The sequence below is a fragment of the Ambystoma mexicanum genome, chromosome 9 (genome assembly GCF_040938575.1).
Source record: "Ambystoma mexicanum isolate Mex_15411 chromosome 9, UKY_AmexF1_1, whole genome shotgun sequence".
Taxonomy (NCBI): domain Eukaryota; kingdom Metazoa; phylum Chordata; class Amphibia; order Caudata; family Ambystomatidae; genus Ambystoma; species Ambystoma mexicanum.
This window is the reverse complement of record NC_090931.1, coordinates 378,015,149-378,159,327: the sequence shown is the minus strand read 5'-3', so window position 1 is coordinate 378,159,327 and position 144,179 is coordinate 378,015,149.

Genomic DNA, 144,179 nt, shown 5'->3' with positions numbered 1-144,179 from the left:
TTAAAAAAGTATTAGCCAGGAACAATGGGAAATCCCATAGAGATATATTCGCGGTTGAATATAAAAAGTAGTATCCACTGCCACCAGCCAAAACTCAACGAGGGGGGACAGTACAGTGCCCCCTCGAACAACAGACCCAGGGGCAATCGAAATTGCCCCTACCAGTACGTCCACAATATGATGGTTTGTACTGCTTCTGTTAGTAATTTGGGACTAATAAAGCCAATGGTGACTTTACATGCCCTGGGAGACAGTAGTCAGTCCCAGGGTATGGAGTCTATGGTGGGGGGTCACTATGACACCCCGCTGTTACTGCACGGAGGGTGCTGGGTAACACACATAGAAAAAAACACATGAGACCCTATGGAGTAAAAGACCCCCTAGCCCATAAAACACATTAACATTCAAAGGAACACCACAAATCATGTCCAAGAGTGGGAGAAAAAGAGTTTCACTCTTGGCAGGAGAAAAAAACAAACTCCAGAAATCCAGCAAAGCTGCTGCGGGACTCACTAGGTTAGGAAATTCAGCCTAAACAGAGAATTCTCCCTAACACTCGCCCCCCCCCCCCCAGACTAAGGGACAGGAGGATTTAATCCACTCCTGGATGAATCTCATACCTCTCGTCGATGACATACATCCTAGAGAGACCATCAGCATTTTGGTGGTGACACCCTGACCTGTGCTCAATGGTGAAATTAAACCCTTGCAGGCAGATTGACCATCTCAATATTTTTGGGTGTTCCCCTTTCATTTGCATTAACCATCTCAAGGGTTGGTGGTCAGTCTGAATGACAAAAGTAGAACCATACAAGTATGGCCTAAACTTCCTCAGAGCCCACACAATTGCAAAACACTCTCGTTCAATGGTTGCCCACCTTGTTTCAGGATCCTTCAGTTTTTTACTGATGAAGCAAATGGGGTGCTCCCTACCTTTCCCATCCAGTTGACTGAGGACTGCACCTATTCCTACATTTGAAGCATCTGTCTGCACAATGAAAGTTTGGTGGTAGTCAGGAGCTCTGAGTATTGGGGCTTGGCAAAGAGCCCTTTTCAGGTTTTCAAAGGCCTGATTGCATCCCTCATTCCATCTAACCTTTTTAGGGAATTTAGGAGAGATGACATTCAGTGGAGAAGCTATGGTCCCATAGTTCTCTATGAAATTCCTGTAGTACCCAGTGAGACCTAAGAAGGCTCTCACCTGGGTCTGAGTAGTAGGTGTTGTCCAATTTTGCACAGCTTCAATCTTACTGAGCAAAGGCCTTATTTCTCCTACCTCATGTCCAAGGTAGACCACTTTACTCTGTCCAATCTGGCATTTACTCGCCTTTATGGTCAGATTGGCCTTTCCAAGAGCCTGCAGAACATATCTCAAGTGGTCCACATGTTCTTCCCAGGAATTGCTGAACACTGCTATGTCATCCAAGTATGCTATGCAGAAGTCCTCCATCCCATTCAGAACCTGGTTTACCATCCTTTGAAATGTAGCAGGTGCATTTTTCAATCCAAAAGGCATAACCTTAAACTGGTATAAGCCAACTGGGGTAGAAAATGCAGTATTCTCCTTGGCATGGTCTGTCAGGGCTATTTGCCAATAGCCTGACGTCAAGTCATATGTGCTGAGGAACTTGGCTGCACCAAGTCTGTCCACCAACTCATCTGCCCTTGGCAAAGGGTGGGCATCAGTCTTAGTGACTGCATTAAGAGCTCTGTAATCCACACAGTATCTAAGTTCTTTAGATCCTGCCTTTGGTACTAACACAACTGGGCTAGACCATGGACTAGTAGAGGGCTCTATTACCCCGAGATCAAGCATCTTGCTGACCTCACCTTTGATGTGGGTTCTTACATTCTCTGGCATTCAATATCCTCTGCTTTTGACTGGCAGACAGTCACCAGTGAGTATGTCATGCTGTCCCCAAGGGGTCAAGCCTGGTGAAAGTGAGAACAGAGAGGCAAACTGATTTAACATAGATTTGCACTCTGCTTGTTGCTCAGGTGTCAGATTTGAAGAGAGATTTACTCCTTCAATCTTTTCGTCTAAAGGTAAGCCTCTGAGGAGATCAGGAAGTGCTTCACTCTCTTCTTCTTCGCCTGATGAAGCTAGAAGCAGAGCTCCTACATCAGGTCTGGAGACATACGCTTTTAGTCTGTTGGTGTGGAAGACTGTTGGAGCCTGCTTGGGATTGCCCAAGTCCACTAGATAGTTGACCTCTCCAAGTTTACCCACAACTTTGAAGGGTCCCATCCATTTGTCTTGCAAGGCCCTCTGCCTTGTTGGAATCATAACGAGAACTAGCTGGTCTTGAGTAAACTCAACCATGTTAGCCTTTTGATCATGCCAGTGCTTGACCAATGCTTGTCCAGCTTTCAAGTTGCCACTTGCTTCTGCCATCATGTGTGACATTCTCCTTCGGACACCTATCACATAGTCAGTCACTCTGACTAGCTTGGGGGAAGGAGGGAAGGAGCACTCTCCAACCCAGCCTTAATCGGGGCCAATGGAACTCTGACTGGATGGCCATAAAGAAGTTCAAAGGGAGAATAGCCTACTCCCTCCTGAGGGACTTCTCTATAAGCAAATAGAAGGCATGGCAGTAGAAGGTCCCACTTTCTTTTAAGGGGGTCCTCTCAAGCACCTATCATGCTCTTCATGGTTCTGTTGAACCTTTCAACCAACCCATTTGTCTGTGGGTGGTATGCTGTTGAGAACTTGTAAGTAATTCTGCAGGTTTTCCACATGGCTTTCATGTAGCGGGACATAAAATTCGACCCCCCGGTCAGAGATTACTTCCTTAGGAAACCCAACCCTGGTAAAAAATACAATGGAGGGCCTTAGCCACAGCCGGAGCTGTAACAGTCCTCTTAGGAATTGCCTCAGGGTATCTAGTAGCATGGTCTACTACAACAAGTATAAACCTGTTGCCTGAGGAGGTTGGAGGATCAAGGGGACCAACAATGTCAATCCCTACTCTCTCAAATGGGACTCCCACAACTGGGAGAGGCACTAAAGGTGCCACATTCTTGGAGCCAACCTTACCAGAAGTCTGGAAGGTGTGGCAGCTCCTGCAGTACTTATCTACTTCAGCCCCCACCTTTGGCCAATAAATGTAGAGTGAGAGCCTTTCCTTAGTCTTCTTGAAACTCAAGTGACCAGCCAAAGGAATCTCATGGGCTAACTGCAAGAACTGTGGTCTGTTCTCTTGGGGTATTACAAGTTGTTTGTTGTCCCCAGGTGCAGACTCCGTTGGTTCACTGTAGAAGAGGCCATCTTCCCAGTGTAACCTATATTTCCCAGGCTCTTGCCCTTCAGCCTGAGCATCTGCCTGGTGGCGAAGACCTTCCAGAGTTGGACATTCTCTCTGTCCCTTACTGAAGTCTGCCATGTTGGGTCCACCTTCTGCCAGTAAAGACTGCAGCTCAGGATGGTCAACAGGATCCAGATCTCCAATGAGTTCCTGGCCTTCCACTAGCTCTTCCTCAGAGTCTAGTTCAACCACACAGGGTTGCACCACCCTCTCAGCCTCGGTTGGAGGGGGAGTTACTGGTGTAACTTTGGACAACCTAGAGGAAGTCCTTGTTGGCTGCACTGGAGTGCTGGCTGTTGGGTTCTTTTTAGAAGTTTTAGGTTTCCCTTTTTCTTCTGGTTTCTTAGATACAGCAGCTGACATCTCCAGTGGAGCAGGAGTGATCACTTTCTTCATCATCTCCTTGGGAGTACCTCTCATGGTTCTCTCCATTGCAGGTCTGGTGAGCTCCTAAACCTTTTACTAGGAGGTCTGGGGGTATGTGACACTACTCCAAGAGTATTCAAGTCATTACCCAGCAGAACCCTTCCTGGCACCTCACTTTGTATGCTGATAGGTATCTTCACAGTCATGTCATTACACTGGATGAGAACTGGTAGTTGGGGAAGCATCTGCACAGGCCCTCCAGCTAACTTGGTGAGGCGTTTGGGTGCCTTAGCAACATCCTCAGCCTGAAAAAACGATTTGTCCACAACAGTTATGCTGGCCCCAGTGTCCCTAATGGCAGGAGTCTGACCATTCACCTGGACACTGTCCTTATAATACGATCTAGTATTATCTGGGATAGAATTATAGACATCTAAGTTCTGTTGTTCCCACAAACCCAGAGACACTAAAGAAACACTGGATGAGACTCCAATGGGTTCATCTGCCAGTAATCGAAAGTTTCCACTTGCCATTTGTACTTCCTCCTCTGGAGCGAAGGCTAAGGAGACAAGCTGGACCCCTGAAGGTTTACCCTTACATCTGGGATCTCCTTTCACATGGTCAGTAGAGCCACAAACAAAGCATTTAGCAAATGCTTTCTGGAATGGTGGCTTGTTCTGACCTCCTTCTGGTTTGGCACCAGAAGGTACACTAGCCTGATTCGGTTTCCCTTGTGGCTTACCCTTATCGTTTTGTTTGTTTGGGGCCCTCTTTGGAATTGGAATTATTAGAATTCTCTTTGGAGTCCTTTCTAGGCTGTTTTCCCTCATCCTTTTTCTGAGTAACCCCAGAATCCTTGTGAGTGGCCCTGTTGGCAACCCACAAGTCAGCAGCCTTAGCTAACTTCCTGGAATCCAATTCCTTTGAATCAGCCAAGTGCTGTCTGAGCTCAGGAGGGCAGGCATCATAAATTAACTCCAACATTACAAGATTCTTCATTCCTTCATACGTGTTAACCCTGTAACCCTTAATCCATCCCTCTAAGTTTTTCAAACTTACACTCACCCAGGTAGCCCAAGGGGTACCATCATGCTTTTTGAGGGTCCTAAACCTCTTAAGGTACTGGGAAGGGGTCTTCCCAAATCTAGCTATTAAAGCTAGTTTCACACATTCATAATCCTTCTTATCCACCTCCCCCAACTCCATTACCACATCAGTTGCAACAGGGGGAAGCCTAGAGAACAACCAAGGAAGTAACTCGTTCCCTGTGATGTCCTGGAGCCCATGATTATACTCAAACATTTTTAACCAATCCAACACATCCAACTTAGGTTCAGAAATACCCACTAATTCCTTAGGCATCCGGGGTCTTTTGGGACTGGAACTCCTAGAGGAACCAGAGAAGAGAGAAGCATTTTCCACAGACAACTTTTTCATTTCTAGTGCATGATTAAGCTCTATTTCTCTTGAGTTTCAACTCAGCTTGCTTCTGCTCAGCCTGGGCATTAATTCTTCTGAACTCTAGCTCTTGGTTTCGTTCAGATTGAGCAATAAAACGTTTGTACTCTAATTCAAGCTTCAATTTTTCAAGTTCAAAATAAGCAGGATTACATGTGGGACCTGGTATAGGCCCAGTAGGTACAGTAAGTAAGGCAGACAGAGGCTCAGAGTGGCTAACTTCATTAGGTTCACTTTCCTCTTCTGACTCATTATCAAGACTTTGATTCAGATCAATACCATCACTGTTTTCTACATTTGCTGGGGGGGGGTGGGAGATTCCTCTGTACCACCCAGACTTTGGTTTTCTAACAATCTTTCTACAAGTTACATTTTCTTGCCCTTCTCAGAGAGATTCTTATGGCTACACAACACTTATAAGCAATCAGCAGTTTTGGCAGACAATGATTCTAGGGTATAACTCTCCATAGCAGACATAGTTAGAAAATCAGCTTTTTAGTGCTAGGCTTTGTGGTTAGTTGTCCTATAGTATTCAAAAAGCACACTAAAGTGTATACTCAATACAAATCCCACCGCTGCCACGAGTGTTAGGCAGAAACCTGTGCAGTTCCCTCTGGGACCGCTGCAAAAGATTTAAGACTACAGGTGGTTGGCAGTAAACCCAATCGGTAGCAGTCTGTACCACCCAGATTTACCTGGTAGCTGTGGCTGAGCAGTCAGACTTCTCTCAAGAAGGGTTAGACAGCATACAGAGTATTCACAATAGGTCAAAAGAACACAGTAGAACAAGCAAACACTGACCAGAGCTTGGTGTAAAAGAGATATAATTATTTATTTAAAAACACATCTAGTTAAACACACTGGCACTAATATCAAGCAGTTCAAAAACACGGTCACTAAAAGATATACACTCCCTTCAACGATTATTAGACAAGTCTTAAGTAAAGCAACACTTATTTTCAGACAGCGGTGAGTGCTTAACGAAGATGGCACTCTAATCAATCGGTTTGAGAGGGAGAGAAAGGCAGAGCAAAGATAGAAACAGATCCCAACACTTTCGGAGAACACAGTAGGAGAAGAAGGCAGGTTAAAACCGTAAAGTCAAAGTTAAAAAGGCGGGACCCACTTTAAGAGGCTCCGGACGAAATGTGTCCAAGGTCACACGGTTGAAAGTGCACAAAAGTCTCGCAAAAGGTTCAGAAAGAGTTGGACCAAAAGAAAGGGACCAGTTAGATGGTCAAGGTGGCCAGCCCAGTCCAGAAGGTTAAGGGGTTATTGTTAGCTTGTAGCAATCTTTAGTAAGGGAGGCCTGGCGGATACGGTACCTTAAAATGGTGAGAACGCTCCAGCGGGCGCAGTTGTTCCTGGCAGCGGGTGCAAGTCGGTGCTTCGTCCGGGGGAAGAGAGGATCTCGTCGTGGAGGAAAACAGGAGTCCGTTGCACTGCCAGGGAAGAAACCAGCCGCGGAGTTCTCAATTAAAAGGAGCGGTCCTTTTATTCGCGGTCCAGTGGTAAGTGGCTTTCCGGTTGCCGGGGTGCTTGGCACGGGCAATTCGACCACGAGACGTCCTGGGATGCGAGAAAAGAAGGTAAACTGGTTGTGCCCACCAGTCAAGGGAAGAAGACTCTCCAGCAGGGAGATCTCCTCTGTCGTTGGGTAGTGGTGAGTCGGTTCAGCAGGGCTCCACCGGTGGTGTCGTTGTAGCAGGTCGGCTCAGCTTCTCCCTCGTCGGATTTTCAGGTCCTAGGGCGACTTCTGAAGTTCCAGTCCCCAAAGCCCTGCTTTTATGCAGAAAACCCCCATTCATTCAGCCTAGCTGTCAACCAAACATGCTAAGTGGTGAGCGGGGTGGCTCACCACTTGGGCCAATCACGCAAGAGTGCGACTTGGGTTGGCAAGGCAACTTAGTCCAAGGTGCCTAAACCCCCTCCCACACCCCCTGTGGTACCCAGACAGAGTGGCACCACTTTGGAGGGCTTCTGTGTAGAAGCCTGCCAAAAGGGGAACAAAGGGCTCGACCTTTGGTTTGGAGTTACAGAGGCGAACACAAACGCCATTTTAAAACCGAGTTTTGGCAGAAAATACCAACTGGTGAATTAATATTAAATAAATAAACCGGCGGTATGTTAGAGGCTATGTTACAAAAGTATTAACCTCGAACAATGGGAAAATACCATAGAGATAAATTTGCGGTTGAATATAAAAAGTAGTATCCACTGCCACCAGCCAAAACTCGAGGGGTGACGGGACAGTGCCCCCTTGAACAACAGACCCAGGGGCAATCGAATTGCCCCTACCAGTACGCCCATAATATGATGGTTTGTACTGCTTCTGTTAGTAATGTGGGACTAGTAAAGCCAATGGTGACTTTACATGCCGTGGGAGACAGTAGTCAGTCCCAGGGTATGGAGTCTATGGTGGGGGGTCACTATGACACCCCGCTGTTACTGCACGGAGGGTGCTGGGTAACACACATAGAAAAAAAACACATGAGACCCTATGAAGTAAAAGACCCCATAGCCCATAAAACACATTAACATTCAAAGGAACACCACAAATCATGTCCAAGAGTGGGAGAAAAAGAGTCTCACTCTTGGCAGGAGAAAAAAACAAACTCCAGAAATCCAGCAAAGCTGCTGGGGGACTCACTAGGTTAGGAAATTCAGCCTAAAGAGAGAATTCTCCCTAACATACACTAAAGCACAGACATCCATGAGTTCTCTAAGCACATCGTTCATGAAGTATTGGAACGCAGCTGGGGCATTACACAGGCCGAACGGCATCACTTGAGATTCGTATAGACCGTACTTGTTACGGAATGCCGTTTTCCACTCGTCCCCTTCTTTAATACGCACTAGATGGTAGGCGCCTCTAAGATCCAACTTGGTGTAAATCTGGGCTTCCTTGACCTGGTCTAATAGCTCCGGGATCAACGGCAGAGGATAACGGTTTTTGATGGTGATTTGGTTCAATGCACGATAATCGATGCACATTCTCAATTCTTCTTCCTTCATCGGTACGAAGAATAGCGGAGCTGCGGCTGATGACTTGGATGGACAGATGAAACCGTTGGCTAGAAATTTTTTCAGATATGTTTTCAAGTGTTGGTTTTCAGGTTCAGTGAGTGAGGAAATATGCCCACATGGATTCCGGACTCCAGGTGGCAGATCGATCTGGCAATCATAGGGCCTGTGTGGTGGCAAAGTATTCCCTTGCTCCTTTTGGAAAACATCTTGGAAGTCTTGGTAGTGAGTTGGCAGAGTAGCAACCACTCCAAGGAGACTTACAACACCATCTCGAACAGGAGAACTTGCATGCTTCCCCTTTCGTCCCTTTGGGTAGTAAGTGTGCGTGCCGTGGGCGAAAACCAATTTGCGAGCATGCCAGTTGATCCGTGGGTTATGTGCGACTAGCCACGGCATTCCCAAGATTAGCCGGAACTGCGATGCCTTGGTAAGATCAAAGGTGATGATTTCACTGTGACCATCTTCGCACAGGAGGGTGAGTTCTGTGGTGCATTCAGACACCGGACCCGAGGCGATCTCGGTGCCATCAACGGTGGTGACAGTCTCAGTGGTTGACTTAGGGCACAGAGGTAGCCCCATCTTTGCTGCGAGGTCCAGATCTATATAATTCCCCACCGCTGCGCTATCGATATAAGCTTCCAATGAGTGCATGTTAGATGGCTGCTGGTGGGAGATTAAGATCACGGTTAGAGCAAAATGGGAGGTCTGTAGTTGAATCTCCTCGCTCGACAATTGGACCCCTGCAATTGCCAGGCTTGGCAGTTTTCCGACTCCTCACCGGGGGTCTCCTTATCTGTAGCTCTGACGGTTCTTCTGGGCGGCTTGACAGGACATTCCTTAAGGAAGTGGCCGGCTTGTCCGCAGTAAAGGCACAACTGCAACTCTCTCCTCTTTTCTCGTTCGGCTTTGGTTAACGGAGGCCTGACTCCTCCTATTTGCATGGGTTCAGTGGCACCTTCGGATCCTCGCGGGGCTTGATCTTTGGGTCGCACGAATAAGGGATGAGAATCCAGATTACTACGGTCATTTTTCCTATCTTGCAGCTGCCGATCCAGTTGCACCACCAAGCTAATGAACTCAGCACAATCCCGGGGTGGGTCCACCACTTGAGCCAAAACGTCCTTTAGCTCCCCTCGCAGACCCCGGTGGAACAAGGTAGTCCATTTGTCCTCTGGCCAATCTGCCTCGACCACCAGTCTATTGAAAGTGGTGATGTACGCCAGCAGGTCCTGGCTCCCTTGACGAAGGGACAAGAGTTTGTTATCTAAAGCCTGTCCATGGTGGCGTCGGGCGAAGAGCTTTTCCAGCTCCTGTTGACTAATCTGATGCACTTCCACTCAGGTAGGATAAAACAAAGGCCACAGGCGATTGGTCAGTGGGACATGCACCAGGCCTACACAGAAAATGGAGGCGACACTGGTTCATGAAGGTCGCATATTGTCGGGGGTCCCCTGAAAATCGCTCCGGTGGAGCTAATGGTACAGTTACAGATAGGTTGAGCTGGACCGAGTTGCTCAATAGAGTTGGTGTTGAAGGGCCGATTCCTGGCAAACGGGGCTTGTCCGGCTTGTGATTGAAGGAGTTGCCCGCCAAGGTCATCAGTTCTTTCTCTGGCCACAATTAGTTCTCTCTGCAAGGCATTCGTTTCTTGCCGTGCTGAGTGGACCTCTGCGCGTAACTGCCCCAACAATTGGGCCAACTGGTCTGTTTCTGAAGTTTCCATACCAAGCGCCCGGGTGGATTATTAAGTACGGCTTTGCGTTCTGTAACGCTCACCTTGTATCCACAGGGACGCCTCTCGACTGGTCTGGGATGCTTCTGGGAACACTGCACCTTCTCCGGGGTTCGTGCTGCCAAGGATCAGTTCTAGAAGACAGGAGGTGGATTTTAGCTACTACTCCTTCCCTCGAGACCCACCTCCCGGTGTTCCCCTTCCAATTCCCCTTGGGAATTCTCTCACCTTGATTTTCGTAATGGTGCACTCTCCGTTCTGCCGTGCTGGGCAGGGGCGCATTGTCGTTGGCACCGTTCAGCCGAGTTACTTCACTGGCGTGGGCCTGGAGTCCAGACCGGCTGCGACTCCACTTTTCAGGTAAGTCTTTCGTATTAAGAATAATGTCTGTATTGGTAGATGCTCCAATAACCTTCTCTGCCTATATTGCAGATGCTGGTGAAAACACGCTGATACCGGAGACAGAGCTCGAGAAGGTAAGGATGCTCAGAATGCAGCGCTGAGAGCGTCCATGAAAGTTGCCTAACCTGTGCTGTTGTTTCTTGCAGGTCGCGGGAGGAATCGTGGAAGAAGTGATTGAACGGGACAAGGCACCGATGGACGATGTTTGGTTGGCGATGGTCTTCCAGGAGTGCTGGGTCGTTAAGCTTACTTGATGTCTTATTCTCACCCCTCTTTCCAGGGATGTTGCAGGAGGAAGATGAAGATGTCCAAGAAGACTCAGATTGGAAGGAGGAGCTGAAGCTGTGCAGATAAGGACGACTGTGGTTCTTTGTCTTCTCTCGCCCGTGCAGGCCAAGATGCTGAGCAGGACCCGGTGAATGTCATGCTGCAAGAGCAGAATAACGCGAAGCGCGTGCCTCGAGTCAGCGTGGTTTAAATAACCAGCAGGTATCCCAGGTGCCTTCAGGGCGAGCCCCGCCCTGGATGCTAGACTGCTAGTTGCAGTTCCCCATTAGTCCTGGTGGGGGCAGCCATGTTTGTCCATTGCCCATTGAAAACCGCACCAGTCCTGTGAACCCGATGCCAACGCTGCCAGGACTGTCTCAAAGGGACCCGAGAGGGGCAAAATAGGACCCTTCGGGTCTTGTTAACACACTGTGGCGAGGACCAGAGGGCCTGAGTTCCTTGGCCCGCAACTAAGGTCGTGACAGGTATAGGAACTAACCCTTTCCAATACTCCATGTAAAATGGGGTGTAATAAGTAAATGGCAACTTTACCTGTTTCTGGGGGGACAGTAGTCAGCCCCAGAAAAATTGAGTCAGAGGGAAGTCTCAAAGACAACCCTGTGTCACTGCACAGAAGGTACTGTGTAACACCACAAAAGTGGGGCTCGTGGAGTGGTGTAGCTCCAGAGTCCAAGATCACACAAACAGTAGAAATACACATGGCAAAACACATGTAAGAGTGGGAAAAAGGCTCACACTCTTACCAGGTGGAAAAAATAAACCCCAGAAATCCAGCATAGCTGCTGAGGGACTCACTAGGTGAGGGAAATTAGCCATAAATGAGAATTCTCCCTAACAGCCCTTTAGATGGAAATCAGAAGGTCAAAAGGAAAAAAAAACCAACAACAACGTATGAAATAGTAAATCTTCCAGCAAATAAAAGCCTAATTGAGAATTCACTAATAAAAGATCAAAAAGCCCTGGAGGGGGCACATGGCCAATATGGTGGGCTGAGTGGACGTAGAACCGCGGAGCTCCGTCCCGACCTGTGGAAAACAAAGTAAATCTCTCATAAGGCACGTCAACACATGGAGTGGAAAATAGCAGAAAACCAGGGCGGAACCATTGTGAGCGGTGGAGAAGCACAATGACCCTGTGGGCAGCACGAAAATGAAGGAAGCAGCTGCGTCGGAGCCGCGGCTCCCATTTGAAGAAAATGGCGGGCGGACTCATCCGGCATCAGAAGAGGGAGGCGAAGCGTGCGGACTGGTGAGTGGAGGTGACAAGGCTTCAAGATCCGGCTGGGGAGGCTATCCATTTATAAGGAGGAGGAAGACTGAATCCCGAGAAGTGCCTGCGAGGGAGCAGAGAACTCCAGCGAGGAGGGAGATAGTACTGCAGGAGCAGACAGGTGAGAAGACACGGGGGGCCGGGACCGGTGCGCGTGCCAACTAGGAAGTAAGATCGGGTGAGAGAAGAGGATCCCGACCCGGACGGGGCACTCGAACACCGTCGGAGGAAGAAGCAAACTGGCCATCCAGGCTGAAGCGACCGGAGGAATAGGAGACATTGAGATGGGGGCCGAAGGCAGCTACAAGGAAACGACCGGAGAGCGAGCAGAGCGGAGGAGCACTTAGAAAGCAGATGAGGAGGAGCCTGGGCCGGAAAGGGTGAACACAGGCTGAAGGGACCGAGAGCCAACAACCCCCTGGGCCACAGAGCAAGGAGGGAGGAGGCGGTTAATTTGAAAGTGGTCCGCCGAGACTTTAGGAAACAAGGGGCCAGAACACAACCCTTATAATCCAGCATATGCACAGAGGAGCACAACAGGCCCCATTCAACTAGCTGGCAGCCCGAGCAAGATCAGACCATGTGGGGCTGGAGAGTGTGAGGAGGAGTGACTAGACCTCGCAGCAGATACCAACAGGGCCCAGCTCAAAGAGGCCTGTGAGTGAGCGGGCTCCCAGAGGACGAGCGTAACGCAGGGGAGAGAGGGTGAAAGCCCCTCCAAGATACAAGAGAAGATCTAAAGGGACAGTACAACCCCGACGGAGGCATAGAGTCTGCCAGAAAGAGGACCCCAAACAAGGCACAAGGAGGGCCCAGCAACGGGGGAGGGACAGTTGGAGCCAGCAGGGAGCAACCCCTACGAAGAGGCAAGAACCCGGACTAGAGAGAATGTAAAGAGGAATACAAGGAAGCAGTGGGAAGGCAAAAGAAAGGAATCAAATAACAGAGGATCAGCAGAGAGAGGGAGCATACAGGAATGGAATTCTCAAAGTGCTCGGAACTGGTCTCAGGAGTTGAGTCAGTGCTATGCTCTGGGCCACTACAGGAATCAATATCCCCTTCCTCCTCCTCCTCCTTCTCCTTCTCACCTGAGGTAACGGTGTTGTCCGGTCTTTGTCCTTCTTTCTCCTTCTTGCTCCTAGACCTTCGATCGAAGAGAAAGGGTCTCCCTCGGTCGGAAGCCACTCTGCTGCCTTTCTGTGATGGCAAGCAGGAGGGGCCCCCTTCCGACGAAGTCCAACATGAGGAAAAAAAAGCCAGCCGGCAAAAAAAACCTCTTGAAGATGGCAGGTAAGGAATTCGCTGTGGATTGGCGGTGAAGGACTATGACTCCCAGAATGCAGTAGCAGCAGAAGTAAGTGTGAACCAGGAGAGAAGGCTGATCGTGGAAACTTGCAAATGTCCAGAGGAATGGCTAAACCCAAATGGGGAGACCCAAGGTGGAAACCAAAAGAGGAAAAGGCTCCGGACAGAGAGCAGCCGAAGTCACCGCAAGCAGGTAACAAGGGCCGTGTGAACGGTAGAAAAACCGGGAGAAAAGAGGAACCAGAGAAAAGGACGGGAAGCGGCGCCAGGGGGGGCCGGAGGGAGAAAACAAGGGAAACCACAGAAGGGACGGAAGGCAAGGAAAAACGAAAGGTAAGAGGAAAGCAACATAGCGTCAGACTCACGAGGAAAGCAGTGAGTTGCAATGCAGTGTCAGCCCGGAAAGGCGGGGCTTAAGAGCAGAAGTAAACAAAGAAAGACTAGACCCATACCCGCACCCGGAAGAAAGGGAAAGTGCTAACGGGAATACACTCGTCTGTGTGGCCAAATGCGCCAGGTGAGGCGGCGCATGACAGGAATAAAGGAAAGCCGGTGGGCCTGAAGAAGAAGAATATAAACACAGGAGAGCAGGAAAAGGAAGGGTACCACAAGGGACACATCCAAACAAAGCTCTCCTTCGGAAACTCGATGGAGTGCATGGACGGGGGACTAGCACTAACCAAGGAAGACCTGCTAGGAGCACTGGCTCAATTTAAGGGGGAGCTCACGGAAACAGTCAAGGCGGAAGGAGCAAGTATAAGGGAAGAACTGTCACAGGCCATTGCAAGCAATAGGAAGGACATAGACTCTCAGGGGGAGAAGGTGATGGAAATGGAAGAATACTTGATGGAACTGGATACGAGAGGTCATGAATGGTCAAAATCTCCGCCCCAGGTAGAGGACGGACTAAGAGCCCTAGGGATGTTCCAAGGATAGACAAGAGGGGACAATGCCAATAGCCACCCAGGGGAGAAACATGGAGAAGCAAGACCCGTGCCCCAAGGGTGGGTCACGAAAAAAACCAAGAAGACTTTAAAAGGAGCACTGGATCTGTTACAAAATAAACAGACTAGAATATAGCCTGGTGAGAGTAACATTGGGGGGCAAATGCGGGCGGGGGTGAAACTATTCTCTGTTCACTGGTGGGGACCACGTCGAGAACCTGGACAATGGGTCCAGGGAGAGTTAGAAGCAAGGGGGGGGGGGGTAACCAGTTCGGGGAGTAGTAAGAAGCTGCAGGAAAAAGGCTTAGTAAACCAAAGGGAACAAGGGGTGCTGAGGCAACAATGGAAACCTAGCAAAAAGGAGGGATGTATAATCTAATTTCATGCAATGTAAGGGGACTGAACAGCCTTAATAAGAGGGTCACGATCTTGAGGGAAATAGACAAGGAGGAACTTGCAATAGCGTGCCTACAGGAAACACATTTGGCCAAGGGAGATGAGGCACACCCAATGCAGTATCATGCAACGGCAGCGACCAAAAGGGAATTGGTGGCGATACTGCTGCATAGAACTGTATGAATGGAATGGAAGGGGTCAAGGTAAAACGAGATGTGGAGGGGAGGTATGTGCTGATCAAAGGGGTATTGAGAGGCCAGAGGTATACGCTGGCTTCAGTATATGCCCCCAACCAGGGGCATGAAGGATTTCTTGTTAATTTTTCTTGAGGAACTAAGTAACTTTGGGGAGGGTGAAATAATTATCTCGGGGGACTTCAACTTAGCAGCAGACCCAGTGTGGGATAGGTCAGGAGGTATGAAGGGTCACGCAACAGGAACAATGTTCAAATATATGTTGAAAATATTCCAAGAAGAAGGAGTGAATGATGTGTGGAGGATATACCAACCACAAGAGAAGGATTACTCCTTCTAAGACATACTCCCGAATAGACTACTTCATGGCAACTAGAAGGGTAGTCCAAACAGCAAACAGAACACAGATTGGCAATTTGACAATATCAGACCACGCAATGATCTAACTGGGATGGGAAGGAGGAAACCGGAGTCGAGGGACAGGGGATGGAGATTGGAAGAATACATCCTTAGAGACCACGAGGTGAGGTAACAAACGGAAAACGAGATACGCCAATTCACGGAGAAGAAGAGAGTAGAGAGCGAGGACCTGGGAGAAAGATGGGACAGATTCAAGCTACACATTAAGGATTACTTCATAAGAGCAGCAAAGAGAAGCGAGAGGAAAGGAGGGAAGCAGAGAGGACACTAGAGGGGGAGATAAGGAGATTGTGCATAAGGAGAAGGGAACAAACAAAGTGGCTAGAAGATTAGCCCATGTGAGAGGCCAGCTCAGACAGATAACCAATAGGGCGGTGGAGAACACCCTACTGAGGAGTAGGCAGAGCTTCTACGAACATGGCAACAAAGTGGGGATGGCGCTAGCGCAGCAGATCATAGTCAGGGAACAGAAGGCGCTCATAGATGTTTTGGAGGATAAGGGGGTAGACAAGTAGGGGCAGAGGGTGCTTAGCGGAAGGTAGTGAAAGAGTTCTATACGGGGAGGAGCCAGTGGGGGAGCAGCAGCAAGGGAAGTACCTGGAGGGCTGTGAAGGGTCGCGCCTCACCGATGCGATGTGGCAAATAGACTGATTAGAGGCACCCATAGCGTATGAAGAAGTGCTAAAAGCGATAGCTCGACTGAAGGGAAACAAGAGCCCTGGGGAGGATGGGCTAACGACAGGGTTTTACAGAATGTTCAAGGAATTACTAGCCAAAGCCTTAGCCGAGATATTCAACTGGTTACAAGAGACAGGGGAAATATCCAAATCAATGAATATGGCACATATCACTTTCGTCCCGAAACCAGGGAAGGATCTGCATCAATACTCCTCGTACCGCCCTATAGCATTGATTAATGTTGATGCCAAATTGTATACGCAAGTACTAGCGGCTAGATTAGCGGGAATCCTTCCGGGACTGGTGAATCAGGACCAATCAGGGTTCATTAGAGGGAGGAGCACATTTGACAACATAAGAAGAATACTGCATATCATAGACAAGGCGGGGAGGAAGGGAGATGCCACACCCACATGTCTAATGAAGCTAGATGCAGAGAAGGCGTTCAACTGTGTCAATTGGGCCTTCATGGCGCGAACACTACAAAGGGTTGGATTGGGACCGAAGTTTAGGAAAAAGATTCAAGCTAATTATCGAGACCCAAGGGCCAAGGTTAGGGTAAATGGGGGACTGACCGACCCCTTTCCCATGAGGAGAGGAACAAAGCAAGGCTGCCCGCTCTACCCTCTCCTATTTCCCTTGGTGATGGAACCCTTTGCACATCGGATCAGGGAGAATGGGGAGATCCATGGGGTAGGCTGGGCAGGGACACACCATAAAATAGGTCTATTTGCCGATGACGTGATCTTGATCACCGAACGGGAAAGATCACTACCAGCAATTATGGAGGAGATACAGACATTTTCCGGGATGGCAGGCTTCAAGGTGAACTTTGGAAAGTCTGAGATACTGAACATATCCATAGGTGAGAGGCAGAGACTATAGCTGGAAAAGAGCAACCCGTTTAGATGGGTGCAGGGACCAGTCAGATACCTGGGGGTAAACCTAACAGCATCCATACGGCAGATAGAGGGGGCAAACTACCTGCATTTAATAAAACAAATCAAGGCGGATTTAAGGAGGTGGCAGGAACTCTATATCTCGTGGTTCGGAAGGATAGCTATAGTTAAAATGAATATACTCCCCCGGATTTTACATCTCTTCCAGGTGATCCCCCTGGCAGTTCTAGGGAAAATGATGGACATCCAAGGACTGTATCATGTGATATATATGTGGAGGGAAGAAGCTGAGGATAGGGAGAACAACATTATTTAGGAGCACGGCCCGGAGCGGGGTGGCATACCCTAACATAATTAAATACTACCAGGTGATGCAGCTGAGAGCGATGGTGGAATGGGGGAGGGCGGAAAATGGGAAGCAATGTGTGTGTATGGAGCAGGCAGTGACAGGGAGACACCTGTGGAAAATTTCAGGGATGAGAGTGGCTGACAGGCCAGAGGGACTTTGGGAGACCCAGATAACGAGAAACACTATGAAAGTCTGGGACCAACAACAAGTGTGGGCTATCTCCCCGGCCATCCCCGAAGACGCCCTTCCTTGGCAATCCATCTTTTCCATCGGGCAGAGAGTATAGCGGATTCAAACGGTGGAGGGAGGGATTAGGGGGCTAGGTGATTTATATGAGGTAACCCACTTCAAGACATATATAGAATGCAAAAGGGATCTGGGCCCAACACACAAGGACCTATTCGCGTACCAACTAAGGCACTGGGCAGGTACACCCATGATGATGGAAGGGGCTACAAGGGAACATACAGAATGGGAAAAGCTAACATCCTCAGAGGATACCAAGGGACTAATATCAGTAATCTACAGAATCCTACAGGAGGGCGAGGAGGAAGATGGGACATCTCTGAGGGACAAATGGGGAAAGGTGAGAGGGAAGGCATTCACGGACAAGGAATGGGACGGGACACTGAAAACCTAGTTCATCTCGCACACTTCAGTGCAACACAGAGAGTTGCAATATAAGGTGTTACACCAGTGGCATTACAATTCCGGAGAGTCTCCATAGGATGTTCCCCTCGACCCCAGCAGAATGCTGGAGGGGATGCAGGGAAGTGGGAAAGATGGAAGACATTTGGTGGGGATGTCAGCGGCTCAGACACTTCTGGCAAGAAGTGAAGACCAAAGTTCTAGAAATAATGGGAACTGACAGGGAATTCACGCCAACGGAGATGCTCATGGGGGTAATACTGCAGGGGAGGCAGGGGCTGAGGGGGGGAGCAGAAAGGCTATGAGCCAACTTAATATTGGCGGCAAAGAGTTGCATAGATAAACAATGGAAAAAGAAAGAAGCCCCATCTATCATACAATGGTACTATGGCATATGGGATACAGTAGACGTGGAAAAGATGACAGCGACAATACGAGGCTCCCTAAGAAATGTTTGCAAGGTTTGGTCACCCTTCATACATTATGCAATTAAAGACACGGCAGACTTGTACATTCCGAGGCAATTTCAGGCACTGGGAATCTTGGATGGAGAGGAGGACGGGACAGCAGCTTAAGGAGGCTTAAGGATCTACTAGCAAGAACTGGAGGAGGTTCATGGGGAAGTTTCGGTTGAGTTATTACATATGACGATTAAGTATTGCTTTACCATGTTATGATGAACCATTTTAGTGGAGATGTATGATAATTGCTTTTGTAAATCTTTATGAATAAATAAAGACTTTCTTGGAAAAAATGTTCTGGAGACTTTGCTAGAAATTAGCCAGCCCTCAGAAACCGCAGAACTTGTCGAAATGGTAACAACGGAAGAAATATAGCCGGTAACAGATTCTGACCCAATGAGAAAAACTTCGGAACCTTTCCCGCCGCTTCAGGTTATGAGACTTTGTCATGCAAATGGTGGCAGAAAAGTGGTGGATTGTGTTACCCATAGCTGCAACTGGAACAAATGAACTGGCCATGGCTCCCTGGATTGTTGACAAGTACTAAATCACAAAACGAACAACCAAGGCACTTAGCTAGCGATCCAGTTATTATTAAATCATGGAACACCAGGGGATGTGTTCACTTATTTCAACCAGGAAGTAATGTCTTACAATCTGCAGATGTGGTAAAACCGAAAGAAACTTGGATGAGAACTAATCCACTTGTAGATGGTGTTTCAACGTTATTGGTTCCAACATATAAGGGCTCCAAGGGTCGCCCGGGGCTAGGGCTGCTAATTGAATTATGGAATTCGAGTGGTTTCACTGTACAAGAATGCTGGAACTCTAATCCATTTATCCAAGTGTGCGAACTGAAGTGGCCTGTTAATAACTTTAAATTTATGGGACTGTCTGCCCTAGTGAATGTATATTGGAACCCTGTAGGTATGACAACCAGTGATTATTTTGAATGCTCAAGCTGTTTTCGATACTTGTCTAGAAAATGAAGAGCTCTCATCAATTATTTTGGTGGGTAATTTTATTGTTTCATGCTTAGGATTAGACACTCTTCTAGCTAGAAAGGCCAACGGTCGAAAACAGGCTAGAGCTTGAGGCCTACAGCTGCTATCGATAATAGAAACCAGAGATCTGCTTATGGTGAATGGAACAGTGAGGGGTAACATTCTGTCACGAGCCACTTGGAAAAGAAATGAACAGCTAGCTATAAATGATTATATATATGTCTCACAAAACATCTTTTCCTTCTTGAAATCAATGTCAGTGACGTGTAACCCTGTAAGGGGTCACTCCGCAACAACAACTAGTTGGCAGTGGGAAGGGATAAAACAGGTATCTGAAATGTTTCCCTTTTGGTTGGAAACAAATAATGGTTTAAATCATCTTAAATTGAATTATATCAGATTAAAGCAATTTCAAGTACATTTAGATTAAGTATTTTCTAGGGGGGCAGTACGGGGCCCGTTGCCTCTAGAGATATACACTGAGGTTTTACAAACATTTAGGGCCCAACAATCTACATCTTCCAGACCCAGATTAAAACATCGGCCTATATACAATCAAGTTATTAAAGATAAAAAATGAGCCCTGAGAATTGAGATCAAGAATTTGAGGAGGAATCTATTCCATTAAAAATTGAAGATAGCATTTGAAAACATGTTGAAAGGCTATAGAGCAATAATGTTGCAGAAAGATGCATAAAACGTGCAAATAGCTCTGTCAACCAATACAGTGCAGGAAATATGGAAATTACTAAAGGAAGGTGAGACCGCGCAGTTAGCTGTTCAGTAAAATCCGATACCAAATGAAGATTGGGAAAGACATTTCCTGCAGATCTTTCGAAATAAGGGATACATTAATTTTTATGAAACTAACCAACCAGTATCTGACTGGCTTCTATCTTTTGATAGAGAGGAGGTGCTATACTTGATAAATCGAAGTAGCCATTCTAGGGCCCGTGGCCGAGATGGAACTTCAAATGATATGTTGAAAGAACATCCAGAACCGTGTGCCGATATTCTGACACTGGACTTTGAACAAGTTTTAACTTCAAAACGAATTCCTCCATCTTGGAAGACCGCTGTAATTATCCCGAACTTCAAAAAGGGAGATCGAACAGACCTTGGTAGCTATCGGCCGATTGCACTACTGGAGCTGCCTGGTAAATTACTTGCAAATGTAGTGCTGAGCAAATTGATGGATTGGGCTAAATTGGTGGGTATTTATGATATAAACCAATCAGGTTTTGTTAAAGGTATCAGAACCGCGTTAACTGGGTTTATTCTTTTATTTTTTAAAAGCGCAAGCCTTTCAGAACAAAAGCCCATTGCATTTAGCATTTATAGACTTTCAGCTAGCTTTTAAAATAGGACGCTGATATGGTCTAAATTGATGATATGGAGTTGTCCTGTTTATTTGGTTGAAATATTAATAGGATTTTACAGCCAGATGTCGATTAAGGTTTGCTTGAACATCAAAGGTGAATTGTCTTTTGCTATTCCCACATGCCGGTGTTTAAAGCAAAGCTGTACCTTAGCACCTTTGCTTTTTAATATATTAATTTCAGATTTATAGAACCATCTGGAGAAAGCACAGAAAGCACACGCTTTTCCCGTACAAATGGGTACATTTCCCAAACAATGGTTATTGTATGAGGATGATCTTGTCCTATTTGACCACACTGAGATCGGTCTTCAAAAACAGTTGCTCGCCTTGGATTTATATGCAGATGAAACTGGCAAATTAATATTGTTAAATCTAATGTGTTGACAATTCAACCGTATCCAAGAAAAAAGAAAGCTAGCTTTAATTGGTGTCTGTCTGATAGTCCCCTGTTGTTGGTTAATGAATACTGTTATCTGGGGTTCTCATTTAACAATAATAGAAGAAATGTGCCCAATGTAGAAAAATTGAGATCAAAAGCCTAAGTATTGTCTGCTTAGGGTTTGGTTATTCGATCTAAATTCTGTCATTTTACATTGTGCCCAGTGATATTATTTTACAAACCGAAAGTCGCCCCTATCCATATGAATCGGATGCCTTATTTTGTCAAACTGAAATTGATTGGGAATTATTAGAGGGATCCTTCTGGAAGTCGGTGTTGTCTCCCCCACTTGGTTTCCCGATGTCAGTTATCCGATTTGAGCTGGGCCTACTTTCATTGCTGGGGATGGTGCAATGGAAAAAAAACTCATTGCTTAGAAAGATGTTATTAGCAACTTTCGATTCTCCTTTTAGTTTTAGAAAGAAACGGGCATTAGAATAGGAGCAAGATAAAACAGTGGAAATATGGAGATTGAAATGTTGGACCACCCTAGAAGAAGCTGATATTGGGTTAGATCTGCTGTTAACTAATCCCATAAATGCCAAATTAAAACATTAGAATTTTGATTGGCAAAGGACCCAAAAAGGTTGTAAAAAATATAATGCTTTTGTTTAATTTTATAAATGAGATGGTATGGTATGGCATTGTTTATTTATATAGCGCCTATACACAGGCAAGTGTTTCAAAGCGCTCAAGGAGGGTGGGAACATGGGGAAAAAACAAGCAGTCGCTCAGAGGCCTTGAATCTCTGAGACGATAATAGTCTGCACAGGCACAGCAAGTGCGTGAAAAATACATTTAACAGTTTGGGAGACAGCAAATAGGCCTGACAGCGATTCTGAAGTTTTAACAGTGCAATTAAGGGATGAAGACCAGGGAGACAGACAGACGATCTTCAGGTGCGGTCCGTACGGATCGAGCAAGTTCACAGAGGGTCACAGGGAGGGGAAGGATCAAGTGCACCCAGTCGGTTGAGACTGGGGTAAGTGCATAGAGAGCCACTTTCTTGGGTTAATTTCTCATGTGCATTGAGTGTGGGTGGGGTGTAGGGCCCTGAGGCAAGTGCGAGAGAGGACTGGCGGGGGTGCCAGGGATCAGTGAGACTCTGAGGTACACCCATCGGCCAGTCAGCATGCTGTAAGGAAGAGGAGGGAGGGAGGGAAAAGACAGAGACCTGGGTTAGCAGGGTAGAGGGAGAGAGAAAGAAGAGGAGAAGAGGACAGTCTTGTGGAGTTTCTGGAATTTAAGGAGATCCGGCTCAAGACGATCAAAGCTTACAAAACCTTACCCAAGTATTTGGGGAAGTTGCCCAGTGGAAATTATAGGTCCTTTTTCCTGTGATTTCGGTTCAACCCTCTGCCAACGAAAGAGGTGATTGGAACTAGGCAAAGGTCCTCCAGCTCGGACCGCAAATATCGCTTTTGTAAAACAGCACTGGAAACTACGCAACATTTGCTGACTGAATGTGTGTACATATTGCCGAATTGAGAGCTATTTAGTTGGACAAATTAATTATACAGCATAGAATTTCATCAGTTGACAATTGGTGGTCCATGTTATTTGGTGGATCTTTTTACTCCTTTAACAAAAGCAGTTGTACGTTTATTTTATTTGTTTACATTTATAGAATATTGTAGGTGACTGTGATCAATTAATTACTGCTTATTTCTTTGTCAAAGGTTCTTATTTCTTATTTATGGAAATGTTGTACAAGGAATATGTATGAAATTGTGTAATCTGTATTTAATGAATTGCTAAATTTTAATGAATTTAATTGTTATACAGGTAAAATTCTGGCTCGCTGAGCTATACACCTGATTAAAAAAAAAAAGAAAAAGGCATATTGTAGTGTAGGTGTAGATCCTCCAGCAATGACTAATCACCTACCATATTTAATTCCCATTTGCTTAATAACACTGAGACGAGGAAGAGAACTGGAGTAATGAAGCTCAATCGAAGCGGAAAGCAAACGCTGAGTTCTAGTTGTTGGAAAATGTTAACAGATAGCAGGACGTTTAAATGCACCACACCTGACGAGAAGGTGAGTCACTTCTCCCGATGTCGATTGGGTGAATGAAGGGAGAGCAGGCTGCTGTGTGGAGCCGAAGAAAATGCTGCTGGAAGTGTCAACAAGGGAAGTCGGTCAGTGGAAGGTTCACCCTGCTTGCGCCATGAACTGCAGGAGCTGTCCAATGAGAAAGGGGGCAAAGCAGGAACCGGAGAGCAGACGAGACGCTCTCCCAGCAAACAAGCATGCAGCAGAGAGAACAGTGAGACACGAGGGCCACCGAAGTCACAGACCGAGACCAGTAAACCCAGAGAGAGAGGTTGGGGTACTGGCGCACTTCAAGGCAGATGCTGCGTACGATTGATTTGATGAACCTGATAGATGTAAAGACTGGAGGGGGTATCTATACTCCTACCCTCTATATGGCAGAGTAGAAGCACAGAGCACCCCAGCCAAGATTCTCTATATGGTAGAATGGACGAGCAACCAAGGCTTAAGCTCTCAGGAGGGGATGCGGGCTAGTTCTTAAGTACAGTGTAGTCCCCAAGCCGCCCACAAAGGAATGTTATATATAACATTTTTTTAAACATTTTTTTTATTGTTTATCAGTCAAAATTCGACTTTTCACAAACAAGAAAAAAAACTATTTCAGACGTCCCAGTAAAATCCATAAACAAAAACATAACTTTTAAAACAATTAGACATAACATATATAAAATAATCAAATTCTCTAATTAATACAACAATTCATTAATGAATCCAACTGATCATAAAACAGTTGAAAAAGTACATATCAATCCACTTAACATATAGAACCTATACCACAGTCACAAGAATTTCAACCAGAAAGGCCATACCCGCTTAGTGTTATAAGAGGTTCAATGTCCTTTAGGAACCTCAACACTCTTTCCCTTCCCAGAGGCGTTGCCAAAATTCCTCTGTTGATAACCTGTCTAAGTGGTGCACACATCTTGAAAAACGGTCCCTCCTATATTTACTTGTGCCTGAGCATACCATCAACAGATGTTTCACATTTTGTTCCTCCTTTTGATCACACAGGTTGCAGACACCTTCCGTTTTTGACCCCTTATTTCTTATTCTGAGTAGCTCCTTAGTGACTATGAGGTTCATATGAAATCTCAGAAAATATGAACGCCAAAATTGATTTGGAGACCTTCTGAAGTAAAGAGGCAGATAACCCAGGGGTTTATCCAATGGCCTGTGAATGGGGAATCTTGTCATATTTATGAACAAAACCCTGGTTGCAATCCAATCATTCTCAGCTACACATTTATTTACCTTAGTTGGATTTTCAATCAAGTCCTTCTCAGACATTTATTTATTGTATTGCGCCGACAGCCCGCAGGCATAGGGCGCAGACAGAAAGACAAGTACAGACAGAAGACGGGCAGTGATCACAGGACAAATACATATACCAGAGTTATTAGGAAGTTTCAGGGCCAGGAAGGAGTTCTTTCAGTATGGTTTACTTGAAGAGGAAAGTTTTAAGCTTCTTCCGAAAGGAGGAGTGATTCGACTCCAGCCTAAGGTGGTCGGAAGTTTGTTCCAGCTGATTGCTGCGTGGTTAGGAAATTCTCTACCCATAACGTGTTCTTTTTTGTGCTTCATGCCAGTTATTAGTCCCTTGGCTTCTGATCTTAGTGCTCTAGGAGGGTTATGGAAGGTGATTTTTGATTTCAGGTAGTAGGTGCTTTGCCGTACAGACACTTGTGTGTCAGACAAAAGGACTTAAAATTGTATGCGGTCTTCCATTCTCAACCAGTGGAGGTCACGTCTAGCTTCACTGATATGTTCAGTTCTTGCTTTTTGTTTGATTGTTCTAATCGTATTGTTTTGGATCCATTGGAATTTGTGTATACTTTGTTTACTGGTGCCTGCAAGAAGCGCATTTCCATAGTCTAGACGCTATAAGATGGTGGCTCTAGCTATTGTAGTGAAGTTTTTTCACTGGGCAGGGGTCTAATTGCTTTGAGCAATCTGATTTAGTAGGAACAATTTTTACTAACGTACATGGCTTGAGCGTCCGAGTTCAGGGAGGCTTCTAAAGTCATGCCAAGTGTTTTAACCTTGCCCGAGACCTCAATACGGGATTCATTGATTTTAAATGCCTGGTATGAAAGTTTGGCTCATGCCTGGGTGGATCCAAAGACCATTTACTCGGTCTTATTGCTGTTTAAGCACATCCAATTGTTATCCATCTAATCTTCTATATTTTTGTAGAGGTCATTCAATGCTGTACTTTCCTTGGCGTAGTCGCCACTCAGTTCTATGACTAGCTGAGTGTCGTCAGCGTAGTTGGTAAAAACACCTGGAGATGATTTAGTAACTCGCACAAGAATTGAATGTACAGATTGAAAAGCAATGGTGAAAGGCTGGTTCCCTGCAGTACTCCAAAGAAGATGTTGGAGTCAGATGAGAATTTATCTCCCCAATGTACTAGAGAAATTATGTCCTCGAGGAAAGAGGACAGCCAATTTATTGCTTGCTTCCTGCTATTAGATAACTGTATTACTACTTTATGCCTTAATTCATTCATAAAGGCATTGGTGTTGTTGCCCATGAGAGTTTTTATATCCACATTTATATCCACATACAGAGAATTTTTTTGCGGGTCCATAATCAATCTATACAATGAAATCCTTTTCCAAGCAGCCTGAGAATACAGAGACTGGAGGCCCAGTTCGTATTTCAGTCTGGACATTGGTAAAGAAGGCGGCAGGTTAAGACCTTTTTTCCACAAACCGCCCTCTAAACGTGTCCAGTTGAGCTTCAAAGCCAAAGTTTCGATTTCAATACCGTACATTAAAATTGGTATTACTTTGCCTCTATAGAATTTTATTAGAGGAATAAGACTAAATGTACAGTACTTGTGTAGGATTATTTTCCTTTGCATAGCCAATTGGTTAACTTTTCCACTTAAATAGGACTGTAAGGATGGATTTGATTGAATCATGAACCTGAGATATTTTATTTCCTTTACAACTGGCAATTTGGAGTCTTCTAGACTCCACTTCAATTTTCCAGATCCAGACCTTGGTAAGCGCGTATATGCCATGACTGCAGTTTTATCGGGGTTGATCACACAATCTTTCTCCTTTGCATCATTTGCAAATGCTGTGATCAATCGCTGCAAACCTATTGGAGTTCGATCTATCAGAACTACATCGTCCGTGTAAGCAAGACCTGGAATTTTCAGATTACCAATTACCGGGGCAACTAAGGAATGAGCACACAAATTGTTCCACAGATCTGCTAGGAAAAGGTCAAAAAGATACGGTGCTACTACGCAACCCTGCCTTACACCTTGCGATGTTGCAATTTTTTATGTTAAATTTTGTTCCAGATCTAGACGAACTTGTATGGATGTTGACTCGTGCAGGTGGATGAAAATTGCCAACAAACCATGAGGTATCCCCCAATCACTCAGTTTACACCATAACGTACCCCTATTTATCATATCAAATTCCCGGGAGAGATCAATCCAAACCCTGTTGAAACCTTGCTGTTTTGTTTGCTTGTTATTGAACATATTGAGCACCATACCATTTAAGGATGTAGATAGACCCTCCCGAAAGCCTGGTTGGAATTTAGATATAATATTCGATCGCTCTGGCCAGTCTTCGAGATCTTTCAATACTAGCTAGTGAAGATTTTACTTTCAGCATCCATTAAGGCTATGGGGCAGTATTTTGAAGGATTGAATCGATCTCCCTTCTTAAAAATATGAATTATTATGGCTGTACTCCAGGAAGGAGGACATCTCTGAATTCTTATGGTGTTATTAAACAGACTCAGAAGAAATTGGGCCCACATGGTCATAGAATTGCGTAACGATTCATTGGTAAGGCCATTTGGCCCAACTGCTTCAATTTGTTTGCCATCTACCTCAAACACCCATTTCATTTTTCTGATCAATTCCACACCTACATGTATTCACTCCTTCAAAAATAACCAGAAAATAATTTGACCATGTAGAGTCACTAATACAATTAGATTGTGAAATTGGAATTGAATTTGTTGGGGCATTTATTAAACTCCCAAAAATTACGGGAGTTGGGATTAATAACCGCTTTTAAAATATTAAGGCCATCCAGATTCATCCTCTCAAATCTATGTGTCCTTGACCAATTACAATGTTTATTACGTAAAGATTTTATTTCTTTTACCAGCGCATTTGAAGGCAACCCCTCTCTTTGCAAATTGCGTATATTTTGCCGTAAGTTTTCTTCCCTTGAACCTGGTGGGGATAACCAGCTCATCTTCCACAGCCAAAGGATCATCTTCGTGGTCGAAATCGTTGCACACTGCTATAGTGGTCCGGATAGCCATTTGAAGAGCCTCTCCTGTTTTTAAGGAGCGCACCTTTTATTCATTGTCGCTGCTGCCGGCCTCATCCCTGTGTGGTGCAGACCCCCTATAGACGTCCTCCTTCACAACGAAGCTCCAGGAAATGTGGGTCTGCGGGAAACCAACAGGAACAACTGCCAGGGCACCAGCTGCACCATTGGAATAAGGTACTGTGTTCTGCTTGAGGAAACTTGGTGAACCCCTTTTCTTCACCTCCAAGGCTTGCCCTTGTCTTCCCTCCTTCTTATAACTTTTGTTTCCGAACATTGACAATATCGAAGTACTCTTGGCTACGTTGAATCGTGAACTGTCTGACTGTGTGATCTTCGGCAACAGGTCCTCGGTGTCACTTGACCCTGGCTCCGGCCCTTTGACTCTTGAACCCCTGTCTCTGAGCGTTTCTCGATTCTGTCTGCCTAACCAAAATATTGCCTGTGATTTTTGCCTCCAACTCCCTCTGGGTATCTCAGGTGCTAAGTGTGTTTTTGCCCCAGTAGCATTTCATGTCACGGATACCGTTTAATTAGTAGACCGAACTGTCAAAAAGTGATCGCAAACGTATTCGCGGTAACGTGTTTTGTTCATAACACCGGTTCATCCAAAAACAGGGTACTTACCTTGAGACAACTGTACAAAGTGAATTGGTTAGTTGTAGTACATTTGACGTGTGGTTTGTGTTTAAGTTTAATAGAAGTGTTGTGTTTATAACAAATGGTTTAAAAATAAATGTACTTATATTTTTTTACCTGAAACCTTGAGTCAGTGTTTGCTTGAGTCACAGTAATTGTGGTCCCTTTGTGTAATCTCTGCTTCTGCTCATATACTCTTGAGATAAGCGTGGCTGCTCCGCCACTGCTACCACTCTCACATAGTAGTACAGGCTTGTACCAAAGGTAAAACTTGTATTGCCACCGGTAGTCTTAATTGTGTGTAGTGGTCCCTAAGGGTACGGGATTCTGCCTAACACCCCTTTATTGTTCCATTGGCAACATAAAGGTTCCATTGCTCAAAGAATTTGACCACATAAGACCACTCCTCCCTGAAGTACCCTCCTGGGTTTCTCTAGATCCTATCCTCAAGCAATCTGTGTTTAGATCTCCCGCTAGTAGTTGATTATCCTCAGGATAGTTTATTCTAACATTCAACAACACATCCGATAAATCCTCCAAAAAAGCTGACAGATTGGAATGCAGCGGGCTCCTCCAGTATACATTAATTAGCACAAGATGTTCGCAGAGGGTGTTGACTCACCTGAACTGCTAAAATCCCCAATCTTTTGGACAGCAGTTATTTAATAGTTACACTAGAATTGCGTATCATTAGCACAAGCCCCCCGATGACTTTCCTACCGCCGATTTTTTAGCCAATTGATTGAATGACGTAAAGCCATCCAATTACAAAGAATCTGTCAGCCACGTTTCTTGTAGAAGAATAACATCATGGTCTTTAAAGATGTAATTCTTCATTGTATCCTCCTTAAAAGAACTGGAGCCTTGCGTGTTCCAACTGACAATTTTAAAGGCAATCTCCGCTGAAGTAAATCCTCAGTGCAAATCCATTTCTGAAACACCTCTGTAATAATTCCCGCCAACAGGGCTATATAAATGAAGTTCAGAGTATATACATCAATTAGTAACAAACTTTGTACTCTGGCAATTCTAATATGGCAAATATATACAATCCCTATGTTGTACCACACTTAGCTATTGACTTCTTTAAAATGCATCAACTGCTGACAGTTATGTCATACAAATCATATAACAATGTGTATCAGCATAAATCATGGGGAGAAAGATAAGTTGGGTTAAACAATGGCAGAATGGTATTTTAGCTACTAAGACACAGTTCTGTTTGAGGATCCCCCCACCTGGGCAATCTATAATGATGAGTATTAACAAGTCTAGTCCATTATTATTCAGATAGTCTTGTTTCCTGGTTAAAATGTTCAACTACGCCAATGTACCTGAGTTAGAAGAGTTTCTTTGACGGTTCATTGATGGATCCCTGGAGAGTGAACTCCCTTTAAAGCAGGAGCCACAGGGCCTTGAGTTTCCTCGAAGAAATGTGAACACTGGCGTCGAGACAGCAGCTTCGATCTTCGAGGTATTGGCGTCAACAATCGGGACTCGAACATGGCTGGATTTTGGATCTTCACTTGTCAGCGTCTTTGTGGACTAAGGGTGGCGGTAAACCCACCGGCGGATTCTTCTCGGTCGTCGAACTCGTCTTTCTCTGGTGGGACAAAGCAGTCAACGGTGATGGCAAGGGAGCCTTCATTCAAAATGTTCTTAGGCAAAGGTTGGAGTATTGCTGCTCCGGTAGTCGAGCAGCACAGCGTCAAGCTGTCCCCGCTTCAGGGCAGCACGACTCGACGGCTTCCAGCGGTTACGGAAATTCTTTGAACCCCGGTCAACGGTGATGGACTTCGACGGCCTCCATGTCCTGGTGCTTTACTTCAAGATTTCTCGGCGGACCCGTCTCTCGTCGACAGCCTTTCGGAACTGGCTTCCAGGGTGCCTCAATGAAGATCAGCTTCTGCACGATGTTCCCTCGTAGCTCGGGGAGAGGTCTCTTAGCCAGGTCCTCTCTTGAATCAGTCCTCGACAGACTCGACAGCTTTTAGATTGGGTCAAAGAAAGCAGCAGCAATTCTTCTTCTTCCAGCTAGGCTTCAAGGATAAGCAACTTCAAATTTCAACTTCAGCTTCTGAACACATTGGGAAGTAAGAGGTCCCCAGATATACACATCTGTCCCTCATTCACTCTGCCGAGCCAAGCTTAGTCAGCCAATCAGACAGAAGGGCATTCATGCAGGCAGGCAGCCAATCAGGCTCACAGGCTTCAGGCTATTCACTTCCACCCAGACACCCATAACATGGAATGTGGATTGGGGAGAGCACCCCGCCTTTCAGCACACCACAGTGCATTCATGTCAGTTTCAGGCAGGGCTTTCTCATTCGTTGTGTCATCCACACAGAAACCAGACACCCATAAAATAGAATAAATATTGGTCGCACACTATATTCACACAGGTCCCACCCCAAGGGTGGGTGTACCCACAACATACTGTCACTGGGAAGGCTCCAGCCGGTCTGGCCTGGACTTCCCCACAATACCATATATGGTTCTTCCACCCAACAGCCAGGCAGGGGAAGGGACAGACCCATGGCTTCCCGGGACTTTGGGCAAACAAAGTAACAGGTAATGGAAACCAAGAGGCCACGGGGGCCATTTTGCCTTCTATCAGGAATCCACTGATTCCTATGGCAGGGCCTGGGTATCCCAAAATGGAGGATGCTCAGAGCACCTGTCAAATTCAGCATGGAGCTGCCGCCAGCCCATTTCCTGCTCTGTGGGCCACACACATGTGCCCAAAAACATACACTAGGGATACAGGGTTGTACCCCCACCCATGTGTGACATAAGGGTATCCCAAGAGTATCTGTTCACCAAAACCAAAAAGAGAAAGAGTCTCACTGCCAGGAGTCCCGCATGGACTCCTATGCAGAAAACAACACAGAACACACATGATAAGGGAGTACAGGACAAGGACAGGGAGGCCCTGTTCCTCCAATGCATTTCCAGCATCACCGTCGGCCCCCCAGACTGAGGTTAGGATGGTCTAATCTCCCCCGAGATTGACATCCTCATCCAGATAGTCAACATACCTTCTGGAAAGGCCATCTGCATTATCTTGACTCTTCCCTGGTCTATGCTCAATAGTGAAGTCTAGCCCGCCCTTGCAGGCTAATGGACCACCTGAGCAGTTTAGGGGTTTCACCCTTCATCTGCATAAGCCACTTTAAGGGCTTATGGTCGGTTTGGACCTTGAAGGTAGACCCAGTAAGTTAAGGCCTAAAACGCCTAAGGCTCCAAATGATACTAAAACATTCCCTTTCAACAGTAGCCCACATTAGTTCTCTACCTTTGAGTGGCCTACTGATGAAGTTAATTAGATGTTCTCTCCCTTTGCCATGTAACTGGGACAAGACAGCTCCAATTCGGGTGTCACAGGCAGCAGTCCGAACAATACAGGGCTTGCTTTTATCAGGAGCAAACACAGGTGCCCTACACAGAATTTTCCTTCAAGCCACCAAAGGCCTTCTGACAGTCTTCAGTCCAATGACACCTTCCTAGGTTACTTGGGTGATGTCAGAGCTGTAAGAGGGGTATCTTATGGTGCCATAGACTGCCATGAAGTTTCGGTCGTACCCAGTGAGACCCAAAAAAGGCTCTCACCTGGGTTTGAGTAGTGGGACTCTCCCAGTCATGTACATCCTGTACTTTACTGGGGAGAGGTTGGATTCAACCCCCTCCTACTTCATGACCAATGTTAAGTGACTTTCCCCTGAGCTATCTGGCACTTGGGGGGCCTTGATAGTGATATTAGCCCTTTTCAAGGTCTACAACATCTTATCCAAATGAGTCAAATGCTCATCCCAGGTGGAACTGTAGACAGCAATGTCGTCTAGATAGGCCCCACAAAAGGCCTCCAGCCCACTGAGTGCATGATTGACCAACCTTTGGAAGGTGGCAGGTGCATTCTTTAACCCAAAAGACATGACTCTAAACTGGTAGAGCCCCTGAGGTGTTGAGAATCTAGTTTTTTCTATGGCCTGGTCTGTCATAGCTATTTGCCAATAGCCTGAAATGCGGTCAACAGTGCTTACAAACTTGGCAGCACCTATGGTGTCCATAAACTCATCAGTCCTGAGTAATGGGTGCGCATCAGTCTTGTTGACTGCATTGATTCCTCGATAGTCCACACAGAACCGCCAATGCTTGGTAATTGCCTGGGAGCTTGCCTTGGGCACAAGCACTACAGGGCTGGACCAGGGTCTTGTTGAGGGCTCAATTACACCCAGATCGAACATACTGGCGACCTCTGCCTGGATGTGGTTCTTAACCGTGTCTGACATCCGATAGCATCTGCTTTTGACAGGTACACTGTCACCAGTGTCAATTTTGTGCCTACACCATGGGGTGAGGCCTAGCGTCAGTGAGAACAGAGGGGCATACTACCGGAGCAAAGCCCTGCAGTCCCTCTGCTGCTCTGGTGTCAGATCAGGAGAGAGATGTACTCCCTCCACTGAGCCATCCCAAGGGTTGCTATGCAGCAAATCAGGAAGGGGCTCACTCTCATCCTCATCTTGCTCTGAAGCTAACAGAAGGCATGAGACTTCCTCTCGTGTGTGGAAAGGCTTGAGCCTGTTAACATGGAATACCTGAGGGGCTGCCCCAGGGACCCCCATGTCAACCAGATAGTTGACCTCACCCATCTTGGAGATTATACGGAAGGGTCATGTCCACTTATCTGCCAGTGCTCTAGGCTTGGTAGGCTCCATCACAAGGCTCTCCTGGCCTGGAGTCCAATCCACTTGTGAGGCCTTAAGGTCATGCCAGTACTTATTTAATTCTTGGCTTGCCTTAAGATTGGCTGATACCTGGCCATCATCTGTGCCATCTTCTTTCTGAGGCCTACCACATAGTTTCCCACTTGCTTGCTAGGACCTGGAAGGGTGGCTTCCAAACCTTCTCTGATTAAGGCAAGGGGCCCCCTCATTGGATGTCCAAAGAGAAGCTCAAAGGGTCTGAAACTAATAGCCTCTTGAGGCACCTCTCAGTAGGCACACAGCAGGCATGGTAGGAGGAGATCCCATTTCCTCCTTAGGGGTTCTTCAAAAGCAACCAACATGCCTTTGAGAGTTTTGTTAAACCTCTCAACCAGACCATTTGTCTGGAGCGGTAGGATGTAGAGAATTTGTACGTTACCCCACATTCCTTCCACATTGCTTGCATGTAACTAGACATGAAGTTGGATCCTCTGTCAGAGACCACCTCTTTAGGGAAACCAACTCTTGTAAAAATGCCCAGGAGAGCCCTGGCGACCACCTTGGCAGTTATGGTCCGAAGGGGTAGAGCCTCAGGTTGCCTGGTGACATGCTCAACCAGTACCACAATGAACCTGTGTCCACCTGATGGGGGAGGGTCTAAGGGACCGACAGTGTTGATGCCTACCCTCTCAAATGGTGTTCCAACCACTAGCAAAGGCTGCAGTGGTGCAATGACACTGCCTCCAGTCTTGACAGACAACTGACAAGTGGGACAGGTGCGGCAGTGGAACTCCACTTCTACTCCTATCCTTGGCCAGTAGAAATGTGCAGAGAGCCTTTGCTTAGTCTTATTAGTGCCAAGATGACCGGCTAAGAGCCCCTCATGCGCCAACTGCAGAAGGACGGGCCTGTAAACCTTGAGTACCACCAACCTCTTTAGTGCACCAGATTCAGGCTTAGTTGGCTCACTACAAAGGAGCTCACCCTCCCAGGAGATCTTGAATGACATAGGTACTTTCCATTGTGCCTGGGACTGTTTTCTTAGACCCTCGAGAGAGAGTGGCACTTCCTCTGACCCTTGCACAAGTCTCCCCTAGACGGCCCACCTTCAGCCAGCAGGCATTGGAGGTCAGGGTGATCCTCTGGGTTGAGTGCCTCTCCCTGAGGAGGGTCTTCTGGCTCTTCTCCTTCAGGAGTTGAGCCCATGGTTACCACTGGGCCTAGCCCATCCCGAGCTTGGATCCCAGTGGGTGTTGCTGAAACAGCAGGAAGAGAAGAAGCCCCCTTTACAGAGGTGGTCCTCTTCCTTTTCCTTCTTACCTTGGGTTTCCCTGTTGTTATGACCCTGTTGTTGAAACAGCTCCACTGGCTTCCGGTGGGAAATGGGATCTTGTTTAAATCCACATGTATTGTGCACCACGCCTTTTATGGCATGGAGGCAGAATACCTTTGGGCCAAATTTCCACACTACAGTCCTACTCGCTGTCTGTTAGGGAGAATTCTCTTCTAAGGCTAATTTCCCTTACCTATAGAGTCCCCCAGCAGCTTTGCTGGATTTGAAGGGTTTATTTTTTTCTCCTGTTAAGAGTGAGACCCTTTTTCTCCCACTCTTAGACAGATTGCTAGTGTGTGTTTTAGGCGATCTTGTGTGCTTATCGTCTATGGGGTTTTTCTCACCCTCATAGGAATCATCTTTTTAACGTGTGTTACACAGCACCCTCAGTGCAGTACCACATGTGTGTCTTAGCGACCCCCAAACATAGACTCGATACCCTGGTATTGACTACTGTCTCCCAGGGCATGTAAAGTCCCCATTGACTTTACTAGTCAATAATTGTGAACTAAACCAGTACAACCCATCTTACTATGGAAGTACTGGAAAGGGTTAATAGTTTTTCCCTAGTGTTCATTTTTGAGGGGGTACCGTACAGTCCCTCTCTCCAAAGTTTCTGGCTGGTGGCAGTGGTTACTACTGTAAATATTCGACCGCAAATATTTCCCTATGGGATTTTCCCACTGTTCGAGGCTACCACTTTTACTGACAGCCTCTAACATATCGCCGGTTTATTTTGATATAAACTTTACTCTGGTAGGTTTTTATTGCCAGAACTTTAATAATATTTCTTTCTCGTGTCTTTCTCTGAAATCCTAACCCAGGTCAGGGATCCTTTGTTCGTCCTTCTGGCGGGCTTCTGCACAGAAGCCCTCCTTTCGGCGCCACTGAGTCTGGGTAGACAGGATGTGTGGGAGGGGGAATAGGCACCTTATCCCACTAGGATACCACCCCACTGTGTGAGTGACAGCTAGGCTGTATGAATGGGGGTCTTGCTGCATAAAAGCAGGGTCCTGAGGACTGGAGGACAAGACGTCGCCACTGGAACTAAGAAGCCGAAGAGGAGAGAAGCCAAAGACATCTGCAATGACTGAACCACCAGCGAAGCCCTGCTGCAGGGTGTCTAGTCAAATGGTCGACACAATTTGGTCGACAGGACAAATGATCGAATTTTTTTTTAATTTATGCATATATTTTTTAGGTTTTCGTTTAGGGAAAAAAAGGGGGTTTTAGCAACAAAAAAAAGGGGGTTGGGGGGACCCCCCCAGAAAACAAAAAAAAATGTTAAAAAAAATAATTATTCGATCATTTGACCTGTCGACCTTTTGGTGTCGACCATTTGTACTGTCGACCATTTAGATTCGACCAATTGACCTACAACCCTGCTGCAGATCCTCACCACTTTTCTCCAACGACTCGAGAAGATCTTCACCTGCAAGAGTCTTCTTCCCTTGAGCTGGTGGGGTCAACCAGTTTGCCAATCGCCTTCCAGGACCTGCCTTGGCCGAATCACCAGTGCCAAGCACTAGGAGACCGGATAGCCAGCACCCGTCCACCACGACCGTGATTTAAAGAAGCGTATATTTTATACTGTTTTGGCAGCACTGCGGCTGGTTTCATCCCTGGGCAGTGCAGTAACTCGAACCTTCCTCCACGACGAGAGCCTCTCTTCCTCTGCTGGATCTCCCCAACTGCAGGAACTGCCAGGAACTACCGCCACTGCAGGAGCCTCTTCCACTTTCAAGGTACATTGTTCCGCCAGGCCTCCCTTTTCATTGGGTATTGCTAAAGGTGTTTTAAATCCTTTACTAACCTTCTGGGCTGGCCGCCTTTTCATCTAACATTATCTTTCTACGTCCTGCAACCGCCTTTTCAATCGTTTAACAAAGACTTGACTGCAGCTACTAGAACATTTTGAACCTAGGCACTTTGCCTTGTATCACTGACTCTGGCACAAGCCTCTTGACTCTGGCTAAATCTGTTACAATCTGCCGTCTCTAGATTCTTCAAGAAATGTGTTGGTGCACCTAAAACTCTTATAGCCACCTTTCCTTCCCCTTTATATATTGCTGAAGTGCCATTTTGCTCGGTTTTCACCAAAGTATTGTTGATGCTAAAGTGCCGCCTTGCTTAACTTGTTCACAATTCAATTGGGAAGTGATGCTGGTGTGTTTTAGGAGTCTAAACCTGTATAACTTGTTCTTTCCCTCCCTCTGAAGAAATTGTTAGAGTGCCATTTCTGCGTGGTTAACACTGTGCCGTTTTGCTCAGTTTTCACTCTTGCTTAAACTTCTCTACAATTTAAATAGGGAGTTGTGTATACTTTTCCTGACTGTTTTAACTTACTTTAACAATAACGATTTGTGTGTGAACATCAGAGTGTGTAAAATAAATATATATATTCTTTTTGATACAAAGCTTTGGTCAGTGTTTCCTTGTTCCATAGTATTGTAGTCCTATTGTGTAAACCCTGAATACTACTCATCTCCCTCTTGAGATAAGTCTGACTGCTTAGCCATAGCTACCAACTAAATCTTTGTGGTGCGGACTTATACCAAAGGGGATTTATTGCATATACCTGTAGTCTTAATCTTCTGTAGTGCTGCCTAAGGGAACTGCACAGGATTCTGCCTAACACTGTCTCAGCTCACAGTCTGCTTCTCTTGTTGTGGTTCCTCGGTTCAGACTGTCTCAGACAGATGGGTGTGCCTTCTCGGTGGTTGCCGCCAAGGCATTGAATGCTCTTCCTCTCACCTTACGTGAGACCGTGGACCCCCTCTACTTTCGTCCATCACTGAAAACACTTGTGTTCTAGACTCTGGTAAATAATTATCTCTGCTCACGTTTCAGCGCCATGATGCCCTTGGGTGTACGCGTGCTTAATAAATTTAGTTAACATAACACATCCACATTAATGAGAGATATTGGTTGGTATGATGAGCATTCCTACGGGTCCTTCCCACTTTTTAAAAAACATTTTTTATAAAAATGATTTAACTTGTTTGCATTGGGTTACAGAGAGATCAACTTTGTCTTTAAACATGTGTATATGTTGCCATAAGTATATCATGTTAGATTTTCCAATTTTCCAGCAGTACAGTCACCACCGCTTCTCCCATAGAGTCAGGAAGCTTCCCCTCTTCGAGGGCACCATGATATACCCTTAGGAGACACGGAGCCAAGATAGTAGAGTACACCTTATAAAAATCTGCAGTGAGGCCATCAGGACCAGGGTCTTTGCCGTAGGGGAGCTCTGAGATTGTTCTCTGAACCTGCTGCAAAGTGATAGGGTTACTAAGCATCTCCCTCTCTTCTTGATTGAACCAGTAACAAGCCACTTGTTTCAGAAAGTCTTCCAAAACCGACTGCAAAGCCACCAGTTGCGATGAGTAAAGTCGAGAATAAAACTCCTCCAGAGCTTGAATAATCTCAACATCGGTAACGGGGAACACCCCAGCAGCATCTTTGATAGTTATATGCATCGGTGGACTCTCCACCCACGCCACCCATGTCAATAATTTACCGGGAGTTTGACCCTCCCCATATTGACGTACCGCTGTCCACCCATTGAGAAATGTAACCTCCCTCTGTGCCTTATCGTTAAACTTCTGTAACTCTTTCAATATTCGGCCCTGTATGTTGGGGTCAGTGATACTATCATCATCAGCTTCTAAGTCCCTAAGTATCTTTTCACTTTCCTCCAGTTCGCTCGAATCGTTTTCAGTATACCACTCTCCTTCGCTATACACTCACCTCTTATAACACTCTTAAAAGCCTCCCATAGTATTGCCTCAGATTCTACCGTACCATCATTCTCTTTAAAGTAATTAGTGATACTCTCCAGAATACATGCCCGGAAAATAGAGTCTGATAGCCCTTCACGTATATGTCTCTGCAGCATCACCCCTAACACCTTTACCTGCCCAATCACTGGTGCATGATCTGTGAGAGTGCGAACCATAATGTTGCAGCTCTCAAATGAGTTTACCGCCCGTTTCGTTACGAATCACGTGCACGTAATCCATGAGAGATGCCGATCCATGAACCGCTAAACAAAACGTGAACCCTTTCACACCGTCATGCATGCCCTCCAAATATCCATTCATCTATATAACATGCTTAACTGTAACAATTTATATGTGCTACTAGCAACCGCTCTCTGCACCCCGCTCATCCTATCAGTCTCACAGTTTAATTCAGCGTTAAAATCCCCCACCCACACAATTGTATTAGCAGTATGTTGTAAAAGCGGTCGTATCTGTATTTGGACATAGAATTCAAAGGGGGGGGGTTGTCAAGCGGAACTCCACAACAAATTAAATCATATTAAACAGACTTCAAATGAACGGCTGGAGAGAGGCTAAATCAGAGAAATCCTAAAAACGCATATAGAATATAACAATTTTGATTAATATCAAATAGATAAAAACATACTAAATCTGCGAATATAACCCATTGGGCTTTCATGATTGAGATAAAGTGCATATGAATAAAGTGCTAATGCATGCCTCGTGTGGACCCAATGTCTGGTCAACACTGAAGGGCAGAACCGGGGGGACAAGACTTCTTCCAAGTGAAGGGGATCACGTGGGGGAAGGCTGGCACACCCAATTCTACCAAAAATTAACCTTCACAAACAAACATGAATGGTACACAGTCAATTGTTCATACTCTCAAATACAAAGCTCAACATCCTAATTCAGAGGGGTGCAATTAGTCAACTACAAAATTCTAGGGCCAACGAGCGTAAATACAGAAAGTGTCGGCCTATTGGAATCTTTATGAAAAATTTGTCATTTCGACGGGATAGTACATCTAGCTGTAAAGCAGCTGAAGTCCGTCTTCTTCAGGACAGCGCACTCCAATGTACTTAGGGCCACGAACATCATGTGGCCAATTCCACTCGTTTGCAGCTTATTACTAAAACGTCATACTTGAATTTTATGACACAATCAAAAGAATTTGATCTTGAGATTCTACAATACAAAGGAAAAGAAAAAAGAAAAAAACATGTTAAAACCACTCTGTAGAAAGCCTAACTACCAGCCCGTCACATACGAAGTTCAATTCAATATATAGTGATGGGGAGAATAATAAATACTGTATTCTCAACCAAAGTGCTGGACTTCGTAATACAGTGACTTCCAAGGTTGAGTGAACCACACAGCAAACAGACCCCAATATGTTGGTCTGGGGAGACAAAACAAGGACAAAAAAGTGAACTGGAGTGAATCCCCTCATTCAAGAGTGTGTAAAACATCAATTGCTACCCAAGGGGCGCAGGACTTAATGACCGAAACGCAGGTCGACCAAAGTTGGATATAGTGTAAAGCTCAAAATCTAAAAAGGCCAAAAGGCTCACAATCTTTAAAGAAGCAGTATGGTCCACAAAGCATACCGTAAATGGATGATTGTGCGTGTCAGTATGAAAAGAGCCTATAGTAAGCCCACATATCACATACTGCATAAAGACTGCAAGAGAATAACAGAAAAATAATATGGGGTGAATTCTCTCAAAGATGAAAAAGAGGGAAATCACGAACGTAATAGATACTGCAAATATCGTAAAAATGCTCTAAACTGAATCCTGCATCTTACTAGTGACACCAAGGAACTATTACCACTGCATGCAGATGCAATTAAAGTATACCGCAGGGAAGAATGTAATCATCCTAAGTGTTTGTCCAATGAGAGCCGCAAAGGCGAACACCTCTTGCTTCATATACATAAATACTTCTCCAAACTCCGTAGGAGGGGATTTGTCCAATACCAACCACGTAAGACAACATGTCTGACTCCATGCAGATAAATATTGCACGGGAGGGAGCAGAAACACCACAGTTAGTCACTAGAAAGAGAAAAAAGAAAGAAAACATGGAAAGGGAAAAACCCCAGCATGCATCCCGTAATGGCAAATGGTATATTCAAAAGAAATCGCCCCTATGCTACTCAAGTCTAAACAGCTAGCATCTTATCAACGGCAGATATGCTTGCCAATGCTTAATCTAGCAAGTCGAGAAGCTCTTAAAATACAGGAATAAACAGAGTCTAACATGACTCTCGACTTAACTTACTGTGAAAGCCTACATGCTCCACTCGAAGGACCGGCAACAGTCCGCTTTCGAAACGAACAATGCGCTCAGCTGTAGCTAATCAGACATACAAATGGCCCGTGGGGGAGCCGACATGCAGACGTAAAACGTACCCCATGTAGCTTGAGCTAGCGGAGGAGGAGCCTAAGCACATACTGGCCTAAGGCAGCGCAAACGGTGTCCAGTCATTCATTCAAAAAGAAAAGGATGGAATGCAATACATTCGAGTCAAAAGGACCGGAATAAAAATGCCGCCCTGGCACTAGACTATGTAAAGGCGCGGCTCGCCTGTAATCAATGAAAGGGATCACAGGCACAAACCAATGGAGTACCATTGGCAAAAGAACACGCTGTGGTTCCTGAATGAAACCTAACTGTGTATGAACACACTAGTGATCATACTGGCCATGGATGAATATAGCCCCAATCCAATCAAATACTCGTATGAGGCCCACGGTTAATGTGAATAACGCCATCAGCCAAGTCGAATATAAGGAACTAAAAGGATTACTAATATACTATATGGCAACATGGAGGCCAATATGGAAGATGGCAAATGAAAAATGAGATGTAATCAGCACACGCCGATGGTCACATCAAGAGTATGACAGCCATTCTTCCTGGAGATTGAGTCCCATAAGGTAACTCTGTGTATTGTAGATCCACCATTGTACAGGTTGGGAAAGTCTGTTAGCAATGGAATGGGAATCTACACCTTTAACAAGTTCTACTGCCCACCATCTAAGTTCCTCACAACTGTGGTTGTTTTCAATGAAGTGGGAGACCAAAGGTGATGTGTGATTTTTGGTCATAATCTTGGACTTGTGTTCTGTGATTCTGGATTTAACCGGCCTAGATGTTTTGCGAATGTATGATTTAGAACATGGGCAAATGAGGAAATAAATCACGTTCTTAGAGTTGCATGTCGTGTGATCCCTAAGGGTCCAAAGTCTCTTATTAATAACGACCGTGTTGCATGATCTATTGGATTCACATTGGCAGCAGTAACCGCATGGAAAATGTCCACAGATCTTTTTCGAGCCCCAAGACCAGGAATGGTTTTAGGCGCTTGTTTGACTCGTGTTTTATCGGTTTGAGATAGCCAATTTTTAAGGTTTTTACCTTTTTTTAAAGCGTACATAGGCGGTTCCCAAGTGGGGTTATTCGATTGTAACAAAGGCCAATGTTTGCCAATAGCTTTTTTAATGGCAGAATGTTGTGTACTAAATGTGATAGCGCATACAAGGCGTGAATTAGGTACATTATCCTTGGAGTGTTTGGTCAATAAAATGTCCCGGTGTTGATTCCGAACCATCTTATCAGACTGTCTAAGGACATGAGATGGATACCCTCTGTTACGTAGTCTACTCTGTATGATGTCAGCTTGCGTGGAAAAATCCTCCCTATCCTTGCAGTTCCGTCTGGCTTTCAAAAATTGGCCATAAGGGATACTGACACATAAGCACTGAGGATGAAAGCTGTCAAAGTGGAGAATGGTGCATCTGTCAGTTACCTTGTGGTAAAGATCTACGACAATACAACCCTCTTTAGCTTTAACTTAAAGGTCTAAAAATGGTATTGACTGATTGTCGGGTGCCATGGTAAACCGTAGATGCTCATTCAACGTGTTAAGCTGTCACGATGCCTGCCCCCAGACATCAGGAGCAGACCAGTCTACCCAGAGTACTGGCACCCATTGGGACCTGTAAGGCCCCAAAGGATTGCCTAAGGGCTTCCTGGACTCAGTCCTGGCGCCATTGGAGCCATGCTCATATTGCTTGTTTCAGGCAAATCGGGTCATCAAGTGGAGAAACCATGTACAGGCCACCTTGAGGCCCTTGAAGGGATTACTTTATTCAAGGGACTATTTCCTTGGGTGTGGTACTGGGACTACTTTACCTGGGGACTACTTCTGGATGGCTATTTAAACCACGCCCGGAGAACAGACCACGTTTCGCGTTATTCTGCACTCCTGCAGCGTAACGCTCACCATACCTGCAGCTCCAGTATCCAGTCCTCAGCCACGCCCGTCTTGTTCTTCACGATCCGAACCTGCAAAGGAGAAAAGGAAAAGCAGATTAGAATAAGAGCCTTACCATTTGCCATCACAATCATCCGGGAGTGCCGCACCTGCAAGAAAAGGAACTCCAGTTAGTGTGCTATACAGTCGGCATCAGCGCCGCAGCGTACTGTCATGTCTCGCTGGCGCCGCGGCTCCCTTTGGCGGCGCTGGAGAATGCGGACTTTGTCCTTGTTTCCTTCTCCCAGCATGGCTCCTGTTACTACGGGTAGCGTTGCAGTGTTCCCGTCTTCGGTCAGACGTCCTCTGACGTCACCGCGCTGTTCCAAGGATCCCGGATATGGTGCTGCAGAACCACAGCTCAGCGCGTCGCTTCTCTCCTCAGACGCTCCGTAAGTTCGCAGCTAGGGTGCATGTTACCTACATCCTTGTCCTTAAACTTACCTTTTTCTCTTTACCTACCTATCTACATATCTACAGACTTGTGTCCGTCTCCAGCCTCCCTCTCCCGACCTCCGAGACTTCTCAAGACTCCTCCTCCATCCAACCCGCTCGGTACTGCTCTTTTCTCACTTCTATCTGTTTTCTCTGTGATAATATTTCAGCTCATACCCTGTTTGTTTAAATTAGAATACAGAAGCAGACAAAGTCCTGCAAATAGAATCCTTCCCACGTTGAAGATCGGCGTACCGAGGACGATTGGATCCATCTCCGTTCCGGCAGGGTTTTCTCCCCCAGGAGGGTTTCCCTGGGATCCCTTACACCACCACTTGTTTCCTAATCAGGAGAGGGGAGGTGTCAGGGTCCCTAGGGGGCTCCCCAACTGCCTCGCTGATTGCTGCACCAGCAGGTTAGTGTTTGAAAACCTTACAGCAAGCGACGCCCGTAAAAAAGAAAGATAAAATTCTGATCATGACAACGCTGCAAGCAGCGTTAGACCAGGTGCAGCAATTAGCGACTGTGGTACAAGGTTTGTCCCATGAGGTACAAGCCTTGAAACATGAGAACGCTTATCTGAAACAGCAAATGTCAGTGAAGCCTCCCACAAGTTCGGAAATCCCTCCGGGTCCATTACCAGGAGGGAAATATGACGGAAATCCTCAATCACTAAGGGAATTTCTGGACGCTTGCACAGTGCAATTTGCTTTTAAAACATCTTTTTTTCCCTCAGATAGAGATAGGGTAGGATACATGATTACCCATCTAACAGGACCTGCTCTAGCTTGGGCCACCCCTATTGTAACCTCTAATAACGCCATTCTTGATTCAGTGCCCGCTTTTACTGCCAGCCTGAAGGCTATGTTTTCAAGAAAAGAGTACCATGTCTCCACTCAGGAGAAATTGCTAGATATCAAGCAAGGATCCTTAGGTATTCTAGAATACATCACTCGATTCAAACAAATGGCGGCCGGCACCTCTTGGGCCGATGACGCCCTGATAACTTTGTTCAGAAGGGGGCTTCATGAAGAGTTAAAAGACGAACTCGCGCGGATCTCTGGGCCCAATACTCTTGCGGAATTGGTCTCCCTCACCATGCAGTTAGACTATCGGCTACAAGAACGACAAGCGGAAAGGAAGAAAGGGAGAAGTCACCACTTTGGGCCAGACATAGTTTCAGTTCCTAAAACCACTAATTCAGATGAACCTATGCAAGTGGGAATTACTCGGGGACCTCTTACTCCAGAGGAACGGGCTCGCAGGAAAAACCAAGGGCTATGTATGTACTGCGGCTCTTCCTCTCATACAGTACAAGAATGCCCTATTGCTCCTCTTAGACGGCAAGCACGTTCGGGAAACGCCAGACCCCAACCGCAAAGGGAACAACGGTCGGGGCAGCGGGTGCTGGTTCCCACTCTCCAACCCTGATTCCTCCATCATTGGACATGGTAGTTTTACGGGTCTCTCTATCCTTACCAGATAGAACCGTAGTAACGGTACCCGCCTTGATAGATTGCGGTGCAGCGGGATTGTTCATAGACGATTTGTGGGCTAAATCACAGAATTTACCTCGCTCTCCCAAAGCCTTTGCCATACCTGTTGAAGGGGTGGATGGCACGCCTCTAGTTTCAGGACCTATACGGGAACAAACGTTCGCCTTAAAGATGTCTATCGGTTCCCACAGAGAAGAGATCATATTCGACATTATTAAGGCCGCCCACTATCCCGTCATTTTGGGATTACCCTGGTTAAAGCTACACAATCCATTCATAAATTGGTCAGCTGGTTCTATTTTTTTGGGGTCAGAACACTGTGTTCAACACTGTCTGGCTGACAGCTCTGTAGGATTCTTTACTCCTCCTTCACCTCCTGAAAGATCCCAGAAAATAGTGGACCAGATCAGTCTTCTTCCTCCCGAATATGAGGAGTTCCAGGACATTTTTTCTTCTTCTCAGTTCTCGGACCTTCCACCTCATAGAAGAGACGATTGTTCGATTCGACTTGAATCTTCACAACCCATACCCTTCGGTAAAATGTACATCCTTTCGGAGAAGGAAAAATCGGTCTTAAGACAGTATCTGGATACCAACCTCAAGAACGGTCTGATAACGGAATCAATCTCTCCGGCAGGGGCATCGTTGTTTTTCATAGCGAAGAAGGACACAGAAGAATTAAGGCCCTGCATAGATTATCGGGGTCTTAACAAAATCACCATTCCGGATCGTTATCCGATGCCACTCATCCCTGATATTTTGGAGGCTGTAAAGGGAGCCACAATCTACACTAAACTAGATCTCAGAGGAGCCTATCACCTCATCAGGATTAAGGAGGGGGATGAGTGGAAAACAGCCTTTCGCACCTCTTTTGGTCATTTCGAGTACCGGGTGATGCCCTTTGGTTTATCAAATGCTCCTGCTGTTTTTCAGAGATTCATCGACCATATATTTTCTGATCTCCTTCTCCACACAACAGTCGTATATCTCGATGACATCCTGGTGTACTCCAAGGACCCAAAAGAACATCACCAACATGTGAGTCAAGTCTTACACAGATTACGGAACAACCACCTATTCTGTAAACCAGAAAAGTGCAAATTTCATCAGACTACAGTTACTTATCTAGGGTTCGTCCTGTCCTCCTCTGGGATTTCAATGGATCCCAGCAAAGTAACAGCAATTCTAGAATGGTCTCCACCTCGTACCGTCAGAGAACTCCAAAGTTTTCTGGGATTCTCAAACTTTTACAGGAAGTTTATTGCAGGGTTTTCTTCTGTTGTTTTACCTCTAACAAGGCTGCTTAAGAAGGGAAAGACTTTCGAATGGACAATAGAAGCTCAGTCTGCCTTTGACACTTTGAAAACTCTTTTTACGTCAGCCCCAATCTTACGAACTCCAGACCAGAGCCTACCCTTTATTGTAGAAACAGACGCATCTCACTTCGCCTTGGGGGCCGTATTGAAACAGACTCAGGCACTTGGATTAGAACATCCTGTGGCCTATCTTTCTAAAACCTTCTCTCCCTCGGAAATCAACTACACAGTATTAGAGAAGGAACTATTGGCCATAAAACGTGCATTTCAGGAATGGAGACATCTCCTATTGGGTTCCCAACATCCTATCGAAGTACGCACGGATCATCAAAATCTTAAAAGCCTCCAGTACGCAGAAACCCGTAACAGTCGGCAAGCTAGATGGGCACATTTCTTTTCTCCCTACAACATAACATTCACAATCATTCCGGGCAACACCAATCTACAAGCCGATGCATTATCACGCAGAGATCCAACATGCAAACCTGGTTTTCAGACCGAAAAACTGTTTCCTCGGGCTACATTTATTGCGGTAGTCCAAGATTTCCTTCACTCAATTGCATCCCAAACCTGTCTCATCAAGGATTCTATCAGTCTTCAAATGGGAAAGTGGGGTCTCACCTTTGAAGGCGGATGCTATTATCAGAACCATCGAGTCTATGTCCCTACTCTCCAACTCCGTACTGAAGTGATGCATATGTGTCATGATTCTGTCATGGCCGTACATCGCGGGATAGCCAGTACTCGGGAGCTTGTTTTAAGGCATTTTTGGTGGGAAACCCTGGGAAAGGACGTGAAAGACTATGTTTCATCATGCATGGTTTGCCTCCAAGCCAAAACCCCTCGCAGCAAACCGTTTGGGAAACTGGCAACAGTACAAATACCTACCCGTCCCTGGCAACTGATTTCTACGGACTTCATTGTCGACTTGCCTACGTCTAAAGGTTGTACCACCATTATGGTAACGGTCGATTATTTTACCAAATTGGCCCATTTTCTGGCTTTGCCCTCCATACCAACTGCCTCACAAATGGCCAGACGCTTCATCAATACCATATTTTCTCAGCATGGTCTTCCAGACAGTATAGTGTCCGATCGAGGTTCGCAGTATATCTCCCGATACTGGAAGCAGGTCTGTTCCGCTTTGGGGATTAAAAGAGCTTTAAGTTCAGGCTACCATCCTCAAACTAACGGACAGACCGAACGTCTGAATCAAACCCTGGAAACTTATCTGCGTTGCTTTGTGTCTGCGGCTCAAGATAACTGGATGGAACTGTTACCCTTGGCAGAGTTTGCCTATAACAACGCTCCTCATGCATCCATTAAGACAAGTCCATTTCATTGTACCTATGGATACCATCCCTCCTGTTCTCCTTCCTCCCTTCTCAAAACTTCGGCATTTCCAGATGCCGACGCCCTTATGGGGGACATTCATCAGGGACATCATTTGGCCAGGACTGCTTTGCTAGAAGCTCAGGAAAGCTCCAAACGCTTTGCGGATTTGCATCGTTCACCATCACCCAAGATTACTCCGGGGGATCTGGTTTGGCTTTCGGCAAGATTCCTTCCTAGACACTTGATTCCATCTAAATTGTCTCCTAAATTCTTTGGACCTTTTACTGTTTTAAGGTCGAAGGGCTCGCTAGCCTTTGAATTGCAACTTCCTCCATCTTGGTCCCGGATTCACCCAGTATTTCATGTGTCCCAACTCAAGCTCCATGTTCCAGATCGATTCGGTCGTTCTACGGACTGTCCTCCACCTGTGTCGACTGAAGATGGTCCCGAATTCGAAGTCTCCGGTGTTTGTGATTCTCGTTATCATCATGGTCGACTTCAATATCTGATCCACTGGAAGGGGTATACTATAGCGGACCGTTCGTGGGAACCAGCCTCTGCTGTCCACGCACCTTTGCTTGTTCGCCGCTTTCATAGGTTGCACCCCAACAAACCCGGTGGGGGGACCCTTGGAGGGGGGCATACTGTCATGTCTCGCTGGCGCCGCGGCTCCCTTTGGCGGCGCTGGAGAATGCGGACTTTGTCCTTGTTTCCTTCTCCCAGCATGGCTCCTGTTACTACGGGTAGCGTTGCAGTGTTCCCGTCTTCGGTCAGACGTCCTCTGACGTCACCGCGCTGTTCCAAGGATCCCGGGTATGGTGCTGCAGAACCACAGCTCAGCGCGTCGCTTCTCTCCTCAGACGCTCCGTAAGTTCGCAGCTAGGGTGCATGTTACCTACATCCTTGTCCTTAAACTTACCTTTTTCTCTTTACCTACCTATCTACATATCTACAGACTTGTGTCCGTCTCCAGCCTCCCTCTCCCGACCTCCGAGACTTCTCAAGACTCCTCCTCCATCCAACCCGCTCGGTACTGCTCTTTTCTCACTTCTATCTGTTTTCTCTGTGATAATATTTCAGCTCATACCCTGTTTGTTTAAATTAGAATACAGAAGCAGACAAAGTCCTGCAAATAGAATCCTTCCCACGTTGAAGATCGGCGTACCGAGGACGATTGGATCCATCTCCGTTCCGGCAGGGTTTTCTCCCCCAGGAGGGTTTCCCTGGGATCCCTTACACCACCACTTGTTTCCTAATCAGGAGAGGGGAGGTGTCAGGGTCCCTAGGGGGCTCCCCAACTGCCTCGTTGATTGCTGCACCAGCAGGTTAGTGTTTGAAAACCTTACACGTACTCACCAAAGCTCCATTCATCCATGCGATCCATCGAGGCACTTTGACGAGATCGTCGCTCGGAGCATCCGCATCTGCAAAAGATAAGAAAGTTTCAGGTGAGCTGCGCCTTGCTAAAAGACATTCGATCTGGCACCGCAAGATATTTACCCGAGGCAATACTCGCTCGAGGTCTCGCGAGTCACCATCATACGTCCCTCGCTCCAGGGAAGTGCCGCACCTGCAGAATAAAGAGAGGACAATTGATTAATCACACAAATTAACAATATCGCTTGCTAAGACTTTTTTACTTGGTGCAAATACTGAATCTTACCTTGGCGTGTTAGGGAGAATTCTCATTTATGGCTAATTACCCTCACCTAGTGAGTCCCCCAGCAGCTTTGCTGGACTTCTGGAGCTTATTTTTTTCCACTTGGTAAGAGTGTAAGCTTCCCCCCCCTCTCACCTGTGTTTTGCCATGTGTATTTCTCTGTTTTTGGGATTGTGGACTCTGAAGTACACCACTTTAGTAGCCCCCTTCTTTTGTGTGTCACACACCACCTTCAGTGCCGTGGCACAGGGTTGCCTTTGAGACTTCCCCCGACTCCATTTCTGAGGCTGACTACAGTCCCCCAGAAAAGGGTAAAGTTGCCATTAACTTTACTTAGTCAATCTACCACAGATCCAGTACACCCCCATCTTCCATGGAGTACTGGAAAGGGTTAATTCATACCCCTTTGTATCTGTACCTCCTAGAGCATTGTTTCGCTCTTTTAACATTTAGACTTGGCTGGTGGCAGTGGCATCTACCCTAACTTTCCTACCGCGATTATATTAGATAAACGTGGTATTGTCCTTGGCTATTATATTAGCCTTGAACATAAACCCGCTGGACCAAATCATCTTTCTTTTGGCTCCAGTTGGGTTTATTCACCATTTCTTTTTGTTAAAGTCCTTCTTGTGTTTTACTTTGTGCGGCAAACTAGGTTCGCCTTCTTTGTTCACCGCCATTTGGCGGGCTTCTGCTAAGAAGCCCTCCACCAGGCGCCTGGGTGTCTAGGTGGGCTGAATGTGAAGGAGGGGGGTAGTCACCCCCTGCATAGGGTATCCTAGGAAACCCAAGTCGCACTTTGCCATGATTGGCTGAGGTGGTTGCCCGGGCTGGACAACCCCCCTGCTGGATGGTTGACAGCCAGGCTGTGGGAATGGGGGTTTTGCGCATAAAAGGCAGGTCTCTTGGGCTAGACGTCAGAGAGTCGCCACTGGAACTACAAGGAACCGAAGCGAAGCGGAAAGAAAGACGGCTGCTGCAACTATCCCGTCCCGGTGAAGCCCTGCTGCAGTCCTGAGCTATCTACTTTTCAATGACTAAGAGAAGATCCAGTCCGGAGTGTTCTTCCCTTGAGCCTGGTGGGGATAACCAGCTCATCTTCCACAGCCAGAGGATCCTCTTCCTTGGTCGAAATCGCTGCACACAGCTGTAGTGGTCCGGATAGCCATTTGAAGAGCCTCTCCTGTTTTTAAGGAGCGCACCTTTTATTTGTGTCGCTGCTGCCAGCTTCATCCCTGTGTGGTGCAGACCCCCTTCAGACGTCCTCCTTCACAACGAAGCTCCAGGAATCGTGGGTCTGCGGGAAACCAACAGAAACACCTGCCAGGGTACCAGCTGCACCATTGGAATAAGGTACTGTGTTCTGCTTGAGGAAACTGGGTGAACCCCTTTTCTTCATTTCCAAGGCTTGCCCTTGTCTTCCCTCCTTCTTATAACTTTTGCTTCCGAACATTGACAATATAAAAGTACTTTTGGCTACATTGAATCATGAACTATCTGACTGTGTGATCTTCTTCAACAGGCCCCCGGTGTCACTTGACCCTGGCTCCGGACCTTTGAACTCTTGTCTCTGAGAGTTTCTCGATTCTGTCTGCCTAACCAAAATATAATGCGGAAAACAAAGTCGTTGAGATTTTCGAGCCAACTGATGGACTGTGTGAAAAAAAAAAAAGAAGCCATAGGAGGAAAAGAAACCTCGACCCCAGTAATTAACAAAGAGAAAGAGGGACAAATCAGATCGGAAGAACTCAGTTCAAAAAGCAGAACAGAGCAAAGAGCAAAGGATGACAATTCCCAAAGTGGGGATAAGAAAAAAAGAACTATACCACCCACATCCCCAGCAAATAAGGGAATAAAAGATTGGCGGAACAGTCCACGAAAAGAGCGCCTAGCCAAAGAGGATCCTGAAAAGAGAAGAAAAGGTCGAAAAGAGATCAGAATATTCAAACTTGAACAAACGGCATTAGATAAAAACTTTGTCATCCTAAACAGACCGACTGTCCTACAAATTACAAAGAAAGTAAAAATCTTGAAAAATATCTCAACGAAAGATCTGGTGCTGGTGGAACCCTATCATAGGGAAAAGAGGGCGAAAGCGTTTCTCCATCTGAAAGAAGCGGCCATTAAAGATATTAATGACTCGGTATATCAAGAACTGGATCAAATGGGTCTCCGCCTGACGGAACTAAAGAACAGAAAGGGCTCTCAAGACCTGGATGAGGGAAAGGTGGAGAGGCATAAAATACATCACCATCTTAGATCAAGAACAGAAGAACTATATCGAGATAACCAATACACCAACCCACAACAGAGACAAGAGCACCACAGACAAGAGTACCAAGAGAAGGGTGAAAAGCGTGGAACTGAAGTAGGGGACAGGGACAATTTAAAGTTACCACTATATCACAGCACAAAAAACAAGCAGGAGCAGACGTGGTATTCTTCGAGAAGAGACAGAGAAGATCAGAGACAAAGGGGCCCGCCTGGCAAATCCGATCAGGAGCAACGACATCACAGGAGGATGGTCTGGGGTAGTCCCAAAGAAAAAAGGGATAACATCAAGAAACAACCAATGGGACCATGGAAATGGTTAACGACGACCTGGAAGAAAAACCAGGCTAAATAGCAACGACCGGGGGCGGTTTGCACCGTTGACAACTGCAAGGAGAGAATAAGCGAACACCCCTGCAAGAAAACTATCTCTCTCGGATCCTGGAATACGAGAGGCCACATGCATCTCACGACACCAGGAGACGTTGACCTAAGCCAGTTTGACATTCTATGCCTGCAGGAAACCTGGCTGATGAAACAACCAGCCCTAGATGGGTTTTCCCTGGTGATCGCACCGGCAGTAAAAGGCCCGATGGGAAGACCATCATCGGGTCTGCTCACAGCGATAAAATCAGGCTCAGGCCTAACGGAACCAACGCTGTGGAAACAGTCATATGAAACACTCGTAATCCTAACCACACAGGAGGAAAAAAATCCAAAGTTTGTAAATACTTTTCAAAAAATGGTGGCCATTGTTAATTGTTATTGGAATCCCCAGCGCACATCCACGAAAGTCTTCTGTGACAACATGAGCGCTCTGATTGACCAGCTTTATGAAGAATTCGAGAAAATTGAACTGATTATCTGCGGGGACTTCAATGCCAAATGCATTGAACCCATGGCAAACATCAAATGCCCCTCTGAATCCCGGGGATCAGCCAACCCGACAGTAAAGAGAGGAAAGGCCTGGAACAACATCTTGAGCTCGAGAAGCATCCAAAACGTGGCCACACTGTTCCCCAATCAAACAAATCTTCCAACGTGGGAACGTAACGATTCTAATGCAACCTTAGATCACATTTTTGTGTCCAATGGGCTCATCAGGGATTTGACAAGTTTTATGGTCCAACAAACTGCCAATAGTGATCACAACCTATTGAAATGCTCTTGGCAGACGTCTAAGAAACAACCAAACATCTACGACTGGGCGACCGAGGTCAATCCACAACAAACCCGACTTCGTCTGAAGGAACAAGACATTGAAAAAATTAAACGAGCTTGGGACCTGAAAGGGGGCTGCGACCCCAAGTGGGACACCAATCAACGACCAAATTACTTGCCCCTGTTATTGGCCTACCAAGTCAAGGGGTCAAGGAAGAAAAATGAAAGAATCTTCACGGCCCACCAGTATGATAAGGATCTGGTGATTAAAAGAAAAGTGGTCTGCAGATTGCTAAGAATAGCAAAGAAATCCAACACATCAGAAGATTGGAAGAGCTGGGGTCTAGAACAACAAAAATACAAAAATTGGCTCAGACAGCAGAGAGCCATGCAATACCAAAGAGACGCAGAGGAGATGATGTCTAAACTATCCGCAAAAAAAGCCAGTGAATTTTGGACCCTTATAAAGGATAAGAATGCTGACCAAAGGACTATCACTGCAAACGCGGTAGCTGAAGAAAGGTGGGTCCAATATTTCACGGCCGAATTTGAGGGACTCCCAGGTAGCATGGAAGAAATGACATCTGACCATGAAATACCATGGGTAGACCTGACTAATATTGAAGATATTGAAATCGCAATACGGAAGCTGAAAACATCGAGAGCTCCTGGACCGGATGGGTTAACCAACGTAGACCTTAAATCATCTCCTATGGAATGGGCCGATTGGATCAGTAAAATATTTGCCCAATGCGCCAGAACAAAGATGTTGCCAGAATCTTGGCTAAGGGCTGTGATCGTTCCAATATACAAGAAGGGCCCAAGGCAAGAACCAGCAAGCTATAGGCCAATAGCGCTGTTGGATATCCTGGGCAAATTATATGCCTCCCGTCTCTTGGACCACTTTCGGGTCTGGGAGAAAAAAAGTCCGGCTAAGGACCCACTCCAATCGGGATTTCAAAAAAAGGGTTCAACCACTATCAATCTAATGGTGTTAAACATCCTCAAAGCCAGAATTAAAGAAGGAGCACCGAAGGTCTACTTGGCTTTTGTCGATCTTTCAAAGGCTTTTGACATGGTCGATAGGCCCACACTATGGTCAAAGCTGCAAGGCTGGAAGTGCCCAGCAAACATCTTGGAACCCATGATGGCCTTAAATACAGACACAAAAATGCGAGTAAAACTGAACCAGCAAAGCGCCCTCTCAGGGGAAATTCGGGTGAGACGAGGTGTCAAACAGGGATGTCCGCTCGCCCCTGCCTTGTTCATAGCCTTTTTAGGCGACTATCAAGAAGCTGAAGCGAAAATTCGTGCCTTTCCCCCGAAGATAGGGAAAATGGAGATCCCTCGCCTAATGTACGCAGATGACGTTATTCTCATCGACCTGACCAAAGTGGGATTGCAAAGAAAATTACATAACCTCGAAAAGTACATCGAGAAAAACCACTTGGCGATTAATAAGACAAAGACGAAAATCATGGTAATAGAGAAAGTGATCAACAAAAGAACAGCCAAGTTAAACTTTTACCTTGAAAAAAACAAAATTGAAATTGTAAAGTCTTTCAAATACCTGGGGATCAACTTGGACAGCTCAAAAACGGAAAAGAGCTTACAAAGCCAACTATGGGAGAAAGTCAAAAGTCTCACAGCCCAAACTAGAGCGATTGACCGCAGATTTGTCAAATTCTCCCTGCTTCCGGCGATAACTTTCTATAAAGCCAAGGTGGTGCCGACGCTAATCTACGGAGCAGAGACCTCGTTACACCTCCCACGGAATACGTGGGCCAAGCTGGAAGGACATGTGTGGAAAGCAGTACTAGGGCTCCCAAAATCCACCTCCATGCCGGCGATTAGGAGAGAACTAGGGCTGCTTTCCTTGGCTTCCATGGTTGATCAAAGTGCGATGCGCCTATATAGAAACATCATCATGGCCGACGCGCTACCCATTGTGGCATCCATACGTGAGGAAATAGAAACTGGGAAGTGCACGGCCTTGAAAAACTGGGCCAAAAGGAGAAGGGACGATCTGGCAAAAATTGAATGCTCAGATAAAGAGCTAAAAGAAAACCCCGACAGAATTAAAAAGAAAATAGAACATCTGGATTGGATCACGACCATAGAAAATGCTACTGGGAACAAATTGCTAAACCACCTTCCGCCGACTTTCAACAAGGCAAAAAAAACATTACAGTACTGCGCCAAGTTCCCTGAAAAAGGACTGAGAATGGTGATTATGAGAGCAAGGCTCAACCTGCTGCCCACCAGAGAGATCATAGCCATTAGAGGAGGCGGAGGGGATAAACATTGTAGATTATGTAAAAAGAACGATTCCATGGAAACCCTGAAACATTTGGTGATGGAATGCGTGAATACGAAGGAATCTAGAAATCTGTACCTCCCTGCGCTTGACGACAATTTATGGATATTCCAAACAGACGATCTGTGGAATAGACTGATTTCCGGTGAAAACAACAAGTGGTCGCAAGCCTTAGCTAAACTCATCGACCTGGTGTTCGACCAAATTAGACAGCAAGACCTCAAAGGTGGTCTGCCATAGTAGCAGGCTTGTGACCAGTGGAGGAGCCCTGTTCAATGTGACATTGCTAGGTGGGGGAGGCAAAGCAGCAACACCGCATTTCCATTGCCATCAAGGGACATTTGCACCACACACCACTGTCGATTTTTGACAAAACTTGGTTTTCACCGAGTAAAGTTCAAATAAAAAAAAATATATATATTGCCTGTGATTTTTGCCACCAACTCACTCTGGGTATCTCAGGTGCTAAGTGTGTTTTTGCCCCGGTAGCATTTTATGTCACGGATACGCGTTTATTTAGCAGACCGAACTGTCAAAAAGTGTACGCAATCGTATTCACAGTAACGTGTTTTGTCCATAACACCGGTCCATTCCAACACAGGGTACTTACCTTGAGACGTACTGTACAAAGTGAATTGGTTAGTTGTAGTATACTTGACGTGTGGTTTGTGATTACGTCTAATAGAAGTGTTGTGTTTATAACGTATGGTTTAAAAATAAATCTACTTATATTTTTCTACCTGAAACCTTGAGTCAGTGTTTGCTTGAGTCACAGTAATTGTGGTCCCTTTGTGTAATCTCTGCTACTGTTCATATACTCTTGAGATAAGCCTGGCTGCTCCGCCCCTGCTACCTGTTAGGCAGAATCCTGTGCAGTGCCCTTAGGGACCACTACACACGATTAAGACCAAAGGTGGCAATACAAGTTTTACCTTTGGTACAAGCCTGTACTACTAAGTTATAGTGGTAGCAGTAGCGGAGCAGCCAGGCTTATTTCGGTCTACTAAGTAAATGCGTATCCGTGACATGAAATGCTACCGGGGTAAAAACACACTTAGCACTTCAGATACCCAGAGGGAGTTGGAGGCAAAAATCACAGGCAATATTTTGGTTAGGCAGGCAGAATCAAGAAACACTCAAAGACAGGAGTTCAAAAGTCAAAGGGCCGGAGCCAGGGTTGAGAGACACCGGGGCCTGTTGCCGAGGATCACACAGTCAGATAGTTCAAGATTCAACGTAGCCAAAAGTACTTCGATATTGTCAATGTTCAGAAGCAAAAGTTATAAGAAGGAGGGAAGACACAGGCAAGCCTTGGAAATGAAGAAAAGGGATTCACCCAGTTTTGTCAAGCAGAACACAGTACCTTGTTCCAACGGTGCAGCTGGTGCCCTGGCAGTTGTTCCTAGTGGTTTCCTGCAGACCCACGATTCCTGGAGCTTCGTTGTGAAGGGGGACATCTGAAGGGGGTCTGCACCACACAGGGATGAGGCCGGCAGCAGCGACACGGAATAAAAGGTGCGCTCCTTAAAAACAGGAGAGGCTCTTCAGGTGGCTATCCGGACCACTACAGGTATGTGCAGCGATTTCGACCAAGCAAGAGGATCCTCTAGCTATGTAAGATGAGCTGACTATCCCCACCAAGCTCAAGGGAAGAAGACTCCGCACTGGATCTTCTCTGAGTCGTTGAAGGTAGATAGCTCAGGACTGCAGCAGGGCTTCACCGGGACGGGGTAGTTGCAGCAGCCGTCGTTCTCTCCGCTTCTCGTCAGTTCCTTGTAGTTCCAATGGCATCTCTCTGACTTCTAGCCCAAGAGACCTGCCTTTTATGCGCAAAACCCCCATTCACACAGCCTGGCTGTCAATCACTCAGCAGGGGAGTTGCCCAGCCCGGACAACCACCTTGACCAATCGTGACAAAGTGCGACTTGGGTTTCCTAGGATGCCATGGGCAGGGGTGACTACACCCTTCCCTCACATTCAGCCCACCTAGACACCCAGGCGCCTTGAGGAGGGCTGCTAGGTAGAAGCCTGCCAAAAGACAGCGAACAAAGAAGGCAAACCTGGTTTGCTGCGCAAAGCAAAACACAAGAAGGAGTTTAACAAAAAGAAATGGCGAATAAACCGCACCGGAGCCAAAAGAAAAAGGATTTAGTCAAGCGGGTTTAAGTTTCTAGGCTAACACAATAGCCTACAATATTACCACGGTTATATAAGATAACCGCGGTAGAAAGTTAGGGTAGATACCACTGCCACCAGCCATGTCTAAATGTTAAAAGAGCGAAACAGTGCTCTAGGAGTTACAGATAAAAAGGGATATGAATTAACCCTTTCCAGTTCTCCATGGAAGATGGGGTGTACTGGACCTGTGGTAGATTGACTATGTAAAGTTAATGGTAACTTTACCCTTTTCTGGGGAACAGTAGTCGCTTCAGAAATGGAGTCTGAACGACAACCCTGTGCCACTGCACAGAAGGTGCTGTGTGACACACACAAAGAAGGGGGCTACTGAGGTGCTGTACTTCAGAGCCCACAATCACAAAAACAGGTGAAAACACATAGCAAAACACATGTAAGAGTGGGGGAAAAGCTCTCACTCTTACCAAGTGGAAAAAAAAACTCCAGAAGTCCAGCAAAGCTGCTGGGGGACTCACTAGGTGAGGGAAATTAGCCATAGATGAGGATTCTCCCTAACACTACCACTCTGACATAGTAGTATAGGCTTGTACCAAAGGTAAAACATGTATTGCCACCTGTAGTCTTAATTGTGTGTAGTGGTCCCTAAGGGCACGGCACAGGATTCTGCCTAACACTGGTGTACAGCGGTGAGGATTAGGAAGTAGAGTGATTACACTTAGAGTGCTGCTATTGCTTGGGTTCAACTAACCACAAGGCTAACACCACTAATTCTATCTAACTAAAAAATCATGTCAAATATGGAAAGCTACACTGAAGAGTCTTTTACTCTATACTACTGAGGTTCTGAGAAGCATGTGTAGGGATAAGAATCTCTCTGGTAAAGGAAAGAAATCTGAACTGATTGCAAAGTTAATGGGAAAAAGTCTGGAGAGTGGGTTGGAAGGACCTTCCACCACAGAAAATGTGGATTTTGATGTTTCTGATTCTGAGAGTGTTACTTTAGAAGAAGTAGATGAGTCCTTGTTAGGAAACCCTACAACTCCTTTGCCTGCTCAGAAAGCACAACCTTTGTACACAAGGACCCCCACATGTCCTCTCCTGAGTTTATTTCACTTGAGAAAATGAGACTTGAATTGGAGGTGAAACGTATTGATGCACAAACTGCCATGAAACATCAAGAGTTAAGGCTCAGAGAAATGGAGCTGAACTATGAACTAGAAATGAAGAAACTGTCTCTAGGAAATGCTTCTCTCCCAGAGTCCTCTAGGTCTTCCAGCCCTAAGAGACCCCGTATGTCAAAGGAGATGATTGGTATGTATGAGACTAAACTTGATGTTTTGGATTGGTTAGCAATGTTTGAGTACGGTCATGTGATTCAAGGTATCTCAGGGAATCAGTTGATTGCTTGGCTTTTCTCTATGCTCCCCCCTGTCGCAAGTGATGCTGTAATGGAATTGGGGGAGGTGGATAAACAGGATTATGAGTGTGTGAAACTAGCATTAATAGCTAGATTTGGGAAGAACCCTTGCCAGTATCTTAAGAGGTTTAGAACCCTCAAAAAACATGATGGTACCCCTTGGGCTACCTGGGTGTGTGAATGTTTGAAAAACTGAGATGGTTGGGTTAAGGGTTACAAAGTGAACACCTATGAAGGTTTGAGGAATCTTGTAACGTTGAAGTCTATTTTTGATGTCTGCTCTCCTGAGTTTAGACAGCACTTGGCTGATTCAAAGGAGATAGATCCTAAAAAACTGGCTAAGGCTGCTGACTTGTGGGATGCCAACAGGGCTACTCACAAGGATTCTGGGGCTACTCAGAAGAAGGATGAGGGGAAGCAGCCAAAGAAAGACAACAAAGAGAATTCCAATAATTCCAATCCAAAAGAGGGCCCCAAACATAACCAGGGTAAGCTACAAGGTAAACCGAATCAGGCTAGTGTACCACCTGGTTCCACACCAGATGGAGGTCAGAGCAACCCCCCATTCCAGAGAGCATTTGGGAAATGCTTTGTTTGTGGGTTACCTGGCCATGTGAAAGGAGATCCCAAGTGTAAGGGTAAACCTTCAGGGATCAACACTGTCTCCTTAGCCTTCTCCCCGGTGGATGAAGTACCTATGACCAGTGGAAACTTTCAGCTACTAGCTGATGAGCCCATGCGAGTCTCAGCTAGTGTTTCTTTAGTGTCCTTGGGTCTTTGGGAACAACAGAACTTAGATGTCTATAACTCAATCCCAGATAATACTAAAGAGTATTACAAAGATAGTGGTCTTGTGAATGGTCAGGAGACCCCTGCCATCAGAGACACTGGAGCCAGCATAACTGTGGTTGATGAATGTTTATTCAAAGTGGAGGATGTTGCTAAGGCACCCAAACACTTAACCAAGTTAGCTGGAGGCCCTGTGCAAATGATTCTCCAGTTACCAGCTCTCACCCAGTGTAATGACATGACTGTCACGATGCCTGTAAGTGTGCAAAATAACGTACCTGGGAGGGACCTGCTGGGTAATGACCTTAAAACTCTTGGAGTTGTGTCTAGTACCCCAGCCCCCCAGCAGAAGGAAGCAGGAGCTCACAAGGTCTGCAAGGGAGAGAACCTTGAGAGGCTCTCCTGGGGACATGATAGAGGAAACTATCACCCCAAGTCCACAGGACTTACTTATTGCCATAGCAGGACAAGAAAAGACAAAGGGGAAACCCAAGTCTGCCAGTAAGAAACCAGCAAGCACTCCTGTGCCCAGAAGGACATCTCCGAGACTGTCCAAAGTCACACCTGTGACTCCCACACCAGCTGAGGCTGAGTGTGAGGTTCAACCCTGTATGGTCAAACTAGATACTGAGGGATCAGATCTAGAAGAGGATCTTACCTTAGTAGGAGATCTTGACCCTGTTGACCATCCTGAGCTGCAGTCTTTACTGGCAGAAGGTGGACCCAACAGGGAAACTTTCAGTAAGGGACAAAGAGAGTGTCCTACCTTGGAAGGTCTTCGCCAACAGGCCACTTCTCAGCTCAATTGGACTGAGCCTGGGAAGTATAGGTTACACTGGGAGGATGGCCTCTTCTACAGTGAACCAACTGAGTCAACCCCTGGAGACTACAAAAGACTTGTAGTACCTCTAGTGAACCGACTCCAGTTTCTGCAGTTAGCCCATGAGGTACCTTTGGCTGGTCACTTAAGTTTTAAGAAGACCAAAGAAAGGTTATCTCTGCACTTCTACTGGCCTAAGATCGGTACAGAAGTAGACAAATTCTGCAGAAGCTGCCACACTTGCCAAACATCTGGCAAGAGTGGGTCCAAGAACATGACACCCTTAGTGCCTCTCCCCGTGGTGGGAATTCCTTTTGAGAGGGTTGGGATTGACATTGTTGGTCCTCTTGACCCTCCCACATCTTCAGGCAATAGGTTCATCCTGGTTGTAGTGGACCATGCCACTAGATTTCCTGAATCCATACCTATGGGGACTGTTACGGCTCCGGCTGTGGCTAAGGCCCGGTTTTCCTTAGGAGGTGATATCTGACAGGGGATCACATTTTATGTCCCACTACATGCAAACCATGTGGAAAACCTGTGGAGTCACCTACAAGTTCTCAACTGCCTAGCACCCCCAAACCAATGGGCTGGTAGAGAGGTTTAACAGAACTATGAAGAGCATGATAGGTGCTTTAGAAGAACCCCTTAGAAGAAAGTGGGACCTTCTATTGCCATGCCTTCTCTTTGATTACAGAAAAGTCCCTCAGGAGGGAGTAGGATTCAGTCCCTTCAAACTTCTCTATGGCCATCCAGTCAGAGGTCCATTGGCCCAGATTAAGGAGGGGTTGGAGAGTGCTCCTTCCCCGAAGCCAGTCAGAGTGACTGACTATGTGATAGGTCTCCGGAGGAGGATGTCACACATGATGGCAGAGGCAAGTGACAACTTGAGGGCTGGCCAAGTTCTGGTCAAACATTGGCATGACCAGAAGGCTAACATGGTTGAGTTTACTCAAGACCAGCTTGTTCTTGTTATGGTCCCAACAAGGCAGAGATCCTTGCAGGACAAATGGATAGGACCCTTCAAGGTTGTGGGTAAACTTGGAGAGGTGAACTATCTGGTGGGCTTAGGCAATCCTAAGGAGGCTCCCAGAGTCTTTCACACCAACCGTTTAAAGGCTTATGTCTCCAGACCTGACATAGGAGCTTTGCTTCTAGCTTCAGCTCAGGAGGAGGAGGAGAGTGAACCTCTACCTTACCTCCTCAGAGGCTTACCTTTAGATGAGCAAGTGGAAGGAGTTAATTTCTCTTCCAGTCTCACATCTGACCAACAGGATGAGTGCAAGTTACTGTTGAATCAGTTTGCCTCCCTGTTCTCACTTTCACCAGGCTTGACCCCTTGGGGCCAGCATGACATACACACTGGTGTCTGTTTGCCTGTGAAAGGCAGGGGGTACAGAATGTCAGATAATGACAGATCCCACATAAGGAATGAGGTCAACAAGATGGTTGAACTCGGGGTAATAGAACCCTCTACTAGCCCATGGTCTAGCCCAGTTGTGCTTGTACCAAAGGCAGGATCCAAGAAGTTGAGATTCTGAGTGGACTATAGAGCTCTAAATGCAGTCACCACGACTGATGCCCATCCTTTACCTAGGACAGATGAGCTGGTGGACAAAGTTGGTGCAGCCAAGTACCTCAGCACATTTGACCTAATGCCAGGCTATTGGCAAATAGCCCTGACAGACCATGCCAAGGAGAAAACTGCTTTCTACACCCCAGCTGGCCTCTACCAATTCAAGGTAATGCCTTTTGGATTAAAGAATGCACCTGCTACATTTCAGAGGATGGTCAATCAAGTTCTGAATGGGATAGGGGACTTCTGCATGGCATACTTGGATGACCTTGCAGTGTTCAGCCCTACATGGAAAGAACATGTTGAACACCTAGGTTATGTATTGCAGGCTCTTGAACAGGCCCATCTGACCATAAAGGCGAGCAAATGTCAAATTGGTCAGAGTTCAGTGGTCTACCTTGGGCATGAGGTAGGAGGAGGTGAAATAAGGCCATTGCCTAGCAAAGTACAAGCTGTACAAAACTGGGCCACCCCTACTACTCAAACCCAAGTGAGAGCCTTCCTAGGTCTCACTGGGTATTATAGGAACTTCATAGAGAAATATGGGACCATAGCTTCTCCCTTGAATGCCATCTCCTCTCTCAAAGTTCCTAAAAAGGTCAGGTGGAATGAGGAGTGCAATCAAGCCTTTGAAGTACTAAAGAAAGCCCTTTGTCAAGCTCTAGTCCTAAGAGCTCTTGACTATCACCAAATCTTCATTGTACAAACTGATGCTTCTAATGTAGGTATAGGTGCAGTCCTTAGTCAACTGGATGAGAAAGGTAGGGAACACCCTATTTGTTTCATAAGCAGGAAGTTAAAGGATCCATAAACAAGGTGAGCAACAATAGAAAGAGAATGCTTTGCTATTGTGTGGGCACTGAAGAGGTTTAGACCATACTTGTATGGATCTGCCTTCACTATTCAGACTGACCACCAACCATTGAGATGGCTGATGCAAATGAAAGGGGAAAACCCAAAATTACTCAGATGGTCAATCTGCCTACAAGGATTTGATTTTTCCATTGAGCACAGAGCAGGAAGTCACCACCAAAATGCTGATGGTCTCTCTAGGATGTTTATAACCAACAAGAGGTATGTGGTCCATCCAGGAGTGGATTAAATCCTCCTGTGGGGTGAGTGTTAGGGAGAATTCTCATCTATGGCTAATTTCCCTCACCTAGTGAGTCCCCCAGAAGCTTTGCTGGACTTCTGGAGTTAATTTGTTTCCACTTGGTAAGAGTGAGCGCTTTTCCCCCACTCTTACATGTGTTTTGCTATGTGTTTTCACCTGTTTTTGTGATTGTGGGCTCTGAAGTACACCACTTCAGTAGCCCCCTTCTTTGTGTGTGTCACACAGCACCTTCTGTGCCGTGGCACAGGGTTGTCGTTCAGACTCCCACCGACTCCATTTCTGAGGCGACTACTGTCCCCCAGAAAAGGGTAAAGTTACCATTAACTTTACATAGTCAATCGAGGGGGCGTGGCTGAATGGCTACGTGAGAGGACGTGCCCTGGAGGAGCTCCCACAGATCCAAACTCAATCCTATGAAAAACAAAGTTTCCTGGAGAGAAAGCATGCTGGCAGCACACACAGATGTATGAATGCCTGGTGCATACTTCAAGCACTGCGTGAGGCTGATCAGCAGCAAGAAACTGGAACTACGGCCACTGCAAAGAATTTGGATGACCGGGGACGGGAGATTGGCAAGATGGCGGCAGATGGACAAAGGGCCATAAACCGACCGCAGTGTCATGGCCGAACGCGGAGGGCTGGTGCAGCCGCGATCGTGCCCGCTGCGGCTGTATGTGTCACGAGAAGCCCAGCTCTGGAGCAATATACAGGAACCAGCCGGAGGGGGCTGTCTGGACCGAGGACGTACGCCGGGGCCGTGGCAGGGACGGAGGGGGCAGGTGACCCCTGCCCACACTGATTGCTGAACAAAGTGGGGAGCCGAAGCGGAGCGCCCCTGGCGGCACTGCAGTCATTAAGCACGAAGCGGAGAGGCAGCGGGCGCTGTGCCCCTGGAGCCTCGTAGCGGAACCCCGAGGTGCCTGACGGAGCAGGACCCTCCGCTGAGACGGGTTTGGGGGGGCTGGACAAGGCGGGATGCGCCGGCCCCTACTCCGACCTGGATCGCCGAGGGGATGGAGCCAGAATCATCCCGGTGCATCCGCAAAAGGGATTCGTAACAGTGAGCTCCATCTGGGGCTCTGACTGGCCGTGTGGTGAACAGTAACGCCTGGAAACACAGCAGGGAGGCCTGTGGTGGGGGCCTCTCTGAGCGCTGCGGATAGACTTGATGATCGGGGTGCCCCGAGGGTGGTGCCCGGTTGGGCTTCCTTGGTGGCACCAAACAGGATTGTGAGAACGCACACCCAGCCCTGGAACGTAAGTGCAAGTATGGGCCCCCCACATGGTGTGGCACCCGCAGCAGCGGTGTGGACGCCGCCTGTAAGCACGGGTTGAGAAGAGTTATTTCAGTGCGCCTGGGCCTGAGTACAGAAGGGAGTGGCACTGGGGCCAGAGGTATTCACGGGTTGCCAGGGCCCACACACAAACAGCCAAGCAAGAGGAGGGATCAACAGGTCGCTTAGACGGGGTCCTGGTCTGGAAAACCCCGTCACCACCAGAACGTGGCATTACAAAACAGCTCCCTCCAGAACATAAACTGAACACAAGAGTGCACACAGACGGTGGCCCAGGCCGATAAGGGGTCTGGAGGAGGCGTTACACACACTACTGTGAGCCAAATAGCAGAAGGGTCCAGGCGAGGCCGTAACAGAGGCATGTGCTACCAGTGAAGGCGCCTGACCGCCTGTGAATGAAAGAATTATAGTGAAAGTCTGTGGAACAATACGGAGCCAGACCTGGAACATAACCCATTCCAAGAGTGTGGTGGGCAATCGGCACACACATCCAACACGTTCAAAGGGGGCCCTGAGCACCAGGAATTGTCTGACACTGCGCAGACCGTAAACTGAGGAATTGCTGTGCTGGCCCACATATTGGGGGTGCAGAGTGATGGCTAACAAAACTGTAAGGCCAAAGAGTAGGCAGCCCACGCTGGAGGACTATGCCAAGACGTCACCAGAGGTAGAAGGGGCCAGAAGTAAGGATAAAACCACCACCGGGAGTGCAGAGGCTCCGGGCACAATCCAGGAGGTGCTCACTGCGATTGCAGACCTGAAAGTGGCCTGGGAGACTAAATTGGATTGGCCATGAACGAACTGAAGGTGGCCCTGGATCTCAAGGTCGGGGCGGTCCATGAAGAGGTAAACCTACTTAGTCAAGATGTGAGAACACTGGCGGAGAGCACCGGGGTCCTAGAAAAGGAAATGGCCCCAAACACAGCGGATTGCGCCGCCAACAAACTGGAACTTCATGCCCTAGTGCAGCGAATGGGCAACCTGGAAAGCAAAGCGGAGGAAGCAGAAGGACGCGCCAGACGCAGCAACATCCGCATCATTGGATTGCCGGAGGGAACTGAAGGGCCTAATCCAACGGAATACGTCGAAACCATGTTACTGCAGGAAATAACTGGAGGGGTGCTGACCCAGGGGTTTGCTGTGGAAAAGGCGCACAGGGCCCTGACGAGGAGACCGCCACCAGGGATCCCCCCCCCAGGCCATTGATTACAAAGATATTGAATTACCGGGATCAGGAAAAAATACCTGAATTCTTCCGGAAAGGAGGAACGATCGAAAGAGGGCCAGCTAAAATAACCGTATACCCAGACTACACCTTGCAAGTGCAGCGCAGCACAATGAACTTTGGAGTACTGAAAAGAAGATTGCGGGAAACAGGCCATAGGTATATGCTGCTATACCCGGCCAAACTGAAGGTGTTCCACAAGAACAAAACCTTGTTTTTTGAAACCCCAGAGGATGCCATGGGGTGGCTGGATACGCAGAGCTGCCCCCAAGAATTGGGCATCCAGACGGGAGCCGAGGGAGATAAGTAATACGCGCTGTGGCACCTAGGGTGACATAGTGCGAGACACTGGGACTAGAATATAGCATTAGATAACGTATACAGGGAATGTGCTGTTTGGAACGTACATGCTTGCAGGATCCATCTGAACTGAACAATCTCAATCATATAATGTGGGAGCTCTCGGGAGCCAATCCTTGCACCCCCATAGCATTAAGCTTAGTTAGGTGACTAGTAGTTCGGTGACACCCTGCGGGGTCCTGGCCCTCGGTGCTCCGAGGAGGGAACAAACGCGGGTGGGCCTGAGATCCAGGGATGGAGCTGGGCAATTGTTGGGGCTGGGTGGGGAGGTGGGAGGGAAAGAGTTGTGTGCAGTGGTTTGTGGGTGGGGAAGGTAGGGAAGGGGAAGTTGTTGGGGTTGGGAGAGGAGAGAGCCAGACTCTGTGTTATCGGGAACGATATGGGAAACTGAGGGGAAAGGCAGGGAATTAAGTCAATGTCATTGGGTAACCTTAGAGTGGTGACCTAGAATGTGCGGGCCTCAATAGTTATCTAAAATGTAATAAAGTAATGCTATATCTGAGGAGGATGAGAATTGACATATTCCTATTGCAGGAAACCCATCTCACCAAGGAGAAACTGGAGGTGGTTAGGAGAAAATGGAAGGGAAGTGTCACGGGAGCCACATACTCTGCATATGCAAGAGGGGTAGTCATATGGGTGTCACCGCATGTGCTGTTTCAACTGCTCTGGTCAACGACAGATCCGGAAGGTAGATTGGTGGTGGTGGAGGGACTCTTGGAAAACCGGGAAGTGAACATTATAAACTTATATGCCCCTAACCATGACACTGCAGCTTACTTTAGGTCTTTATATAGTGAAATCAGCCCCCGGTTGGGCAGCGCGATACTGTGGGGAGGCGATTTTAATTGCACCCTGAAGCCCGGGATAGACAGGTCAGATAGTAGTCCAGAAAAACCTTCTCCAGCAGCCAAAGCATTGGGGGCACTGTTGACAGATTTTAGACTGGAGGATGTGTGGAGAAGGTTGCACCCAACAGATAGGCAATACTCCCATTACTCAGCGCCGCATGAACTGTATACTAGGCTGGATTACATGTTCGCTGCCGCCGAGATAGCAGGAGAAATGGTAGGCGCAGAATACAAGGCCAGGGTGCTCTTGGACCATTCCCCTCTGGTCTTGGAATGGCGACACCATCCCCCTAGGTATTCGGACATGGAGGCTTAGAGCTGAGGCCCTGCAGGACCCAGGATTCCGTGAGGACCTAAGGGAGGCCATCACAGAATATTTCGACATTAATACCGGCAGCATGCAATCAATGGGAACAGTAAGGGAAGCATTCAAGGTGGTGGTGCACCGGGTGGCTATATCAAAATCTGCAGGGCTCCAGGGGGGCCTAGCACGAGAGTTCAGGAAACAGAGAGGGAGCTAGAGGAGTTGATGCGAAGCAGAGCGACCACCCGGGAAGACGGGGCAAAAATGAGAGAGTTGCAAAAAGCTAGCAGCGATCTCTGGGATAGTTTATGTAAACTGAATTATAAGAAATATGTGGAAAGGCAACACACGGGTGGAGACAAGCCGGGCAGACTGCTGGCCTGGTTATATAAAAACGAGACACCCCGACCGGTGATTAGAGAAGTCAGGGACGCGGAAGACCAGTTCTGCAACACACAGGAAGGTGTAAATGAAGAGTTCCTGAGATATTATAAATGCTTGTACGAGGACATAGGGGGAGACATGGGTCAAGAAATTCAGGAAACATTAGAAGATATAGGTCTGCCCACCCTAGACTACTTGGAACAAGCAGACTTAGAGGCCCCAATCACCTTAGACGAACTGGAGACAGTGATCCTGCACCTGCCCACGTGTAAAGCGCCTGGGTCGGACAGATTACCCAGGAGTTACTCCAGCCGCTGTTGGCCATGTTCAACGAGGCCTACGAGCGAGGGGAGTTGCCTTAGTCCCTTCGAGAGGCGGTGATCATCCCGCTCTTGAAACCGGGTAAGCCGAACGCGGAGTGTGGGTCCTATAGGCCTTTATCGATGCTTAACCAGGATAGCAAAATACTTACAGCAGTGCTCGCCAACAGGTTTAAGCGAGTAATAGGTAGACTGATACACCCGGACCAAGCAGGTTATGTCCCCGGCAGAAACATCACAGATAATCATAGGAGGCTACATCATATTATTGATCAAACAGAGAAAGATCCGGGTGAGCTGGCCATTGTGTCACTGGACGCGGTCAAGGCCTTTGACTCAGTGAGATGGCCATGGTTGATGGCAACCCTGAAGTGCTACGGTATAGGGCTGGGGTACATTAGATGGGCCAAGATGTTATACAGCTCTGCGATGGCAAGGGTTAAAACAGGCGCCATAATCTCAGATAAATGGCGACTTAGCAGGGGGACCAGACAGGGATGCCCTTGGTCGCCCATGTTATATATTCTCGCGTTGGAGCCGTTGGCAATTTGCCTTAGGCAACAATACGGGGAGGTTGGGATTCGTACGACGAGAGGCATGCACTTGATATCACTGTATGCCGATGACATGCTCCTCTAATTGCGCTTCCCAGAAGAGAACCTCCAATATGTGTTGGATGTGATGGAGCGCTATGCTACCTTCTTGGGCATATCAGTAAACCCTGGGAAGTCCAGTGTGTTCCCCGTGGGGGGATACCAAGGTATTCCATTAGAGAACCTGCCCACTCTGCAGATACCCTGGCAGACTGAGACGTTTAGATACCTAGGCATAAACATATAACACAGGATAGAGGCAGAGCATAAAAACAACACAGAGGAAGCAGTTGAGGGTATCAAAAACAGTATGGTGTTTTGGTCTAGATTGCCCCTTGCCATGATGGGAACAGAAGCTTTGCTCAAGATGGTGATGCTGCCCAGACTGCTACACTTTTTTACGAACGTCCCGTACTTGATCCCCAAACGATTCTTTAATAAAATTCACGGCCTGTGCAGGGGCTTCATATGGCACAATTCTAGGAATAGGGTGGCCCTCTGGAAACTGCAGAATCCGTGTGATAAGGGGGGTATAAATTTGCCGAACTTTGAATTGTATTACTTGGTGGGACAGCTAATATACGTAGCTAGGTGGTTATCTGAAGATGAATCAGCGGAAGCTAGGCTTTTACGAGATGATACTGCCCCCTATTTCTTAAGAGAAACAGTGTGGCTGCACAAAACGAAAGTGTGGGGGATGGGGAGATTGTTGGTGCTGGGCTGGGAAGTCTGGCGCAGAGCATGGTGAACTGTGGGTGACCCGGACCCGCTCTCAGCAGGTCCTGTTGGTGGTATTGTGTGGGGGAGACTCCCAACTGATTAAAGGGGTCCGCAGATATTGGGAACCGGTGGGCCTGGCCACCCTTGGACACATATGGCAGGAGGGAGAGGCAGTAGGATTTCAGAGATTAATGGAGGAGACCGGGGGTACATAAAGGCCAATATATCACTCACTCCAGGATTATGAAACGGTTGAGGGAGAGATGGCCAGAAAGAGTACTTGCAGAACAGCCCGATACCACCATAGAAATGATGTATGATGTTTCAGAAGGCGGGCATGAAATATCTCGGATATATGAGCTACTGAGTACGAAGGCGGTGAAGGAGATGCTTCAACTAAGGCAGGACTGGGAGGAGGAGGTGGGGGAACCCATGACAGATGGACAATGGGACAGAGCCCAAAGGTACCACAAGAAGGTGTCCCGGAATGTGAGACTCTAGCAGATCCAATTATATGTAACCTATAGAGCATATATGACCTCTGGCAGAATAGCCAGGTTTGGTGGCACAACTGTACAGAAATGTCCTAGGTGCAGGAAGGAGAAGGCTGGGTTGTTGCATATGTTCTGGGCGTGCCTGGAGGTGAATAGATTCTGGGTAGAATTGAAAACAAAAATGGCCAGCAATGGGGTGGAGCTGGACGTGGGGTCTGCTTGGGCATGTATGTTTGGGAGCTTTCCCAGGCCACGTAATCTAAAGCACATTAGCAAGATGAAGGACCTGGCCTACATCTTGGCCAAGCGCAGAATTGCAATGTGCTGGAAAGCGGCCCACCGGCCTAAGGTGGAGACGTGGTGGGCAGACCTCCTGAAGTGGGCGGAGGCAAAAACTGCGGTTTGGTATGAAGCAGTCGTTAGAGGTGGGGAGGAAGAGGTGGGTCCCCTGATAGCCTGGAGGCAATTGGTGACGTTGATGGTAAACCCCCATCAGGCTGAACATGAAACAGAGGACTTAGATGAGCTGACAATAATAGAGACACCTGAAGATGCTCAGGTGGATGGCACGGATACGATGGCATGGCTCAATTTAATGGGGAGGCAGAAGGGGGGACGGAAGACAGCATTTTATGATGTAATGTTTTAACATTGATCACAAACGTCCTAAATGGTTGTAATGTTTGGAGTGTTGTTTGCTTAAAATAATAAAAAATGTTTGGAAAAAAAAAAATTACATAGTCAATCGACCACAGGTCCAGTACATCCCATCTTCCATGGAGTACTAGAAAGGGTTAATTCGTATCCCTTTTTATCTGTACCTCCTAGAGCACTGTTTCGCTCTTTTAACATTTAGACATGGCTGGTGGCAGTAGTATCTACCCTAACTTTCTACCGCGGTTATCTTACATAACTGTGGTAATATTGTAGGCTATTGTGTTAGCCTAGAAACTTAAACCCGCTTGACCAAATCCTTTTTCTTTTGGCTCTGGTGCGGTTTATTCGCCATTTCTTTTTTTTAAACTCCTTCTTGTGTTTTGCTTTGCGCTGCGAACCAGGTTTGCCTTCTTTGTTCGCTGTCTTTTGGCGGGCTTCTACCTAGAAGCCCTCCTCAAGGCACCTGGGTGTCTAGGTGGGCTGAATGTGAGGGAGGGGTGTAGTCATACCTGCACAGGGTATCCTAGGAAACCCAAGTCGCACTTTGTCATGATTGGTCAAGGTGGTTGTCTGGGCTGGACAACCCCCCTGCTGAGTGATTGACAGCATGGCTGTGTGAATGCGGGTTTTGCGCATAAAAGGCAGGTCTCTTGGGCTAGAAGTCAGAGAGTCACCACTGGAACTACAAGGAACCGACAAGAAGCGGAGAGAACGACGGCTGCTACAACTACCCCGTCCCGGTGAAGCCCTGCTGCAGTCCTGAGCTATCTACCTTCAACGACTCAGAGAAGATCCAGTCTGGAGTCTTCTTCCCTTGAGCTTGGTGGGGATAACTAGCTCATCTTCCACAGCTAGAGGATCCTCTTCCTTGGTCGAAATTGCTGCACATAGCTGTAGTGGTCCGGATAGCCACCTGAAGAGCCTCTCCTGTTTTTAAGGAGCGCACCTTTTATTCCGTGTCGCCGCGGGTCGGCGGGAAACCACTAGGAACAACTGCCAGGGCACCAGCAGCACCGTTGGAACAAGCTACTGTGTTCTGCTTGAGGAAACTGGGTGAATTCCTTTTCTTCATTTCCCAGGCTTGCCCTTGTCTTCCCTCCTTCTTCTAACTTTTGCTTCCGAACATTGACAATATCGAAGTACTTTTGGCTACATTTAATCTCGAACTATCTGACTGTGTGATCCTCGGCAACAGGCCCCGTGTCTCTCAACCCTGGCTCCGGCCCTTTCACTTTTGAACTCCTGTCTTTGAGTGTTTCTTGATTCTGCCTGCCTAACCAAAATATTGCCGGTGATTTTTGCCTCCAAAAAAGTGATCGCAATTGTATTCGCGGTAACGTGTTTTGTTCGTAACACTGGTGCATTCAACAAAGGGTACTTACCTTGAGACTTACTGTACAAAGTGAATTGGTTAGTTGTAGCATATTTAACGTGTGGTTTTTATTTAAGTTTAATAGAAGTGTTGTGTTTATAACGAATAGTTTAAAAATAAATGTACTTATATTTTTTACCTGAAACCTTGAGTCAGTGTTTGCTTGAGTCACAGTAATTGTGGTCTCTTGGTGTAATCTCTGCTACTGCTCATATATTCCTGAGATAAGCCTGGCTGCTCCGCTACTGCTACCACTGTAACTTAGTAGTACAGGCTTGTACCAAAGGTGAAACTTGAATTGCCACCTGTAGTCTTAATCGTGTGTAGTGGACCCTAAGGGCACTGCACGGGATCCTGCCTAACACGGGTCTGCCTCTTATTGCCTTTGGACATAAAGCTTCAGTGGGATGCCGACCTCCTGGGCCCCACCTCGACTACGAGCCCCACAGTTGCGCTGATGGGCCTGCATGCCCGCCCCTAGGCTGTCAGGGCCTGCTTATACTTGATTGCATTCCAGAGGAACGTACTGGGTTCGATGGCATGTCAGATCCGGGGTGTTTACTGGCTTTACCACACCATCTAGACAGCGCTTTTATTCTCACCGTGGGAGCTTGTGCCTCTGATGTCCTGCTATACTGGTTCCCCCACCTTGATCCCGGTGCCCCTGTTCACTACCCAGTACGTTGGGCTCCTCCAATGTACTCTCCCGGTTTCCAAAGGGCTTCCTCTACTGGTATCCAATGTTGGAGCCCCATCCCCCCCTTGTCGTCTTCCCCTGCCTGCCCTGGGCGTTCGCTTTGCTGCAGTGCAACTGATTTCCCCCTTGCTGCTTTGACCGTGCATCATCTTACTGTTGTGGGAATGCAAGGATTAAGATCCTTGAACTGGCTGTGTGCCACGCGGCCAGATGCTGCACGCTGATGGTTACTAAGTCTCCCTCCTTGCAATGGGCCCAGCTCCGTAATATGTCTCCTCAACGAGCCCTGTTGGCGTCCCCAGGCACACTTTTCCAGGGGAGCTCCTGCGTGTTCCAAATGGTGGGCAAGCCCACCCTCAATCGCAGCTGGATGGATGCCTGCGTCTGTACAGGCCACAGGAGAGTGGGCCTTCACTCTGGTTTTTGCTGGCTCCCTGATACATACTCCGCCTCCCGGGACACAAGGATGACCCCAGCCTGGATCCACGTGGATGCATGGGGCCCCCAGCGGGGCTGCAGACAGGCTCACACAAGACCATGCAGGTCTGGAACACTGTTGGGCGAGAGTGCCACAGCCTCAGCTGAGCCCGCCCGCACTCTCCCATTCCTGCTGCAACCTCACCTCTCTTTTGCGTGGCCTCTGCCCCTCGTCCAGGGCCAGCCACCTCTCGCAGCCTCAATCTCCAGCGGTGGCCCGATTTATCACACGCTCCTGGTCCGCCATCTCACCTCCTGCTGCTCGCTGGGTCACCCCCTCCTGTCCGCTGATGGAAGCTACCGGGCCCCGCAGCTAGGACCACCCGCGGTTGCCGGCTCAGGACTTCTCCTTCGTTCTATAGGCTGAGTAGTGTGGACTCCCTTTGCTACTGTTACCTGACCCCTACCTAAGTAATAACATCGCTGACCCATTTTGTTTGTGGAAAAATTATAGGCCGTAGGCATTTTATTTTCTTACAGAAAATACATAATAAAAAACATATATCACAATAATTTGCTTTTGGGCACATTGTGTCCAGTTTGGAGTTGCCCAAGGCTTCTCCTCCCAAGTCTTTGTTACCCTTGGGCATCCATTCCTGGGCACATGCCGTCACACCTGAGTGGGTGTTGCCTCGGCCGCTCAGGTCCCCCCCAAAAGCGCCTCTATCTGCATCCCCGTTCTTCCAGCGCCCTGAAAATGTTGTCAGAAAAAACTCCCAACCCCTTGGTCGACAGGTGTACCCCGTCCTGGTGAAACATGTCTGGGTTGTTTTGGGAGAGACCGTGCTTTACGAAGTGCAGTCCTGTGCTCCTACAGTATTTCTCCACTGCTTTATTTAGCTTCCTTCTTGCTGTCTCGATTGCCTGCCTCCGATGCGCCACATACCAGACTCTTCATGCTATTACCTCTGACATAAAACATTCTGTTTTCCACCAACTGTGTGCTATGCTATGCAGGGACTCGCAAATGTTTCTCTGTAGTTCTCCCCTATTTGTGCTGACCAAATCGTTCGCCCCGAGGTGTATAACCAGGTACTCAGGGGGAGGTGGGGGGGGTCCCTGAAGCCGATCAAGTCTGATAACCTGTCGTGAATGGCCTCCCAGTGCATCCCCGGGAGGCCCCACCAGGATGTGATTGTTTTCTTGAAGTGGAGTCCTTGCTTCACTTCCTCAATCCACCTGCCTGCCCGTGTCACGAAGGAGTGCCCCAATATCCATGTCGACTTGTAGGGGCCCGTTTCTGTGGAAATGGGGGAGATAGAGAGTTCATATCAGTTCCTTTCTTATGTACTTTTTAAAACATTGTGACCTCCACCCCCCAATCCTTTTCATACCTTTTGCTCCCAGGCTCCCTGTCCATGCAGAAGTGGCTGCTCCTATTCTGAATGAGTGTGTTCCAAATTCGGCTGGATCCCATCCTGCTTTGGCCACTGCTTGTTTCAATACCGCCTGAAACTGGTACCTGCTGAGTGCGCTGCCGTCCCTATGTATCAACAATTGCCCGCCGACCTCCGGTCGGATATCTAGGGATTCCTGGGTGATGCATCTGGGAAAGTGGTCCATCTCTCTGATGCAGTTGAGGTCTATTGCTCTCCCCTTTCCTGCCTGATCAGTCTTGGATTTCCTTAACATTATGGACATGCCCTTGATTCCCATACTAATATCGCTTTTTGCCAGGCCATCTCCCGCTATCGTGTTACGGGCCACTAGTTCCCCTACCCTGAAGGCCCCATAGTATGCCAACGCGAATGCTGCCCTGAACAGTGCTGTTTCATATATGCTACTACATGTACTGTGCAATACTTTTAACAGAATCACTAGTTTCCCAAAATTCAGTGACCTCATGCTGTCCAGTTTCTTCCCCTCTAACTTTGCCCAACCCTTCATTGCATACTTTATTCTAGGGCTGTCTGTTGGATCTGGTACACCGGCTACCTTTGTGGTGTATGCCACTGCGGCTATTAGTGCTGCCGCCCAGCTTTTCTTTTTTCCTTTGGCAAATGCCCCTTCCAAAAATTCACACATTTTCTCAGTTGAAATTTTACCCACATCTTGCACTACTGTTTCCACCAACACATCTTTTACATGCTTTTCGTACTGCTTACCCGTTCTGTACGTTAGGGCATTCCTGGTCAGTTTATCTATGACCCGTTCTGTTTTCTGTGGTTTTCCAATTTCTTTTGAGTTGACCTTGTAGTCAACCGTTCTTTCCTTTCCAGTGCTTTTAACGCAACCCATGCCTTCTGCGGCGTGGGCGTTTTCTCCTTTTTGGCGTCTGGCCTCAGCTCCCTGAACTTTTCCCACTGAAAATGAGACAAGGCGTCAGCTACCACATTTGTCTCTCCAGCGATGTGCCTCGCCCTTATGCATACATTAATTTTCAGGCATTCCATTGTGATGGCTCTCATTAATTCCAGTACTACTGGGCATGATGCGCTCCCTTTATTTAACACGTGCACTACTGCCATGTTATCCGACCATACTGCCATCTCCTTGTTGTTCAGCTCCTCTCCCCATGCACATAATGCTAGCCAGATTGGAAACAGTTCCAACAGCGTGATGTTCTTAGTCCATTCCGCCTCCTGCCATGCCTCTGGCCATTTCTCTGCACACCACTCTCTCCCTAGTATTGCGCCAAAACCAAAGCCACCTGCCGCGTCCGTGAAAAACACTCTTTTCCCCTCTTCGTTTATGGGTGATCGCCAAATGACTGACCCATTGAATGCCCTCAGGAATTCCCCCCAAACCTCCATGTCTCTCTTAATTCCTACTCCTATCCTGACTCTGTGGTGTCCCATCTTGGGCCCCCTTGTCCTCAGCTCAATGCTTCTTTGAAAAACTTTCCCTTGTGGTATGACCCTTCCCGCAAAGTTTAGCTTTCCTGACAATGCTTGCAATTCCCTCACAGTAGCCTTGCTTCTCCCTTTTAGGTCATTTATTGTTACTAGCAGGTCTGCTACTTTATCCTCCGGGATCCGGCATACCCCCCGCTTTGAATCAATTTCTATCCCTAGTACTTGAATTATCTGCGTTGGACCCATTGTTTTTTCCCCTGCCAGTGGGATAGCCCAATGGCTTGTTATCTCTACAAATTTGTCCAAAGTGGCCTTGCATAGTTTTGACCCTTTGGGCCCTACGAACAAAAAATCATCCAGATAATGCACCATCGTGGCCTCCACCATCTCCTTTGTGACTGCCCATTGCAGGAATGAGCTTACCCTATCAAAATATGCACATGAGATGGCACAACCCATTGGTAGACATTTGTAGATGAAATATTCCCCCTCCCATTGTATACATAGCCATTTCTGTGATTGGTTGCTTACCGGCAACAGCCGGAAAGCTGACTTAATGTCCGCCTTTGCCATCCATGCCCCTTTGCCTGCCTTCCTGACTATCTCCACCGCTTCCTGGAAGTCCAAGTAAGTTACTGTTGCTTCATCTTGCGGAATTCCGTCATTGACTGAAGACCCGGGGGGATATGATAGATGGTGGATCAGTCTGTATTCCCCTTTCTCCTTTTTTGGGACCAGCCCCAGTGGTGAGCATATGAATTCTTTAAATGGCAAGTATGTGAAAGGGCCCCCTATGCTACCCAGCTCTACCTCTTTCTGGATTGTTTAGCTACCAGCTCTTTATTCTCCATAGCAGCCTTTAAGTTTTTGGGGATATTCTGTGATCCTTGCCCTGTAAATAGAATGTTAAAACCTACTTGGAAACCTTGTCTGATTACTTTTGCAGTTTCTTGGTCTGGGAATGTTTGGAGCCACCTTTCCATTTTCTCAATTTTCACTGGTGTAGCCCCCTTCTCGCCCGAGCGCCTAGTTCCGCTTCTCGTTGCTTCTGTTGCTGGGTGCTGTCGCCCTTGTGCACTTGGAGCTGCTATGGTCACCTTTACATTTCTTGCACTTGTGGCTGAACTTGCACTTCCAGCCCCAGCTGCATGGTACCCCTTTTTCAAAATTTCGACATTGCCCTGGCTCTGCCCTTGCTGACCAAGTGTTCCCGCTGCCGCCCCCCTGCGTAGTTGGTGGCAAGCTGCTCTGCCACCCTCTCTGTGATCCATATTGCCTGTTTTCCGAAAACTTTGATCCCTAGATCTGTCATAGCTATTTTCATTTCTTCTGTTATTGTATCTATAATCAGATCTGTAATCATTTTGCCAATGCTGCCCTCCTGAATTCCATTCCCTGGTTTCCCATTTTTCATTCAACGTGTTAAATATGTACAGGTTAAAGTTTTCTTCGTTCCATCCCATATCCGGAAAGCAGTCCATCTCCTTTCTGAACTCGTGGTCGTATTCCTGCCATGCATCCACCCCGAATGCCTTGTAAACTTTCAACCCCTTCTGCTGATATGCGACCAATGCTACCCCGTCATCTGAGAATTTCTGCAATATAATGGTGGACATTATCTGGAAAGCTGCCATCCAGTTGTCAAAACTTTTTACTACTGTTACCCTCCTCAGTAGGCTTTTCTCGTCTTCTTTTATGTCCTCTATTGACACATTCATCCCCCTTTTTTGACAATCTAGCAGAGGATAAATATCGATAAACTCTTTTCTCCATATTTTTTCCTTTACCTTGTCATTTATATACCAAGCCATTGCCTTCATGGACCTGTCCTGTGCATCCTTTCCCATTGTTGGTCTGCCATACTTAGTCATAATTGGTCCCCCTTCTTTGTCTGCTGTAACTGCCGCTGCTACCACTGGTGTTGCCACCCCCTGTGGTGGGTTTCCTGTCATAGGTACTGCTGGTGCTCCTAATGGTGCTACTGGCTGTGGATTGGTACCTTGTGGTACCCCTCCTGTGTTTGGTACTATTGGTGCCCCCTGCGGTGCGGGGACAGGGGTTTCTATGGGTTCCGACCCTGCCCCCCTGCCCCCTGAAGAACATCCCTGCTCCTCCCTGGGTCCCCTATAGCCTCTGCCCTTCCTGCCACTGTTTTTGGGCGACTTACCCGTACCTGTGACGCAAGTTTTCAACATTTTAACAATTTTTCTCCCCACATCATTTTTCACAGTACCTTTGTTCTTTTCCTTCTTCTTCCTGGGTGCCTCCGGCTGGTCCTGCGATCTCCTTGGCTCTTCTTTCCTCCTCTTCTGTCCTTGTGGCACTGCATCTTCTCCTTCACTGCTGCTGGGCTCCACAAACAACAAAGGCGACATTACCTTTGCCCTCTCCTCTTTTTGCATTACTTCCAGAACCCATTGGGCCCCATACTCTTTCTCTGCCTTCTTTGCCCATTCACTGAACTCCTGGGCCCTTCTTGCTCTTTCTTCTGCCTTTCTTCTTGTTTGAATCCTCCCTTTCTGCTTCAATCTACCGTTCCTTGAACCCACGTGCGTTTCTCTTCGATCAAAGCCTGTTTCTTCACCCAGCCGGGCTTTTCCTGCACGTTGCCACATGTTGTGTGCTTGCCTGCTTTCCTTCAGTTAACGATGTTTAACTTTTATTGTTCCCCCAGGCGCCGTTGTGTTCCAAATATGTTCATGCAGCTGCCCCTTTAAATCTGTGTCGGTCTCTGCAGCAGACGGCCCCTCTTTGCGAGGTTGCTTGTGCCCTGTGCATGGTTGCTATGCCATGGCCCGGGCACAAGTTGCAAATGTTTCTCCTTCGTGCCTGTAATTAGTGCTGCCTCTCCAAACTTGCGTGCTTCTAGCCGGCCCAGCTGTACCAAAATGCCTGTCTCTTTAAGGATTTCACTTCCCTTTCAAGCCGGGCCTGCCGCTCTGCGTGTTGCCGTCCTTTTGCTTTTCTTGGCCCCGCCCCTTTTCTTTTCACCGCTCCTTCCTCGGGTATGCTTTCTTCCCGCTCGGAGCTGGACCTGCTCACTGCTGGCCTTCGCTATCTGTTCCGATCCCGATCTCGTGACGCTGCTCACCCGCCGCCTCCTTTCTTCCACGTCCGTGTTCTGCATGGGTTTTCTTCTGCTTTGCTGGCGATCCTCCCCGGTGTCCTCCAGCTGTCTTCCGACGTTGCCTACCGCTTGTCTGGATCCAATGAAATTACTCTGCGGCGTCCTTCAGCCGGCTTCCCGACGTGGCTTGCTGCTCGTCTGGGTCTGCCCGGCGCCCCCCCCCCCGCGGCTGCTGTTTCTCCACCTGCACCCAATAGTGTTTATCCTGCTCCTACTCCCAGCCGCTAACGCAAGTTTGGCCATGAGTCGAGGGACAGAAATGTTTTCCTTCCCCCTTTTCCAGGCCCTAGGAGCTTGCCCGAGAGAGGTGAGCTCCTTACCTCGTTTGTGCCTCATACCTTTTCCTGGGGCTACTTATACCTCCAAGCGCCTTTGTTCTTCCCTTGGGGGGCCGGGCTTCCCCCTGCCCCCTGCTGTTATCCCTCACACCTTTCCTTGTTGCCATTTCCTGTGCTTACTGGCCATCCTGAGTTGTGGGCGTCATTTGGACGCCCCTCCCCTCTGCTTTCGTGCCGTTTCCACCCACCCCGCGCCTAACCTCCCAGGCCCTTTATCGTGCCGTCCTTTGTACGGCCCAGGGCCTGGGGCATCCTCTCTGGTGGTCCGGGCCCCCCGTCCAAGGCGTTGGCGGCAGCCGTTACAGCGAGTGGCCCACCTTCGTCAAGGAATGCACAGGCACTCGGGTGCAACCCACTCCGAGCCGCACGCCCACGGCTCCCGCCGGCGGTCTCCTCGATGTCCGTTCCCGCTCGATCGGGCTCAGGTCCCGGCTAAGAACTGTAGCGGTTGCTTCTACAGGCAAGCAGGCTGCGCCCGCCGAGGCACACACAGGCACTCGAACACTGCACACTCCGAGCAGCGTGCCCGGCCTTCCCGTGACGGCGGGTTTAGTATATGACCGCGGCACTTCTAGGGTTTTATTCCTTACAACACTGCAATTTCCTGGCCCCGGCCGGTCAGATGGGGTTCCCTTAAATATCAGCTCGAATCGACCCGATGGATCAGGTTTTTGCCTCCCCTCACACAAGGCTGCTCGGGAGCTCACGGAGATGCGCCTATGTTGGAAGCGGGCTCTCTAGCGCCCTACATGATCTGTTTTTTTATGTCAAGAGTTAGATACATATCTGCCAAGCAAGTTCACATAACAAGACATAAAGGGGGGGGGGGCATTGGGTGAGTCGATGGTGTGTGGTTTCCAATACGATTCGAGAACCACAGCCTCTTCAAGTTCTGTCTTCTTTTGGAGTAGCCACACCAGCAGCCAGTATTATTAATGATGGTAAGAGATTGAATCATAATAACATTACACACCTGTGCAATGTGCCATTCGGCAATAAAATTAGATAAAGTGCCCGTTTAAAAAAAGTAGTTAATGAGTTGGCATACTCCAAATAATGCTTTTTAGTTTCTAAATATTGAACATTAGACAACCAGTCCTAAAGGTGTGCTGTAAATCTAAGTTGCTGCTTGAAAGTAGTTAAATAAAGAGACCAGTCAGGAGTCTAACCGATTTTAACATGGAATTCATGTTGCGAATAAATCCCAGTACTGAGTCTTTATTTATTTATTTATTGGGCATTTATAAAGTGCCTATACAGCAAATTGTGTTTCACTGCGCCACATGACAAGAAATGGGGGAGGGGGCAGGGTGAGAAAACAACAATAACGGTTCTACTAGGCCTTGTGACATTCGGATTGTGCAAGTACAGTAACAAAAAGTGCAGGGGGAGAGGACTGGGGGGAGATGCGGGTGGCGGAAGAGAGGGCCCTGGGGCAGGACAAGTGCTAAGGGGAGGCCAGGTGGGCAAGTGCCAGGGGAAACAGGGAGTGTAGGGAGTGAGGAAGACATGCTAAGTGCAAGGACGGGGGTGGACCAGGCTTGGCAGGGATGCACACCCCACCAGACTAATCAGGGGAAGGGGGGCCAGAAGGGCAAGTGCATGTTGGTGGAGGGGGCGTGATCAGGTAGACAGGGGTGCTGGGGTAGACTGAGCGGGCAGTGCCTGGTGCCCTGTAGGACTCGGGAGGGACCAAGCAGCCAGTCAATGTGGCAGAGGGGGGTATTAGAAGGGGAGGGGAGAGGGAGAGGGAAGGAAGAAATGAATAGGAGGGTCTTGAGAAGCTTCTGGAACTTAAGAAGGAGATCCGGCTCAAGCCTGAAACGGGTAGGGAAGACATTCCAGAGCGATGCTCCTGCCGAAGAGAGAGATCTACCCCCACACTCTGCTTGGAAGAGTGTCTGATCTGCAGAGTTGGAGCTAGAAGACCGAAGGGCTATAGCAGGGAGGTATTTAGGGAGAGAGAGTTGGATGTAGGGCGTTACTAGGCCCCAGAAAGCCTTGTCGATGATGCAGAGGGTCTTGAACTTGATCCTTGCAGCCACTGGGAGCAGGTGGAGAGATTTTAGGGCAGGAGAGATGCTGTCCCTGGGCTTGAGGCCAAGGATAAGTCTTGCAGTCCTGTTCTGGATTAGTTGAAGGGAGCGAAGGAAGGATAAAGGTAGATTGAGGAAGACGCTGTTTCAGTAGTTCAGCTTAGAGAGGACCAGAGCTCTGGAGACATTGAGTTTCTGAGGAAAGGGAGAATGCCTCTGAAGAGGGTGCCGCTGAAAGTGGGCCTTTTTGGCAAGGTCCGCGGCTGATCCGAGAGACAGGAAGCCATCTGGAGCTGCTCACGACCACGGTGAGGAAGATCTCGGGGCTCACTCAGCTCGGGGCTCAGCAGTGTGCTCGGGGCTCAGTAGTGTGATCGAGCCAGAGGTTGTGGTTGCAGTGGCGGCGTGCCTGTGCGAGACCCCAGCCCCCTGTGAGTATTGGAGTATCGGAGGAATGTCTGGTCAGTTGCTCGGTGAGCAACGGAGAGTCACGGAGAGACGCTGCAATTACGCTGAGTTCAGCTGTGCGTAGTGTGTACTAGCTCCGTGTACCTCTACTGCTGGCCTGCGGCGTAGGGGGTAAAGGGGTTTGAGGAATCACCTTGTGGTGGGTAAGACTGCCAAAATATACTACCCCTCATCCGTTTGCCAAGCGGTCTGCTTGATCAGTGCCTACAGTAAGATCATTAAACTGGTTGATGCAGTGGCTGACCCATAAATAAGGGATAAAACCAGAGTTGGATAATCTAAATTCCCAACGGCACTCAAGGCTATTCAAGCTGGGGATATAATAAAGCAGTTGTCTGTAGAAAAGTGTGGGGTTCCTGTGAGGTGTTATAGAGACTGTGGGGCTTAGGCCCTTTGATCTGTGTACACAAGTAAGCTTAAGTACTAGGTGCCTAGGCTAGCTGCTATTCTTGTAATCCAAATGTCTATTAGTAGTGTGTTGTTGTAAAGCACTACTATATAGTGAGGAAGTGGTTTCCTATTGCGAGTGACAGGACAAGTGCAGACCAGCCAATTTCCGCAACTATCTAAAACAGTCATTTGCTGTAAAGAGGAGCACTGCAATAGGAAAGATACCTACCTGCAAGAAGGGTGAGGCGTCTAATTATAACCTGCGAAGAAAGAATAGGAAAGAACGTGTGATGAAATCGGGATAAAAGGATGACGAAATTAAAATTCAGAAATCGGCCCCGGTAAATCCATGGTCCATTACTTCTTTTTTTCATCCAAACCTGGGAAAAGAAAAGAATCCCCCCCCCAGAGACGGGCGATACAACCAGCATGAGCAGTAATGATCTACAGGAGAAACAGAATGAAGAAGTCATCGACAACAATTCACTGTTGGAATTATGTTTGTCCATGCAAAGATCAATGGCTCCCCCTATGTTTATGGAGGGGGGCTCAATTGGCTTGCCGACTAAAGATAAACATGAACCAACTGTTCATCTGTATCACCAAATCTGGCGGCCCTTGTTGATCACACTGTAATGGAAGTCACTGGTGAATCCTTTTCTTGTCCCAACGCACTGATGGAACTACAGACATTGGTGGCCTCACTCCAATTTGCCCTAAAGATCTTATTGAAGATGTGTGGACGAATACTGGAGAATACTATTAATCCTGCCCCCACTATCAACACTAATCAAAGCTTGATTGAAGAGGCAGAGAGTAACTTATCTCAGGCAGTAAGGCTGGCTGTGGAACCTAATATTATACAGATGCCTGACACTAATGGGTATAATAACTCTGAGATATACTTCACTCGTAAGCAGCGAAGACCAGCTAAAAGAGCTGCGATGAGAAAACGGCCCTGTGCAGTTGCTTCCCCTCTACCGCCTATGCTTCCAGTGGAAAAGCAGACAAAAAAACAAGGAAAAGAGCGGCAAGGGCTAAAAAACACAGTCAGATGGGTGAAGGTTGCCTTACGAGTAGGTTCATTCCTGAAAGGGACGAGGCACCAGTGATAGTCGAAGAAATGGCATACCTTTCCTGGTCCTCTCTGGAAGAAGAGTCGGATAAGATCTCCTCAACACCACTCAGCACACAGCAAATTGAGGCATCAAGAGATAAAACAAACTTTATAGCGGCAGCCAAGGGGTCAGGATCAGAGGGGAGCGAGACAGAGGGGAGCGAGAAGAATACTCTTTATGTTAAGAATATGTATCAATATGTATCAAAGTAGTGATCACGATTGGCTCACTCAAACCGACTTCATGACTAGACTGCACTCAATTCCCCAACTGAGAGTACTGCAATCCGCTGACTTCGAATTTGTTGAGCCTCTCAATAGCCGGAACACTAATGTATCAGCTATACACTGTAAATTTCAGTCTACGGCCCAAATGATCCGGACATACAAAGACAGTATGTAAAGAGGATTTGACCTGTCCAAGGGAAATGATGATGATAACCGAGAGCAAGCCCACTGTTCCCCCGAATACAGAGGGGAAACTAGTACAATTTGAAGACATTCAAAATATCCTCAAGTGGTTAGCTGAATCCCTTCCTGTGGCCCTGAATAAAGAATGAGATTACACAATACTACTGTTGAATTGTAGAGGGTTCTCCCACTTATTTTCGGCAGGAGGCTCTCTCTCGTTTATCACTAAGTTCTCGCTGATTTGCCTCCAAGAGACATGGCTTACTACACACATTGTGTTGAATGGGTACACTCTGTATCAGTCCTGTGCTAAAAATGGTCCCTTTGGCAGACCTTACGGAGGTTTAATTGTTGGAATACCTCATAGGGTCAAGTCCCGCGGTCTATCGACAAATTTGGACGATTTACTTATAGCTGTGGAACTTGAAATGTTAATTGAGGGTTTGATAGAGAAAGTTCTGCTGTTGAATCTGTACTGCCCACCGGGAGCTGGTCAGAAAGAAGCAATGCAGGAAACATTGCATGGGGTCATGATTGATTGGTCATTAATGAAGGAAAATAAATGTATTATTACTTTAGGGGATTTTAAATGTCATATGACGGGTGGGTACTGGCCGTTCGAATAATCCTAATTTAAGATCAAAATGTAAAATGTTATACGTGATTACCCTGGTAAATCAACATGGGAAAGTGGTAAAGCTAAAAGCACCCTGGACTATATTTTACTCACCCCTGAAATTGTGGTATATGTTAGGGATTTTGAAATCAACAGTAATAGCTGGAGTGACCATGCGTCACTCTCTCTGATGCTCATGATAAAAGAATTGGCAACTAACCTGAGACCGCTAGGAAATGTGAGGACTAATCATGCTGCTACGCGTATTTGTTGGTCCGCGGAAAATATAATAAAAGCGGCAAATGCGATAGCAGCTGAGCAACATCCCAATAAAATAATTTTTGAAGATATGTCTGTAGATTGCATTGAAAAGTGGATTTCCTTATTCTTTTGGGCGTATGCCACAGTGGGGACATGGATGGATGTTGGCGGTCCGATTAAGAGAAATAGATATGATTGCGAGGTCAGAGACGCCAAGAGAATTTTGAGAGCAGCACTTCGAAGGGCCAAAAAGACGAGTCTCACATATACTTCCTATTGCTCTATTAGTAAGATGCTTAAGAATAAATATAGAGCATGGATAAAACAAAAAAAGATACTTGAGGACATTAGTGCAATGGCAGGACAAGGTACGATTACTCTGCACTAAAAATACCCGCAATATATGGGCCTTATTGGGTGATGCTAGAGGTAACAGGCAAACCACTATGATCAACCCCATAGGAGCACATACCTGGGAAAGGTTTTTGATGGAGCGGAACATCTCTCCAGATGAACTCGATAGGAGCCCACCGAATTCTTGTCCACCGAGTCCTCCATTTAAAATTACAGTAGACAAACTTGAACTCAAAATAAAAAGACTAAAATCATCTTGTGCGCCGGGCCTAAATGGCCTGGCAAACATAGCTATGAAAACAAACCTGTTTTTTTGGGCAGAGGTAATGAAGATTCTATTTGATAGGGTATTAGTTGAGGGGAGGATTCCGAGTTCCTGGCAGAAGTCAATTCTTATTCCAATTCATAAAAAAGGTGATAAGTATGACCCAGGAAACTATAGATTACTATCCATGCTGGATTGCTCTGGTAAATTGTTTGCTGGTTTACTGTTAAAAGAACTCCAGGATTGGCCAGATAAGAGAGGGTTACTTAACCGCTTTCAGAGCGGTTTTAGGAAGGGTTACTTTACCTCTCATAACTTGATGATCTTAGACACCTTATGTACTAATGCCAGGAAGAAGGGTAATCCTCCTCTCTACACCTTATTCATAGATTTTAAAGCAGCTTTCGACAGAGTTTGCAGAGAGCTGCTTTGGTCAAAATGAGAATTTTTAGGCTGTCCTCATGGCCTATATTACTTGAGGCTTCTCCATGTAAACAACACTAGCATGCTAAAGTTTGATTCTCAAGGGAATATGACGGCAGAAGTAGAGCAGAATCGAGGCGTCAAACAGGGGTGCGTTACAGCACCAACACTATACAACCTGTTCATCTACGACCTACCAGATGCAATATGTGCCGTGCATAATTGTTCTCCACTGGTAGGACAGGAGCAATGCCCAGTACTCGCTTACGCAGATTATTTGGTCATTCTGGTTAATATTTTCAGCGGATTACGGAGATCGGCAGAGGCTCTGTGGCAGTATGCTAAAAGTAACGATCTTATAATTAACATGGAGAAAACTCAAGCAATGATGTTTACCAGTAAAAACAATTGCCCGTACCAGAGTAAAAATACAAGAATTGGAGATACTGTATACACCTAGTTATAAGTATCTTGGCATTGATTTTGAAAAGGGTAATGATTACCGACTATGCATACAAGCAAGAAAGGTCGAGCTGCTCAAATTACGGCCCTTGTCTATCGATTCACTAAGACACATGGGGGCTTCACAATTTGGGCTGCCAGGTTATTGTATTTACAAGTACCTGCTCCAATGATGGTTTATGGTCTAGAAGCCCCGCAGACAATCGATCTTAATTGGTTGCAGGTAGTTGAGGGCAAGTTTTGGAAAAAGATCATGGGCCTTCCTACCTGCATACCTTTGGCTGTTTTTAGATTGGAATTAGGGCTTTCTTCATTGAAATCTTTGGTATTAAAGAGAAGGGCTGAACTATACTTGAATTTAATGACTACCTCTAGTAACCAGTTGTTGGTATCTATGCGACAGGAACTCAGAAAGGAGTCCAAGAAGTCCCTTTTTAAGGAAAATATTGAGACGTATTTAGACGATATAAATTGGACTATGAGAGCTGGGGAATATTATCCTGCAGTAAAATCTGCTTTATCAAGGAAAGGCGATTTGGGGGAATGGAAAGAAAATTATGTTCGATTAGAAGGTCTCATAAATACCAGTTTGTACAGTATTAGTTATATACGTACAAAAAACCACAGCCATATTTGAATTTATGCCCAGCGCCAAGACTAAGACGATTTATACTTTTATTCAGGATTAATCAGCTCCCAGTCTTAGCGATTACCGGCGTAATTGATAAGATCCCTATGGCGGATCCTTACTGTCAGCTGTATAAGGATAATAAAATTGTTGAGACTGGGAAACATCTACTTACTAGTTGCCCCAAGATGCTGAACACGTACAAAAGACATTATGACAAATATGTGCATGACATTGAACATACATACAGGTGAAGATATTATCTGGTGGCAAAGTGCCAATGCTTCTAACTTGAAGATTTTTATTGCGATGTATAACGTCTGGCTTGTGCTTGAGAATCTGCTTAAGATGTCGATTTAAGTGCCCTTGGTGTGATGGGTATTTATTGCTGTCCATATGATGTATCCCCTGAGTAAGCAAGAAATTAACTTGGTGAGACATAAAATATTGACCCTATAATTATATGTTTTAGATTTATTTCTTAACCTCTCTTTTTAATTATGCTAAGTGCATGATGTTAGTAGATAGGATGAATTAAGTTAGAAAATATTTTAAATATTTGTATTTGACTATGTATATGGACTATACATGTATTTATTCATTATGTTTATGATTTATATTCTATGTGAAAAGTTTCTTTATAAACTAAAACACATTAATAAATAATAATAATAATACTAGTAAGAACGACTCTTCTTACTCCTTCAAAGGAGAAACAAACAGAGTACTTTATAAAATGTTTAATAAAAGCAAATCTTGGTAATACTTTGGCTGTTACATGAAATTGTACGTTATACTGTAATTTGTTATTCGAGATCTGTATACCAAGATATTTCATTTTAGTAACGTCTCGATCTTATACATGACAATCTGCCATGTAGAAAGTGTAGGCCCAATTTGTTTTTCAGTTGCAAATACCATAATCTTGGATTTCGTTAAATTAATTTAAAGCTCATTCAATTTTGCATATTTACAAAGAGGTTCAAGGGATTGATTTAATCCATCTTGTGCATGGTTTCTTATCACAACGTCGTCTGCATAGCCCATCCAACATGCCTCCTCATTGCCAAGTTTCGGAGGAAAGTTATGCGTTATTCGAATAATCTTCGGCATGTCTGCTATATTCAGGTTGAATAATAATGGTTCAAGCATGCATCCCTGCTTCAACCCATTATTTGTGCAGATATAATTTGAGTTTTCCCCTAAACTTTTGAGACTGATTTTCACTGTAGTTTCTGAGTAGAGCTGTGGAATCATTTTCAACAGCCCAAGTGGCCTACCCAAAGTTTCTAATTTATGCCACAAAAGAGTGTGATTAACTTTATCAAATGTTGCCTTATATTCGGTAAAGGCAATGTACAAAGGAGGTGTACGTTTGTACTCGCCTGCTAAATGGGATATTACAGAGACAGTACGACATTGTTACATCGCCAGGCTTTTTTTCGCTGAGTTTTGTGCTAAACAATTTTTCAGCCAAAAACACTCATCGGAAAATATGTGGCGGTGGTAAGAGGATATAAGGGGTAGTGGGGTGTGGGGAATAGGGACTAGATAAAAGCAAAGGGGGCCTTCGGGGGAACAGCCCCAAATATTTTTTTTTAAATTGTCAATTTTTTCAGCCAAACATTTTCGGCCAAAAACTATGCAAAAAATAACATAGAACTGCAGAAACACTAAGTTGTCAGTTGTACAAAAGCCAGCCGGAAAACCTGTTTAAAATCTATGCAGGAGTATCTTTCCATTTAGTTAATTCAGTAAGCAAAATAGTGGAGAAATCGTACTACTAGCATCTAACATTGTCGATAATTCATGGGATCTCATCTATCTCCCTTTTTATGAACAGGTGAGAAGTGATTCACGCCACGAATTTGGAACGCCCTCAACGGTTACATTTTGGAAAATGTGTGTAAAAACAGAGCCCAAATCTCTAGAGCCTTCAATATTGGCCGTTCCACCAGGATCTGGCACATGAAATGCTTTTAACTTACAGATAATAATGATATCCTCCACATCACATTTATATTGAAATGTATTATTAATATAGTCCACGGGATGATTAGTATTAGCTTGAAAAAATAAAGATGTGTGAATATTCCATCTAGAATCTGCAATAGGATTTATTTCAAATGTAGACTTTTTTTATGGTGCCTAACTGATTGGCAGAATTATTTTGTATCCTTGGTGGAAAGTGCCTTTAACACTAACTTCCGTTGAACTGTTTTAGTCAAATATTTATGTCTGCAAAGCCAATTTCTTTATAGCGTTTTCAGTTGTAGAACCAAATAACTTAGTTCTTTAAGGACGAAATCCTTATCTTTGAAAATATGATTATTCAATCAACTTAAATATCTTTTTTGCCCTGTTACTACAGCATCATAGGTAAATGCAGGATTCTTTGTTTGTCCATTAATCAATTTCCTGGTTTCCATACTCTGCAGTTAAATATGGTAAGCACTTATATACTTCAGTGGGAGTGTACGCTTGCACATAGCGGATCAGAGCAGCTTTATCACCAATGACATGTTTATTCAATCTGCGTATGTTTGATTCATGCCAAAGAATTCTATGTTTAACTTTACTACTTCAAGTTGGCCTTCATCAAGATTTTTGGACGGCAACACCATTAAGTTGAAATTAAGCATAACTATTGCATGATCACTTTCTTTATTAAAAGAAATCTTAAGAGATCTGGCTAACTTAAAACGAAGGCCATTTATGAAAATAAAATCAATCAGACCCACCTTGTCTTGTATCCTCCAAGTTGGCTGACAATTAATATCGCCTTTTGTCCCGCCATTTAACTTGATGAGACCATGATCTTCCATGACCATGATCTTCCATAAATTGGGCCAATTTCTTACCCTGGATGTTATTTTTATTATTTAAGCTCCTTACTAAGGAAATAATATTACTTAACTTAGAAAGTGAGTAATCTATTCATAATGTAGCACAATTAGCATTGAAGTCACCTCCAAATAATAGAACTATAACTGATTTAACATTCTCCCACATGAAGCTATTTACCAAATCAGAAAAGTTATACATAGTTTAATGTGTGAAAGAATCACCACGAGGGTCATATAGATTGATAATCTGGACAGTTATGGTCTCAGTCTTACATTTAACGGTTGCTATGCATGCAAGTAGATGAGAACAAGTTGCAGCTCAGAACACCCATGAAGGGTAGTTGCGGGACAGTTTCTTGCAACTGGTAGATGACAGGAAGCAGGTGCCCTGGCAGTCCTTGAAAACGGGCCTGGATGTTGCAGACTGTGTTGGCCGAGCAATGCGTTCTGCTATGGTCCTTGGGAGGCAGGCCTATCTGCGTTCTTCAGGGTTCTTCCCTTAATGTCCAGAGTTAATTGTTGGACCTGGCTTTTGATGGTGAGAATTTCTACGGCCTGAAGGCCGATGACTCCTTGGAGAAATTCAAGGGATCAAAGCTTGCCACAAAGTTGCTAGGCGTAGCTGCGCAACAGCCGACCAAGCCTGACTTCAGTTCTGCTTTCAGGGGGAGTGGCTCCAAGCGCTATGTCCCCTACGGCAGGAAGGCTCAGCTCCCACAAGCCAGAGAGGGGAAAAGGGGGGCCTCTAGAGGCCAGCAGATGGCAGCAGCGGCTGGGGTAGCTCTGTCCTCAAAGCCCCTTTGATTTTCCCCTCCCACAACTCACCAGTTGGAGGACGGTTGTCCAAGCATTGGACCAAGTGGCAGGAGATTTCATCTGACACCTGTCCCTGCAGCTCGTGCAGTGAGTTTGTCTGCCCTTCTTAAGAAAACCTCTGTACAGACCCTCACCACCTCCATGTCAGCCGGAACAGGAGCTCCAGGAAGAACTGTAAGCACTGTTGTTGAAGAGTGCCATGGAAGAGGTAACTCCCGAGCAGAGAGGGTCGGGCTGGTATCTGTATTTCCTGGTACCCAAAAAGGTAGGAGGTATCCATCCCATCCTAGACCTCAGGGCCTTTAACAAGTTTCTGCAGAAAGACATATTCAGGGTGGTGACGTTGGGAGAGATTCACCATGCTCTCGAGTTGCAGGACTGGCTGATGTCCATAGATCTTCAGGACGCTCACTTTCATGTGCCGATACATCAAAAGCACAGGAAGTTCCTGAGGTTCCTCATAGGGGACAAGCACTACCAATTCAAGGTGCTTCCCTTTGGGTTGAACTTTGCTCCATGGGTCTTCACCAAGCTCATGGCGGTAGTCACGGCTCAACTCATGAGATCCGGTGTCCACGTACTCCTATACCTGGATGACTGGGTAATCCGGGGGAGGTTGGCAGAGCAGGTCTTGTCCCATCTCGGAGACACCTGCTCACTACTCCACAGGCTGGGCTTCTCCCTAAACTTGCAGAAGTCCCATACAATCTAGCTCAGAAGCTCCAGTTCATTGGGGCAGTCTTGGACACACGGCCAGGGTAGGCTTTTCCACCCGGGGAAAGAGTAGTCAGCATTGCGCATATGGTAGATCTTTTCCAGATCCACGCCACCTTAACAGCGGCTTCCATCCTCCACCTCTTAGGCCTTATGGCCCCCTGTATTTTTCTAGTGCAAGAGGCCAGGCTGCGAATGCAATCGTTACAATGGCTCCTGCTAGGTCATTGTTCCCATTACCTCAGAACCCTGAAAGACATCCTCAGAGTGTCCGAGTTCGTGGTCAACGACCTTTCTTGGTGGGCCAAAAGCAACAACATTTTAGCGGGGGAACCCTTCTGGCCTCTGTGGCCTCAGGTTCAGGTGGTCATCGATGCGTCCCTGAAGGGTTGGGGTGCTCCCTGCAATGACTTGCAGGTCAGCGGCCTTTGGTCAACAATGGAAGCCAGGTGGCACATCAACAGGGTGGAGCTGCTAGCCATTAGGTTAGCCCTGAAGGCATTTGCTCCGTCTCTGAAGGAGAAGCATGTTCTGAACAATACAGTGGCCTTGCACTATCTGAACAAGCAAGTTGGCGTGCACTCCCTCCCCCTCTGCAGAGAGGCGATGCAGCTCTGATTTGGGTTTCTGGAGAACCAGATCTGGGTCTCAGCAGTTCATCTGGTGGGGACAGAGAACAGTTTGGCGGATCCTCTGAGCAGGCAGAGCACGGACTTACACAAGTGGGAAGTGTGCCAGGAAGTCCTGGAGGAGGTCTTCTCTCTCTGGGGAACTCCAGCGGTGGATTTGTTCGCTACAGAGTCCAACAGTAAGTGCAAACAGTTATGCTTGATGGAATTCCCAGCAAACAGCGCGCTAGGGGATGCGTTTCTCGTGGATTGTATCTTTCCTCTCCACTACGCCTTCCCTCGGATTCCCGTCATTCCATGTGTTCTAAGGAGGTTGAGGAGGTTTTGTGCAACCTTGATCTTGGTCGCCCTGGATTGGGCGAGGAGGACATGGTACTTGGATCTTCTGGACTTGACCATCTGCCCACCTATACAGTTGCCTTGCCGCCCAGATCTCCTAACCAAGTCAGAAGGTGGGGTGCTCCACCCAAACCCAGAATCCCTCAACATACATGTGTGGCTGTTGCGAGGATGAGATATGACTGGGACCTCTCTGAGGAGGTGCTGTTCCGCCTATCCCTTTAGTTGTCCTGCATAGGGATTTGAACCTAGTTCTCACCTTTCTGATGGCGGCACCCTTGGAGCTGTTACACTTTTGTTCCTTGCGGCTGCTAATGCTGAAAACAGTCTTTCTGGTGGCCATCACCTCGGCCAGATGGGTCAGTGAGTTGTAGCCCCTTTCTTGCAAACCACATTTTCTTTGTTTTTCCCCTGAAAAAGTATCTCTTCAGGTGAGACCAGGGTTCTTGTCCAAGGTGGTGTCAGAATTCCATCTTTCTCAGGTGATAGGTCTACCTGTGTTTTATCCGCCTCTGCACCCCTTCAAGGAGGAGGAACGTTTTCACCAGTTGGACCCCAAGAGAACTTTAAGCTTCCATGTATCAAGAAAGGTCGAGTATATAAAAGCAGACCAGTTGTTTATAGCCTAGTCAATTTCTAGGAACGGCCTAGCTGTATCGAAGCACACAGTTTTGCGATGGATCACTTTGTGTACTTTGGAGTGCTACCATATTGCAGGAAAGGAATTGCCTCCTGGCATAAGCGCTCACTCCACCAGAGGCATCTCCACCTCTATGGCTCTGCAAAGGGGGGTTCCAGTTAGGGACATTTGCTGGGCTGCAACCTAGTCCTTGCTTCATACATTTATGAAGAATTACAGCCAGGACGTCGCCCGTGAGGCTGACGCTCGCTTCAGAAGGGCGGTGTTGCAGAATTTTCTGCTGTAAAACTTTCTTCCCACCTCCATTTGTTTCCACTGCTTTAGGAGTCTATCTGATGAGGAATCTGCAGGAGAAAAGCAATCCATTGAAGGAAAAATGACTTCCCATAATGTTCTTTCTATGGATTCTTCTCCTGCAGATTTCTCATCACCCCTCCCATCCATCCCCACTGAGAAGGTGTCAGCAGTAGGTGTCTGCCGTTTCCCGAGAGGGGAGCTTTCATTATGGGTCTAGGGTTGGTTGCCCTTCTTGCTTGCAAGCCGCATTTGTCTCTCTCTTTAAAAAATAAAAGAAAATCTGAAATTCTGCATATTCCGGTTGAAATTCCTGTTTTTCTAATCCTCTATTGGATTGTTGGCCATCTTTATTCTTGCTGGTTTTCCTCTGCAGCGGCTGAGCTCGCGGGGGGTGGGAGGGAGGTGGGAACTGAGGCACGGGGCATAGTGACGCATCTCATAAGACATCACGTCCGGAACCGACAATCGAGCACCGGGTCAAGGCGGATCGATGATCGATGCCCGTGTCGAGGTCCACTATGCCCCCTGTCGAAGACTTTTCCGAGCAGTTGAAGCTGAAAGGGGATATTTATCTGATGAGGAATCTGCAGTAGAAGAATCCATAGAAAGAACATTACAGTATGTAATTTCTCCTTCTACACTACGCCAAACAAGAGTGATGCAGACTGATCCTCGTGGCTTCAGGTTGGCAGAGGCAATTTTGGTTCAAGGAACGCCTGGCACTTTCCACAGCTCAGCCCATCTAGCTTCCTCTAGTAAACCTACCTTCCAGGGCAAAGGGAGTGGCCTTTTATTGCAACCAGTCCTCACTCACCCTGACAACCTGCTCCTTATCCCTAAAGTTCGGCCATATTGACATGCCCCAGAACTGCAAAGACATATTGGCAAAGACGTGTGCACCTGCTACAGTCTCCTGCTAAACAGTAAATGGAAACGTTTCACTGTGTGTTGCTGCTCTCCACTTACTGTCTCATAACATTTTGCCCTACTTACTCTCCTTGCCGCAGTGATCTCATCGACTCATCAAGAAATTCTCAAGAGCCTCCTTCTCGCCTTTCCACCAGTACACCTCCAGTTCCTGCTTGGAAACTCAATGTTGTGCTCTTAGACTGATGGGCCATACCTTTGACCCTTTATGTAAGGCCGACATTAAGTTCTTTTCTTGGAAAACTGTTTTCTTGTTCATCATCACCTCAGCCGCAAAGGTTGGCGAAAACCAGGCTCTTTCCTTCAAACAGCCTTTTCTTGTTTTTTACAAGTCTAAAGTACTTTTATGGATGAACCCTATGCTCATGCCGAAGGTGCTATCATCGTTTCGCCAATGAGCCTTTGCTACTCCCAGTATTCTTTGCCTCTCCTTCCACACCTGCTGAGCGTTCCTTACACTCACTGGATGTTATGCAAGCAGTTAAGTACTATGTTACGCAAACAAGCGAGCTACGGTTGCAACAGGTGTACGGGGTGCCATGTTGGAACGGAGTGAGTCCGTTTTTTGTCTCTATTGTTTGGATCCCGCCTCCCGCACACAGCATTTAATCACTGGTACTAGAGCACCCGCGCGCGCACCGGGAAGTGGCACGCAAGTGGGCTGTTGGGCTCGGAGACTCTGTTGCTATGTTGCCCTTCACACGGATTTTTCTCAATCAAGTGAGTGAGTCGGCAAGAGGAAGCACAAGTGGACTTTGGCTGCGCAACACGTGGCCTCTTGGTGGAACATTGCAGCCCAGTGCTTGGGATCTTGTTCTGGGACTTGTTTGTGGACTGGGACTGGGATTAGGGGACTAGGGGAATTGATTGCAATACTGACCTCCTCTTTCTCTCTCTATGGACTTGTAGAGTCCGTTTTTTGTTTCTATTGTTTGGATCCCGCCTCCCGCACACAGCATTTAATCACTGGTACTAGCGCACCCGCTCCCGGAAGTGGCACGCAAGTGGGCTGTTGGGCTGGGAGACTCTGTTGCTACGTTGCCCTTCACATGGATTTTTCTCAATCAAGTGAGTCAGTCGGCAAGAGGAAGCACAAGTGGACTTTGGCTGCGCAACGCGCGGCCTCTTGGTGGAACATTACAGCCCAGTGCTTGGGATCTTGTTCTGGGACTTGTTTGGGGACTGAGACTGGGACTGGGATTAGGGGACTAGGGGAATTGATTGCAATACTGACCTCCTCTTTCTCTCTCTATTGCCTTGTAGAGTCCGTTTTTTGTCTCTATTGTTTGGATCCCACCTCCCGCCTCCCGCACACAGCATTTAATCACTGGTACTAGCGCACCCGCGCGTGCACCCGGAAGTGGCACGCAAGTGGGCTGTTGGGCTGTTTGGCTGTGCGGAGGAGCGGAGGCGGAGAGAGACGGCTTTACTATTTTTTTTTTTGGGGTAAGAAGTGTACATAAAAAGGAAAAAAAATATATATATATACCCCCGATAGAACATTTTGGCAACTGTGTTGCGCAACGGGAAAATATGCGCCATAAAGACTCCCGGGCCTACATTGGCCATTGAAAATAGACTGGCCTCTCAGAGTGCGGTACAGAGCTAAAATCTAGTATGGATGTGCAAGTACCATACGAAACCACTCCAATGCGAGATGGACACAAAGATCAAAAATGTGTGATCCCCCCCAGGTTACTACTATTCAAGAGGAGAACCTAGAGGGGGGAAAAGTGGAGGAGGATGAAAGGGCAAAAATGGATGTCATTAAACAGGAAGTGGAATTTTCCTACATGCACTCGCAACTACAAACAAAAATGGGAGCTCAATCTTTGGGGGAGGAGGATATTTCCTTTGTGCCTGCGGGCCTGTCATTTGATATCCAAATTCCAATTCAATCAAGTTTTCTGAGTATAAGAGATCCACTCAGTCAAAAGCTGACTGAGGGGACAGAAAATAGGTCAGAAGAGATAAATATTGATGTATCCATGATGGGACAGGCAGTAAGAACGGAATTGGGGAAGCGAGCTAGGCTCTCAAGGGGCCCCTCTACGCCCGTAAATGCGTCTAAAAAATGGGATTGATCAAGTGCACCTATTTAATACACTCCCTCAATTGAGTTCTACTATACCATACAGAGTATTTTCATCAAATGCTAAATTTCCGTTACCATCTGCCTCAATATTTACAAACATACAACAGGGCTGGGAAGTGGAAGACAAAAATGTTATAGAGGCGCAGGTGGGCCACATACCAAAGGGGAATCTGCCGATCCCCGCTCTGCCAACTCACATTGATACTTCCCCAATTTTAGGAGCTTCCCTCACAAGTTCCCCCATTAATGATAGTAATGCCAAATTAGAGGAATCACTGCCAGTAATATCTAGAATATTAAACCTTCTAGATAAAGGCCATGAGCTTACCCATTGGGAGATGAGACGTGAAAATGGTTGCTCTGGATATCCAATTAAAACTAACCAGAGTGGAAGGTTTCCTCATGGGCAAAGATGATAGGATGGAATCCTCAAAAAAGACAGATATCACACAAATTCCTAAAATAACTAACTCCCAAGGATCTCAAACCTTGGATGGCAGAAACGAAGCTCTGAGCTATGCCACTGTGATACCTGTGGGGATTGCAATGAACCTATCAAAGGAAAAAAAAATTGATGAGAAAAATGAACAGAAATCTGACTCAGAGGGAGGAAAAAAGGATCATGGAGGTCCTGAGAGAGCTATCAGTGAAAATGTTATCACTAGAAAAGGGCATGTTGGGGCTACTGGCAAACTTGCATCTATAATGCCTTTGCGACCGGCAAGGTCTGTCATGGGTGAGGACCCTAATTTCACGGTTACCCCTGACAGCCCATCAGTTCTGATAAAACTGATGGATTCTGCTGATGGTGTAGGAGTCAGAGATGATGATACAAAAAACTAAAAGGAGGAGGGCAGCACGATGGGAAACGGCTTCTTCCTGTCAAGGAAACAGAAACGATTGGCCCTAAAGGCAAAAAAAAGGCTGATGAAAAGGGGACTGAACTCCTCTAAGCCAGAAACCTTTAAGAAAGAACCCAAGGTACCCTCGAATGAAGTTGCACTATCCGATTTAAGACAACTTAACGAGGAAAGTAGGATGGCCTTGCAACTAAATGTTGCTGATACCTCGCAATTCATTAAGGAAAAAAAAATTCAAGCACACAATGTAAATGGGAAAAACTTGAAAGAAATGGGGAAAATAAACATGATTCAGAGGGAAGATATTAGACCAAAGGCAAATGATAAGACAGAAGGAACCGAGAATGAGAAAGTACACCCTCCACAAATGGATGGGGAAAACAAAGAGATAAAACAGTCACAACTGTCTAATTTTTACAAGGTTCTGGAGAAGTCGACATACCGACAGGTATTACCACAAGATACCTCCAACGTTTTGGTCGAACATCCTACGACCTCAGCAGAATCTAATAGATTAGGTTTTTCCTCCCTACCCCCAGCTCCATCCTTTGCACCCACAGCAATGGAGACTGTAAAGACCCTTGGGGTGGATGCAATGGGCGAAAATGAACTCTAATTCTGGGGTCTCCCTACTGGATGGAACTCTGAATGAGTGCCCAAAACTACCCCTGAAGGAAGTCCAACAACCCGGCCTGGGGTGGAAGGGGTAGTTGCGAATCTCCCCGACAATATAAAAAGATCATGATGGACCTCCTTCCTGACCTGTCACGGTTGGGTAATAAGGACTTGGGGGCCGGGGGGTCCATGAGATAAAGGAAAGTCGACCTTGGGTTATGAATGAGATACCTACCTCTTCCTCATTCAGGGGAGGGGGGACACAGTGCGAGCAACCGGAAAAAGAGCCCTTACAATTGCCTGTGGGACATGGGGATTCTTACCCCAATGGTCCTCTGGATATGAGGAATCCTACACAATATGAACTGGCAAGACCCTTACATGTGAAGGATAGCGATTTAAGGAATATAATGTGGCGAAACATCTCATTTCCGGAATACCCAAGTATCCTTCTTTATAATTTGTGTGACATTGGAGGCCCATCCTCGCTGAATAGGCCACGCATTGTGTCATTATTTAATGAGGTCCCCCGACTTAGGATGATTGGTTCAGCGGATATTAGTCTGGTGGATTTTATCCATCCCTCTCGCTATGACCATGTCCGTATTGTTCCCAACTCCCAAAAGATCTTTGAAATGATTATTCAGGAGACAGAACAATTTAATAGAATGGGTTACAATATCCTGAGGGTTAAGCCCTCGTGTGTGAAGGGCGAGTGTATTTTTACTGCGGCTGTTTGGCGTTTGCGTGACTAATCCCCAGTCACTGCTGTTCCTCGACGCTCTGCATTCCTGGTTGCCTGGTTGCCGTGGAGCAAGTCGGCGTGCGGCGTGGATCTAGCCCCGCCCCCTCCAGGTGGAAACCTACAAAATCAAGACCCAAGCGCCCTCGCGGCGTTAAGCCCTTGTGTGTGAAGGGCGAGTGTATTTTTACTGCGGCTGTTTGGCTGTTTGCTGGTTCGCTGGTACGCCGCTGGAACATGGTCGACATCCCAAAGGTAGCGGCGCCCTCTCCGGCTCGTGGCCCTCAGACAAGACTCAATACATTACAACAGCGACGAATGCTGAACCCCTGGACTGCCATGCCAGGCAAAATTAAGACTTGTGCAAAGGTAAGCAAGCAAGTTGTTGATCTAATTGCACCTGTTGTTACTCACAATATAACTGCTCAAGTACATCTTGCAGTAAACCATGACTCGGTCCTCAGTGATTCAATTCCATCAACTACCGATACCCCACTGAGTAATACGCACAGTGATGCAACCCAAGAAAAGGTATTACGCCTAATACCGCAACTCTCTCTCGCAAATTTAAATCCAGCCCCGCCTGTGGAGGAAGGCCCGGAAGATGCACTCCCCTCTATGCAAATTGTTTCTTGCGACATCCCCCTTTTTCCTTTCGACTTAACGGATGCGGAAATCATGTGTGCAGATACTTTAGCCCAGGAACAACCATCTACTGCTCCCTTTCTTGCCCCGTCTCGAGCTGTGAAATCGAACAAAGTTATTCTTCCGACAAAACATGCAGAAGATATTGAAGCGTCATCTTCCAGCACGCTCTGTCCACAGAATTCTGCTCTTCACCTTGAAGGTCCACGTGCAAAAGATGACTCAACTCAAGAGTCGAGAATGCTCTCACAAGCTTCTGCCTCCAATATTCACTGGATGCCACAGCCAGATCCACGTCGTGACACAATTATTTCGACAAATTCTAACTGTGCAGACTCATTCACTGCCAGCTCTGGCTCTGCCCGCTCCTCTCAATATGAGTACCCGGAGAGGCCCAATGCTCCGCATATAAGTCACACTCCTAAGTGCCTTCAAAAACCTTTCCTACCAACAGTTCCGATGCATCTCTGCAAGCTCCCCTGATGAAGGACACCCCCAGTCTAACAGTGCGGATCCCAGCACTGAACCTGAGTGGTCAGCCCTTAGTTCCTGACATTAGTGCACTCTCAGTTCCGGCACGTCAGTCGACGCAGTTTTCGCCTCAGAAGGGTCAGCAAAAGAAATCTCATATACCGCAACAAGCGGGCACCTGTTTAGATGGGAAATTGAGTAAAAAAAGAGTGAGTGCTAGTACGACGCCTGTGTCTTTACCTGCACTCCACACTCCAAGCAAGGATTTATCACATGACTCAAGCCTCGCCAATGAATCCTGCAAAACTCCAAGCTCAAAATCCAGTCTATCAGTTGCCGCTGCAATTCAAATTCACAACAACATGCTTGCTGCTTCCTCGCAAGCAATGATTCCTTTTGTAAAACTGTATGAGTCTATAAATGAAACCATTCGCGATCAAGGAGCGATGCTATTGAACCTAATGTCAAAACTTGAAAGAATTGATAACTTCATCATATTTTCAAAAGATCAAATGCAAGCTGAAGAAGGCTTGAGAGTTCGTTGGCAATCGCATATCAGCGAGGTCATCTCAACTAATCAAAAGAGGAATGAAACCCTGTTAACAGATCTTAAGGATTTAACTGCAGAGATAGCCGATAGCCTATCACCACCTACCACAATCGGAAAAGCTAATGTGTGTAAGCACACTTGTTCATTGGCTAAGAATATTCATTTGATGCCTCCTTCTTTGGCTGTAAGCTCACAGAACTCTGACTCAAAAGACGCAGCAAATACTTCTATATCCAGTGCACGTACAGCAAATTCAAGCACAAATGACTTGGCAAAGGTAATCCCACAACCTTCATTTGATGGAAGTCAACCTTTACTAGAAAGTGAGTCATCTGTAGTTATCGATGCAGGCCCTCTAAAGGACATTGACTCTTCAAAGCCTCCAGCGCTTCAATTAGCTCCACTTAATAATCCATTTTCATCATTCGGCATTTTCTCAGGTCCAGCCAAAACAGGTGATCTGGGTGTGGTGCCAAAAAGGAATGTTGGCACGCAGAATGCAAAATCCACAGTCCCTTTGAGAAAGGGAAAAACCATGACATCATGCCCTAATCCAAAGCAAGGCATACATTCAACCACCAAAAGCTTCATCAGGAACTTATCCACTCCACCTAGAGTAGGCCTATTTAAGCGTAACATGAAATCTTGCACTGAAAATGTACAGACACAACGCATTGGCCATCCCTCTTCCTTGAAACTTGGAGTGAAGCGGCGGCGTATAATTTCGGAGGACCGTTCTTCTGCCGCATCAGTTAACTCTCCTTCGATTGACCTATGTGACTTGTCAACTTATTCGATCTCAGGTGATGATGAAAGGTCTAAATTGTGCGGCCAGGCAAGCTTGCCTTCACCTCAGCCTCCACGCCATAATTCTTTTCCGGCTAAGAGTGTTATTTCCAATCGGCGAAATGTTGAGCTCTCTTCAAGGCGGTGTGCGACGGAAGGAGGGCCTGCCGACTCTGCCCTAACGAGTCTCGGTCTCGACCCAAAACTAACGCTAAATCAGCGCAAACTGCAGCTCACTTCTAATTTCAAGGATGCTGAGAAAAGTTCCCGGCAAACATCAAAAAGTAATCATAAATTGAGATTACAAAACATTCTGGGTGATGACAACGAGTTAAATTTGAACCGGACTAATGTGCTAAGGTTGTTCAAACACATTCCTCCTCTGCGGCTGATTGTCACTGAGGACATCCAAATAGTTGAATATGTAACAGAGCAATGCTCTGATTCTGTTCTGTTACACATCGCTTCATGGGGAGTTCGTAATACTCTATTGAAAGCTGCAGACGACCTCTTGATGTTTGGCTTCGAAATTTCAAGTGAACCTGAGACTGACATCGTAAATAATTCCGATAAGAAGTCCGACAAGCAACTGCTCGCAAAACAAGTTGAAGACGTTGCAAACTTCCGAAAGCATCTAACTACAGTAGGTACCCACGGCCACATAAAGCCCCAAAAGAAGAACTATGTGAGCCGTTCGAGAGTACATGCTCAAGTTTAGCCATGATTGACAACAGCGGAGGCTCCTCATTCAATTCTCTCTTGGAACACTCGAGGGTTTAGCCACTTATTTAATGACTTTGAAGTTCCTCTCGAAAAGGTGTTTTCCATATTTTTACAGGAGACTTGGTTGTCTGAGGCCCCCCTGAGAGATGGCTTTACTACCTTAATTAATCCAGCCATTAAAAATGCCCATGGGCGCCCAAGCGCAGGACTTATAACTATGGTTCGCCTGTCACAAAACTGGTCCACACCAGAAGCATTTAATCCCAATCCTTTTGTGCAAGGTACCCTTATGCACGCAATGTGCGACAATGCTGACTTAATAAGGACATCGCTTCTAATCATAAACTGCTACTGGAATGCGGCTAATATCAGCTCGAAGGTACTCATAGATGCTGTATGCTCTCTAATGGATAACGCAATTTTAAAACACAGCAATTTAACAATTATTTGCTGCAGAGACTTAAATTGCACCTGGTTTAAATGTGCTGCAAAGGATCAGACTTACCATCTGATTCCCAAAGATCAGATTGGAGTCAGAGCTCAACAATGGTCAAAGGCAATGAAAATACGTGATTGTATAATGGTTAATGGTGCAGTCAAAGGTGATAATCCTGCACAACCAACTTGGCATAGAGAGCACCTACATAGTATCATTGATTATTTTTGGATTTCAAGAGTGTTTGAGCCAAAGATCAACTCACTGCATGTCCATCACATGTCCAATAGCGACCATAGACTATTAAACCTTGAATGTCTCTTGTCAACTGCCATTCCTACAGATTTATACAACTTGCCCGTCGAAACAAACAGGAGCGGAAATCGGCTGCGGATTAGTCTTAACCAGATTGGCTGCTTAACTGAGAAGCTCATGAGATTGCCTATTGGGATTGATTACACACCCCTTCTATCGATACATACAATCGATCCTAATGGTTCGAAATCACAACAAAAAAGTCATAAACATCTATTCTGTAAGCTCCTGCATGAGCAAGACCGCGCCGAATTAATGATGAAATATATGCTGACAAAAAACACACGCGATATATGGCAAATTTTAAACATAGGCCAGGCAAACAGCATGAATTCGACACAGAACATCATTTCAGCTGACGTCTGGTGTGAACATTTCTCTAAAGTTTTTAACAGCCAAACTTTTGAACCGGAACTACAGTCTAGGTCCAAAGGTGAGCCATGGAATACAGAAATGGCGCTTGATGACATAACCCACGCTATTAAATTACTAAAGAACTCGCGTGCAGCCGGCCCAGATTTGATCAGTAACGTAATGCTAAAAAAAAACATGCAGCAATGGGCGCCTTTCATTGAATGTCTGTTCAAGAATATCACCAAACATAAATCATTGCCTGAGTCTTGGTTAACTGCAATTGTTGTTCCCATCCACAAAAAGGGGCGTTGGGATTCTCCTGAAAATTATCGCCCGATCGCCCTACTTGATTCGATCGGTAAAATCTTTATAAATCGTAATCTACTGTGGCTAAAATTATTAAGATGGAAATGTCCAGCTGGTATACTCAATCCTATCATGGCCCTACATTCTAATACTTCAATACGAGTACGTCTAAATAAGGCTGGGGAACTATCCGATAAAATCACAACAACAAGAGGTGTAAAGCAAGGGTGCCCATTGGCAGCTGATCTGTTTAAATTATTTTTAGCAGATCTACAGCCCCACTTAGATCAAGCCCACTGCTTCCCTCCGAAATTATATAGGACTTCTGTATGATACATCGCCTATGCTGATGACCTGGTGCTGCTGGATCGAACACAAGTTGGACTGCAGCGACTACTTCATTGTCTGTACGATTACTTATCGTCTAATGAGCTGCAAATAAACACTGAAAAAACAAAAATCGTGACAATTGGCCATGTGAGAAGCAAGAAAGATAAAGCCTTTAACTGGGCGGTCGGTGGCCAGCACTTGTCATCAGTAAACTCAATACGGTACCTTGGAGTGCAGTTCAATAATTCGCTCTGCGAAAAGTCATGTGTGGACGCCCTGAAAGTAAAATGCCTAGGACTGGCTCTTCAAGCGGCCAAAATAAACAAAAACTTCGGCAAATTTTCGCTAACTCCGATCATAATGTTCTACCTACAAAAGGTGGTACCGATTCTGACCTTTGGTGCAGAAGCTAGCTGGCACATAAATGAAAACACCTGGAACCAGCTTGAAGGTTGCTTCTGGAAACGTGCATTAAACCTTCCGAAGTGTGTCCCTGTTATCACTTTAAGACATGAACTGTCCTTGAACTCTCTTTATAGCCATATGATCTGGAAATCAATTGCACTGATGCGAAAGATGAAAGAAAACAACAAACCAGCGGCCTACTGTATCTTCTCAGGTGAGGACTACTCCACCAGGGCCTGCTTACTAGACCATTGGCGTTCAAGAGTCCAACATTGGGCTGATGTTGCGGAAATTGGCAATTACGATCTGTTCAAACGACCACAACATGCGAAACGAAAATTTGATAGCTGGGCATGGACCATCAACCTGGAAGCACACGAGAAATTGGCCTCTTCAAAATGGCTGAGTCCTGACCACAAAAAATTAAACGTACAATCTTCCTATCTTTTGCGTTGCTACTCGAGACATTATCGCGAGCAATTCCTAAGATTTCGTTTAAATATTTTGAGAACAAAGGAAATTCTATGGCAAAGAAAGGATGCCTCGCTGAAGGACAATTTATGCCGTTTCTGTCGAGGGTCCACTGAAACCTTAAAACATCTAATTCTTGATTGTCTAGCCACCTGCGATATACGCTCAAAGCACCTGAGCCAATTTGCGCCTTTAGATGGAGATATGGAGGCTTGGTGGCGATTAATTTCCAGTGGCAATAACGTTAAACACGTATGTGCCATTGTAAATCACTTAAATATATTGCTTCAGTCTCCATGCTAACTGTGCTTGCAAGTTAGGCATGCCCCACGAGGGCTTGTGATGTGACTTCGTCACTTTCTGACTTGAATCTGTTGAGAGCATTTGTGCTTAGACTTTTAATAGATCAGAAACCGATCTGTTGGCAGTTTGAGACAAAGCTTGTTTATGTTGCATTTGAATTATGCTCTTTTATCCTTGTATCTTCCTTCTGTCGTCCTTAGTCTACTCAGGAATGAAGAATCGTGCTAGCTTTAGTTCTAGCAAATTGAAAAATTAATCACCTCAAAGAAATTTCTGAACCTTTGAACCTTGAACTAATTGTGATGAACCTTTGGGATATTGTTTTGTTTTTTCTCAATCTTCGAAGTGACCATTTGAAACAAAAGTTTTCTCTATGTGTTAAAACTGTAGCTTTCAAAAAAACAAAAAAACAAAATATCCTGATCTTCAGTAATGGTTGGGAGAAAGGAAATGTTCAGGAAATGGAAAAAGTAAGTCCTAATATATGTAGGGATGAGGCAGATACATGAAAAGTAAACACTCTGCCTCTCAAAGGAGGGGATGGGCAGGACTTGGTTTGGCTAGCCCAAACACTTAGAGAATCAATATCTGAAATGCAAATAATGAAACAAAAGCTTTAACGTTACTAAAGTAGTCGACCACTGGAAATTCCTTTCATGGAACTCCAGGGGCCACTCGAATTTGATGAATTCTGGGATCTTATGTGCAAAACTTAAATCTTTTGATCTTTTCGGTATACAGGAAACGTGGTTGACTGCCCCGATACAACTTGATGGTTTCATATGTATACATCTTTTAGCTAAAGTGGGATTACGTGGCAGACCCACTGGAGGTTTGCTCGTTGCAGTCAAACTTGAGCTAAGTACACGTATTCTAGAATCAAATGAACTAATGAATTTTGCACTTTCAGTTGTAGTGGAATATGGAAGTGATTCTCACTTTGAATTGTTGTTAATTCTAAACATTTATTGGAACTCACAAGTACCACTGGGCAATGCTGTCTCGCATTTGAACAATTGTTTATCCGCCATGTTACTTAAATACAGAGGAATTGACCTCATAATCTCGGGTGATTTTAATTCTGAAATCAAATATAGTCTAGGGATTGGGAAAAAGATGGGCGTATCAGCATTAAGGTCTACGCTGAACGCGGATAAGGGGGTGGTAGCCGCTTGTGCCATTAAGCAAAAATCCATTAACGGTGACATTTGGAGGAACTTGTTTGACTACTGGGGTTTGGACCATGTTAATGGCCTTTTCAATTCCTCTGTGTATGAGCACACATGGTCGAATGGCCTTTATAAATCACATATTGACCATATTTTCATGTCAAAATCTCTTTCAGTAATATGTTCAGAATTCCATATAACTGACACAAATATGAGCGACCACAGATTTTTGGAAATCAAAATGGTACTAAATAACAGACTCTCTAAACAAAGTATAAAGCAGATACACTCGATAGTGTCATGCGGTGTAAATCGCATAATTTGGCACAAAGGAAATGTTGATAAACCAAACACATATGACAGAATGTCTCTGTCAATTAAAACCAAGTGCTATTCGGTCATGAATTATACTGAGCATATTAAAAACTTCATAGGGAGATCAGTTAAACCAAGTAAATATGGCACTCTGAAACCTATTCACATACATACGTATGACCCTATGGTAAGGCAAAAAATAAAATCTTGCAAATCGTCAAATTAGATCTATTTTGAAAACCAATATGACTGAGACGGAAAAAAAAGAGAAATTCTACAAATTAAACAAACCAAAAAAAACAGGTTGTAAAATCATTAAGTGTGTCCTGAAAAATAATGATAATATCGATATGCTTGCAGCTGTAAAGGGGACTTCGGGTTGTGAATTTTGGGGGCTAATAAACGCACTTGAAAAAAGACAGGTTATACTTCAATCGGCTAATGTACAGGCGGCTACCTGGGGAAAACACTTTGCAATTCTCTACAAGGGCAAAACGGCTATGATGTATGAACTTTTGCTCATAAAAAAGGGGTCTTGGGGCTTTGACTTTACAATTGAGAATATTGAATTCCAGATCAATATTGCAAATAATTCAAGAGCGGCCGGCCCTAACGGGCTAACAAATAATACCCTGAAGAAAACTCCGGAATATTGGGCGAAATCGCTATTTATCTATCCTCTTTAACTCTATTATACAGTCCAAGACAATTCCTCAGTCCAGGAGGATATCATATGTCGTGCCCATATATAAAAAAGGGGATAGAACTTGCCCAACAAATTACCGTCCAATCTCAATTATGGACGCTGATTCCAAGATCTTTGCAGGGTTAGTACTACAGAGAATAGAGGAATGGGCGGAATACAATCACATCCTACCCCCCAGCAGTTCGGTTTTCGTAAAGGGATGGGAACTGAAATAGGAGGACTGATTATTTGTTTGCTCTTAGAAAAGGCATGTAAAAAAACTGTATCCCCTATATACTTGGCATCAGTAGATCTGTCGCTTGCCTTTGATAAGGTGGACAGGGTGAGACTTTGGACAAAACTAGCCCAAATGGGGCTGCCGTCTCATCTATTGACAGTCCTTATCAATCCGCATGAAGATTCGGCAATTCAGGTGAGACTAAACATGTCTGGTGATCTTTCAAAAATAATCCAAACTAATAATGGTCTCAGACAAGGGTGTTTATTTGCCCCTACCCTCTTTAATCTTTATACTACTGATGTGAATGTCCCCCTTACGACCTTTTCCTTGGTTTCTCCGAAGATTGAGGGAACTAAAATATGTTGGAACGCCTATGCTGACGACCTGCTTTTGGTCGATAATACCCCGGTGGGTTTACAGCGAAAACTTACGGCACTAACAATATATGCGCAAGAAAATGCATTGGTGATAAATGAAAAGAAGTCTGTCGTGATATCCTTTACCTCCAGGACGAGAATTCCAAAATACAAATGGCGAATAAATACATGTCTTCTAGTAAAAGTAAGATCATTGTGCTACTTGGGATTCCCTATATTTGGGACTATATCGATACAGTCTTACTGGAACTTTTATTTGGAGAAAACAGATAAGCTCATTCTCCAAATGAGGAAGATCTCAGGCAAATATTGTAAATTCTCTATCATTCCCCTCATTAGGTTCTATAACCTGAAAGTTGTACCAAAACTGACATACGGCATGGAAATGTTACCGTTTGAAACATCTCGTCTGGTACAAAAAATTGAATCTAAGATCTGGCGGAAAATTATTTTTTACCTGCCCCAGAGTGTTCCTATATCTGCAATTCGCTATGAATTAGGCCTTATCTCACTAAATATGAGAGTGAAATGGAACAAAATGGCACTATATCGGATTCTAATGGTATCTAAAAACAACTCCCTTTATACACTACTGGGAGATAGACTGAGAAGGGGAATCAGTGAATCAGTAGGGATGCTGAGACTACAGAAAGATTGTGTAGATCTCCTTAATGCCACCGATGTCTCACATGAAATGCTATTTGTTAATCCAATGGGCGTGAAAAAACGGTTGCAATGGTCAGACTGGGTCACCACCATGGAAAAGGTGGCTGCCTCTAAGATCTATAAACAACTGGTCGCAGAGGGGGAAAAGCTAGATACATTGGAGTCTTATCTAGTCAAATTTCCAGATCCTATAAGGAGAGCAATCTACTTACGTTTCCGTTTCAATGTCCTCCTTACTGAGGAAATTCTCGAGATTAGATCGGCTACGGGCCAAACAATTTCCTGTCGCTTTTGTCACTCCGCTTACACGACCGAATCACTTGAACATCTTATTTTACACTGCGCAACAATAGTCAAACAGAGAATAAATGTGTTTGGAAAATGTGTTCATGACCCCTCTAGGGTCCATACTGAATTACTATGGTGGTACATGCTACATGGAAAGTCAAACTCACTAAAGCTAGCAGTGGTCACCTTTTTAGTAGAAGTGTGCGGTCTGGCAACCTTAGAAAGAACAAACTAGTACTGTAAAGAACCTATGTTAAGAGCCCTAATTATCTCCTGAAGACACATATGGGCCTCTCTCTCTCGCGCTCTAACAATATGTATAAGTCTTGAAATATGGAAAACACTGTAGAGGGATTCTAAAAAGAAAGGATACCTGTAATGTAATATGGGCTGTACTTTATATTGTGTACTGTGTCTGATGAATTTTATAATTGGAATAATGTTGTAATTGTTCGTTTTAATACCGTGAAAATTTTACTTTACATTTTGTAAAGGTTTAATTTGCATAAACCAGAAACAAATAAAAAAAATAAAAATAAGTACTATGTTACCCTTACCAACCTATTCCAAAAGTCCTCAAACCTGTTTGTGACGTTTGGTCCCACTGCTATTGGCAAAGGGCATTTTAAGTCTGCTATCTCCAGGTGGCTCTCTGTTTGCATTTTCTTTTGCTATCGCCTTACTAACAGGTCATTTCCAGGTCGGCATAAGGCACATTCCAGGAGGGCTAGCTCATCTACCGCTGCCTGCCTTCTGCAGGTGTTCCTCTGGCAGACATATGCAAGGAGGCTAGATGGAGGTCCGTTCATACCTTTAACAGGTTTTACTGCATCAACAGAGACTCGCCGGAGGAGGCCAGAGTTCGGCAGGCATTCCTTCGAATTACGTTCTCATGAATGTGTGCAAGGATATAAGTATATGCACTCTACATTGTCTATTCAAACTGCACATGAATCTATGAATGATCCATCCAATGCTGGAGAAGGACTAAGTTGCTTACCGCTAACTCCTGTTCTCCAGCACTGGTATCTTTCAAAGATCCACATGCAACCCTCCCGCCTACCATGGTTGTGGCTCATCTTTCACTCTTACCTGTGTTATACGAATCTGAAGAGGGCCTCCAGTGGTGGAGCGATGGGAGACACTGCCTAGTGGCTAGAGGGTAAATGACCCAAAACAAGACTGTCAGAACACAGGTAGGTAGCTTATTTCTTTCTAGGCCCAGTGTCTCAATCAAAGTGCTATATTGTGATATTGGGGGGGGAGGAAGTACCTCTGATTCAGTATCTAGGCACGAAAATCAGTGGGAGTGGCTACGGCAATTGCAGACTACCGACTGACACACTTCCGCCAGCAGTTTTATGCTGAAGAACACGCCCCCTCCCGGGAGATTAAAATCTCTGTGAGTGTTGTTAAGTGAAAAGGGGCACCAGACCTTTAAGAAAGGGGACACTGGGAAAGGAGGGCACGTGGGAGCGGGGAGGAAGGGGAGGGACAAGGGGACACATTTTCTGTTTCAATGGTATGTTAAATAAAGAAGATTGCAGCTAATCTAGATCTGTGCCTTTGTGAGCTACAGTGGTGGAGGGGGTGCCTTCCTCTGCCAGTTGCAATTGAAATGGGATGATTGAAATATATGTATTCAAATTATGTTTGATGACTGCCATTTTCTCAGAAAAGAATGAACTAAGTCCATCACAGAATTTTTGAGATATTTGAGTAAGAGGAAGACATGTTGAGGGATAAGTGATGGAACTAACTAGCGCAAATAAGGTCTGAGATTGCATAGATGGGGCTTAAATCGTAACTTCCCAATGGTCATTTTTGGCTGAGTTAATGGCTTTTTATAGATCTTGAAGTGCAGAGGTACTGACCCTTCTTGCTCTCCCGTTGATGTTAGCACTATGCCCGTTTATGTTTGTACTCGGTTCTGGTGTAAACCAGAGGGCATTTTGAGTTTATATTTGTGCTACCTGGTGCGGAATGTTTGTCTAAGAAGTTGTGAAATTCAGATCAGAGGCAATTAAAGGCTTTATACAGGAGGAAGAGAGGAATCCGAGGAAGAACACAAATGCAGTGTAGCTCAGTGGCAACGCGCTCATCTTGGAAGCCAGTCGATGCAGAGCAATCAGGTTCGAATCCCGGGTCCGCGCTTAGAAGCCTCTGCGGTATTGAGCGGATTATAAAATAACCAATTATAATAATGTTTTATTGTCCTCACAATAGATGTGACCATGGCTGCCTTAACCTACGGTTTTGATGGACTTTTGGAGCAGAGGAGAATAGAAACAAGGTATTCTTATATGAAAAGGGTATTCAATGAGAATAGACCAACTTATTGGCTGAGAAGGTCTCCTGTGTATGTCCTTAAGTATACTACTGCTGTGGAATATATCACCCCAAAAAGTGAGGGGTAGAGGTGATGTATGCAATCCAACGAATAGGTCACTGCTTCTTGGAAGGAGAGTGCAAGTGAATCAAATGGAATAGCCAATCATACATTGAGATATCCCCAAATGGCTGCACCATAGAGAAGCTCCATTGCACTTTGACCATGAGGGCTATGCCCAATGAGACCTGTGGCGGCATATGGTATTTTTAATGATACATGGAGGATGCAGCATGCCTGCTCACTCTAGGAATGGGGTTCTGGTTGTGCAAAGCAAAGGTAGCAAAAGGAACAATTTATTTACTAAGCTTGGCGCTGGCAACAGGAGGGCAGGACAGTTCAGTAGGTAGTGGGAGATGTATACTGTCAGACGTACTTCAAATGAGCCCATTGCACTTATCTCCTGCACATCTCCAAAAGCATGACTTTCCAACATGCTTAATGCCCAGCCCTGCCTTTTCATTCTTAAAGGTCGAAATGCACCAGTGGCCGGCCATTTTATGGTGTTTCCTTGGCAGCCAAGCTACTGCTGGTCTTGGTTACAATGGGCATGTGTTTTGATCAATGGACCCTTGGAGTACACAGAACCACACTGCCCCAGGGAGAGCGGTAAGAGAGACAGAGGACGTTGTTTCGTTTTTGCTATTAGAAGGTCCTTAAGTACCACCTTTGAGCTGTAACTATTGCATTGGATTTAAGATAGGAGGGAGATAACATGTGAAGAGGAACACAGAGCTTATGGGGGTTCTTTGCTTATTAATCCACCCATTTACTATCCATGGCCATGCTAATCGCTATGGCCATATCCATACCCATCCACCTCATGCCCAAAGAACATACTCCTGGTATCTCTTTGTGCTATCTGTATCAAGCACTAACATCAGACTTTAGGAATGTCATTGTTATTTCCAAGCAGCCTTCTAAACGTTAATGGCTTTATTGCAGCTGCACTGGTGACTTTAACCATGTGTACCTTCAGCCACTTGATTTAGAGTTGTTTTTATCATTGACACCTTGTTAAAAATAAGCACTAACAAAAGCATGGTTTGTGTAAAGGTGTTAGATAGGCATTTACTCCGCTGTAAAGGTATATGCAACCATGGATTGCTTACATAGTTGATAGACTACTGACAGTGACATTTCAAGTTGGAGAAATGTTTTACTTTTTGGGTCCATTCTGTTGTGAGGATGAATAATTAAAAACATGGTCCTGCACCAAAGTTACAGTTTTAACGATTTACTATGTTAGAAACATTGCCCTTACTTGATTGCTCTGCTCATATAAAGTATGCCCTCCTGTGTCTCTGGGGAAAATTATACATTGTTGAAGTGTGGAGCCCAGCCCTCTTCACAGCCACCAATCATTGCATTGACCCTCTGCCCAACCCACAATCCATCACAAAATCCACTGCCATCAACTTTTCATTCGACAACAAGATCAGCCAGCACAAAGACACTGACGCCACACATCTCATCCCACAAAACCACCTCTTCCTTGACATCTTTCTGCACACTCACCATGGAAGACCTCACTACCAGCTTAGCATCCCTCAAGGTCACATTGTACGCGGAAGACATCCTCCCTGCTGCCATACTTAAGACCTTCCGTGCCCAAGACCCTTACCTGACAGTCATCAACAGCTCTCTCACTCAACGTTCTCCCCAACCTTCAAGACTGGACCCTGATGACTTCAGCAACTACTGCCCCATCACCCATCTTCTCTTCGTAAGTAGGCTCCTTGAGAAAGAAATAACTACGCAACTCCTTCAACACATCAATGCCAGTAACCTCTTTCAGTCCTACCAGTCTGGCTTCAGAAGCAGCATGCAAACAACTACCATCTAGCTGATTGATAATGCCCTTAATATCCTCGATGATGGCCATCATTGCTGCCAGGTTCTCCTCATCCTATCATCAGCGTTTGACACAACAGACCAACAGACACTCACTGACATTCTACATCACTGGATGGGGATCAGAGAGATCGTCCTGTGCTGGTTCAAATCCTTCCTTGCTAACTGTCGCCAATTCATCCAAATGTATTCCTCCAGATAATTAACACTTCGCATCAACCACAAAGTCCTGCAAGGGTCCATCCTCTCCTTGATGATCTTCAACCTTTAAATGGAACATCTCAGAAACCTGCTGGCTCCATACAACACCCCCAACTAGAAACATGCAGATGGCATGTAGCTCATCCTCAAGATATCTTCCATCATAGAACTCCAAAGGCTCAAGGCATTCCTCACGTTGATCCAATCCTGGAGTCCAGTGCTTACCTGACGCTCAACCCCTCCAAGATAGAAATCCTACTGCTGACCACAACACCAAACACCCTGACTTCCAGATCTGGCTCTCTGCTATGAACTGCGTGGTCTTCACACCCAAGCTGACCACTTGCACCAATCCCTTGGGTTCAAATATCGGCCGACAACTCCCCTTCAAGGAGCACATCGCAAGGAAGAAACAAACGGCTTGGTACCAATATTCTCTTCTGCAGGAAATCAAGCCCTTCATACCAGAAAAGAACTTCAAATCTGTTGTCCAAGCCCTGGTCCTGTCCTACCCAGATGGTGGCATTCACTTCTGGAAGGCCTTCCGGCGACTGCTCTAGCAGCCCTGACATGTGTACGACATGCTGCAGCACGACTCAAAGGACTCTGCAAATTCAGCCACATCACCCAACTCTCATCGAACTGCGATGGCTCCCGCTGCAAGTACGCAATATCTTTAAATCCTGATGCATCATCTACAAGGCTGTTGCACTGAAGTCCCATGCTAACTCGCTGAGAAACTCAGCATCGCCAGAGGCTAACAATCGACCAGAAGTAAGGACACGCGTAGACTTCAACTCCACAGGTACATGATGCAAATGAACAGAAGACAGGCCTTCTGCGTCGTCCCCCCGACTATGCAACCACCTCCACATCAACACTAGACTCATCCCCTCACTTCTACATTAAAGGAAAGGCTCCTTCCCAACACGTATGTCCAATTCCCACATAACCTGAGATTGAGGGATATATTCTCCCGTTTCCTCCAGCGGTGGTTTATAGGTGCCTCGCTGCCAAATTGTCTGCCCTCCCCTAGCCACGTAATTAGCTCCCTTCTTTCTCTGCTACCTGCACCGTACACTCCCTTCTTTGACTGACAAAGCGCTCCATTGCTTCCTGAAGCTAGGTCCACGCTCAATAAATACCCTAATAAGAATAAAAGTGGATGGTTTATTGTAATGTCAGAGTGTGCCAAAGCATTTTCAATGTATGCATACTTGTGTGATAAAATAGCAGGCACTTGGAGGGCTTTTCCAAAGCAGTGGTAACAGTGTAGGTAAAGAGGTCATTAGTGTAATGTAAGTGGTCTTGTACATCACCCTTTTGCCACTTTTGGAGTCCTCTGTCGGCCTGCATTAGCAGGCGTGCCTTTGGGAAATGATACTTACCAGTGGCGCAGAGTATGCGGGTGTTCCGCGGCCTGGGCCCCATCACCCTGTTCCCCTCTCCCGGGAAATGCCATCTGTGCTAAATGTTCCTATACTTTCCATCGGACTTCCCTAAAATCTGTCATCGCTATCAAAGGAGCACTTCAGCAACTGAGTGTGTTATAAACCTCTTATGTTTGCTGCCTATGTGTGGAGATTTTGAAGTGTTGCTATGGACCTGTGATACTTTATTTATGTTGTTCCTTCATTGTGCAATTTGGTTAATATAAACCTTATACACATTGAATTGGCATACAATAAAAATAAATGCCTAAATAAAATACATGCATAATATATTAAGACAAACGTTCTATATGCAGTGCAATATAATTAAATACAATAAAATCACTGTACACTTTCAAACATATCAGAACACATTCACATTACCATTCACAGGAGAGCACCTTGTTATATTACTACTTTTAAGTGGCTATTTGATATTCATTTGTGCTCTTCCCTACACTTTTATGCAGGTGTTAACAATTTTCCATATGTAATACACAGATGCCATCATTACCACTGATTCTGCACCCGTTACTATGTGCTCCAGAATTGATCTCCTTCCCTCTGGAGAGGATTTACTATAAACTGTGCATAGCCCCATTTTTTGACACCCTGTTAGAACATGACGGGCAGCCTAAATTTCCAGCCTGCATAGTCAACAAAATCTCTTCTCACGAGGAATCTTTTTCCACCTCCCGTGTGCTCCAATGTGGGTACAATGCTCACCCGCAGATATGTAATACATTTGCAGATTACTTTAGGGCAGTATTTAACCAGATAACTACTAGTATGAAGTCCCCTTAGTGCCTGTTTACAGTATTCAGAGTACATGGGTTTGGCCGCTAGTACCTACAGGTTGTTACACATCTCTAGCCGTTTAGTTCTCTTCTTTACTGCCATTTCCCAATTTGGGAGGACCATCAGATCTTCAAGTTGCATATTAGTGAGAGCCAAGTGCCCCATTGCAGAGTGCCTCAGCCATTTTAGGAATTCATTTTGTACAGTCTATACTGTCTAGTTGCACTCTGTGGCAAAAAAAGGGTATCCGTAGTCTGCACCGATTGTTTTAATGAAATATACAATTGGCACAGTTGTATAATCCAATGCATTTTAAGCGATTGTCACCCAGCTCGCATCTAAGTGCTTATACCGGAGCTGAATGAGGGACTTCTAATACCGATCTAAGTTTTCGCCCCTCTAATTTGTCTAACCCTGAGATCATATCTTCCGGCTGGATTGCCAAGCTGTATAGTGTAGCTGGCACTATACTCTTACTGTACAGGGACACCTGACCTTCGATATTATTCCCAACCTTTAAGCACATGATCTTTTTATACAAAAGCCATTTATTTAATGATCTTAAATGCCACACTATTACAATAGGATTCCCGTGATGGAGAATTACATATTTTAAACTCTAAGTAGATGTATTTATCTACCACTTCAAGGGAGCTGTAATTCAAATACCATTTATAATTAATTGATTTATACCTGTGCCCCATAATCATAATTTTGGTTTTTCCAATATTAATCTTTAAGTTATTTAGCCGTGAATAATTTGCAAGTGCGATAATGGAGCGTTGTAAACCTATTGCTGTTTTGTCTACGAGGATTGTGGCGTCAGCGTAACTAGGCCATGGTATCTTAATTACGCCCAACTTAAGCGGAAAGATTCTTACAGATGATATCCCCTCTCCCATGTCACTCACGTAAAGGTTGTACAATAAATGTGCCAAAGTACATCCCTGTCTAACGCCAACATTAGTAGGGATGTCCAAGTTCATCACTCCATCATGGCTCAGGCAAATGGCCACACTATTCCCAGAGTATGATAGAGTGATAAAATATAGGAGGGAGCTATCCATGACCCTGCCATGGAGCTTCGCCCAAAGTTCAATATTTTCATTGCAAGTTCTTTTGCACTCTGAAAGTATGTATTGCAGGACACTGATATTATGTGAGGTATCAAAACCTTTTCTGAATCCAGATTGAAAAGTGGATAATCGTCCAGCTTTTGTAGACCATTTTGTCACTTTCTTCAGGAGTATGTTTGAAAAATTCTTCTGGCTCACATCAGGCATCGCCAAAAGTCGATACTTATCCGGATCTGCTCTCTCTCCCTTTTTATATACCGGTATCAAAATCGCCCTCCTCGATGAACGGGTATTTCACTTTCTTGTAAGATTTTCCAAACAAACTTCCAGTATGTGGGCTCAAAAAAGATGGGTTTGTTTTAAATACTGCATTTGATAGTGAGTCAGGTCCTAGCACATGAGATTTTTTTATTAATAGAATTAATGATTATAAGGAAATTCTCCCACCCAAAGCCCTCATTAAATTCAGGGTGGGGGGGCACATATTTATAATGTGTCGCAGTCTGTGGGGTTATATTATAAAACGTTTTCCTAATTGCTAAATGCCACACCTACTCATCAATCAGACTCAGTTCTATCAAAGAGGACTTATTTAGGAACCTTCGGACCATTCCCCAAAATGTTTTGTCATCCCGTTTTTTGATAAGTGTATAGAGGGCAAGCCAATTTGCCGATTTGAGGGACGACTTGTGGTTTCTAACCCAATTTTTGTACCAGTGTGGTAAATGTTTTTGTTGCTATCTCTATGGAGCTTACGCAAGGTGCTTTTAGCTAGTTGCAACTCAGGGTGGAACACATTTTCATGTTGCTTCGGAGGCTTACAGGTTTTGGGGGAAATCCGGATTCTCATGATAAGCCAGTGCATAAATAGCGTCAAATCCCAATTATAATTCCTAAGCCATTGTTCCATTAATGCCATATTACTATCTATGTAATTACTGATGATTTTCTCAGTATTTCTATGATTCCATGTAATACGATTCCAGAGGGGATTTACATGCAACTGGCAATTACGTTTTTTAATCTTGTGTACGTTCTGCAACATATAAGTCCATGTCATGACTGCATGATCACTCAAAGTTGTAGAACAAATCCTAAACTTTTTACATTCCTCTTGGGTTTTTCTATCGACAAAGACATAATCAAGACATGACTTCCTGGTGGTGTTAGACCATGTTTATTGCACAGTGCCCTCTCCCTGTGCTATTCTATTGAGACATATCAGATTGTTCTCATAAAACACGCGTTCGCACTGCCTGTCCAAGTGACAGGGGGTTCCCCTACAAATTCCTCATTGACAAAATCACATTCATCAATCAAAAGGGGAGCATTTAAATCACTGGCTACTATTACCCTCCCGGTGGGATGCTTCTCATGCCAGTTGTTTAATACACTTTGCAATACAATATGTCCTCTTTATATACCTCTGTGCCTGAGGCCGAATGAATGTTGACAAACAATGACAGTACGTTTGAGGACCTCAAACCAACGATAGCGGCTGACACTAAATGGGAAGTTATCTCTGGCATAAAAGGTTCCAGATTAATATAAGTATGTGCGCCAATACTCATCCCCGCAAAAGGATGCCCTTGCTTCCCCCAGACTGCATATGTCGATATAATAGAATAAGCATCAATAAAGAGATCATCAAGTAGCCAGGCCTCTTGTAATAGGAATACATCACTGGAGCGCAGGATCGCAATTCCCTGGGCTTGCGACAATAAATACCTGTGCCTTCTTGTGTTGCAACAGGTCATGGTAATCTCATTGACAGTGCAGATATATCAGTCATGTACCAGGGTCCCATCATAGCCCTCACAGATACCTTGTGGATCCTTAAGTTTATACATCGGGGTACACGAGTTCGAGCACCAGCCTTCAAACCAGAGCTCATACAGACGGTCAATTTCAAGTCCATATCAGCCAGGACATTTAAGCACAAATATAGTAGTGGTGAGATTGCCGGAATTTTTTATTTTATAATGGCCCAATTATTGGACTGTCCCACCTTGGAAGTTCAACACCACAGATGTTATTTGTTGTGACAGATGCCAGGGCCAGGACTTTTACCCATATGTCCAGCAATCTTGTCCTATTCAGAAAAGGGCTAAGCGGCCTTGGGTGGAGTTCTTCAATCTTGACCAGGGTCCCCAAGACAGCAAATGCATGCCTTGTTGCCTTGCTTAAAGTAACCCTCTGAGTAGAGCTCCCTCCATGTTCCAAGCACTTGCATTTCACCCCAACTACTGCATGTGATGTTCCATCATTGCCTTGCTAACTGGAGTCTTCTGTGTGGAGCTCCCTCTGGGTTCCAAACACATACGTTTCACCCCTATTGCACATCTTCTTGGTAATAGTTTGTAACGTTTGGGGTCCTGTAGGTGCTGTACCCATTTATCAAGAGGATCCCTCATTGCCACCCTTCTAAGAGTGCCATCCAACAGAATATTTGAGAAAGTGACTGTTTGCGGCCGCTTGACTCTGCTTTGTTAGTTAGTTGTGCCGAGTGTTTTATTTATTTCCGGGCTGCTTGTGGATTCCTCCCCATAAAGATGATTCGAGGGGTGATTTACCAGGCTCAGCTTTCTATTTTTCTTCTGGTTCTTCGAACAACTATTTAGTAAGGAGATTTCATTGCAGAGCGCCTCAAGTGCATCTTCCTTGTTTTCCGCAGTGATTGATCCGCCACGAAACATTATTCATGAAGTCAATTGATGCCACTTCTTGGATCAGGGAATGGGCATATTTGCATCCTCCAATTGTGAGCCTTCATGCGTGGGAGTCTTGGAAGTAGGCAATTTATCCCCACCATGGACATCCATTCTGACAAGCTCAACACTAGTCTGGGTACTTTCCTTGTGGCATTTAATATACTGTTATTATCCAAGATAACTTCCACCACTTTGGAGGCTATTTCCTTCATGCCAAGCTGGTCAAGCAAATTGTTAGTGCACAAAACTGTAAGAGCCTCAACTATAATTACCGGAGAGGCCAGCATCGATAGTGGTTCATTCATGTTCATTGTCGAAGCCAGCTGTGATTTGTTTCGATTTTCGGCCTACTCGTTGTCAGGCACTATTATTTTCTCTGAGCACGATACCAATGCCTCCAAATTAGGCGTGGCCGAAAGATTTAAAACCTTAACATTTTCTGCAGAAGTAAGGGGTAGGCTCATCGAATCCCTTTTTATCTGATAGCATAAGTTAAGTTAAGCAATGATCCATTATTGTCTAATGCGCCAAAGTTGATATAATTAGACAAATGGAGGTTGATCAATTGTTCAACCTCTGAAGACGACATCAGCGGTAAATCAGTCGGGTTCGATGCCGTTGATAGTTCTCCATGGCTGGGGTGCATACCGGAGGGACGTTTAATAAGAAATTACAGATTTTCGATCGAGTCGAGCCGTTCTTAAGGACACGATTATCTCTTAGGCCCCTTTTTGCACGAGGGGCTCCCTCAATGGTACTATGCCTCCCCACAGCACTACGAGCCCTTTTTCCTACCACCACACCTGCACTGCGGGCCCATTTACTCTGGGCCTGTGTCTTCGTAGTCACCGTGCGTACCACAACCAGTCACTACCCAAATCCAAATGAGGTTTTGTAGGCAAAATTAGTTAACTCTACAAATGACACCAGGCGTTGCAGGCTGAGTCTTCAAAAAAGGACCAGCACTCCAACAGTCCCAGTCTCAATAACAGAGCGTAGAGTGGCTGTGGTACCGACAATATTATGGCAGACTCAACCTGACTGCATCCCTGCAATGGACCGTAAGAACCAGTGCATAGCTCCGCAGACCCCCTGCTGCTACTAAAAGAGACCCTTTTTGCGGTCAAGCCTCACCAGCAGAAAACAAACAAACAACAGGCTGCTTTCAACAGCCTCATACAGTCACTTATTACAGACTATTTATCGCCCATAACTTTCTAAAACCTTTCAAAGGAAGTGCTGCACAGGGACTAATGGGAACGTGGAGCAATCATGACAAACAAATCGTAGGGGGTGACCGTATCGCATGCATGGCCGCAGATGCAGGGCAACTGGCCTGAGGCCTGCAAAGGTTTACAGCAGCCCTTTTGGGCTTACTGCACAAAAATACCCAGACTCGCTTTAAAGTGGAAAAGGTGGCTTTAATGTGACAGGCCAAAACTCACAAAGAAACGCTAACCTGGCCCCTGGCCTTATAGACTAACATAACCGCTTTTAAATAAACAATTTCATTCCCCCACAATTAAATAACTAAATCATTTCAACTTCCTCACTTCCTATCCCTTGCTCCTTTCCATCTCCTTAAAATCCTCTCAACCTTCATTCCCGCTTTCTCCTATTTTCGCCCCGAGGCCACGCCCCTCCTTCTTCAATACCTGCAGCACTACAAAACTTCCCCATCTCCCTGTTAATCTTCTTCCTTGTCCTTTCCACTGCCCCTTCATTCCCCGTCCCTCTCCAAACCCTCCTTGCCAATAACTTTGTCCAAACCCAGCTTACCTTGGGCCATGTCTCCCTTAACCAGATAAGGTCCCTTTTAATTTTCATTTAATTTAAATGACAGCCCTGTGTCTTTTACAAAGGCATTCTCCCCAGTGTGCTCTATTATTCCCTCCGGAAACCCATGACGCTCCCTAAGCCCCGAAAACATGGGCATTAATTGATCCCACCTAAGCCACCCTATCACCGACCATCTCACTATCACAATGTTGTAACTGCAACTCAGTTGTGTCCCGAAAACCCTTATTTCCGCCTCCTTCCTGCCCACTTTGCTATCGAGTTACCACAAACGCATATCTGCGGCAGTTCACCACTCCTCTGTGTCAAATCTGCAAAATAAAACCCCCTCCCCACCTCACCCCGCGCGTTTCATTGTTTCTCACCTGCCCCTTTCCCAAACTCTTTGATGTACCCCTTGTGCTTCTCTGACCTCCCGCGCCCCAAACTTTAACCTTATTCTCTGATAGTCCCCTCCTTCTGCCCACCTTTGCCGCCCCTCTCCCCCATCCTGAAAGAATGAGTTCCAAAACCTCTTCTCTCCCCTCCACGGCCACCCAAGCCTGCTTCATGACCCCGAACTTGAGATGCCGTTACTACGTTCTGTCTCTACCCTTACATGTCACCCCCCCGATAATCCTGTCCTCCCTGGGCACAGCTCCTTGCTACCTCTATCCAGAGGCACCCAACAGCCCTTTCTTTCTCATCCGTCTTCGATCTGCAGCCCTTCATTCACCTAATTCTAATAAATGAACATCTCCCCACCTTAGACCTCCCTCCCCTGCTATCTTGCTCCCTTCCCGTTCTCCCTTGCCTCAACCTACCAGCACCTCACATCTATATCATTCTGCATCCCCCACTGCACCCGGGGGCCTTCCGTGCACCCAGTCCATACAGTTCCAACTCAAATGCTGCACCACCCCAATGCATGAGGGGCCAACCTGTATCCCCGTCCATGCAATTTCCTCTCCTTGCTGATCCTCCCCCCACTGCACCAGGAACCAATCATGCACCCCCGTCCAGGCAGTCCAATCCACATAACCAGCCACTTCACCTAGCATCTCTGCCCCCTTTATCCCTTTGTGTTCTGCTCTTTCTTCTGCTCCTCCACTCGAGCACAAAACTCTGATCTATCCCCTTTTTACCCCCAGTACATACTTCAAATACTCATAACCCCAACTTGCAATCCTCCAGGGCCGCTCCCACCCCCCTCACCTTGTGATGGGGGTAATTAGCACCCGCCACATCCTGTGCCATGTTTTCTGCCAAAAATGCAAACCAGGGCCATTAGCAGACACTTGAAATGAGATACCCCCTTTTCCTCTGTATGTCTTTCATTATCCCATTCTGGACCACTATCACCTTAACAAGCAACCCTGACAAGCCTGCTCACCTTGTCGTGTGGCAAGCGTGAGGACACCGCCACCACATCCAACTCCCTCCCTCGCAAAGTCAACACCCCCAACGACTCTTCAGTTATAACCTACCACCCATGGCACTCCCCCTTCCTGCATTAATGTCTGACAAAACTCCACCATCTCCGACATTCCTGTTCTCTGTCCGCCCCACTGAACATCGTCCAGCCAATGGCCCCTCTTACACAACTGAAACTGTAAGAAAACTCCTCTAAACCAACAGCTAAAGCGCCCCCATGCACATGAACATGTCCCGCCCCTAGGTAACCCTTCGTCCCCATAATCTTGGTGTTTGAACTGAATCTGCCCCCCCTTGGACCCTGATAATTCACTTAAACCCTCGCGAAAAACGTCCCCAAAAAATGTTTTGGCCCTCCCCCTGTCCGAGCAAACTGAGCCCTTCCTCCCGCATCGCAACTCTAACGGGAGTATGGGCCTTCCCCAACTATTTGCCATGCTCCCCGCCGTATCGCTCTGTCTCCTGATTGAAAACATTGCGTAATCGGATGACGTCCGGCGCATCCGCTGCACTCGTGCTTGAACTTGCACGCCGTCCTCGTGCAGCCTTCTTTATTGAAAGCCCAACATGCTGCTGAGGGCTGACCCCTGCCTCCTCCCACCACCCCCTCAGGGGCAGGGTGACCATGAAAGGGCTGGTAAGGCACAGGTAAGCCGCTCGCCGTATGCAGCGGTGGGGCTGGCCGCAAAGGCGCCATCCATTGCAGCCAGAGATCCATATCAATCTCTCCCCACACTGCCTGACTATCCTCCGCCATCCTTGCCCTAAACTCCTCGTCCTATCTTACCCAGGCAAAGCCCCCAAAACTCGTAAACGCCTTCCTTATAACGTCCATGTATTTCAATAAAGCTACGCATCTTTCAGGAAACTTCTCACAGTAAGCACTCGCATATATGATAAAAGCTGACATCCAGTTATCAATTTTGACCGGTGTGATGCTGGAAATGCATCGGAGAGACAGGGCCTCTGTATCATTGTCCTTTACTGCTTTTTATCGTGTGTTCTGTCGTGTTTTCCGTGCAGGAGTTCATGTGGGACTCCTGGCGGTGCAGCTCTCTCTCTTTTGGTTTGGTGAACAGACCCATGGGATACCCTTATGGCACCCATGGGTAGGGGTACAACCCTGTGCCCCTAGTGTATGTTTTTGGGCACCTGTGTGTGACCCGCAGAGCAGGGTACAGGCTGGTGGCAGCTCCATGCTGAAATGACTGGTGCCCTGAGCGTCCTCCATTTTGGGATGCCCAGGCCCTGTCATTGGAATTGGTAGATTCCTGATGGAGACAAAATGGTCCCCATGGCCTCTTGCCTTCCATCACCTGTTACCTTGATCTTCCCAAAGTCCCGGGAAGCCCTGCCTCTATCCCTTCCCCCTGACTGGCTGTTGGGTGGAATTTCCGCATATGGTAGTGTGGGGAAGTGCCGACCAGACTGGCTGGAGCCTTCTCAACAACCATATGTTGTGGGTACGCCTGTGGGTGGGACCTGGGTGAATGGAGTGTGTGACGAATAAACATTCTATGTTGTGGCTGTCTAGTATCTGGTGGTTGACACAATGGTTGAGACAGCCCTGCCCGAAACCGGTATGAATGCTGCTTGGAGTGTTGAATGGCTCGGTACATGTCCCAATACACATAACTTGTTGTGAGTGTCTGGAGAGAAGTGAATGGCCTGAATACCTTGTGTGCCTGATTGGCTGCCTGCCTGCATGAATGCCCGTAGTCGTGATTGGATGCTCGAGTATGACCCAGCGGAATGAATGGGAGATCAACAGTATTTCTGGGGACCTCTCACTGCTAGGAATCGTGTTCGGAAGCTGAAGTCCACTAAAACGAGTAACTGGAGTAACTGAAGCTTAACCTTGAGCCCTGCTGGACGAGAAGAACTGCTGTTGCTCCCCTTCACAATCTGAAAGCTGCTGTGCCTCAAGAACTGACCCAGAGAGGACCTGGTAAGGCACCCTCTTCCCGAGCTATGAGGGACCATCGTGCACAGCTGATCTTTGCCTAGGCTCCCTGGTAGACAGACCTTGGACAGGCTGCCGACCCGATACAGGGATTGCTGCGAAACTCCAAGGAGAAGCGCCCGGACTGTTGTCCACCACTGTCGCCGACCGCCGTCGCCGACTGGAGCCGCCACGCTCCCGTTGCCTAAGAACTTCATTGATCCAAGGACGCTCTCATCCGCATCGTCGCCGCTGTATCCTGCCGGAGAAGGCCTGACCGTTGACGCGCCGAGGAGCATCCACTGGTGGGTTTCCCGCCACCCAAAGATCACAGAGACGCCGACGACTCGACGCCCTTGCTGGGCCACAGTTCTTCAACTCTTTGCGATCCAGAACTATTGACATCGAGGTGCCCCGCACGTCTCTTCCTTGCAGGACGTTTACGCTTCCCCGTCAACGAGCACCACTAGGAACGACGCAGCCACTTCACCGTCGTAGCTCAACCTGTTCTCCATCGGACGTTCGACGACCCCTGCCTTAAAGGGAGGGCCCTCAAGAAGGAATCTCGACGAGGAACGCTACAACGCCAGGTACTTTGGGGTTGCAGAACTATTGGAAAGTCTAGTGGGAGCAATATATGGCTTGTATCTTTCTTCTACAGGTTGCCCAGGTGGGGGGATCTCCACACAGAGCTGTGTTTAACGGTAGTTACCAGTATTCTGCCTATTGCTCAACCATCTTGCTTTCCTTCCTCTCTCTACTGCTGGTTTCCTCTTTATTTTGATCTATGTGTCATTCTGACCGTGTGCACTTTAAGGAGATCTAATAACGTTAGTGGTACCACTTTAGAATTGTACATATATACCATTGTTGATTTCTGGAGTACAAAGTGAGTTATCGTGATCGTGTATATGACTTTGAATATTAATTATATAAAGACTGTGTTTTAAACAAATACAGTGTGTGGCTATTCCTTCGTGGGTGCTTGGGGACTACACTGTACTTAAGAACCAGCTCGCATCACCTCTTGAAAAGCTAGGCTTTGATTGCTCGACTACGTCTACCAATACTAGAGAATCTTGGCAGGGGTCTCTGTGTCTCCCCTCTACCATATAGAGAGCGCAGGTACAGACCCCCCCTCCGGTCTTCACAACCGGCACCTTGGTTTTTGTGGCCAACTCTCTCTCTTCCTCCTTCGAGCCTTCCTTCGCCCTTACCTCCCTGTGCAGGAGTTTAAAAACATCCACAAATTCCCCCGCCCATATCTTTTCTTTTGTTACCCCCATCAGACGAGCTCCCAACAGTGTGGCACAATGCTTTTGTCTTTCCAGTACCTTCCACAGTCTTTTCTTTCGGAACATCCACTACCCCTTGAGACACGGGCTCCGACACCTTATCCGTTTGCACTTCCACTGATACACATTTTCTCCGCTCCCTCGCCACAGCCCTGTGGTGTGACACTTCATCTCCCTCCTTGAGCCCCGTGCCCCAGATCCCTGCCTACTTGACTCCCACCTTGTGCCCAGCCTGTGCCATGCCGCTGGCCATTCCCGTTCCTGCTCACCTCTTTCTGCCCTGCCGGCACCTGGCCGTGGCATCCCGACCTCCACTCCGACACTCATCTCTTTTCTCACCGGGCTCCTGCTGCGGGGACACAAATTATCAGCAGACTCACCAAGCCCATCTTCCCTCTGCCCTCTTGCACTTTTACCTCCCCAAACTGTCCTTCCCCCTTCAAACCTTAAACCCCTTCTCACCCTTTCCCTTCCTGTAAAACACAACGCTCTTCCTCCTCCCATTGTCCAACATTCTCCTCCTCACAACCATCATCCCCAATGCAATACTATTGTTGGTGCGAGCGCACGCTCGGGCCGGGCAGTTCCTCTTCGGGTGAGCCTGGGGTGTCCACCCCGCTGCTCCTTTGACGTCTTCTTGGCAGGGCCGTGCCGACCCCCGCCTGCTCTCCTTTTCTTGTGCGAGGGGTTCTCTCCTCCACCCTCTGCTCCTCCGTGCTAGGGGCCGTGGTGCGTCTTCTAGTCTGTTCCCTGCGTTCTCCAGAAGGAGCCGTTCTCAAGCCCTCTCCTACCACCTCCTCCGGAACCACAGGGCCAAACTTTGCCCTCCGCCCGAGATCCTCCTAGGCGGGGAGGTCGTCCCGCACCTTCTCCTTTCTACACTAACCGACAGGGACCACTCCCTCCTCCTCCCACCTGCACTGTTTTGCAGGTATTTTCCCACTCTGCCCCTCCGCGCCGCTGCTCCTCTCTGGTCCGAGACTCCCCTGCCCTCGCCCCTAGCTTGCTTAGAGCCACCTCTGTCCCCACTCCACTAGAGGCTTCCACCGGGTCTTTGTCTACCAGCCAACTACCCAAGCCCTCACCAACCTCCCCCACACTCCTGCACTCTCTTCTTGGAACCTCCCTCCTGTTCCTTCTGTCCCTTTTCCCAACCTGCTGAAGGGCTACAAGCCACCACTGCAGCGAGGGCCCCATTCGCTGCTGCTCTGTGCTGGGGACTCGCTGTCTGGTCCCCTTTTTCCCTGTAACTTCACCTACTGCCCCCTCCAGCTGGGCTTTGGTTGCCCTGCTAATAATGTCCAGAGCATCCCTCAATGCCTATGCATCCACCAGGCCCTTACTTCCAGCTCTTTCCTGCCATGCTTAACATCTACACTTGCTTCAATTCAATACTGCTGCCACTTGCCACCCTCCCGCTATGCTAGTGCACCTGAGCCTTGCTGTTAACCCCCTGCATGGCCTGCCTGCAATAACTGTCGAAGAAATATTACGCCTCATCCTGTAACCCACTGGATTCCTTGCAATACCTAACACCCCCAAGAACTGATTTAGCTGGCATGGGCCCTTGCTCTACGAAACCAAGGGTGGCTAGGAATACAACGGAATGGGAGCGTGCCCCTTTCCTCTTCTAATAAATGGCTCATTGCCCAGTGAACTTTTACTAAAATTCCTTTTATTTAATAGTATTGTATTTATTAAATTATTATTATTTTTTTAACTCCCACCAGGCCTCACTAGGGAACTCTCAGTGAGCTAAAATACCCCTTACCCCTCTGAAGTACGCCCCCCCCCCCCAGGGGCTACTCAGTCTGTGCGCTCCTATCACAACTAATTCCTCCTTATCAGGGCACTGCACCGCCCCCTGGTGGCGCGCAGGCAGCACCACGCTGCTGCCACTGGAAAACAGCAGAGCAAACCGTGCTGGCCCTTTAAGGCAGCCGCACTACCCTCTGCCTGTAATGCGCGGTCACCGTGCCCCCTCTCAGAAAGGAGCTGCGGCAACCTGCAGGCTGACACTCTTCTTCCCCAGTACCCAGGCTCGGCAGGAATATAAAAGGGGAGGGATCCCTCCCTCCTAAATACCACCTCAGACAATCATAGACCCCATGGACCTATTCCAAACGGATCCCCTCACGGCACCCTCCCGCCTGCACTGCAACCAGGAGAAAAACCCTTTCAGGCATGGAAACGGGCTATAAGACCCAGACTGCCCAACAGGTACGCGAGGGGCTTTATCTACAGCCAATCCTCACTATAAATTGTTTAATCGCTTTATCTACCAATAACATATCCTGAAACTATACACCTACCACCCCTAACTAACTTCTAACCACCCTACCTCACTGCTGATGCACCTATGCCCACGCAGGGAAAGGCTTGGGAACAGCGACAGGGGCGACCGACAAACTCTCGTCCCAAATGTCGCTTGCTCCTGAACCTTCCCTGGCCCCTTTTATAATCCTTGCAGCACTCTGTGCTTTGCGTTATCCCTTTGTCCCATCCATTTACTAAACGGTGTAGCCGTGCCAATTGACCTTCCTGCTAACTTTGTTTAAGTCTGCCTATACAGGCTGTCAAATATCATTCCTGCTCGCCGTTCTCTCACTGCAGCTCTCTCCACTCCGAAACGCAGCTGTAGAGGAAAGAACCACTGTACATCAGGTGTCAAGCCACACCTTCCTCAACACCAACACCGATAGAGGGCGCTTCCGACACCTAGGACCTATGATATATGATTTGGGATTTATAATGCGCCTGTACACAAGGAGGACAAAATAACGATCTTACTAGGTTTTGTGTCATTCAGATCGCGGAAGTGGATGGAAGACAGAAGGGGAGAAGTGACAGGGGGGAGGGGAAGGGTGAAGTACATTTAACTTACAAGTGTAGCCAGCGGGTGGCTCATAAGTGCAGAGAAGGGACTGTAGGGTTGCAGATACAGACCCTTAAGTGCTGGGGAGCCCAGAGGCAGTACGAGGGCAACTGGACATGCAGGAGCCTGGGCCTGAGTTCAGAGGGTGACCAGTGCGTGGAGCAGTCAGGTGCATCAGCACGGGAGAGGACGAGAGAAAGTCGGAAGCGAAAAGGAAGGTCTTGAGTTGCTTCTGGAACGAGAGGTGGTTCTGCTCAAGTTTGAGAGAGGCAGGGAGGCTGTTCCAGAGGGAGGCCCCAGCCGAGGAGATAGACCTGCCCCCAACTCTCTACTTGGAGAAGCGTCTGACCCTCAGAGAGTTGGAGGTGGATGAGCGCAGAACTCGAGAAGGAAGATGTTTTGGAAGAGAAAGTCTATCTGCGTTAAACAACAGGAAAGGTAGTCGTCCTGAAATAATACTCCGACATCAACTCTAACACTGTTCATGTTTGGAAGACAATGGGAGGATTACACAGAATAGAATTTTGTTGCATGCTGTTAATTGGAGGCGAGCGCTTTTTTCTGGGTAAGCAGAAAAGATCAACATGTTTAAAAGCCAATATTGTCAAAATAAAGCATTGGAAGAAACATTAACAACAACCATGTTGTCAGCAGAGGAATTGTTATGGAGTAGATGTGTCAGAAAATCAATCACTATAACAGTTTTCACTTTAAATAGACAGCATATACAAATAATGGTTATGGTGGAGTTACTGAATCGCAGTTGCTATTCAATCAGCGATACGAGGCAGGCAGTATTTTATTGCTGCCTGTTGCAGAGGTGCCTGCACTTTGTGTGCTGCATGGTTTGTAATGTTTCTCGGTGTTGCCGTTCAGCAAGCCGCATCTAATTGCTTGTGTGGCGTTAATGTAGTGGTGGGGTAAGAGTGCAAGCAAGGGTGACAGAGTTTTGAACCTTACTGAGTGGAGGGTGCAATTGTTGATTTAAGTAGGTGAGTGTCAGGGGAGGAGGTTGACAGTTTGATTTTAAATTTTTCATTGCACAGTAAAAATCGTGCACAGACCGCCAATCACCAGTCTTGAATCAATGCTTGTGTTCTTACATTAATTAATGAAACTATAGTGAGGCATGCAGCGTGTGATGGCCCTTTTCAGTTTGGGCTATAAGTGCCACCTATAAGTTGAAAATGTGGTATTGTTCAAAAATGTCGACTCCAAAAGCTTGACCTGTACAATTACTGCGTCTTTGCCGCGTACCAAAATTCCGATTGAAGTCGCAGGAGGAATTTTGGTACGGGGCAAATGCGGGATGTATGAAAAAAAAAACAGAATCCCATTACACCGATTAAGGGGTGTACCCCACTACCCTTGTTCGGTGTAATGGTAGTCAGGGTTGTCCACCACTATCCATGGATAGTGTGTGGGGGGGGGGAGTAAAAAACAAATTACAGAAAAAAAAGGTCCCTGTGGCGCCAGTTACCGAGCCACATTATGTGATCACTGCGCCATGCCGTAATGGAAGTCGGCATTTTCAAAGTCTGCATTTTGGGTGGTGCAGTGATCACATAGATCCAGAAATTTCGCGCTCGCTTTAATCAAGCATTATCACCAAACTTTGCACTCAAAGTGCTTGCCTAAGTTTTTTTTCAAATCAGTTTTCTGAGAGTTAATGACTTAATTGGAGCTTTAAGGAGCTACTGGTGTAATACAAATGCCTACACCAGGTCTGCCTTCAGCCACTCTATTTATAAGCACTATACGTGCCCTTCACTGAAGTCCTGTTAAAACAAGTATTGGCAAAACCCACAGTTTTGGCTTTTGTGAAATTATTGGGCATTTGTCAAGCACTGCTATTAGATGACCAGGTACTCGCACCATTTTGCACCTGCTGCCATCAGTGGCCAGTTAATACCACTACAGCAGTGCCTGGCAAGTGCCTGTCTCTGCCTACACAAGAGCCCAAACTGTTGGCATTGCTAATGCTTGTTTATTGAGTCATGATGTGAATTCGACCGTAGGATAGTTTGAGATTAGGTGTTGAACAATGAGGTGCGTAACTAGCGCATTGCCTAGACACAAATACCATAAACCCAACTGCAGTGCCTTGTAGGAGTCCCCTTCATTCTGAGACACCGCACAATAAGCGTGGGCAGGAGCAAGGAATATCTTTGCACAGGAGTGGGTGATTTGGGTTTAGTGATTGCATTTGGTTGGCGTGAGTGGGTTGGTCAGTGAGTGCTGGATCAGTTCTGTTAACTGATGAAAGGAAGTGTGTTGGTCTTGATTGGTAAATAAAGCCCTCTGTGCTCTCCGAGATAGGCAAGCATGTCCTTCTTCTGCTCTGTTGTGTCTTGTGGGTAGTAGGAGAGGTCCCTAGGCTGATACTGATCATACTCCAGAACTGAGACAAAGACACCAAATATATTTAAAGGGCTTTTATTAAATAAGTACACAAAAAGCTAACACAAGGCTACACAAATCGATGGAATAGGTGCTCAGGGTATAACGTGAGGGTGGGCCAGTGGGGTTCTCACTAAAGTTTTTACAGGTACGGGGCTTCCTCTTTTGCTCCAAAGGGATTCGCAAACAAGGTTCAAGTACAATAAACCCCAACGGCTTGAGGGAGACTGGAGAGAGAGGCGAGAGAAAGGAAAAAAGAAAGGGGACGAGGGAGATGTTCAGATTGTAAGAGAAAACATGGTGGGGGAGGACTTTGCAAAGAAACATGATGCAACAGTGAGTTAGACTTTACCATGGAATCTGGGAGGGGGCTGTGGTGACAAGCAAGACCCTCTGCCCCCACGCTTGATCCTACAACACTTGGAAAACTTCAAATAGATGATTAGATTCTAAGTAATGACTTTATTTACATCACTGATACAGGCCGCAATAGATGCCATTATTATTTCAGAGATGTTCCATTTTCATTATCGCTTTGTATAGCGCCTGGAAGTGCAACACGCTTAACATTCTTTTGCTCAAGTTCAGGGTAGCTAGATGAAAAAGTACATTTATTTTACTCTGCAGTAGGAGTGTTATTAATTTGAGATATGGCAAAATAGATGAATAGAAAAGGCAACAGAGGACATCGTCACAAATGTCACATGCGAGACGGGTGCAAACAGTAATGGAAGGCACGCTAACCTCACACCTGAGACGATACAGAACGGGGCTGCAAAGGAGGGCATTATCACTGAGGGTGTATGATACAGACCCGCTATAACAGAGGGCCTTTTCGCTCATCCCAGGCCATGGACACAATTTCAAATGAAAGGCACTGGTGATAAGATCACAGGATGTCTGCGGAGGACACGATTGGTATCTCAGGATAAAGATTACAATGAGGGAACATTACAATTGAAGAACTGTGACATGAATGAATATATACTGCAATTGAGGAAATCATCGCTGATGGCACATAGCAATGCAGGACATTATCCAATGTTAGCTGGATACAGATGACAATTGAGGGCTTTATGAATGAGATATCATTGAGAGGGTAAAGACTGCAACGATGAGTATTATCACATGAGAGACAAATGGAGACTGTGATGGAGGACATTATCACACATATGATACAGACCACAATGGATGGCATTATCTCTGATATCAGATTAAATGGACACAGAGTGCTGCTAAGGGTATGATCGCTGATATTACATGCTATGGGTACACTCTGCAATGGAGGACATTATCATGGATATCACATAAAACAGATACAGACTGCAGCTGAGGGCATTATCATTGATGTCACATGCTATGGGTACAATCTGCAATGGAGGAAATGATCACTGATATCACATTCAACAGATAGTTTGCAGCTGAGGGCATTATCTATGGGTATAAAGTCACATATAGAACATGATCATCGATACCAAATGCTGTAATTTGCAATGGACGGCATTATCAGGTTTATCCCACGTTAGGCAGATACAAGTTCAACAATGCGAAGCAGATGGTTTGTAACATGGAGCTCTGGGCTCTGGTGCTCATCTGGACCGTATCTTCCTGGACTGAAGCCTCCAGTCCACTCATCCATAAAGTAGGAAACACTACACCCTGCCGTGCTGCTTAGCAGTGCTTTCTACTTTATGGACGACAGAACTGCTTATCATCTTCTGGGGTTCCGTGGTGTAGTGTCTTTGAGATGCATTCGCGAATATCCCAGGCAGCCTTGATGCACATCACTCTCCATCCCCTGACCACTCGGTGCCTCACTCCACGGTATATAGGAACCTCTACGCATCCAGTCCCCTGGGACTTCCATCTTGTCTCGCATCTGGTTTATTATCATGCACTACACAACATGAACTGGTAAGTTCCTTATTACCTGGCCCTCTAAAATAAGGTACTAATACAAGAGTAACCAGAAAAAGGTGGTTTCTGGTCGAAACACTTTGATCCCTCAATAAAAAAGTACAAATGTAAATGACCTTTAATCCCCCCCCCCCCCCAAGTACTCAACATTACACGTCTGCCTTTTATTTAAGAAGACAACTTGCAGATCTAGAGTGTTACTGGCACCCACCTCCTTTCTTGCTCCAGTCAGAGAAGGCCAATCTCTTCCTCACATGTTTGGCCTTCTGCTTACCTGAAAAGTGGTGGACTCTTCCACTCCACCGATCCCGCAAGTAAATCCCAGCTCTGCAGATGGAAGGCGAGACAGGATTGCCTTTGTGCAGAGCCTTGTAAACGGTGCAAACACTCTGGCTTGGTAATCGAATCCCCTATGAGAGGGACAGAACCCTTTGGGAGACACCACATCGGGGTCACATGTCTACCTTTCTTCACCATCTGATCGGTGTGTGGCAAGGCGCTCAGTTACTCGGTATCTAAGTGGCCAGGTCGAGGGTACACGTGGGGGTGAGGGGGGGGAAATGGAGTCCACCCACTATTTTCAGAGGGTGTGCTCAGACCCCTCCACCCCCTCCCCCCCAGCTAACATGAGAAACACTGAATGTCCTCTTTGAATTTATGAATTAAATCCGACCTCGGGGACCAGATCGTCAGGTTTGCAGACCGGACTTTCACCACTGAACTATGTAACCTGATGAAAAATAAACAAAGGTGAGACGTCCCATTTCGGTACTGCAAGTTCCAGGTGTATTGCTTCTTGAGTTTAAAACATGCAAACCCTTACCCTTTCACGTTTTCAAAAACACTATAAGAAGAAAATACCCCCCCCCCCACTAATGTTGTGTGTGTTGCTTTTATGAAAGGCAAAAGCCATTCGTCCTGTGCAATTTGGGTGGTTATGCAAAGCCAATTTAATAAAATGTGCATATTTCACCTGGATATGCTAATTTCTGGTGACATCACATCCTATTGTGTTTGTCGATGAGTCCCCCAGTTAAATGTCTACGACTTGACACCTGCTGAGGGTGCTTCTTTCCGTTTAAACATTTGGAAGGAACCGGGAGGCTGGGAAGACTACGTTGCATAAAGAAAAACACGCAGGTAATTAATTAGCTTGCAAGAACCTGGAAGGTCATTTGCCAAACCCCTGCACAGGTCAGAAATGGCGCCTTCTAATGCCCTTTTACCGATTTGGGGGATGTCTCATGATTTGCCAGCAGGAGGACTTAGGGGGTAGGGTGGACATTACATGCCCAACCTCTATCCCGCTTCACCTGGAAAATCCGACAATATAACAACCAGGTTGAGATGTCCCTGCTGGCAGTAAACCAAAGGATTTAATTGGCATTCGTTGTGTTTTACGTGTTAAAAGGCAGATTCATTTGCTATTCATTGTAAATGCCAGTGTTCATTGTTGTAGTAGCAGGAAATTGCAGTTTTTACTCAGAAGGGTATAAGAAAGGTCTATATGCGGTTTCGCCTACAAATGTGGTATCATTGTTTACCTATAATTACTTAAATTGATTACGTTTGTAATCCTCTGGTTGGGACTTTGCGGCTGTCCAATACTATCACGAGGCCCTAGTTGTGATGTCAGGACACAAGACGCTAGGATCACGAGAGCCTACAACGATTGTCCCGCCCTCCACTCTTCTGGCGAAACAGCCCAGGGGCACGAACTTGCAGGCAGATGCACTTCGTAAAAACAAAAAACGGCCCTGATAAATGTGCAACAGTTCCTCAACTTCGGGGCGCCTACTAACTACATTGCCATCCTGTAGCATATTATTTGGGTGGCACACTCGTACTGTATTGCTGTATACAGCACAGAAGTATAGGGGACTTCGAATATCCGTATAATGTACAGATGGGTGCACATTGCCCTGTATATATTATACGGGAGGCCTGCAATATCAACTATACATGTCTGGATGGTTCCCTTACTGCAGTCTGACATAAACTAATGAAGTGGCCCCAGTGTGTCTGATGAGCATGGCGGACGGGAGGAGGTTCCCTGCTGCGGTGGCACCTAGAGTCCCAGTGACATCACCACACCAACTCTCCACCTAGAATGTTAGTGACATCACCACCATCACAACTCTCATAGCCATAATCAAGCACAGCACAGATTATGACACAGTCCTCTGTTTATTAAGGACCAGGAGTGAGTCCAAGACAAGAATGCAGGAATCGGTAACGTTGCAACATGGCCATTGTAGGCGGTGTACACCAAAGGGGTTTGCCACAGATTACAGGCTGCATACGGCCTTATTTTACATCCACTGTACGGATTTCAAAAGTTCACTACATACATCTCCGCCTAAATCCACCCCTGAATTAGAGGGAGCCTGACACCGAGTATTGAAGGGGTCCCTGCGGAGGGACCTTTTCTTTTACGAGGAATAGAGGGCCCCAATCTCAGTTAAACTTATTTTCTCTGGATGAAAACACACTGAAAACGGAAACCATTAAAACTGTCTATCCAGAGGTAAAGAAAAAGAATACAAGTGGTCAGAGCCACTACTTGTTTTGCTCACTTCTTCCCCTGACTCTCCGTGGGCAGTTCTGCCGTCCAGCCACGCCTCTGAGATCTAAAGACAATGGCTGATGTGAAAGCACCGTCACTGCATATCACACACCTACGCGACTTAATGAGGAATTCGATGTCAATCCATACTTGGCAATGGAACATCTGTGACCTGCAATACCTTAAAACCAACAGCAGAGGGTACTGTTACCAAATATTCCATTGTACTTGTGCCTATAACTAAGGCAGCTCAGTAGGTTAAGTGTTCAATTCAGAGATGTGAGTGGAGCCTGCAGACAGCCTTGAATCTTGACAGGGCCAACTCATCTTTCTGAGATCAATGCATTGGGCATCACTCAATTGAATAAAGTTACACTCACTTGAGAGATTAGAAGCCAGATAAACGTGGCATTAAATCCTAGAAAAGGTAATATGACATTGTATCTGCAAAAGTGAAATTGCATCACTTCTTTTTTGTTGTTACAGTTTAAAAGTGTACAATTTTCACAGTAATATAAAATGAAAAATAACATCAAACTTTCCAAATTACATAATACATACAACAATTTAAAACCGTTAATATCAGTAGTCCTATTAAAAACGGAACATTAAAAATCAACATTTGTCATCAGATCTCAGGGCCCTTATACATGTATGCGCAGGTTATAAAGTCTCCATACAGTCAGTCAAAGCGATATGTAACAGGCTCCACCCTTTATAATAGCAAATGCGGGGTTCTCTGCCCATTGAGCAGACATTGAGAGGTTACAGTAAACCACAAAGGCAGCTTATAAGTAAGGCTCCCAGTTTCCCGTTTTAACTGATTTTTACACATAAGTACAGACGGAAATCAATCTGCTTTGTGTCTGTATGTATTTATAAAAATTGAAAAAAAGGGAGAAACAGGTCTTTCTGTCTGGTCCTCTATGATGTCACTCATACGTCACAGGCCAATCGCATTGCAGATTGGCAGCATGAAGAGTGTAAACGTTATATAAAAATCGCATTAAAGCTCTTTAAATTGCTGACAACATATATTTTAAGGCAGCAGCAGTCACAGGAGCAACCACTGATTATGGAAAAAATTGAGCTAGAATTTCTTTCCTATATGGCTGAATGTGTGGCTTAATAAATGCATTTTTTAATTAGAATAAATGCAGAAAAATACTGGTTGGGAATGATCATTTTATATGATAAAAAATAAATGTGGATAAATACAGAAAAAAAGGCCAAACAATAAATATGGATAGATACAGACAGAAATGGCAGAATAAATACCATAAAACCGGAAGCCTTACTTATAAGTCACTAAAACGGTTGTTTTATACAAACTGCAGACTGCTCATTGGCTTTTTTTTGACAAGACTAATTCCACCTGGCAGGACATCAAGCGCTGGCGCAGTGGAGAGCCGCCATGCATTAGAAAGAGCAAAGTACCTCCTCCCAAAAGTGAAAGGATATTACAAGTGAGCTCTGGCGTCACAACTCCTGCTGCTGGAGCCAGCACAGAGCAGAATAAGTAATCACCAGTGTTACCGTTACCCGCCTCAATAGTCCTTTTATTGCTCTTGTAACAATTAACTGTTGAGATAAACAGCAGATATTGGAATGTCTTTTCGTCATACCGAGACCTCTAGAGTGCATTAACCTCCTGAACTATCATACCAGATATGAAGCGCTGTTACGCTGGAAGGTATTGCAGTTACCCCACACATCTATATACATTTTATTGACAACATAAGTAAGGGTGACGATTTTTAACTTGTTTTTCGTCATGGGACTATAATTATTTTCAGGTTAAGGAGTCATTCCCCATAACTGATCTGGCAGTGAGGACACCAGCCTTACTAGGGCATGGGCTTCGTCCATACAGCGAAACAGAACTTTCAGAGACGGGTACATACAAGTAACAGCTACAGGCTGGGCTTTCTGCCTGTCAGGCCTCAGGTCAGGCAGTGGACGGAAACGAAAGAAGGCAGGGCTTGAGTACTGCAAGCACATATGCCTTGTGAAATGGGGGGGTCTCATTGGGATATTATTCATTGGGGGGGGTACATATTGCGACCTCACTCTGAGAGGGGGATACTTATAATGGAGGGGATGGATGAGGGGTAGGATTTACTCTTCAGGATATCACATTCTGAGGGTATACTATAGTCTAGCCCCATGGTGAGGTATTTCTTTCAGGGGACATTTTATGGTGGTGTTACATAGGGTGGGCATGGTGACGGTTCATTCTATGGGACAAATGATGAGGTTTTACTCTGGAGGTCACGTGAGATCTATTCTTTGTGTCACATAATGAGGGTTACCCTGGGGAGTCTCCTTAAGGGGCCTTCACTTGGTGGACATGGTAGAAGCACGCGTTCTCTGTGATTACCATAATAGCCTTTTACTCTGGGTGGGTTGCCATAGTGTGGAATATTCGGGGGGGGGGTCCCCAATATGGATTTTACTCTGGGTTGGGTTCCCAGAGCCTGGAATTCTCTCGGAGTCCCATGTTGGCTTGTAGTCTTGACTGGGTTTCCAGAGTGTGGAATAATTCTTATAAGTGTTCTTTTATAACATGCTTAATACCAACGAGTGGTTTCCAAGCGTGGGAATGGGTTTTGAACCTGTGTTGCCCTGCGCTGCGTTGTTTTGCTTCCAAGACAAACGTGTTGCCCTTGAGCTATCCTTCCTCCCCAATACTCTGGGGTGGAGGGGTGAGGGAGGTCCCCCCCATATTGGGTTGTAGTCTGAGGTGGTTGCCATAATGTGGAATACTGTGGTGAGGGTCCCATGTTGGGTTTTACTCAGGTTAGTTGCCATAGTATAGCACACTCTGCGGTCCCATGGAGGATTTCACTTGCTAGGTGTAGTTTCTATGGTGTTACTTGGGGTTTGGTTTCATTCTGGGGAAAAGTCACGTGGTGGGAAGTAGGGGATCCACAATGGAAGTCTGAGACATGGGGGCGGGAATATGATGGACAAGAGTGTCACATTGGGAAGGGCACCCCTGCAGAAGTGGACCCCAAGGGACTTAAAGAGCTTCAAGTGCATTGGTACTGAGTGCTTACCTCAGAGGGGCCCTCTGGTGCTTTCTAGATGCTGTAGCTGTGGTACGGCCATCAATCACTCCCCCTTTAACGCCAACCCTGCAAAAAGAAAGGTCGGTTAAAGGCGAGAGTTGAGGATCCCCAAACCTGGCAGTGGTGTGTTGAATGGGACGTTGGCATTCAATAGAGCCCTTCTTCCAGTTCCAGGTGGTCGTAGCTGGCTGTACTCTTGGGACACCCAAGTGATCCGTTGGCCACAGAGTGCTGTGCTCGCAGCGACCCCCCTGGTCAGCATGTAGCGGCGGGTGTCTCGAATGGAAAAGAACCCACGGGGTGGAGCAGGTCACTTTTAACCTAGCACCCACCACCCACGTGGGCCCGGAAGCCACGACAGCAGGAAGTGCAGGCCCTCTGATGGGAGGGGCCGAAACCGTGCAGAAGACGAAGCGAGAGTGGACAGCACCCCGGGGGAGGGACGAGAGCACTGGGTAGAGAGGGGAACTAGAGGGCGAGAGAAGATACTGACGCGAGATAACAACGAGACAGCGGTGGCGTTCCGCCCTTTAGATGGAAACTAACCACAAGTCACTCTTCCTCACGACGCAGGCCAGGGTGGGGGAGGTGCTAGTCACGGGCACTGTGGCAGGGAATGGAGGCCGTGCCAGAGTTTCTAGAAATTACGGGCCCAGGCTGAGCGGCCGGGTGTCGACAAGAAAAAGGCTGCACGCGAGGCGAGTGATTCAAATATTACCGGAAATGCCGCAGAGCATTGACGGGGGCTCAAGGAGTAGCAGGTGCCGAGAGTACTACCCAAGCATTGACGCTTAAAAGATCTGAATTTCATGCGTTCATCTCCCCTAAAACCGGTACAAAGGCAGGGTAGTACTATAGAACAAATAAATGGGTCCAGCCAGGCATCATAAAAACTCGGCCGCAATCACGAATCGCAATTAATGAATGTTTGTGAAAAGCTGCTTGAATATTGACTACATGTGCACTTCTGTGAAAACCAGTGGCATATGGTGCATTTTAAAGCACAGTGGGCCAATAGTAGACATAGTAAAAAAAAAAAAAAAAAAACGACCAGCTGCACAGTGCACTAAGTAAGTAGAAGCCATATACAACTTAATAAAGCTGACCAAATGTCTGTCCCGTCCTGGCTGGCTCTTCAGACACCTATTTCAGTGTCAAATTGCCCTATTTCACTACAGGACAGCTGGAGACTGGCTATGGAAAGCAGCAACAACCTCAGAGTCCATTGCAGAAAGTGACTGTTATCTGTCTAGTATAGACCCTCGCTGAATGAAGCACTTCAATATAATCATCACGGGCTGAACGCATGCAATAAATCAGGAGCGGAGGCACTGCGCTGTTGACAGGTCTTTTATTGAACGAAGACTGCCTCGCCAGGCGGTAACCCCGCCTCTCGCATCACGTGGGGCGCAGCCCACTATCAACTGTAATAGACAGAGGACTGTTCCTCTGAACGCATGCTAACAATGAAGGTAGGACATTACATCTCCCCCTTCCTTAAACAAACACTTCAACAGTATTCAATTGGATTCTTCAATCCATCTACTGGGTCTGCGGATGACCCTCTTGGATGGGCTGCGCACCGGGGGGGCTGATCTTACCGGTGCGCTGTCGCTTTCACTGCCACTGTCATCCGCGTCTCTTTCCTCTTCAAGATATTCAGAGTCTGTGTCCGACAAGTCATCTATCGCTGTTGTTGAGGTGTTGACGGTGGTGTCGGTGCTGTTGAAAGCATTGAAAAGGAGGAATTTCTGGTGATTGTGCCATTTGGGCTAGTGGCAGTTATCATCGACCCTTGGATGTGGGTCACTGTCATGGGATCTGGTTTGAAAGCAGGCATGTCCTTCGTGACCTGCTTTTGTCGTACTAGTACTTGGTCGCCAATGCAGAGAGTGCTAGGTCTGGCACGTCTTCTGGCATCTGTGTATTTCTTCATCTTGTCCTTACTTTCTTGATCTTTGCTTCTGGCTTTCTTTATGTGCGTGGACGCATCCTTTGCTCGCACATGGTGGGGAAGTCTTGTTTTGATGACACGCCCGAACATTAGCATTGATGGGCATTCACCGGTTGAGCTGTGTGGTGTGTTCCGATACTCTCGTAGTAAGGTACAGATGGCTTGCATGAATGATCCATTTGTGATGGAGCAGATTTGTAGAGTGCGTTTGAGGTTTCCCATGAAACGTTCTACCATTCCATTCGCCTGTGGCCACAGTGGTGTGACTTTGTGGTGTTGGAAACCTAGATGTTCTGCGAACATGGCAAAGTCATGGCTCGTGAAGGGAGGTCCATTGTCCGATTTGACTCTGGATGGGATGCCATAGTCAGCAAACGTTTTGTCCAGCGCAGGTATCACGGACTGTGCACTGGTCGAGTGAACCAGATGTACTTCTGGGAATCGCGACATTTCATCAATGATCACCAGCACATATTTACCGTTTGCCAGCGGCCCAAACATATCCACTGCTACTTCATCCCACACTTGCAGCGGCATCTCCGATGCTTTGAGTGGCTCAGGGAACGTGCGCGGTGCCACTGCCTGACATGCTAGGCATTTCCGTAGTAGTTGTTCTACCCGTTCGTCTATGGATGGGAACCATACCTTTGTTCTCAGTTGCCTCTTGGTCGACACTATTCCTCTGTGTCCTGCATGGGCGATATCTAGTACCTGATCTTGCAGGGTTTCTGGAATGACTATTCTGTTTTCTTTTAATAGTAGTCCTTCAGGTGATGTGGATAGAGTGTGGCGGACAAGTTTGAATGTGCGAAAGTGTTGTTCCTCTTCCGTGGACAACGAAAATGCCCCTTTTGTTCTGATCTGCCATTGGTTCGATTTTAGGCAAGATTGTACTGTCTGGAGTAGTACGTCCTTTTGGGTTGCTTCCAGCAGTTGTGCCGTGGTGATATATTTGGGTAGCGCACTGCTGATCAGGTATCTTAGATATTGATTTGCTTTGTGTGATTGGCGCTCATCTTGAGCTGGGAGTGGGTAACGTGATAAGAAGTCGGCGGGATTGTTGTCTTTGCCCGGTCGATGTATTATCTTGAATGAGTACTCTTGTAGCCTTAGACCCCATCTGGCAATTCGTGGTGGCATTCTTGCTGTCGGTTTTCCATAGATGGTGGTGAGAGCCTGGTGATCCGTGATTATGGTGAATGGTCGTCCATACAGAAATAGATGATAGTGCTCGCACGCCCACACTACCGCTAAGCTCTCCTTTTCGGGTTGGGAGTATGCGCATTCTGTCTTAGAGAGGCTGCGGCTGGCATAGGCTACGATTCTTCTTGGCGAGTCAGGTTATGCACCACGCCTGGATTGTGCTAGGATTGCTCCTAGTCCAACTGGGCTCGCGTCTACCGTGAGTTCCGTGTCAAAGTCAGGGTCGTAATAAGCCATGCATGAGGCCGTTGCGATTCTTGTCTTGATTTCTTGAAATGCTTCTTCACATGTAACCGACCACTGGAATTCTTGATGCTTCCCGGTTAGTAGTCGAAGGGGCGTACTCACTGAGGCGAAATCTTGTATATATCGGGTGCAATAGCTCGCCATTCCCAGGAATGAGCGTACTGCTGAAGCTGACGTGGGTGTGGGAGTCTCAACTAGTGCTTGAACCTTTTCCGGGTCTGGTATCAGGCCATCTTTTGAGAAGATGTGTCCAAAGAATTTGAGAGTGGATTTACTGATTTCGCATTTGTCCGGGTTGAGTGTGAGGTGGGCATTTTCCAACGCCATGCAAACTCTCCTCAGTGTGTCGTCATGGCTCTCTTGCGTGGTACCGAAAATTAAAATGTCGTCCGAGTAGTTTAGACAGTTGGGGATGTGTTTTATCACTTGATGTATTTCGTTTTGGAAGATTTCGGCAGCCGAAGATACCCCAAAACTGAGTCTTTTGTATCTGAACAGACCTAAGTGCGTTGAGAAGGTGGTAATATATCTTGAAGTAGGGTGCAACTCCAGCTGATGGTACCCATTATTCAGGTCTAGCTTGGAAAACACTTTGGATCCATGCAGTAGATGCATCATATCAGTCATTCTTGGAGCCAAGTGTCGTTCCCGCTCTATGGCTACGTTGGGGGCCCTCATGTCCACGCAAATGCGAATGCTGTCCTTGTTGTCTTTCTTCGGCACGGGTACAATGGGAGACACCCAGGGGGTTGGTCCCGATGCTGGCTCTATGATGTCCTGCTGCAATAATGACTGAATCTCGTCCTCCACGTGCCTTTGTATGTTTAGTGGTATTCCTCTGTAGTGTTACGCTGTCGGGGTTATTTGGGGATTGATGTGTAATTTTACTTGTTTGTCCTTTAATTTTCCCAACCCCTTGAACAGGGAGGGAAACATTTGTTTTATCATGTCCTTGGGGCTGGTCGTGTATGCCGACATTATTTGATACATGATTTGAATGAGTCCCATTTGAATCGCAGACTTGAAACTCAGAATGCTGCCACCTGGTACGTCGCCTTTTATGACATATATTATGATCTTTTGACTCTTGTCTTTGTACTGACAATGTGCCATGAACATCCCTTGGCAGTTGAGAGGCTTGCTGGAGCCGTATGAATATATTAGTGTGTCTGCTTCCTTCAGTGACTTCTTGTAGTTGAGTCGTTTGTAGGTCTCGTCATTTATGACATTAACTGTTGCCCCTGTGTCGATCAGGAATTCTTTGTTTTGCCCATTTATTTGTAGTAGCAACGTGGGACTGTATTCTGCGGCTATGCTGTTTCCAATGGCATGCACGTATCCCCTTTTCCTGTCCCCACTGGATGAGGACGAGTGCGAGTCTCGCCTTCTGAGGGGTGAATTTTCTAGATGTCTGATCTTCTGTCTGGAATGTCTCCTGCTCGCGTGTTCTCTTCTTTCTTCCCTCCTTCTCCCCTCCCGTGGCGTGTCGCGGGATGAGCTTTGAGGTTGGTGTCTGGATACTGTGGGTGACTGTCTCCTGCGAGATCTCAGGCTTTCTCTTGTTGAAAGTCGGTCTGACCTCCTCGTGTCCCTGTGCATTTCAGTCGGTTGGAAGAAGTTTATGTTTCTGCATACAGATTGAAAGTGGTTTTCACCTCCGCACTTGTCACAGTTGTGGCCTATGGCAGGACATGGACCGACATGTGGAAATTTGAAACCGCACCTATAGCATTTCTTTTGTTCAGTGGGACGTGGTGCTTCTCTGGATGTTCTGATGGGGCATATCGATGCCGTGGAGGCGGACTGTGTGATCTTGATGTTATCAAGTGATTCAGTCTGTTGCATGAGGGCAGAGTCAGCTCGTGCGAGTTGTAGTATCTCTTCTAATGTCCTGCTTTTTTGCAATAATTTCTTTCTGAATTCCTGAGATGCGCAGCCGGCAATGGTTTGGGACTTTAATGCTTCTTCCGTTGAATATCTGTCAAAATCACAATATTTCGCTCTTTTTCTGAGGCGCATTACAAAACTGTCCATATTTTCACTGCTGTCCTGTGTGGAGGTGTGGAAAATGTGTCGTTCATAGACGACATTTCGCAAAGGTGCGAAATAAGCATTTAGAGCATCAATGATACCTTGAAAAGTGTCTGTGGTAGATTCAGGCATTTCAAAGACGATGTCTCGTACTACTGGTCCTAGAGAGTGGAGTAGGATTCCTCTAAGTCGGCGCTCCTCCCTTACCCCTGATGCGTCTATGTAGACATGCAGCTCTTTGAGCCATCTGGCCCATCTGGGGGCGAGGCTGCTTGTGTCTGACATGTCAAATGGTGGCACAGCCAGTAGTTGTAGCGATTCTGAGCCACGGTCGTCTTTGTGAGTGGCTTGACGGGGTGTGGAACTGGAGGAGGGGCCTAGGATTCCACTATCCGGTTGTCTTCAGACATATTTGTTTTCTATTTACGGCCAGCGATGCCTTGTCTGTCTGCTGTTGGCACGCAATTCAGCAATGAAGTCTACTGGGACTGAGATTGATCGTGTGCTTCTATCTGAGACACACGTGGTTGGGTCTTGATGTCTTGCCGTGTCGTTTTCGAGCAGACCGCGTGCTTTGTGATGCACGCACACGTGGTTGGCCCTTGATGCTGGTGTTGCTACGGAATTTCTGTAAAGCGCGATGAAGGTTCGCGCGTGCTGGGCCTGAAAGTGGTTCTTTAGCTGCGTAGCGGCATACGCGTAGTGTTGCAGCAGGTTTTGACGTGTGTAACGCGGCGCGCGTAACACGTGAGTTGGCAACTTATTGTCTGCTCTGAATGCTGCTTACAAGTCGGGGCCTCTTACTTGAGCCGATGCTTGCGCCGCGTGTGTCGTGAACGGCTCATGTGCAGCAAAGCAGGCGGCTGGAGTCCTGGAGTCAGTGACTGACGGCTGGCAGGACCTTCTGGCTCTGGTACCGGTCTATGAAAACCTCGTCACCATTGTTATCTGTCTAGTATAGACCCTCGCTGAATGAAGCACTTCAATATAATCATCACGGGCTGAACGCATGCAATAAATCGGGAGCGGAGGCACTGCGCTGTTGACAGGTCTTTTATTGAACGAAGACTGCCTCGCCAGGCGGTAACCCCGCCTCTTGCATCACGTGGGGCGCAGCCCACTATCAACTGTAATAGGCAGAGGACTGTTCCTCTGAACGCATGCTAACAATGAAGGTAGGACATTACAGTGACGTCAGGTGGGGAGCCGCCATTACTGTGCTGGGCCTGGGGAAATCAAAGGTACTGCTCGTCTAGGTAAGGGAGACACAAAGGTGACTACATAGCTCTCAACATTTTGTGTTGCCAAGGCTTGTGAAAGCACCCGATTTTTTGTGGGTGTGGAGGGGTGGCGTATTGGAGCCCAATTAAGTTAATGGCCGTGTAGGGGGCTTGGTGGGTAAATCGGCTTATTGCAAGGCAGGTAATGTTACGGCCCGCTCTAGCTGGGCCACTCGTTATGCATCTGAAGGGCTCGGGCATTGGCCACAGCCAACTCAGAGCCATGAAAAATTTGCAAACTTGCTTTATTTCCCTCTACTGATTCTATCCCCTCCTCGTCCACCCTCCTTGACATCCTTTCCTCTTTCTGTTTGATCCTTGAGGTCCTCTGCCTTTTACCTACAACATCTCCCCCTTGTTTGGCATCTTTCGTGGGATGATCTTCCTTTCGATGGTTTCTAGGGGCCTCTACGATATTCTTCTGGAATGTCCCTTCTGTAGTTCTTCACTTCGTCTTCTCCTCTGAGACCGCTCTGTCAATTCTTGACCGCCCTTTGGAATATGGCATTCACTCATGTGCTCTTTTGCCACGTTACCAAATTCTTGTGACCTGTCACTATGTCCCAAGCCAAAAAGGGTCATGGTATAAACCACTGTTGCCACCTCTTTGTCCTTGATTTCATTCTCATGGGCTCACATCCCAAATTCATCCTTGGCGTGTTGTTCTCTTTCTCCTTCACTTATTTCTTGGTTGTCACCACTGTTCCTGTGCTCTTCCACTCCCATATTTGTCAGATGTTCTTTCCGATTCCCTGATGCTTCCACACATTCTCAGCTCCTGCTCTCTTCGTCCGGGCATCGGATCTCATTTGATCTTCCCCAGTTATGGTCTGTATTTTAACCAGCTCTGGCCTTTCTGTTTCTGGGACCGTTCCTCTCATGCCGCCTGACATTCCTCTGCATGTCTTGTCATTCTTCTTACTTGGGGGTGGGGTAGCATTCATAATTTTTCAGGAAAGGCAGTTTTATA